This window comes from Nuphar pumila, chromosome 2 (assembly GCF_984573655.1).
Source record: "Nuphar pumila chromosome 2, dmNupPumi1.hap1.1, whole genome shotgun sequence".
In the NCBI taxonomy this organism is placed as follows: Eukaryota; Viridiplantae; Streptophyta; class Magnoliopsida; order Nymphaeales; family Nymphaeaceae; genus Nuphar; species Nuphar pumila.
Genome location: NC_143250.1, coordinates 11,155,703 through 11,299,881, shown reverse-complemented (window position 1 = coordinate 11,299,881; position 144,179 = coordinate 11,155,703). Strand labels below are relative to the sequence as shown.

Genomic DNA, 144,179 nt, shown 5'->3' with positions numbered 1-144,179 from the left:
TTGTCACCAATGACGAACAATAAGCCATGCAGAGATATCTCAAGTTAACAAGACTCTCAAGGGATGCTGGTAGACGATCCAGTTTTGTGTAAGATAGATCAAGAACGCGTAGTGCTTTCATGTGCTCGAAAAACTCCGCTGGAATTTCTTTGAGGTTATGGTTAAAATCGAGCAGCAAAGAGTTAAGACGGGGGCACTCTGGCTTTGGTGGCAGGCTTGATATTTGATTTAACCCCAGCGATATCTTTTCAGCATCCTCCCATGCTTTTTCTTGTGGCACGTCCTCTGTTTTATCGCCATTCTTGGCAATGAATCTGCCAGATATCATGTGCAGGGCCATATGTCTTATAACCGGATGGATGCATACATAATTCTCATTACCTTGATAGTTATCTTCAATCATGCAGTAATCTATGAGCTCATTCAATTGACGTAACCAAATATCCCTTGCAATTTGTTCCTTTGAGTTGGTCGATCCTTCCATTTCGAAATATACAGCAAGGTGATCCTTGTAATGCTTAAACCTATCAATGTAGAACACACATGACAAGAAGCAGTCTTTTAAGGCAGCACCCTCCAAGTTTTTGTAACTTGACCTCAAGCTATCAAACACTTTCTCCATTCCGTTTGAGGGCATTGAGCGACTCAACTCAAACTGAGCATGTAACCATTTATAATGATCTCTTTCATTTCTCAAGGATTCTGCTACCGCTATGATTGCAAGTGGTAGACCACCACACTCATCAGCGACCTGCCTAGCTATGGGCTCAACATTCTCCGAAAGCTCACCCGCTTTTTCAGAAAATAACTGTCTTGCTTCCTCAGAAGGTAAAGGCTCTATCTTGACTAAAGCTTTTTCTTCAATTTCCATAGAAGTACAAACACTACGATTGCGGGTCGTTATTATTACCTTGCAACCATTCTCTTTGTTGGGTTTAGGAACTCCCAGTGCCTGAAGATTAATAGTGCTCCACAAGCCGTCGAGAATCAGTAAGAACTTCTTCCCCTGTAGGTTGTGCCTCAACAATAGTGCGGCTTTTATCTCATCCTGTTCTTCTGCCAGGTTTCTAATTGACATCTGCATCCCAATCTCGTTCCTCGCAACCCTCAGGCTCACTTCATACGAGACATATATTACGTGATCAAATGATTTTTTGCCTGCTTCTAGCAAGTCATTGTGCACATTCAAAACTATGCACGTCTTACCTACTCCTCCCATGCCCCATACCCCAATCTTTTGTATGTTGGGATCATTTAAGTGTTCCTTGATGCGTGTCAAGTATTCAGTGGCCTTTCGACCTTTGATTGTTGGGACTGGCAATGGGCATGCGATGGCCACATTTTTCAGCACTTTAAGAACTTTTGCAATAACCATTTTAATCAGCTTGGCCTCATACCTAAGCAGACCACATAAAGAGTAGCATAAATAAAGATATGGTGACAAGCATGATCTATCAAAAATTTTGATAATCTGACAATCAAGACTAAACTAAGCTTCGGATTGACGGGGAAATTAAAAGAAAGAGTTCAATGTCAGTAGTTGTCTTTTATCTTAATTTCTTCTTATGAAACGCCCTTTTATTTTTAAGTTTGTGCCTCCAAAGCTTTTATCATTTAGCCATTCTATCCTATCCATTAAGGAAAGAAAAAGTGGTTCATTCAACAAAAATATTTGGGTCTATACGTACAACTAGCATAATTAATTGAATTGGCTTCAGATATAGATGGAAATGAAAACGGTCACGATGATAGGTGTGTGCCTGTGAGGTTCTAATGGAGATGGAGCAGCCGACAGGCTACAACAATTGAATGTTTCTTGAACAAATCCCTTTTGGGACTGGAACCCACTGCTGTACGAGAGAACTCTTGGGACTTGTTTTGGGAAACCAATTAAGATGGATTATTATAGACACTTCAATTTTCACCGAATCTGATCTTCAATTGTCCACCCGGTCTGCTCCATGATCCAAAGCCCACCACAAACCTCTGCACTTGCGGTGCGGTCCAGATCTTCGGTTTGAATCCTCCATTTGAAAAGGGGCAATTGGACACTACTTAATTAGATTCACTCGTATCTTAGAAAAACTCTAGGAAATTCGCAAAAAGCCTAAGAAAGCCCCGTAACAGATTGATAGAGCAGCATTTGCAGCATCCCAATGGCACAACATACTGGCCTGCGCGCTGTGAGACGTGGCATCACATCGCAACGTGTCTTGCAGTGCCACATGGTGCAGTATATGTTGATTCATGTGGTGCAGCGTTGGCATGGCAATATTGTGCCACATGGCACATCATTCCACACCTAAGATTCTGTGCCACAAACCTGTGATGCTAGTCACACTATCATGGCACATAATCTAGGGTGTCTCTATAGACACACCACCTCCCATTTTACCATTGAAGACCTCCAAACTTCCCTTGGAACTTTTGGTGTCTCGATTTGCATGCCTTCTCCCACCTTTCGTGCCAAGTTCTTATGAGTTCCTCTAAGTTTCAGTTCTTGTTTGACTTGGATTACGGTGTTTGAGGAGCTCCTCTTTAGTACCAAACTCCACTAGTTCGACAAGCTTTGTCCATCATCACTTAGCCTACTGATACTTATGCTTGTGGTGCCCAGTCTCTTTCTCTCTATCCATGCACTTTTCCTTCATTTTTCTGTTCTAAGTTCCTAATTTTTAGTAGTTTTGTTAGCTCTAGGTCTGATAAATTCTTAGTCAGTTATGGATTTTCAAAGCCCCCAATCTTTTAAGATGTCGCTCTAGGATTTACAAGTTTTTGTTTTTGCACTTCGCAGGAATTTCTGGGTTCCCGTTTCCCTCAAAAGTCTTCTAAGTTCTTATTTTTAATTCCATATTTCTAGCATTTTAGGTTATTTTCAACCATTTCCCGATTGCTTGTACCTAGCATGTTTTTTTTAAGCCATCATGGTGTACTTTATACCATCAGGGTCCAACTAGATTTCTCAAGGTTTGTGGTACGTGATAGGTTAAAAGGTTCTGAATTAAATCAAAATACAAGTCTTGCCAGAGATTCACTTAAAGATGCACACAAGCCGAGCTTGAGCGGCAAGGTCGGCTCGCCCAAGTGAACTGGTGTACAGGCTCAGCTTGAGCTTGAACCGAGCAGAGCTTAATCGGGCCGAGCCTGAGCCAAGCCCAGATCACTCAGTGCTTGGCACTTCGGTAGGCCAATCAAGCTGGGCTAGTTTGCTCGGCCGAGCCTCAAAGCTCAGTTCATGGGATGGGCAGAGCCTGAGCTTGTTCAGTTTGTTGTGCATCCATATTCACACCCGCTCACTTGAAGAGGAATGCCAATAGCTCGTACATGTGGCGTCCCATCAACTTTCAAGCATTAAAGGCAAGCTTTTTACAACGACATTTTCTAAAAATGGAAAAAGAGTGAATCTTCTGAATCTCTCTAGTATCTGGCGGGCGTCAACAAATTGCCCACAATAATGGGGTCCAGTATCTTCATTTGGGCGTATCATGCTGGTGTTAACAGAGGAAAGTCCACGTCAAAATTCAGGTTAGCTGAAGGATCCAAGTCAGCCAAAAGAAATCAGGAAGATTAGACTCAACCGCCTAAAATTAAGGATAAGGCAGATCAGCACGATCCTATCATCGTTATGGCAGTTCAACGGAATCCTATTATCAAGGAAGATAAAAAGAAGGCAGCTGAAATAGTGGGAATTGATGAGGATCATAATTCTGGTAACAATAGAAAAAGAGACAGACATGCTGAAATGAAGGGATATGATGATAGAGATAGAAGGAAAGATTTTCAAATAAAAGGATGTGATAAACACCCTACCGTGAATTGGTGCCTTCGATGAGCCCAAACCGCCAAGTCGAGAGGTGAGTAGGACCCTTGAACCTCAGAGATTAAGAAAAACCAAAGCCATGCAGTCCTCATCATACTACCATGGTGTTTTATATAATGGGAGGATTCAGAAGTGGGAGGTTTCCATGCATAGACAATTACGAGATCTTTAAACATTTTTATAATTGCCCTTTAACACTACAAGAAAAACTCTAATTGGCAAAGGAAATTTGCGACGGATTTTTTTCATCACAAATTTTGCGACAGATTAGTTAGAGAAAACTATCTGTCGCTAACATTTGAATTATTTGCGGAATTAGCGACGGAAACATTCCGTCTCAAACTTTGTCGCAACTTCGCGACAGATCATCAGCATAAATTTTCTGTCGCTACTCCGTCGCAAATTTACGACGAATGCGCGACGAAATTTTGCCATCGTGAATCCGTCACTAAATTTCTCGTAAATCTCTAATGCAAGCTCCTTTTCCCTTTCTGTTTCATTTGTCGCCCGCCTACTGCCCTTCGACCTCACATCGCCCACCCGCCCGTCGACCTCCGTCGCCCGCCTGTTGCTAGTCGACCTCTCGTCGCCCACCCGCAGCCTGTCGCCCGCCCGCCCGTCGCCCGCCTACCGCCTGACGACCTCTATCGATGACCTCTCGTTCCCTCTCCCGTTGTCGGAGGGCTGACGACCCCAGCTCGCGACGACCCCAACCCGTCCGCAGGTAACCCTCCACCTTTCCCCTATGCTGAAGCCCCCTCTTTCCCCTATGGTTGTCGGAGGGCCAGCAGAGGTCCGACAGCCTCTGTCGGGCCCTCCCCACCCCTTTGTAGTCGACGGAGGCTGGCAGAGGCCCCGATCGCCTTTGCCAAGCCTTCCCCGAGCCCCGATCTTCTGCAGGACAGGGGGCTTCGCCCCTGTCCTTTCGAATGCCGACAGGGCCCCCCTGTCCTCTTGACTTCTCCTGCAGTGGGGCCCCGCTGCCGAAGAATGATCGACAGGGGGAGAACCCCCTGCCCTTTTGTTTTCCCTCGCAGGTGGTGGCTTCGCGCCGCCCCCCCCAGTCCTCGATAATTTTGATAGGGGGCGAAGCACCAAAGCCCCTTGTCTGTTTTCCCGACAGGAGGCAGATCCTCCTGCTGAGAAATTTTGCCTCGGTAGGGGGCCAACGCCCCTGCCTGTCTCGCTTTCAGCAGATGGCTGTGTCTCCCTGTCCAGGCTCGTTTCCGACAAGGGGTGTTGCCCTCCTTGTCATCCGATAAATAACAATCATTTTAGCACAGTGTCTCCTGCAGATTCCGCAACAGATCCCGCTTGTGCCCCGCGACCCGTGGTAAATAAGTGACAAAAGCAATGCAAATCGGATAAATACCCGTGGTGAGTAAGTGATGCATGTGCATCACAGGTTATTTAATTTCTTGGATGTAACACTTTTCTGTTCACACACTCACTTAGTTGTGGATATCTAGGACTGCTTTGATGGAGTTCGGAGATCATGCTGAGCATGATTTTAATGTATGAAAATAGAAGTGTTCTTATTTTTGGAGTTTAGATTCCATGCTAGTCGTGGTAGTAGTTAGCGGGATATTGGAGTGTGTTTGTTGTAGGTACATGTTTGACATTGTTTTGATATGAATGATTTGAATGTATTATAATATTTGATGTGATTGTATCCATGCTTGCATAAAGTTACTTTCAATTTGATTATGACTTCCATGTAAAATTGTATCATGAAAATATACTTCAAATGAATGTATCGTGTTATGAATGAGTTTGCACATGAAAATGAATGATAAGTTATCAATGCTTCAAACATGCTTCAAATAAATAATTTTGCACATAAAAATATTAAGTTATCAATGCATGCATCATTGTTCTTGTGATTGAATGACATCATATATATCTACCACGAATGCATGATAAATTTGATATTTTCTTCATCATAGCATTCTGATGATTCGCTTTTAACTGGTTAGCATAATATTTGTAACATCATACGACAAAATAACTGCAAACAGTGAATGATTGTACCGTAGGATAGTTGACAATGAGGTATCGCTTAAGTATATGGGTGGTGTCAACAGTTTTATTGAATTTGCAACGGCAAGTGTCAGTACAGTGGATCCCACAGGTCGGATTTGGTACTCTTGCACGATGTGTAAAAACAATCGATTTGTAGAACCTCATGGCGTTAGACATCACCTATACAGGAAGGGTTTTGTGAGTGATTATCAGAATTGGATGTTTCATGATGAAGAATTTATGAACAATTTTGACGCACGGGTGAATATGGTGCACGATAATCCATATGTGGGTTTGATATTTGATGCCGCAGGACCAGAACTAGGTTCTACTATGGATCCTAGTGATGTACCAACTGGGTAGAGGAAGAAGCACCAAACGATGCAGTTAGTAGATTTTATGATTTACTTAGAGATGCTGATGAGCCACTTTGGAATGATTGCGAGAGTCACACTATCTTGTATGCAGTTCTTCAACTACTGAATTTGAAGTCCGAGTATAATTTGAGTCAATCATGTTTTGACCGTCTGTGCTCTATTGTGAAGAGTATGTTGCCTACATATGAGAAATTGTCACAAAATTTCTATCGTGTGAAGGTTATGGTCAACGCTCTAGGTATGAGGTATCAAAAGATAGATGCTTGTCCAAATCACTGCATGTTGTATTTCAAAGATCAAAAAAATAGTAGATCATATTCATCATATGGGCATCCTCGATTCAAGCCAAAGACAAGAAGCAATGGTAACACGAGGTCAAAACAAGTGTCATACAAGTCGCTCCGCTACTTCTCTCTCACCCCAAGAAGTGTTGACCAGTATTTGTCACCCCATACAATCATTCTCCAAGCTTGTGTATGAAGCGTCAAAATCTTTTCTTGTCTCTATTGATCCCTGGTCCGACCTCTCCGAGCCAAAATCTTGATGTATATTTAATGTCATTGATTGATGAACAGAAAATACTGTGGGATGATGGTGTTCTCACGTACGATGCCTAAAAAAATAAAACTTCAATATGAAGGTTGTTGTTCTATGGACAATCAGTGACTTCGCTGCATATGGTATGTTATCTGGTTGAAGCATACATGGGAGGTTGGCATGTTCGTACTGCATGGAGGATACAAAATCTTTTAGATTAAAGTATGAAAGGAAGCTGTGTTGGTTTGATTGTCACCGTCGATTTCTACCCAGCGACCATCCGTTCCGACGATAAAGAAATGTGTTTCGAGCAGGCACAACTGAAATGGAAGGTCCACCTATAAGGTTGTCTAGCATAAAGATTTTAAGAAGATTGCGATACTTTCTATATAGACTGACAGATGCCCGTAGCCCGATGCCCTTCTTTAGATTTGGGAAGGATCACAATTGGACAAAGAAATCTATATTTTAGAAACTACCATATTGGCCAACCTTATTGATATGACATAATTTGGATGTGATGCATGTAGAGAAAAATGTGTTCAATACGATAATGAATGTGAAAGAGAAAACAAAAGATAATCCGAAGGCCCGTATGGATTTAAAAGTAATATGTAAAAGACCAGAATTGAAACTCAAAGAGTACAATGATAAAGTACTGAAACCAAAGGCAAGGTACGTGCTTGGACCAGATCAAATAAAGCAGGTATGTCAATGGTTGAGATAGTTGAGATTTTCAGATGAATACGTCTCTAACATTGCTCAGGCTGTGAAGATAGATGAGGGATAATTATATGGGTTGAAGAGCCATGATTGTCATGTCATTATGCAACGGTTAATACCCTTAGCATTCTATGATATGTTAGACAAACCTATATGGAGGGCATTATCTGAGTTGAATAGATTTTTTAGAACATTGTGCGCATCGAAAGTCGTAGTATCTGAGGTAAAGAATCTCGAGGATTCTATCATCACTACTATTTGTCAGCTAGAGAAGATATTTCCGCCATCATTTTTCAATGTTATGAAAAATGTGATCATACATTTGCCATATGAGGCAATATCGGTAGATATACCCATTTGAAAGGTATATGTTTTTTTATATTTTTTTCTTTAATGCTATTGAGAAATTTATTGTAATCCGAGATGTATATTGTTGACAGATACATGTTTGACCTAAAAAAAAGGGTTTGAAATAAAGCAAGAGTAGAGGGCTCTAGTTGTGAGGCATACACTTTAGAAGAGATTTCAAATTTCTCATCTATATACTTTGAACCTCACATTCCAACAGGTTACACATGCCCACCTCATAATGATGATGAAGAACAATTTACTGTAGTTGACAAACTGTCGATATTTCAACCACTTTGGCATGCCTTTGGTAGTTATCGGTCAAGACTCTTGGAAGATCGAGAGCAAGACGCAACACAAATCTATATCCTTTTTAATTGCTCAGTGATCGACCGATACATCGAGTAAGTATATTTAATTTGTAATACTAAGTTCTATAAGTGCATACGTGGTTCGATAATATAAGTATTTGTTAAGTGCAGACGATTTGATCTGGAGTTGCGCAGAGAACTTCCACATCTCACTGATGCAGAAGTACAAAAAGAACATGAAAATAAGTTTGTGGCATGGTTGAAAGAGTTAGTAAAGACGGTGACATACATTCTTTCCGTGTAAACAACAATAAGTTACTTAATTGGTCATGATCACAGTCATTGTTTATGCTTATAGGTATGCCATGGTGATGATAAAGACCAAGAATTATGTAATTTACAAAATGATTCAACCAAAGTTGTGTAATTTTACAACGGGTACATCGTAAATGATTATCAATTCCATACAAAAGACTACGGTGTAAACAAGTCAACGATGAATAGTGGCATGTGTGTCAAGGGTAGCAGCTACGATGAAAATGAACATCACTACTACGGTGTCATAGAAGAAATAATGGAGTTGAATTACTTAGGCATAAATAATAGGGTAACTTTATTCAAGTGTCATTGGTTTGATCCCACAGCAATAAGAGTCGACAAAGCTTCAGGCATTGTGGAGGTGAATCATAAATCAAGGTTTGAAATACATGAATCATTCATATTAGCCTCACAAGAGCTCAACAAGTTTACTATACTTCATATCCGAGTACAAGGAAGTTAGATAGAAATTAATGGTGAGCAGTTTGCAAGGTAAAGTTTAAACTATACCCCGAGTATGATCAGTTACAGGAAGACAAGTTAACTGAAGAGAGTGATTACTATCAATTAGATGATATGTATGACTTCTCTTATGGTCACGATGTCGCGCATGGTATGCATGTCATATCTTCATTGGTCGATGACACATGCATGGAAGAATGTGATCCAAATGATATACCAAGTGGATGGGCACCCAATGAAGAAGAAGAAGAAGATGACGAAGAGGAGGAAGAAGAAGAATATGAATCAAACAATTGATGAAGAAGAATTCTCGAGCTAGTGAAATACATCTTGTAATACATACCTCTATTTGATGTGAATGATTTGAATGTATTGAAATGCATTATAATGACTTGAATGATTTGAATGTATTGCAATATTTGAATGTCTTGCATGAAGTTATTTTCGATTTGATTATATATCTTCGATAGGTATAGAGTTATGATTTGAATGTATTAAAATGTATTCCAATGACTTGAATGATTTGAATATATTGCAATGTTTGAATGTATTGTATGAAGTTATTTTCGATTTGATTATGTATCTTCGATATGTATAGAGTTATGATTTGAATGTATTGAAATATATTGTAATGACTTGAATGATTTGAATGTATTGCATGGAATTATTTTTTATTTGATTATGTATCTTCGATAGGTATAGAGTTATGATTTGAATGTATTACAATGATTTGAATGTATTGCAATATTTGAATGTCTTGCATGAAGTTATTTTTGATTTGATTATGTATCCATGAAGATATAGAGTTGTGTAACTGATCAAATTGTATTGCAAGTTAAGGATAAGTTATCCATGATTAGCAATTGATGTCATATCTTATGTTTTAATGTATTGCAATATTTGATATGAATGATTTGAATGTATTGAAATGTATTACAATGATTTGAATATATTGAAGGTATTGCAATGTTTGAATGTATTGCATAACGTTTTTTATTTATTAGAATATGGTTCGTGGATGTTACAGTGGTCGAGCACCCAGTGGTAGCTAGTCTCAGCCTTCATCTTCACGAGCTACTTCGATAGGTATATCATTTAACTAATTGTATACTTGATTAGTTTAAATGCGCATTGTGTGAATTTCTAACTCATTTTTCTATAGATGATGTTTTGCCTGCACATGACCCACCTACACCACCTGTTCATATAAGTCATGAGACAACGCTGGATGCAGGGTTTTCTCAGTCTGACACATGATGACTCATTCAAATAGTGTATATCGATAATCGACCGTAAGTATTTCATTTTTACTTATCCTATACTTATCTTATAAATATTGTATATTTATAGTTAATGTGTACCAATTCATATGCAGTGCGAGGTTTGAGCCACAAGAGGTAATACGAGAGATTAGGTATTCACTAGTTCAACATCTACCAGGACCGATCGCTCAATAAAAAGAGTACCCGAAGGAGGTGTTGGACAAATTGTAGTCATCATTCATGATATATAATTGTTTCTTATAGTTAATGTGTTTCATATTTAATTTTTTGTTATAGTCATGTCTATTAACTTTATGAAATTATTTATACGCTTCGCGACTACGATGGAGGAGCAAGACGCGAAGAAGGTGTGACAGAAGGTGGCTACCAATCGATTTGCAGACATGTTGCACAATATGAAGACTGCAGTAAGAAAAGCATTTGGCAGGATAGATGATCCACTGCTCGTGCCTTGTGTCGGTCGGCAAAGTCATGGTCAGGTCAGATGTTTGGGATGCAATATGCAACAAGTGGGCGGGGCATGAATTTTGAAACCGCTCAGCGAAGGCTGCACAAAACCGAGCAAAGATACCTGATGCCCATCTACACACAGGTGGATCTAAGACTTTTGGGAGCTACTTGAAGAAAATGATAATTCATCAATATATATTGTCAATTTTATAAGTATTTTTGCATACCTGTTAAATAATTTTTTTATTATTTAATTTCACAGGAAGCAAAAAAAAGAGGCATTGTGCCATACAAAGATGTGTTTGTTGAAACACATAAACGTAAGACCACGACCTGCCTAATTCTTGGGATGGTGTCCGCCAGCTTGTTAAGGATTATTTACATGAAGCAATTTCCAACGTTGTCCGTAATGAGTTGTGCAACTTTTGTTGGGACAGGAGAACTTCGTCTGTAGGTGCCTGTCAGGTATGAAAGTTTCATGTAATTTGTTTCATGTCGTTAGATTTCAAGCTAGTATATACATGATTAGAACACATATTTGCATGATTGAATCATTATGAATTTTTTATGTCAGCCTTAGAACACATCTAAATTCTGTTAATATCCTTCACTTTATTGCTAGCTAGATTATGTGTAATTCACTCATGTTATTTTGATTGCCTTAACTTAGGTGCATTGCATATAATTTATTTTATTATATTTTGTTTATCAATACTAACATTTTTTTTCTCTTGTAGGATGCTGGAGATAATCAGCGTAGAGGAGCTGAAGGGGCAGATCGAGACAATGAAGAAGATGACACACAAAATCTTGGCGATGACTAGATTCATGTGTTGAATTTATTGTACGTTCTTGTTGTTTCAAAAAAAAATCTTTGTAAATGTTCACTTGTAAATAATTAGAACTTGGCGAGGATTATAGTAGATCGATAAATTGTTTTAGTTGCTTTTTATATGTATTTTTTATGTGTACTTTATTTTTTATACACAGGAAATATAAATTGTACAGGAAATATAAATTGTATCACAAGAATTTTTTTTCGATATTTGTATTTTAAACAATTTGTTTTAAATTTTTTTTATTGTTTACGATGGATTAGCAACGGATATTATCCGTCGCTATTTAGTAACGATGTCTAATTTTGCGACGGATTAGGGACGAACATTTATCTGTCGCAAAAGTGAATCGGCCAATGTTTTGCGACAAATTTTAATCCATCGCTATTGTAGCGATGGATTAAAATCCGTTGCCAAACCAAATCTCCGCAAATTAACGATGACCTTGCGATGAATCATGGCATTCGCTAATTCGTTGCAAATTAGCGATGGAACTAACGACAGATAGTTTCCGTCGCTAATTTGCAACTAGAATTTTGTGATGAAAGTTAGCCATCGCTAATCCGTCGCTAAACTCTACAACGACGGATTAGTGACGGATTGAGGTTGTCGCTAATCCACAGATTTCTTGTAGTGTAATCAAAACCTCCAAAACTGAAAACCTTTGATGTCCCTCTATCAATACGAGTCACATCAGGCTGGATCTGAACTATAGTCCAATATTTTTTCACTTGACTCATTGATATGGGAGAATATATTATCGAAGACCCTTATTGTTATCTCGATTCAAGTTCCATATGGGTTCACATGCTATACTTAATCACAAGAATGAATCATACGAGTTATGGAGATAACAACTCTATATGGGATGTCATATTTTCATATAGTACAATATCATTCATTTTAAGTATTTAGAATGTTAAGAGTACCTTTATGAAGAGGTTGGTCTCTAACCCATTCTTCTTAGACCTTTTAATATTGTTATTTTGCTATTATCTCTTCAAAAAATAAGCGACACTTTACACAGAATTTAATAATACACAAAACATAGAGAATCAATTTAGTTTCAGAAATGCAATCACATAGAATTCTAATGTATTGTCATACATCAAAAGGAATTAAATAAACTCATCATTATTACATGTTAGGAATACAATGTCGGTGTTAATCCTTTAGTTAGAGGATTCACAATCATTTTTTTTGTGCCGATTATATCAATATACACTAAACGATTCTTAGTTCTTTCTTTAACAACAAAGTACTTTAACAACATGTGTCTATACGAAGTGGAGTTCTTGTTGTTATTAAAGAAAGATATATCGGCTTCGTTATCACAAAAGATCTTCAATATCCTCTCAATAGAGTCTACAATACCAAGACCTGAAATGAAGGTTTTAATTCATATGGCCTGAGACAAAGTCTCATATAGAGCAATAAATTCCGCTTTCATGATATGAGCTGCAGTTGTAAACCACTTTCTGCTTTTTCATGAAACACCACTACCTGCTAACAGAAAGACATCACGTAGTAGACATCCGCCTAAATCCGCATTCGAGTATCCAATGACCTCTAAGTGGTCGACTTTAAACCATCTTCTTAAGCGTACAATTTCTCTTTCCAACTATACCATTCGGATAGGCACTACTAGCATGGTGTATTGAGGCATAATGCCTTCCTCCTTTAAAAACAACGCTAATGGCCCTTTCATTTGCCCATCTTGGTGAAATGACCATAATATTCTCCACCTTCATCAGATTTGACCACTTTTATAACATCATTGGTCTATTTCTCTACTTATCTCTTAAAGTCTTTAAAAACCCAAAAGACTTCAGAATTCTCAAATAGCAAGTAGAGATACATATACTGAGAGTAGTCATTTATAAATGTGACAAAATATTTTTCACTCATGTAACACGAGGTAAACGGTCCACAAAGATCCATGTGCATAATATCTAATTTACCATTATTGTGTTTGACATTCTTCTTATATGTGTTGGTCTGTTTAGCCTTTATACAATCAATACATGGTTTTGTATTTGTGAAGTCAAGGGATCCAAATTTTTTTTTTTCCATAAGTCTTTAGATTCTCCCTCGATATATGTCTTAAACATGCCAAAAAAATAGAATTGATCATCATTTAAATCATGTTTATTGCCAATCAACGTATTCTCAACGTAGTAAGAATTTTGGATATGGAGTTTGGTTATCAAATGATACAATCCATCACACATATATGCAAAACTATAGAAATTAAATTCTTAACAATAATAAGTTTGGAGTTTTCAAAATTAAAAGAAAAATCAAATTTATCAAGTCTTAAAATTGAAATAAGGTTTCGATTGTAAGATGAAATGTTAAACGTATCGACTAAATCTAAAATGAATCTAGACTCCAAAACAACTTTGTAAGTCTCAACATTCTTCACATGCGAACACGTCTTTTTTCATGAGAAGATGCTTATTTCATGCTCCGTTGGTTCCCTTTTGTTTAGAAATACCTACAAAGAATTGGCAACGTGTACAGTGGCACCAGAATCAATCCAGGGCTATTCAATAGAACATGGATTGAATTATACTCATGAGAAACAAATGACTTGTTACCTTTCTTCTCGAGCCATTTCTTATGCTTTATGTAATCCATCTTCTTATATTCTTTCTTCTTATAAAAGAATCACTTTATAGAAGAACTGTCAGTTTAGGATTTGACATTCGCCAAGCGTTAGAACTCTTCCCAGAGGTTTTCTTCTTGCTTTTCTTGTTGAAGGAACTTTTCTTTGCCCAAGACTTATTATTTATTTAATGAGAAACCATATGTGCACTTTGCACTTTCTCACCCTTTAATCTTTCTTTCTCATCAATACACTTAGTTAAAAGGTCATTAAAGGACCACTCATCATTATGTATGTTGTAAGAGATTTTGAAGGGTCTATATTCTATAGGCAATGATGTCAAAATCAAATCCACTAGGAAGGAGTCAGAAATTGTGAGATTTATGTCATTCAGTTGAGATACAATATTTTCCATTTCTAAAATATGCAGTCGAATATAACTATCTCCAGAATATTTTATAGATACCAAGTTAAACATAAGCGTACTGGCTCTACTCTTATTAGAGCTGACGAATTGAGCCTCAATGGCTTTTAAAAATTCTTTCATTGTCATGCAGTGAAGGATAGCACCTCGAATATTCTAAGTCACTCATAATAGTAACAAGCTAAGCCTATTTTAGCACTCTCACTTCTCATAGCCAGCCTTTTGATTGGTTGTTCTATCTGATCATGCATAATATTCATATTTTATTAATCATTATTTATGCATGATCCATGTTAAAATCGTTTTAAAAACTCATTTTTATCGTTAGCTTCGAGAAACCGAATTGAATTGAATTTTATCAGAAAATCAGGTTTTTCAAAGTTTTCCCTGCATTTTTAGTGTTTTTATTAGATTTAGAATTTCTTAATTATAGTTTAGTTAGCTTAGTTTTGTATTAGCTAATTTTTAATTAGTTTAGTAAGTTTCGATTTTTAGAAAAACATGTTTTCATAAGAGATTTTGTTTTGGAAATTATAAAAAATATTCAGACTCTTTTGAAAACTTTGTTTTAACCTAATTAGGCTTATAAATAGTAGTTTAGAGGGCTGAAAAAAATATTTTTCCAGCAGCCTTCTTGCCTCCCCTCCTTGCCTCCCTCTTCTCTCTCTCCCTTGCTTCTCCTCTCTCTTTTGCCGATTTCTTTCTCTCTTACTCTCCTCTTCTTCTTCTCCCTCTTTTTCTTCAAGCTTCGAACCCTTTCATCATCAGCAACTTCTTACTCTTCGTCGGAGCAGCATGGATGCAGCTGGATTGACCATCTTTTCTTCTCAACCTATCCATTAGAGCCGATCCATGACAGGTCATTTCTTTCTCTATCCTTTTCACCGAGATTTAGGTTTTTCATCGCATATAGTTTTAGATCATCACATCATCTGCATATTCATCTAGGTTAGTTTATATTTTGCAATCTAAAATAAAAAGAAAAAAAAATATATAAAATAGTTTAGATTAGTCGATTATGATTTTTAATAGACTGTTTTCTTTTAGATTCTCGCTTCCAGTGCATACGTGATAGATTTGTTATTTTACTTAGTGTTTGATTGACAATCTTCTGTTTATTTAATGATTTGTTCATCAATCCTTTGTTAGGCGTCAATAACGTTTTTAGCAATACCGTTTAGATGCAACATCTTAGCTTCAACAATTCTTTTTTTTTTAGCGTCTTATGATATTTTCAGCAGCGTTTCTTTTTTCTTTTGTTTCAACGTCTGTGATATGTAGGTACCAATGTCTTTTAATATTTAAGTTAGCATCGTTTTCTGTTTTGAATTAGCTAAGGTTAGTTTGGTTTTGATATTAAGTCGTAGGTTATTAAGCGGAGTAGAGTATGTGTTTTTTGGGTACTGTTAGGTGTTATTGATTTGTGTGTTAATTAATGTCAGTAGGGAAGATAGTTTAATCGTTAGTCAATAGGCCAGTTAGATTAATTGATTCAATAGGTTAGCCTCAGCCCTTTTCATTTTGTTATTCAGTAACATAGACATTAGTGAGTTATTTTAAATGCTTAGTCCATGTGTTCATTTTAATTGCTCTCTTGCTTCTCGGTTAGTTTACTTCCTGATTTGTTTTTTTTTCTTTTAGTGAGTTTTTTCTTTTTGCCGTATGACATCCATGCTAACTGTCCTTTCATTTAGTTTTTGAATGGTTGAAACCGGTTCTTGATAATTAGATTTAAGTTAGTATTATATTAAGTTTGCTATTTATTAGTTAGCATGGATGTCATACGGCAAGTTAGCGTTTTGAGTTAGTTACTATTCTATTAGATTTAATATTTTCTTTTGAAATTGAATTCAGTTAGTGTTGTTTTCTTATTTATTGATTATTTAGTTACTTAATTCATGGTTAGTTAGAATAGATATAAGTTAGTTAAGTTATTAGTTAGCTACTTTATTTCTCGCATTTACGTTTTTTTTTATATATTCAATTGAATTAGTTAAGTTCAATTCCTTTATACAGTTAGCATACTTTGCCATTTTGTGTTAATTAGTTGTTGCATGTTATTTCTTGTTTCATAATTAATTAGTGATTAATTTGCTTAATTTGTTATTAGTTGTTCATAGTTAGTTCATGCTATTTAATTTTTGTTTTTGTGATTTTTCTTTATATTTCCTTGTGATTTTTTCGTAGATTTCATGTTTCTGCTTTGTGTTTTGTTTTTATGTTTTGCAGGGAAGCGTTGGAACGTACGATAGAGCCCTTTTCGTGCCCTAAAAGTACCCTCTGAGGTCCCCTCAGGCTCTCAGAAGTGCCCCCATGGAGCCCTTAAAAAAGCAAAAGTTGAAGAAAACATGCATTACCTGTTCCATTAGAAAATGGATAAAGGGGACAAAGACTCAAGCATTGAAGACTTTTTTCTTGATTCTTAGATTAGGTTTTCATTTTTTATTCAATTCAATTATTTGGGTTGTAATAAGGCCGTTAATTATTGTTTAAAGTTCTCTGCAGAAGGCTGCACTATTTCCTTATTAACTCGATTAATTGAAGTTTTCTTGTTGGCAATAAAGAGTAGTGTAGATTGTGTGTTGAATACGAAGTATTTTCCGTTCTCTGAGATCGACCCGGACTCCACCACTCGTGCGAGCCGGTTTTTATTATTTGGTGTCTAGCTTTTACACTTGTTTTCATTAAAAATATTATTTTAAAAACCGTTTTCATAAAACTCACACCACTATCCTCTGAAGGAGTGTGAGGTTTGTTAATTCTTAAAGCTAAATCTAGGTCCATGTATGCTAAAGTAAACAACATAATTTTTTTCAATTGAAAAAATTCTATCATTCTAAAATAAGGATATTTATAGAACCGTTAATGATTAAGAAACCTGGTATTGCAAGAATGAAAGAAAAACCAAATAAATACTCATACAAAATTTATATCGAAAAGGTAAACATGAGACCCTTTATTATTCACATTTTCTAAGGCAAGCACACTAGGGTCATTATGGTTTCACTTTGGTGAAAAATAATAATACTTAGAGATGTTTCGCCTTCTCAATTCTTTATAAGGAATTGATACTCAATTGGTAAAACCAGTAGATTATGTAACTAGCGGTAATTCGACACTGTACCTTTTAGTACGCACATGCTTCATGGGCTAGTGTACATACCTACTATTACATTCTGTATGAATTTGCAATACAATGATTTGCCTTTGGGTAGAATCATTGATTCATAAAGTCACACACAATCGCAATACCAAATTTTAATATCAACACGGTCCAAAGAACCCTCAATCAACACAATTCAAAACACTTTGGTGATTGCAAGAGTGAGTTGATCGAATTCTGTTACCATAAGTATATTCATATTGTAAAGCATGCCATAACACATATATTGTGAATTCAGTCATAATCTCATGCTTAAATATCATGGACAACTCAAAATAATCATAAAATGCATATAATATCATGTTAAAGTCACACATCCATGATAAAAATACCATATAAAAGTATGAGAGAGATGACAAAAATATGTTGTTATAGGTAATAACCGAAATTGGCCTGAAAACAGCCTCAAACGGGTCCTGGAAGACCCTTAACCGATCCTGAAAAATCCCAAACCAGTCTTGAAAAAACCTTGAACTGGTCCTAGAAGACCTTGAACCAGTCCTAGTAAACCCTGAACCGGTCCTGGTAATCCCTGAACTAATTCTGCACTTTTAAAGGGTTAACAGGGTCTAGTTTCAGACCTAATCCGACCCTCCCATGGATCCAAACCCAGTCTACCAAAACGGACCCCAGATCCAAACCGGATCAAAAGATCTAGACCCAGTCCACCTAGAACAGGGCATTGGATCAGCTTCTGGATCAGACCAAGACACGGTCCAAGCAGAAATTGGATCCTCGGTTTGGGTCCTTTACAGGGCCCGAGCATAGAGAGCTCAAACTCGATCCACCCAGAACCCTGGTACTGGGTCCGAGTCCAGGACTAGGTCCCATCGGGTCAGGATTAGACCCGCTCCACCCAAAACCCCTGTACTGGGTTCGGGTCAAACCCAATCCACTCAGAACCCAAGCATTGGGTCCAGGTCCTGGATCGAGTCAGTAATTCACTATAGCTACAGTGCTACAGTGAATCCTAACCACCCTCCACCTGGATTACATTTTTTTTAGGGTTATGTCTAAGTTGCCTCCCACTTTTCTTTATAACCTTTGTAACCAACAATCGATCATGACGGTTGTCGGTGCCCACTGACCTCTGATGGCCAGCCGTTGTAGGTCTCATCTGTTCGCCAACGACTGCAACGATAAAAAACAAAAACAAAAGAAAAAAGATAAAAGGAAGGGGTAGATGCCAGCTGAGTCCCGACAACCCTGCTTGTCGGCAACGACCATGTGGCCTAGACAGCATCAGTTGTCGATCTGCAGGCGGTGGGTCATCGATCGACATCTCCCCCCTCACCGCCGACTTCCAAATTTGAACAGGAGTCTGATGAGGGAGAAGAATCTGTCGACGATTCTTCCCCCCTCTTTCTCTCTCATATGTTGATGGCCTAACGTTGATGTCCAGACCCAGCTGGTCATCAACGATTGATGTTGACTCAAACTCGAGCAGCATAGACTCGATGGAAAAAGAGAGAAATGAAAGAAAGACTTCGACAAGCACGACATGGGATGTCGGCACACCCATAAAGATAACACACGAAGTGGAAGCAACAGGGTGTGGGCCCATAACCCGTTGTTAGAATAAAAGACAAGGGAAATGCCAATTACTGGAAGCGGCCATTGTCGATCTGAATGATGCTTCGATAGAGATGGGTTGTTGGCGTTCTCCTCAGCCAATCAATGCCTTTGATGAGCCCAGGGCATCAAGTCAAGAGGTGAGCAAGACCCTTAGGGAAACCAAAATCACGTAGTCCTCATCACAGTACCGTGGTGATTTATATAGTGAGAGGATTCCGCAGTGGGAGGTTTTCATGCATGAACAATTATAAGATCTCTTTACATTCTCATAATTGTCCTGTAATCAAAACTAAAAACCTTTGATGTTCTCGTGTCAATATGGGTCATATCAGGTTGGAACCGATCCATAGTTCAACAAGCTTATCCTCTGATAAGGCGTTACATCCATGGAGTCATCCCCATCTCAAGTTTCTAACGAATCTCAAGGATCGTCCTACCCGATGATATTTATTGTCGACAATATATGATTTATGGTGGGCAATAACATAAATAACGATCAATATCGTCGCCCTAGACGTCCGCTTCTTACAGTTGTTTATATTATTATTTTTGATGATATTTATATATCATTGTTTTTATAAAAATAAATTTGCATTTTGATATAGTCGATATAAAACGGTCAGCTCTAGAATATCATCGGTAATAGTAATTAAAGGCGACAATAATTATCATCGGCTATACTATATCATGACCTATATTATTTAAAGCCGGCAGTAAATATCGTTGGCTATACTAGTTAAAACCGATGATAAATATCGTCACTTATATTATTTAAAGTTGGCGATAAATATCGTCACTTATATTATTTAAAGTTGGCGATAAATATCATCGATTATATATTAAAAGGTGATGATAATTATCATCGTATTTATATTGAAAAATCATATATGTCCAAATAACCAATGACAAATATCTTCAGCTTAGTAAGTTAAAACCAAACCGACGATAAATATCGTCGCCTATATTATTTTCAGCCGACGATAAATATCATCAGTTATATATTAAAGTCGACGATAATTATCCTTGTATGTATGTAAAATATATATGCAACAGGATTCTCATAGGCTTTTTAATTTTTTCTAAAATTTCACTTTACGAATGCGATCTAGATGCATGGTTTTATGGATGCAAAATCTTGGATCATCTGATTACGATGTATAAGAATGATCCTTTAAGGCTTGAAAATAATGGCTCAAAATTGTTTGTAAATATGCAAGCATAAAAATCACATTTCTTTATCCGATTATGATAATCCAATAGTCGATTCCAAGTAAATGGACTACGCTGAATGCATCTACAGGTCAGATTTGCAAAAAGAAACTATAAAAATCTCAGTACATACCACATACCAGTTTACATGTGTTCATAGGTTTTTTATTTTATTTTAAATATGTAAAATATGATGATAAATATCATCTAAAAAATTAATTAAAACCCAATGATAAAGATCGTCAGTGATAGATTAAAATTGATGACAATTATCGTCGTATTAATTTTGGAAAATCATATATATTGACATAACTGATGATAAATATCGTCAGCTATGTTCTTAAAATCGATGATAAATTATCGTTGGCATAAGACATATAGCAAATGAATTTTATCGTCAACTATGCTAGTTTTAAAATTAAAAAAAAAATGGAGAAAGCCAATGATAATTATCGTCACCAATATAATATTGATGATGATAATTATTGTAAAAATAATCGAAAACTGATGATATTTATAGTCACCAATATAATATTGACGACAATAATTATCGTCCTCAACATGCTAGTTAGTTATGTCTTAGTTTAATCTAAATTTGACAATAATTATTATCATTAAAATTATTTCACCATTATAAAATTAATCTAAAATCGATAATAATTATCATGAGCAATACAATATTAATGACGATAATTATCGTCGAATTTAGATATTATTAAAACACAAGTAACCATCACATTGATTTCGATAAGTATCATCATCAATATTATATTCATGCTGATCAATATCATTAATTTTAGATTAATTTTACAATGATAAATATCATCAATGAAATAACATTAATGACGATAATTATCATCGGATTTAGATAAAACTAAAACACAATTAACTAGCATGTTGACGATGATAATTATCGTCATCAATATTATATTGGTGATGATAAATATTGTTGATTTTAGAATATTTTTACAATGATAAATAATCATTGGTTTTAGATTATTTTTACGACGATAATTATCGTCGTCAATATCATATTGACAATGATATTTATTGTCATCAATATGAAGTTTATTTGTGTTTTAATAATTTTTAAATCTGACTATAATTATCATCATTAATATTATATTGTCGATGATATTTATTGTCATAAAAATAATCTAAAATCGACAATATTTATCGTTACCAATATAATATTGATGACGATAACTATCATCGTCAATATGCTAGTTAATTGTGTTTTAGTTTAATCTAAATCTGATGATAATTATTGTCATTAACATTATTTCACCAATGATATTTATAGTAAAAATATCTAAAATTGATGGTATTTATCATCGTCAATATAATATTAACGATGATAATTATCGTCAGCTTTAGAAATTATTAAAACACCAATAACCATCATGTTAACGACGATAATTATCGTTGTCAATATTATGTTGACAATGATAAGTATCATTGATTTTAGATATTTTTACGACAATAAATATCGTTGGTGAAATAATCTTAATGATGATAATTATCATCAAATTTAGATTAAACTAAAACACAATTAATTAACATATTGACGATGATAGTTATTGTCATCAATATTATATTGGTGACGATAAATATCATCGGTTTTAGATTATTTTTACTATGATAAATATCATTAGCAAGATAATATTAACGATGATAATTATCGTCGAATTTAGATATTATTAAAACACATATAAACATCAAATTGACAACAATAATTATCATTGTCAATATGATATTGACAACGATAATTATCATCAGTTTTAACTACATTTATGGGCAACAATTAATTAGCGTCATATATGAAAGGCGACGACAATATCATCAGCAAAATTTTGTCCCGATCATCTTTCACGTCTTATTCATATTAATGACCGGATAAGGGCGACGATAGTTTGTCGTTGGCTATAGATTTTTTTACTAGGACATTGCATATAGCTGGGATTAAAATATTATTGACAACGATAATTTATCATCGCAATATTTATGGTCGTTAATGACGAATTTTCTTGTAGTATCTCTCTAATCTCAAATCCGGATCCATTTTAGAATCCAAATCTTTTTTTGGACTACCCATCTTTTCATTTCCAAAATTTAGGCATCTACAAAACAAGAGAATTTATGATTCACAACATGCTATTTTTTATGAAGATATTTTCTATATGCCAACACCAAGTAACTAATGACCATTTAGGAAATTTCAAGATGGATGAAGAATTAATCTAGTGTTTGATTCATTGAACCCAGCTCTGAACCATCTTCTCAAGTGTTGCCTGTTGAAAAGGACTATCAAAAGAGTCTACCAATTTGCTTCCTAGATCTACTGTTGATCTTGAACTTGTTCTTCCAGGGACAGAGTGAAGATGTTGATCATGTTCAGGATGAAACGTCCCATGAGTCTAATCAAGAAACAGTTGAATCTGAAAATGAAGGTCATGACCAGCCTGTCATAGTTGAAGTTCTCCCGCCTGTTCAGAAACATCAAATAGTGACCAGATCTCAAGATGGAATGTTGAGGCCTAAAGGCGTGTCATCCTCTCCTTATGTTTTCAATGTTTCTTTTTTTAGTAAACTTTTTCAAGAACAAGAACCTGTTTGCTACAGTCAAGTTGTTGGTCATAAAAAATGGTGTCAAGCCATGAAAGAAGAACATGAAGCCTTGATGAAAAATGATACCTAGTCATTAGTTTCCCTAACAGTACCAAAATGTAGTGGGTTGCAAATGGATACATTAGATCAAGAAGCATAAGCATGCAAGCATGCAGATAGCTAGATACAAAGCCCGGTTGGTTGCTAAGAGCTATAGCAAATAGGAAAGTATTGATTATTTTGAAACCTATAGCCATGTCATTATACCTATGGCCATAGAACTGTTTTAACCATTGTCTTAGTCCGAGTTGGCTGATACATCAATTGGATGTAAACAATGTTTTTTCACATGGGCTTCTTAAAGAGGAAATCTATTTGTCCCAACTTACAGGATTTAAAGACAAGAGATACCCACATCATGTGTGTTAGTTTAATTGAGATCCTTATAGATTGAAATAGGTTCACGAGCCTGGTTTGAGAGACTTAAAAATTACTTGATACAGTTCGGTTTTGTATACTCTAAAGCCAATACATCATTGTTTGTCAATATTTGTCAAGGTGTGACCCTATTTGTTCTGATATATGTAGACGATATCATTATCACAGGTAGCTATGTTAAATTGGTTCAATAACTAATAACCAATTTTGTGTTTGAATTCTCAATAAAGGATTTAGGGTCCTTCCATTATTTCATAAGAGTGGAAGTTATCACCAATTTAAAAAGGATTACCTTATCTCAATATATATATATATATATATATATATATATGATTTACTTGTCAGAACTAGAACCCGTATGGATACTTATAAAACTTTAATCACCTGTTGCTATCAAGGTTCAACTGTCCAAATTTGAAGGAAAAATAGTTGAGAATCCTACTCGGTTTAGAAGTGTTATGGGCACATTTCAATATTTGACCTTCACAAGGCCAGATATCTCATATTCTATAAATAATGCCTGACAATTTATGCATCAACCCAAAGATATACATTGAACACATGTTAAAAACAATATAGACATCTTGAAGGCACAACAAGTATAGGCCTTCAGGTAGTCCAATCCAAACAGTTGGAGTTATATGCCTACTATGATGCTAACTGGGCCGGATGTCCAGATGAAAGAAGATCCACGAGCAGATATCTTCCGTTCTTGGGGCCTAAGCTTCTATCATGGAGATCTGTTAAGCATCATACTATGGCTAAATCTAGTATGGAGGCTGAATATAAAGCTTTAGCTATAGGGGCATATCAGAATTGGTTTGGATCAGGAAAATGATTAAAGAGGTTGGAGTGCAAATTCTGCATATTCTTATTCTTCGGTGTGATAACCTTGGGGCAACATATCTTGCTAATCCCAAGTTTCATGCTCATACTAAACATATAAAAGTTGATTTCCATTGTATTGGGGAGAAAGTAGCTCGAAGAGAGAAGAGAGAGAGAGAAATAATGTTTGTGTCATCGCAAAGATCAGATTGCAGATATTCATATGAAACCATTAGCAGGACTTAGGTTCATCTTCTTAAAAAACAAGCTCAATCTCATTCAGATCCAGAGCTTGGTCCAAATCAAAAGAGCATAAAAGCATCGAGAAAATGTTCAGATTGGATGATATATAATGAGGATCAACATGGCAGAAAAGTTGTTAAAATTGAACAAGAAAAGTTACACATGTATCTTGAAATATTCAGGCCTTGATTGTAAGAGATCAGTTGAATTGGAGAGATCAAATTCCTTATGTAAACTATTATGATATAAGAAACCTCCACTCTCATGGAAATCGGATGAGAGGAGAGAAAAACTTTCTAATCGTGGACATAGAGAACATTAGCCAAACCACGTTATACCAAGTCCATTATCGTGTGTGTGTTTGCATGATCTCTACATATCAATGACAATGAGGGGAATAGAAGGATAGAGGAGTTTGATAGCTGAGCCAAGAGGGACACAGGCCAACGAGTAAGGCGGTCAATAGTTTGGACTAGCCAGTGACCAGCTTGATATATTTTGCGCATCAAGATAGGATCTCCAATATGCACAATGGAAGAGGAATGTTATCACAACTACAATGAAAACAAAGCAAACCACAAGATAGAGAGAAGAGAGAAAAGACACGAGATTTACGTGGTTTGGCACTCGAGTCTACATCCATGGGCAAAGGGAGGAGAAAAAGTCCACTACGAAGATGCGAGGAAATACAGAGCTCTCAAAACTCTAATCCCCAATAATACACCTAAAACTCTCGTGCTCAACTTGGAAAAGGAGACGACTATATATATATATATATATATATATATATATATATATATATATATATATATATATGATGATGAATGGCATAAAACCCTAGCTGGTACATAAAATGGAAATTTTCAAAACTAGACAGGTCTATACATTGGGGGCTTCGCCCCCGCACCAATGAAGGGATTTGTGGTGGGCTCTAGTCTCAAGTCTAACGACCTGATCCCTCCGCTACCACCATAAACACCCACTGAAAATTCCCATTGTGTGGTAATCAAAACATTTTTGGATCAGGTCATGGATCAGAGTGGGTCCAAATTTCAAGACACCCACAACAAGGAAGAAGGTGGGGAAGGAGGGAAGCTGGTGGTTGGTTGTGAGGGCTCACCAGAACCAACAGGTTGGTACACTGGTGACCAAAGGATGATTGGCTGCAGTGCTATGGCTTTGGTCACCTTCTTGATTTAAATTAAACATTAAGTATATACTCTTAAAGCAGAATGCCCATGGTTGAGGGCCCTTGCCACATTGGATGCTAGCGTGATTGTTGATTCTTTGGAGCAGTGTGTTAGACCACAGATTCGCCTTGCAGTTTTTGTCCAGTCAATCTTGGGGCTTCAGCTGCGTTGAAAGTGTTGCTCCCTAGGTTGTTGGACGACGGCCCCATGTGGTATCAAATTTGCTCTATGATCATAGGGTCGATTTATTGTGTGTATTATCAACTCTTCTAATTGATAAAACTTCATGTGTAATCTTCAATAATGCTACAAAGTTTCTCTTTTATATTATGCGTGACACTCTTCATGTTGCATATCCCACTCTTGCATCAAGGAAGAAATCTGCACTCTGATACTAAACCAATGTAAACCCATATCCAAGTTTGCAGAAAAATCTGCCGAAACTAAGATTTATCTAAGAAAATCAAGAAAGTCTAACAAATTAACTAGAAAAACTGAAAATAACTGAATTAAATGGGAAGTAACTCATATTAAATCTCTCAACTTAACTCTGATTGAACCCTAAATCTCTGTTAATTGTAGGAGAGGAATCTAAACCAAGTATATCTAACTTACCTATGTTTGATAAAGATTAATTAAGAAATATACTAATCATCATGAACTACTAAATTAGGATATAAATTAACTATTTGGATCTGATACCTATTATAAAATATTCAAATAAAAGAAAAAAAAAGCTAAACTATAAAAATGGATTCCATTGGATCCTATAGACTCAGATATGTGTCGCTCCTACTCTCTCATCATTTCAACACGTACATTGAGTATGCCTTTCTGATTGTTTAAGATGACTGAGAATGAATGTATAATTGGTCTTTTCTTTTCTTTTTTAACTAGCAATTTTTTCTAAGATCTTGGTGTTTCGTTTCTAAATAATAAATGACTCTAAATCAGTTTTTTCCTATAGAAGTAGGTATGCTGTTGAATCCAGTAATTCCATATTTCCTGTACGTGCTTATTTTTTGTACTGATTATCATTATATTTCTGGGCACTGGTTATTATTGTACTTGTGGGAGTTACCGTAATTGCGTTGACGTTGAATCTGAAACTAATCAGATATTGGGCATGGACCTTGAAACTATAGTAAATGTTCTCTTTGTAGTTTGTTTTCTCTTTTATTTTTCATTTACTTGATACTACTATTATATCTGCTATTGCATTTTCTGCACAACCATAATAGCCGACCAATAACCTTCCCACTGGCCACGAAGAACATATAGCCCCCTCAGTGGCCGGTGGTGTCTCCTCCACTGGCCCTATCTTCCCGCTTCCTTTTTCAATACCTGAGCAAGTCGAACCATGGCCATCTGCAGGCCAAAGCATCATTGGTGGTTTGGAACATGAACCGACAGGTGAAACTGAAAATCACTATTGATGGTGATCGGATGCCAAACCCTGCAAAATTCTTTTGAATAGAAACTTTGGCATCCGGCCCTCCAGAAAGAATTGTTGACCTGGAAAATCACTATGAACTGTGAATTTCAATATCACCTGTTCTTATCTTGTTGAAATGGGCTATTAGTAGGTTATATGTTACCCCCCCCCCCAACAGGGCATCTCATGATCGGGGGTCCCAAAAAGCACCACGTATATAAGCATGTGCGTCTCGTATCCTCATGTTTGTCAGCATCACTCAGTGTTGGAGTTTGATGCGATTGCAAAGACTTAAGTACCCTTTCCTCCACTGGTGCCAAAAAAAATGATGATTCTAGAAAGGAGTGGTTGTAAAGACTTAAGTACCTCGAAGATGGTTATTTAAGACCCAGTCCTTGTATTGCAGGATTATCCGAGAAAAGAATCCCCCCTGGAGAAGGCCATGAACATCAACCCTCTCACTCTCTCTCCCTTCTTTTTCTGCTTCTGTGCACATCCAGCAGACGATCCTACATTACTCCATCAAATACCGACTGACCCGTACACTGACTGTAGCATTGTTCAACTTGATGAGTTGTGGAGCCAGATTCAGAGTTTTTGCCCTTACAGGAGGGGGGTTTGGGGGCTCCTCCCAGCGTGGGTAGCATAGTTTTTGCCCTTACAGGTAGGGATGGCAGTGGGGCGGGGCGGGGGACAAGGTTTCCACCCCCGCCCCGCCTAAAAATTTTATCCTCCACCCCCGCCCCGCCTCCGCGGCGGAGATGGATTTTATCCTCCACCCCCGCCTTCATCCCTGTTTCATGTCCTCCACCCCCGCCCCGTCCCCGTCCCCGTCCCCGCCCCGTCCCCGTCCCCGTCCCCGCCCCGTCCCCGTTTCCGCCTTCATCCCCGTTTCATGTCCTCCACCACGATCGACGCAGTCTGCGCCCGGTATGCCTCCTCGAAGGCGGAGTTGAACCGCCTGAAAGCCCGCCTCGCGCTTTCGGCATCGATCACCACCGGCATCTCCGCCATGGCCGCCACGACCTCGCTCCACGCCATGCGCTCGTAGTTAGCGACGTACTGCCGAAGCTTCTTGGTGTGCATTCGCACCCAAGCGTCGCCGAGGACGAGTCGGAGATCGGAGCTCTGCACCTTAACGATGATGTACTGAAGATTGTTCGTAAGGAAGAGGTAGGAGAGGGGTACGTCTCGGTAGAGCTCCGCCCTCCCGTCGAGCTTGCAGAGGAGGCTGAGTATGAGGGTGGAATCGTGGAGGCCTCCCCCTGCGACGGCCAACGGTGGTCGGCGACGGCCCGGCTACAATGATAATGCGGATGGGGAAGGGGAAGAGGCGACGGCCCGGCTCGGCGGCTCCAGGGTTAGGAAATTAGGGAAGGGATTTAGGGTTAGTAAACAGTAAAATGTAATGAAATGGTGGTCTTCAACAAATGCACAAATAACTCACAAACAAGTGTCTATTGGAGACACTACAAGCATGACCCTTGAAAGGGTATAAAGGGAAGAACACTTGAAAAATAAATAATACTTTATTCATGAACAAAATGCTTAAGAAGCATGGTCATTTACATTGAAGGGGTTCACCCCTATATATACAAAACAATGGGAGAGAGAGGAGAGCTCATTTTGAGCTCTCCAAAAAGAGACGTTGGATTCCAACGTCTCTTAATATAGCTGTTGGACTACAGTCCAACAGCATTTATTATTATAGCTGTTGGACTATAGTCCAACAGCATTTATTATAGCTGTTGGACTACAGTCCAACAGCTACTTGCACAGTCAAGTTCCAACAGGAACTTGACTGGATCAAAATATCTAGTTTCTATTGAACTAGATGCTAAAAAAGAAAATAAAAAAATAGAAAAAGAAAATAATAAAAGAAAATATAATAATATTAAATAATATATATATATATATATATATTGCAGTTTACATTTTAACACTCCCCTTCAAACTTACGGTACAATGAGCGAAAGTTTGTCTAAGAGGAAGTGAAATCTGGGAGCAGCGAGAGGCTTGGTGAAGAAGTCTGCTAATTGATATTCTGATGTAACATATGGCAGATCAATGGTTCCATGTAAGTATTCCTCTCTGACATAGTGACAGTCCATCTCAATGTGTTTAGTGCGCTCATGGAATGTCCGGTTGCTTGCAATGTAGATCGCACTTTTGTTGTCACAGCACATCTTTGAAGCTTGCGTTGCTTTAGCTCCCATATCTGCTAGCAATCGTCTGAGCCAAACAACCTCCATAGTGGTGGTTGCCATGGCTCTGTATTCAGCTTCGGTGGAGGAAAGAGAGACTTTCTGCTGCTTCTTGCACCTCCACGAAATTAAGGTTTCACCTAGGAACACACAAAAACCAGTAGTTGAGTGTCTATTATTGGGATCACCTCCCCAGTCAGCATCAGTATATGCAATTAAATTTAATGAAGATGAAGCAGACAAGAAGAGTCCTCGTGAAAGAGAGGATTTTAAGTATCTAATAATACGCAAAATCGCTCCCATGTGCACGGAGGTGGGAGCATGCTGAAACTGACTGACTGTATGAACCGCATGAGTTATATCTGTCCTAGTAATGGAAAGATAAGAAAGAGCTCCAACAAGTTGTCTATAAGGAGTAGGATCATCAAGAAGTTCTCCATCATCAATTTTCATTTTAACATTGACAACTTCTGGAGTGTCTACTTTCTTATCATCTGTAATTCCAGACCTGGAAACGATATCAAGAGCAAATTTAGATTGAGATATCAAATACCCCCGAGGGGAATAAGCAACTTCAATGCCTAAAAAATATCTTAATAAACCTAAGTCAGTCATTTCAAAGTGAGTTTTAAGAAGAGATTTGATATTTGCAACTCCCTGTTTGTCGCCTCCGGTGATGATCATATCGTCCACATAGAGAAGAAGAATAATGATGCCTGCATCAGATTTCTTAACAAACAAAGCAGTGTCAGTTAAACAAGGTTGAAAACCAATATCAAGCATAACATGACTAAATCGGTCATACCAGGCTTTTGGAGCCTGTTTAAGACCATAAAGAGCTTTTTCTAGACGAAGAGCTTTACCCTTAGGGATACTAATACCAGGTGGGGCTTCCATGTATACTTCTTCAACGAGATTCCCATTCAGGAAAGCATTTTTGACATCTAATTGAAAGATAGGCCATGTTCTAATGGAGGCCAAGGCTATTAAAGTTCTAACAGTGGTCATACGGGCCACAGGAGCAAATGTTTCTTCATAATCGATGCCATACTCTTGGGCATATCCTTTTGCTACTAAACGGGCCTTATATCTTTCCAGGGTCCCATCACTTTTGGTTTTGACTTTGTATACCCACCTACAACCTATAGGTTTCTTACCCGGAGGAATATCTTGTATCGTCCAAGTATTGGCCTTTTCTAGTGCATCCAATTCTATTTTCATGGCTTCTATCCATTCTATATGATTTTTTGCTTGAGAATAGGATGATGGTTCAACATATGATTGTATTAATGTAATGGCGGCCCTATACGTGGGTGAAAAAGATTCATAAGACACAAATTTTTCTGGAGGTTTAGAGATTCTAGACGTTCTTCTAGGTGGGACTTCAGAGTATTTTTGTAATGCACATGGAAGATTTTGCTCTCTACGTCTTGAATATTGTAGACTAACATCCCTATGGATTTGCTCTTCATTATCATCATTTTCAACAACAATAGGACTTTGATCATTGTCAAGGTCACATCCAACATCACATTCATTGGATTTTGAAGTTGGATCAATTAAAAACGAGTATTCAGTGACATCCTTGGATTTTTCAAATTCAAAGAAGCTTTCTTTTTCCAAAAAAGATACATTTCTTGACACATATAATTTGTCATTTTGAAAATCGAAACACCTGTAGCCTTTTTGATTATCAGCATATCCTAAAAAAGCACATGGGATTGCACGAGGAGAGAGTTTATCATTTCTGTTGGTGAAAACAAAACATTTGCATCCAAAGACTCTTAATCTAGAATAATCTGGAGTTAAATTAACAAGCTTTTCTATTGGAGTTGTATTCTTTAATGAGGAAGATGGCATCCTATTAATGAGGTAGGTGGCAGTTAGGACCGCTTCAGCCCAAAAACTTTTTGGAACTTGATTTGCAATTAGCAATGTCCTAGTAGTTTCCATAATGTGCCGATGTTTGCGTTCGGCTAGGCCATTCTGTTGTGGAGTGTGTGGACATGATCTTTGATGTGTAATACCATGTAAATTGAGATAGTCTTTGAATTCGTTGGACATAAATTCTCCCCCTGAATCAGTGCGAAAAACAGAAATATCATTTTGAAACTTATTTTTAACCATTTTATGAAATATTTGGAAGTTAGCAAAGACATCAGATTTATGTTTAAGAAAATAAATCCAAGTATGTCTAGAAAAGTCATCAACAAAAATGACATAATATGTATAACCACCTTTGGAAATAACTGGTGCGGGGCCCCAAACATCCGAATGTATTAACTCAAGTGGTCGTGAGGAAACAAAAGTTCTACTAAGAAATGGTAACCTTTTCATTTTGCCAAGAATGCAGTCTTTACAAGAAAAATTTTCAGAATTATAAAATTTTTTCAAACTTGGAAAATATTGAATTTTAGACATATGAGGATGGCCAAGCCTTCTGTGCCATAAATCCAATTCTAATTTCTGAATATTATAACAAAATGCATTCTTGGGTAATTCCAAAAAGTCCATGTAATAAAGTCCTCCTTCTCTATGGCCTTCCCCAATCAGCTTCCCTGACTGGCGATCCTGTACCCAACAACCATGAGAAGAGAATGAGATATTACATCCATAATCAGATATTTGCGAGACAGATAAGAGATTCAAATTAAGTTTAGGGATATATCTAACTTCTGGGATAAAAAATCTTTTGGATTTTTGAAGATTTTCAAAACATCCTATTCCTTTTACTTCGAGAGATGTGCCATCGGCTGTAAAAACCTTTGACACACTTGAGTCATTTTTAAGACATTCGGATAGACTATTAACATTTGGGGTCATATGAAAAGAAGCACCAGAATCTAAAAGCCAAGGAAAGTTACCTGGATCGGAGAAAGATGCAACTGCCGCTCCAGTTGAGGCTTCGGTTGAGGAGGATACCCCTTTGAGAAGAGGTTGAAGGATTTCCATCAGTTGAGCCATAGACACAGGTGCATCTTGATCTTTTGACTCAGATTCAACAGATGCAACTTTTTTTTCTTCTCTTCTTTTTAACTTTGGACATTGAGGCCTATAGTGCCCCGGTTCATGACAATGATGACAAATAACTTTTCTTTTATCAAAGTCGCCGTTTTGCCTTCCAAAATGAGGCGGCTTGTAAGTACGAGTATGATTCCCCGGTCTAGATACAGCTAAAACGGAGTCATCATCAACTTTTGGAGTACTTTTTCTAAGTCTATTTTCCTCCATAGTGAGCTCTTCTATAGTATCAACAATAGAAGGAATTTTTCCACGATGTAAAAGGGCCGATTTGGTGGATTCAAACTCCGGCCTTAGACCATTCACAAATTGATAGAAATGTTCCATATCGAGTTGCTTTTGGCGAAGCTCGATGTCTTCGGCACAATGCCATTTGGGCTCAAGAAGAGCCAACTCTTCCCAAAGTTCGGACAACTCATTATAATATTCTCGAATAGTTTTATCTTTTTGAGTCATTGTCCGAACTTTATCTTGTAAATTGCATACATGTGCAATATCTTTAAGGGAATACATGTTTTTGAGGTATTCCCAAGCCTTATCGGCATGCTCAAACTTAGCTAGACTAGAGCATTTTTTAATGTCTATGCTATTGATGAGCCATGACATAATTTTTGCATGCCCTATCCTCCATTCTTTCCATTTCTTTTCATAAGTGGCTAACGCCTTACTCTTCTCTTCTTCCGTTAGAGGAACCTCTTTATCACCCTCTTTCTTGGTAAGAGATAGTTTAGGTTCCAAATCGGAACCATCCACTATACCCCATAAACCTTTTCCCCAAATGTGGTGCTTCATAATCGAAGCCCACATTACATAGTTAGTATCATTTAGCTTCATAGGAATGATGGTGATCTTATCATTGTCATCCATCTTTTACAAGGGTAAGAGAGGAATAAATAGGAGGAGAGAGAGAGAAAAATAAAAAGAAAAGAAAAAGAGTAGACAAAGGAATAAGAGAGGATACAAAACCAAATTTTTTTTGTAGCACAAGTTCGCCTTTCTTCAAACAAATCTTCTTGAGCCAAGAACAAGGTGATGAAACACCTTTTGTAAATGTGGCACGGAAATCGAGGCGGAAGCACTTCAAGATCTAAGGATTTCGTAGCTCTGATACCATGTAATGAAATGGTGGTCTTCAACAAATGCACAAATAACTCACAAACAAGTGTCTATTGGAGACACTACAAGCATGACCCTTGAAAGGGTATAAAGGGAAGAACACTTGAAAAATAAATAATACTTTATTCATGAACAAAATGCTTAAGAAGCATGGTCATTTACATTGAAGGGGTTCACCCCTATATATACAAAACAATGGGAGAGAGAGGAGAGCTCATTTTGAGCTCTCCAAAAAGAGACGTTGGATTCCAACGTCTCTTAATATAGCTGTTGGACTACAGTCCAACAGCATTTATTATTATAGCTGTTGGACTATAGTCCAACAGCATTTATTATAGCTGTTGGACTACAGTCCAACAGCTACTTGCACAGTCAAGTTCCAACAGGAACTTGACTGGATCAAAATATCTAGTTTCTATTGAACTAGATGCTAAAAAAGAAAATAAAAAAATAGAAAAAGAAAATAATAAAAGAAAATATAATAATATTAAATAATATATATATATATATATATATATATATTGCAGTTTACATTTTAACATAAAAATATAAAGGGTTGGGGGCGGGGATGGGGCGGGGCCGGGACGGGGATGGGGCGGGGCGGGGCCGGGACGGGGATGGGCCGGGGCCGGGGCGGGGATGGGCCGGGGCGGGGATGGGGCGGGGCGGGGCGGGGCGGGGGAACGTGCCAGTCCATCCCCGCCTCCACCCCCGGACGGGGATGGATTTTAACCTTCGTCCCCGCCTCCATCCCTGTTTCATACCCTTCATCCCCGGTCCAAACGGGGCGAGGCGGGGCGGGGCCCCGCTTTCCCCCGGTCCACTGCCATCCCTACTTACAGGAGGGGGGTTTGGGGGCTCTTCCCAGCATGGGTAGCATCATTCAACTTGATGAGTTGTAGAGCCTGATTCAGAGTTGTTGCCCTTACAGGAGGGGGGTTTGGGGGCTCCTCCCAGCGTGGGTAGCATCATTCAACTTGATGAGTTGTGGAGCCTGATTCAGAGTTTTTGCCCTTACAGGAGGGGGGGTTGGGGGCTCCTCCTAGCGTGGGTAGCATAGTTTTTGCCCTTACAGGAGAGGGGTTTGGGGGCTCCTCCCAGCGTGGATAGCATCATTCAACTTGATGAGTTGTGGAGCCTGATTCAAAGTTTTTGCCCTTACAGGAGGGGGTCCGGGGGCTCCCCCCGGCGCGGGTCCCGCTGCGCGGGGGTCCGGGGGGCGCCCCCCAGGCCAAATTTTTTGGGAGGCCTTTATATGATCTCTTTTATAAATCGCTACTCTCTGATCTGATTCTCACTATAAATCGCTACTCTCTTATTTGATTTTCACTGTAAATCGCTACTCTCTAATCTGATTTCTACTGTAAATCGCTACTCTCTGGTCTGATTTTCACTGTAAATCGCTACTCTCTGATCTAATTTTCACTATAAATCGCTACTCTCTGATATGATTTCTACTATAAATTGCTACTCTCTTATCTGATTTTCACTATAAATCGCTACTCGCTGATCTGATTTTTACTATAAATCGCTACTCTCTGATTTGATTTTCACTGTAAATCGCTACTCTCTAATCTGATTTCTATTATAAATCGCTACTCTCTAATCTGATTTCTACTATAAATCGCTACTCTCTTATCTGATTTTCACTATAAATCGTTAGTCTCTGATCTGATTTTAACTATAAATTGCTACTTTCTGATTTGATTTTCACTATAAATCGCTACTCTCTTATCTGATTTCTACTGTAAATCGCTACTCTCTGATCTGATTTCTACTGTAAGTCGCTACTCTCTTATTTGATTTTTACTATAAATCGCTACTCTCTGATCTGATTTTCATTGTAAATCGTTACTCTCTGATCTGATTTCTACTATAAATCGCTAATCTCTTATTTGATTTTCACTGTAAATCGCTACTCTCTGATCTGATTTTCACTCTAAATAGCTACTCTTTGATCTGATTTCTACTATAAATCGCTACTCTCTTATCTGATTTTTACTGTAAATCGCTACTCTTTGATCTGATTTTCGTCATGATGGGGAAGCCGGAGGCTGTACTCCATTGTAGGTTGTACCATCAGATCGTCGGCTCACCTATAACGGAGTACAACCTACAACGGAGTACAGCCTCTGGCTTCCCCATCATGACAAAAATCGCAAAGCAAAAAAAAAATAAAAAAATTGTGAGAAAGGTGTTACGAAAACCTCAAGCAAGAAACAACCGAAGAAAACATGAGCACCACGATTAAACAAAACACTTTATTGCTCTTTTTTGATATTTACAAGAGGGAAAGAAAAGAAAAAATTTATACAAGGCTCCAAAAAAAATTGAGAGTATCGATTTACAGTAGAAATCAAATCAATGAGTAGCGATTTACAGTAGAAATTAAATCAGAGAATAGCGATTTACAGTAAAAATCAGACCAGAGAGTAGCGATTTACAGTAGAAATCAGATAAGAGAGTAGCGATTTACAGTGAAAATCAGATCAGATAGTAGCAATTTACAGTGAAAATCAGATAAAAGAGTAGCGATTTACAGTAGAAATCAGATCAGAGAGTAACGATTTATAGTAGAAATCAGATCAGAGAGTAACGATTTACAGTGAAAATCAAATCAGAGAGTAGCGATTTATAGTGAAAATCAGATAAGAGAGTAGCGATTTATAGTGAAAATCAGATCAGAGAGTAGCGATTTATAAAAGAGGTCATATAAAGGCCCCAAAAATTTTTTGGTCCGGGGGGCGCTACCTCCCAAGCCGCCTGCCAGGGGCGGCCCCCCTAGACCCCCGCACAGCGGGACCCACGCCGGGGGAAGCCCCCGGACCCCCCTCCTATAAGGGCAAAAACTATGCTACCTACACTGGGAGGAGCCCCCAAACCCCCCTCCTGTAAGGGCAAAAATTATGCTACCCACGCTGAGAGGAGCCCCCAAACCTCCCTCCTGTAAGGGCAAAAACTGTGTTACCCACGCTGAGAGGAGCCCCCAAACCCCCCTCATGTAAGGGCAAAAACTCTGAATCAGGCTTCACAACTCATCAAGTTGAATGATGCTACCCACGCTTGGAGGAGCCCCCAAACCCCCCTCCTGTAAGGGCAAAATACATGGGAATACGAGCCCCATGTGCTTATATATGTGGTGTTCATTCAGACCCCCAAACACAGACGTGGGATTCAGTGAATCATCGGGGGAGAGCATACACCACCCTCTCTTTATTTTAGGTAGGGATGGTAAGCGAACCAAGCTTGGGCTTTATGGGCTCAGCTTGTTGAGGGTACACCCTGCTCGGGCCGGGCTCATGAGTTCGTTACGAGCCAAGCTGAGCTTTACAAACGATTACAAGCAGACTTTTTTTTCTAAAAAGTTTGTCTCTTAAGTGTTTTTAAAGCTTGAAATATATAAAATATATGTATAATGTATATAATATATGTATAATACATGTATAAAACATATATAATATGAATTTTAAGTATATATATATATATATATTGATAGGCAAGCTATGGTTAGGCAGACCCCCGCCAGTTAAACAAGGTAACATTGGGTTTTGAACTTGCAACTTCCCAACGCAACTTCACGTGCACTAACAGCTCCTACCAAACAAGGAGAGCCCGTTGGTGATATATATATATATATGTGTGTGTAAAATGTAAAACCAGCCTAAACGGGCCCAGCAAGCTCGCCTTGTTTACTTAAATGAACTGGCTGGTAGCTCGGCCTGCCGAGCCCAATTTCTGAGCCAAGCCTATCTTCTCAAGAGACAAGCCCTAATTTGATGAGAGAGAGTGTGTGAGAAAATATAGCCTAAAACGTTGACGTTTGAAACTTGCAAGCATCTTAACGGACATGGAATCTTTTTACCGTCTTTTGCGACATAAGTTGTTAACCCAAAAAGAAGAATGCAGAGGTTGCTTAAATGTTCTTAATTGTGGTTAAGTCTTGGCCCTTGGGAATGGACGGACTCCAAACCTTAATATTTAGTAGAAGGTTCACCATAGAATCGATAATTTGTTGAACGCTAAGGGGCCGTTTGCATGTCACGGAAGGGGTGCCGGTGGAAATGCCTGCGGAAAAAACTGAATCGGACCCCTCCATGGGAACGGTTTTCATGAAAAACCCTGTATATTGGCACACCATCGATGCGTTTACGTGGAAAACACCCATTTTCTGTGACACAAACGTGGGCATGTTTGGATACTCTGGAAGAGAATGATCATAGAAAAGTGAATTGTCAGTCATGGAAATATTTGACAACGAGAATTCTCGATCTCTAGAGATCCATTGTTTGGATAAGTCAAGGGAACTCAGGGAATTCTTTGAGAATTTGCAACCAAGATAAGGTACGTTTTTCATATGGTTAACATCGAACTTCACCCTCCAGCTAGAAAACCAAATGAGGTATAAGGTTTTCCGGTCAGCTTTGAGCCAGAATTTGATCAGATCTAATGAACTCCTAATCTTGCACGCTGAAACAAAATGCCACAAAAAATGCTAAGAACATCAACCCCATGGCAGAACAAATAATCTCATAAACAGAAACCCTCATTATTCAAAATTTGAACACTACTTATAAGATTAAACACTACGAATTTCTGGATCAGAGAAGAAATCCTCACTGAGATTCAAGAATCAGAATCAAAACATGTTCCAATATCTTCACCATTTGGGATTAAACACCAACCTTGAATAAAAAAAAAAACTTCCGGATCTGTTCTCAAAGAGAAATATTCCAACTTTCTGAGACTCTTTTCTTCTAGATCTTCACAATCAACAATCCCTAATCTACCAAAAAAACTCCCTAGATCATCATATTCAATTCCGTTCCTTCCGATTCACGCATACAAACACCAGAAACCGAAAACTTACAGGTAACTTCCTAGATCCAAGCCGAGAATGCTCCGAGAAAACCCAAATGGAGAAGAAAATCTACTTGACACCTCTTTTCACAGAGAAAAGCAACAAGATCCTCAAATTCCAAGAGAAAACCGTTGGAGTTACGGAAAAAGTCAGAAGAAATGGAGTCTCCGGAGATATCATGGCGAATCTGGAGTGGAACCTCTCGTTATATATGACGAATTTTGCTTCAAAACCACCGTGGAAGCTCCATCAGAGAGAGAGAGAGAGAGAGAGAGAGAGAGAGAGAGAGAGGAAGAAGGAGGCCGTACTCGAGTCACGCGATGAGAGAGCCCTCGATGTCCCGAGAGAGGATTTAAGTTCTCACTGGGGAGGTGGGAACTCTAAGGAATTTGGTGGATTTAGAATTTTAATTACCAATCTTGAAAACAGATCCAAACAAATGAATCTTGACGTGGCAGGTAAGAATCAGTAGTTAGATTTCTCTTTCTCCAGAATTCCCTTTTATCCAACCGCACCCTTGGTTAATTAAGGAGAATATTTAGTCTTTTTGAATGAAAAGAAATTTACTAACAGTAGGAAAAATAAGGAGAATCTTAGATCACATCCTTCACCTTTGTTTTTCTCCTTTTTCTGCTGATACTTTAATGAATTTGATTGAATGTTCAAAGAAAAGAGAAAGAAAAACCGACCTGTGCATGGAAAACATTAAAGAAAGAAGAAGAAGGAGGCCCTTACCCGTTAGCCATTTCCTGGAGATCGTATCCCGCTGTAGCGGCCGCTGTATTCAATGCGTTTCTCCATTCATTCACAAGGTGTTGGTTGTCACTCCGTTCGTGCTCCTCGAAAGCCTTGCAGAATGTTCCTTTCTGATGTCGGACATCCGTAGGATCGACGTCGTAGAAGATGGGGAGGATCAAGCGGCCACACTCCACGATCTTTGCCAGCTCCTTCAGGCACCAACTCGAATCAGCATAGTGCGTTGAGAAGATCGGTATGGAAATATGGCAGGCCTCGATCGCCTGCAGCAGTTTTTCATTGATGTACTCCCCTCGCTCCAGTCCTTCGGTATCTATGAACGTGGCTATTCCATTCTGTTGGAGTACTGTGTGGAGATGGCTCGTGAAGCCCTTGCGCGTGTCCTTACCCCTAAAGCTCAAGAAAACATCATACTTGATCGATGGGGGCACGGCTTTTTTATTTGAAGAGCCCTTTGATTCGGGGGCTGTGCTTGGCTTCATTTCACTTTCCAAAGCGCTCCCAGATTCGGGTGCTGCGTTTGGCTTTGTTTTACTTCCTGAAGAGCCCTCAGTTCCGAGGGCTGCCTTTGGCTTCATTTCACTTTCCAAAGCTCTCCCAGATTCGGGTGCTGCGTTTGGCTTTGTTTTACTTTCTGAAGAGCCCTCAGTTCCGAGGGCTGCCTTTAGCTTCATTTTACTTGCTGAAGAGCCCTCAGATTCAGGGGCTGCATTTGGCTTCCTTGCCTTTTTGAAAATCAAAATCAACAGAATGACAAGAGATCCGAAGGCTACGGCAATGCTAATCAGAAGCACATCTATGGAAATCGTGATGCTTCGGCGTGTATCTGACATGACAAGTTCACAAGCAAGACCGAAAGCTAAAGATGAGGTGAGGTGAGGCCTTCTTATACTCGAATGATATTAAAAGCTTAGGAGAATGGTAGGTGGGAGTAGGATGGAGTAAAAGCTTCCGATAATTATTATTATAAGTGGGAGCGGACTCGGCGCTGTTTGATGGTTACAACGGCATCTTCCTGACTTCAAGTTTTCATTTCATGAAGAAATTAAAAAAAAAAATTGTTATTTGAACATTGAATGGTGTTGACGAAGGCCTTGGAGGGTCATGATCTCAAGACACAAAAAGTTTATCTTGACATATTCTCTCTCCCTTAATGTGTAATAAAATTGAGCCTGACACAGTTACCTTCTGCCTTGATAACCTGTGGGCGATTAAATAAACGCGCCCACCGTTTGCACAATGTGGACTGGTTTTAAACCGCCCACGGATTCAGACATTTACTTAATGAAAACTTGATGTCACGAAGATGCCGTTGTAACATCTCCCACCAACCATTCTCGTAAGCTTTTAAGATCATTCGAGTATGAACCTAAAAACGCAGTCAGAACCGTGGTGGACAAATGCAGCCGAGAAGGCCTTGCCTCACCTCATCTTTTGCTTTTGGTCTTGCTTGTGAACTTGCCATGGCAGATACACACGGAAGCATCACGATTTCCATAGATGTGCTTCGGATTATCATTGCCGTAGCCTTCGCATCTCTTGTGGTTCTGTTGATTTTGATTTTCAAAAAGGCAACGAAGCGATCTAGTAAAATGGCTGCACCTAGAACCGAGGGCTCTTCAGGAAGTAAAACAAAGCCAAACAGAGCACCCGAATCCGGGAGCGCTTTGGGAAGTGAAATGAAGCCAAGCCCAGCTCCCGAATCCGAGGGCTCTTCAGGGAGTAAGGGGAAGCCAAACGCGACCCCTGAATCCGAGGACTCTTCTGGAAGTGAGACAAAGCCAACGGCAACCTACGAATCCGAGGGCTCTTCAGGAAGTAAAACGAAACCAAACGCAACCCCCGAACCCGAAAACTCTTCAAATAAAATAGCCGCGCCCCCATCGTTCCAGTATGATGTGTTCTTGAGCTATAGGGGTAAGGACACGCGCAAGGGCTTCACGAGCCATCTCCACCAGAGCCTCAGCTATTATGGAATCCGCACGTTCATCGATAGTGAAGATCTGCAGAAAGGGCAAGCGATCAGAGAAATATTGGAGTACATCGAGGACAGCCACTTTTTCATACCCATCATCTCAAAGAACTATGCCAATTCAAAATGGTGCCTGATGGAGCTGGCAAAGATCATTGAGTGTAACCGCATTTTCCTCCCCATCTTCTTCTATGTCGAACCTGACGAAGTCAGACGTCAGACCGGTGCATTCTCCATGGCTTTCAATGAGTATGAAAAGTCTTCTTTTTTGGACCAAAACACTGTAAAGGAATGGAGACACGCGTTAAGTGTGGCGGGCTCGACAAGCGGATTCCATCTGAACGATTTTGACGGGTAAGGACCTCCTCCTCCTTTCTTTGGTTGTTTCCCTGCACTTGCTGGTCCACAATTACGGGTTGAAAACCACTCTGAGTTCGTCCAAATAGGATAGTTTTTTTTTTTTTATTCTAATCTTGCATTCCTATTCATTAAAAAAAAAAAGTGAAGAAAAATAATCTAACGCTGTTCGTAATTAACCAAGGTGTATTTGATTGCCTTAAATCTCATATCAGAGGTGATACGAGTGAGATCCACATGTTAAAGATCCTACGATCTCGAAAACATGGATCTCCGGCCCAACCCTCTTCCTCGAGCCAGATATCTGTGTATCTAAGGGGATTTCAAACCCAAGGATCTGAGGTCATCATCTGTTTACAAAATGGGAGACAAATCCAGAACAGACCCCTCAGCTCTAAAGATCTAAGACACGAGAAAAACCGGCGCCCCATAATTTATCAACCCATGTTTGGTTCATCCTTCCGCCAAATATTAAAAAGTTTGGGAGACCATCCACTCGTAGGCCAACCATCATGATACATATTTAAAGTTTTAAACAACCTCTGCAGTTTGCATATATCCAAACCAGATTCCCATCTTGTCCAGCTACCACAACTGGTTGACATTGAGATCTCTGTCTCTCGTCACCTTAGCATTTGAGTCTGGCCTTTGCTAAATTTTTCAAAAACACACCAAAACTTTTGGCCATAATGAAAAACACACCTCAGTTTTTGATATTCTTAAAAAAACACGCTAACTTTGTGCTCTGTTAATTAAGAACACATTTCTGTCCATTTAACTTGGACTGTCGTTAACCCAATTTAAGTTAACAGGAGAAGGTTACTGATTTATCATTTAAACACATCTTGTTCTTAAAAATTTGTTCAAGAAAGAACCTAAGAGTATATTTGATGGCTTGTGGAGGAGAATAAGAAATGACCAAAAAAGATGGAACATAACAAAGGTTAGGTTCGTTCCGAAACAATAGTTCCCTAACAATTCTACCTAAGTCCAACATCTGATGTTGTGTTTCAAATATCCATTGTTTGATGACGATGTGCAGTAGGACAATCATAGATAATGGGCCAGAATACTTTGATTTGGATCATATGACCCGGTCCACACACCATTTTACATGTTTTAACAAGTTTATTATAGATTTTTACCTTAAATATGAATTTCGAAAGCAACTCACATTGGTTACCAAAATCGCATTTTTCATTCAAGAAGACCACAAACACAAGCAAATGTTTTGCCAAATCTAAAATGAATCCTTTAACACTATATCTTTTCTAATCCTTACAACTTTGCCCCACCTTAAAGGTCGAGAAGAATAAAGGGATTGTTTACGACTTCCTTCAAGGGGGATTTGCTCACACCAATATTTGATATTCAAGTGAGTCCTCTCTCATATTTACAAGAGAGTAATAAGAGCCAAAAATTTACTCTTCATTGGGTAGTCGATAACTCAGTTGTGGAATTAGTTATCAATTTCACATTTGAGCTCAGAATGAATCATTGGATAAGGCCCTCAACTCGGCAGTTTCACCCGTTAGGAAGAGAGTGGGCTCACCCCTCTTTTCAACGGGTAAGACTCTTCATGAAATATGGCCACGAAGATCTTACGAGATCAACATCTCTTACTTAGCCATGTGAAACCAGTCATGATGCATGATTTAGCCTCTCACTATTAGAGTATTTTTCTTGCATCAACAATCCTAGAATGAGTTATATTTTTCATTTTTTTCATTAAGGCATATCTTTTTTAACATATCTTAATTTCTTACAGGGCACATGTTTAAAGAATATTTCCTTTAATATGCCCTTTGTTAAAGGATCAGTAATCATATTAGATGCATGTGACTTTGATTTCATTCTTTTTAATCATATCATGAATATAATTACTTTTTGAATTATCTGCTCTACTCTCCATAAAATATTTCCATTGATTATTTTTTTCTTTAAATCATTAATGAAGCAACTTATCCAAACGATAAATATAGCAGCTGCATTGCATACAATATGTTCAATTTCATGCGTATGGTGAGCTATGCAACCTTGTTTCTTAAAAGACTAAGAAATGGTTCCTTTGTCTTTCGAGAAAAATATATTCACAGGTTAATTTATTATCATTTCTGCTCCAGTAAAGTCAGCATTAGAACATGTAGTTAATTCTAGAGAATCAGTTTAAAAACATAGTTTCATGTTTATATATTTTTTTAAATATCAAAATATTTTTTTTATTGCTTGTCATTATGGCCAACTAGGATTACTCTAGTAGTAAATAATGAGACCAACATCAAAGCTAATATCAGGCCTTGCATAATATAACATACATCAAGCTTCCAACAACTTGTGTATAAGGGGCATTTAGCATTTACTGTGCATTACCTGAACTATCATTCTTACTCAACTTGAAACCTTTTACCACAGGTGTTCTAACAGGCTTATTACCTTTCTTGACTCGGGTTTAAAAGTCTAGAGTTTCTATCTCGAGTGATTTTAATTCCAAGAATATATGATGCTTCTTCCATGTCTTATGTCTTTTATTTTGAACTGAGAATTTAATCATGACTTGGTTTTGACAATCATATTGTTATCATTTTCAGTCAGAAGAATGTCATCTACATATAGTGAGAACAATCATATTGTTATCGTTTTCAGTCAGAAGAATGTCATCTACATATAGTGAGAGAATCAAATTTATTTTTATTTTTTTTTACATAAACACAATGGTGAAATTTATTTGTCACAAAACTCATTGATGTGATAGCCTTATGAAATTTTAAGTATCACTGACGTGGTAATTGTTTAAGTTTATATAGAGATTTTTTCAACCTATATACTTTATCTTATTTGTCTTTTATTATATAACCTTCAGGTTATTTCATAAATATTGTTTCAATGAGCTCACGATTAAGAAAGGTGGTTTTAACATCCATTTGATGTAGATCTAGGTTGTAGTGAGCTACAATTGCAAGAATTATCTTTATCGAAGTGAATTTTGTAATAGGTGAATATGTGTCAACATTATATAATCTTTCTTTTTTAGAAAACCGTTAGCAACTAATCTTGCTTTAAACTTGTCAATGCTACCATCCAATGACTTTCATTTTCTTAAGTTAGTCAATTGTCAGACCTGGTTTTTCTCAATGGACTCAATTTTCTCGTTCATGGCTTTTACCTAGTTTGTTGACTCTCGTGAGTTTATTGCTTCATCATATGACATGTTATCTACCATGGCATCCATGTCTAAAGCATAACAAAGTTTCTCTGATAGGTAGGCATAATAGTCATCTAAGTAAGGAGTTTATATCTCACTTCTCTTTTTGCTGGTTATGTCTATTGTTCCTGCCAATGTTCTTGTTTGATCAGCTCCTACAATTTCTCTTAAAGTGTTCAGGTTTTTTATACTTGAAGCACTTCACATGTGAGGCGACTTATGGAATGTTTGACCTCTCTTCTTATCAATTTTTTCATTGCCTTTAAAATATTTTTTCTTAAATTTTGGGCGTTTAGAAGGGTTATAACTCCGAGAGAGAGCATCTTTAGTGAAGTATAATTTACTTTTTTATTTTATTATATATGTTGCTGCTCAATTTTCAGTTGAGCAAGAAGCTCCTTCAAGTTAGGTTTTTTAAATTTAACGTAAGAGTTGTTTATATCATATTCCAAGAGGATGATAGATTATGCAGAATGATAGATATCTGCACCCGGACAAGAATTATATTTTCAACAATTATTAAGTTCTTGGTCATAAGAAGCATTTTGTTGACATGGCCAACACCATTATCATTTTTTTGTGTTGACATGGTCAACACCATTATCATTTTTTTGTGTTGACATGGTCAACACCATTATCATTTTTTTGTATACAACATGAATTGTATTGTTCAAAAGTAGTGTCATATTTATTAGAAATGACATTAAACATGAACTTATAAGGTAATCTTCAAATACCTTAATAAGATCATTGTCCATATAAGTTAACATGATGGTTCTGACGAGCATATTGTCTATTTTATATTTTGTACAAGAGGCTTGCAGTACCAAGGTCTCTCGTTTCTGTAGTGAGGGCATTCTCAATGCCCTCCAAAGTTAAAACTAAAAGGATCCTCCTCTTTCAAATATGAAAGTTTGTGTTGTTAAATTTATCAGTTTTGGCTAACTCAACGAAACACTCTACTTGTTATTTTTCTATATTTGGATATTTCAAGATGACAAGATATGATAAGAATAGATTTAACATTCAAGTAGATAAACTAAAAAATATTAGTTATAAGTCCATGAAATATAACTTTAAAATTTCAATAAAAACTACCAAAATAAGTGTCAAAACTAATATGTCAATCAATTGCTTGATTTTCAAAATGAATGAGGTAATCTATACTTATTTCAAGTAGATAAACTAAAAAATATTAGTTATAAGTACATGAAATATAACTTTCATAATTTAAAATTTCATTAAGAACTATCAAAATAAGTGTCAAAACTAATATGTCAATCAATTGCTTGATTTTCAAAATGAACGAGGGTAACTGCAATAAAAATATTACATGTAGGTATACTGAACTTTTAAAAGAAAACAAAGTTTTCTAAAAAAAAAAAAATCGGAAAACTAACCCTGTTTTGGAAAATAAATTTTTAGTGCAGCTCCTATTTTAGAATTACCAGAAAATAGAGGATGAATGCCCTAAATTAGGGATACAGAAGTAAAATACAATAATGATGAAGGGTAATATAGTAATGTTTTAACTTAGGGACAGGACAGGTAATTAATTTAAAAGCAAGAACAAATAAGTAATTCAGTAAAGTGGTACTTGACCAAAAATACTTGAAAAGACCAGGGGGCAATAGGTAATTTCCCTTGTATGCGGATATGATTGGTATTTTTAGAATAAACCAGGGTTAATCTTATAATTTTACCTATAAATAGGTATGAATACTGCGTTTCTCTAAAAAAATCGAAAGCTCCAGGTCGAAGCTTCTGTCTTTTTTTTTGTGTTCTCCTTTATCTCAGTAATCCAAACACCGATTTGTTCTGTCAGCCAAAAAAGTAGAAAGGTGCTCTGCCTGTGTTCTTCTACCTATTCTCGCTGGAAAAAAGGATGGAAGTAGAGCCGGTTTGTGCTCTGCCTGTGTTCACCGAAAAAAAGGCGAAGCTCTACTAATCAGAGGCTTCAGTTTGAGTTTTTGCTTTTAGTTGCCCAAAACAAAACTGTCGATCTGTGCTGGTAGTTTTTCCGGAAAAGCAAAGCGTGCTAGATCCGGTTTGGTAGCCAAAAAAAATGCGATGAAAAGAAAAACAACGATGATTAGCCCCTTTTTGTTTGTTTTCTCCCGACGATCTTTTCCCCTTTTTTTTGTGGTTTTCTTTTTTATTTCTCAGGTCTGTGGTTGTATCTTGCTGGGGATATCGCCGAAAAAAGGAAAAACTATAGTGGCCTGCGTCTAAATAAGAAAATAGAGGTTGGCGTTTGTAAACAGAGGTCTGGCTTTTTCTGATGAAGAGAAAAAAAAAAGAAGAAAATCTTGTCTTCTTTTTTTTGTTTTGTGTGTGTGCGTGTTTTTTTTTTATAATCCCCTTGCCAAGGCGAGGAAAAAAAAAACTATAGTCACTCTTTTCTTGGTCGCCAGTCGAGGAAAAAATTTATTTTTATTTTATTTTTGTTTAAAATCTTGTGTTCCTCTTTCTGCGATAAACCACTCAGCCGGATGAGTCGCTGGAGGGGGAAAAAAAACTTAATGATCCTAAAAAAAAGTTGCTTATTATCCCTTCTTTTTTTTCAACGTCGCCTGATCCAAGCGGCCTTCTGTTTTTGTGCTGTTTATGCAAGTGATCAAGGGTGGCCTGTTACTAGCGACCCTCGTAGGTTTGACAAAAAAAAAGTAGACCCTTGGGGTCATCGATTTCTAACAGCCCTTAAAAAATACTCCTTCCCTGGTTTGCAACCGACGACTTTGTACATAGTAAAAAAAAAACTTTCCTTTTATGTTGTTTTTTTTTTTACTATCACCGGCAGACCCAAAACTGGGTCTAGGGTCGTTGGAATTGAGTCTAATCAAATAAATAATTGACCTCTCTGTTTGTTGTGCTCCCTTGAACAGAAGTCGAGTGTCCATTGTATGCATTAACATTGGCTCTTGGATTTGACATCAATAAAGGGTCGAAAAGAATTGAGGGATTGTTTACGGCCTTTTTTAAGGAGGGTTTACTCACACCAATATTCGTGTCACGGGCCTATTTCCTTCAATGGGCCAGCGCGGTGCGACGGTCCTTCCTTACCGCTGCAAGCCTACTCGTCAGCTCGCTTGCCGGTCGCGGAAGCTTGTAATCAGAGTGCAAGAGAGCAAGAGAGAATGGAGGGAGAGAAATTGCAATCACAAGAAGCAATCACAACGAGGGTGAACAAAAGAAAGCTCAACGCATTTAATTCATTCACAATTTTGCCCGCAGGCTATTACAGTTCAAGTATACGGGCTGCCCCTTCGGGGTATTGATTCACCTGAACCGGGCAGCTTACATCAGACTCAACAAAAGCAAAACAGACTCTAGCGCAACTGTACACTGTAAGTCGCAAGGGAACATGCTCCCCCCTTCAAATCATGCGCCGTCCTCGGCGCCATCTGTTTCGTGGTAAGCCCTGACTTCAGCCGGGTAGCGGCTGTTCATTCGAAATGCAGGCTCCCACGTTGGTTCCGCTGTTTCCTCCCACTGCACCAAATATTTCTTCGCTTGTCCCAAGTAATTGACCTTGTGACGAAGGATCTGACTGAGGTGCTTCTCGGCCCGTTGTGCTGCCGGGGCCCTCTGCATGATGAGAGCGCGTTGTGGCACACTGCGTTCCGGGTCTCCATCATCTGGATGGAACTGCTTGAGGTTGCACACGTGGAACACCGGGTGCACCTTGAAATCTGGGGGCAACTCCAGCTTGTATGCCAGCTTGCCCACCTTCTTCGTGATGGTGAAGGGTCCCTCATACTTTCTGAGTAATCCGCGGTGCCGCCCGCGGAAGATGCATGTGCGACCGGGATATAACTTCACCAATACTTGGTCCCCAACATGGAACCCTGCGGGCCGACGATGCTTGTCCGCCCACTTCTTCATTCTCTTTGCCGCTTTGTGTAAGAATGCCTTCGCTAACTCATTTTGCTCGTGCCAGTCGCAGACAAACTGATAGGCGAATGATGGCCTTCCCTTTTCCTGTGTGGCAAGAGTGTGCGGAGTCAGTGGCTGCTGCCCCGTGGCTATCTCGAACGGACTGTGGCCTGAAGACTCGCTCTTCTGCAGATTATAACAAAACTGTGCCACATCAAGGAGCTTCACCCAATTTTTCTGATTGGCACTAACAAAGTGCCTAAGGTACTGCTCCAGTATCCCGTTGATACGCTCTGTCTGCCCATCTGTCTGCGGATGGAAGCTTGTTGAAAACAGCAACTCAGAGCCAAGTAGCCGAAATACTTCACGCCAGAACTTGCCCGTGAAGCGAGCATCGCGATCACTCACAATGCTCTTTGATATGCCCCAGTGCTTCACCACATGCTTTACGAACAACTCTGCAGTCTTCTCTGCAGGGCACTCCTTGGAAGCTGGGATGAAGGTGGCATACTTTGAGAAACGATCCACCACAACCAAAATAGAACTGAGGCCCTCTACCTTTGGCAGACTAACAATAAAGTCCATGGAGATGCTATCCCAAGGACGTTCTGGAATTGGTAGAGGCTCAAGGAGACCGGCAGCCTTCTGGTTTGTCCCCTTATCTTGCTGGCAGATGAGGCATGTCCGCACATACCCCTCAACATCGTCTCTCATCTACGGCCAATAGTAGCCGCGCTCAAGGAGTGCTAAGGTCCGCTCCTGACCAGGATGGCCGGCCCATAGTGTATCATGACACTCCTTGAGTAGCTCTCGGCGAAGGCTTCCCCACCGTGGTACAAAGATGCGTCCCCCTTTTGTTACGAGGAGGCCATCCTGTAGCCAAAATCACCGAGTCTTCCTTGCCTGTGCCAGAGAAACAAGGTGTTGTGCGGTCGGATTCTGCTGCGTACCCTCGCGGATGCGGCTCAACAATGCACCCTCCAAATGCACTTCAGAAGACTCCGCACGCGCAGCTGCTAGTTCAGCCCTACGGCTCAGAGCATCCGCCACAACATTGGTCTTTCCAACCTTGTACTCCAAGGCAAAGTCGAACTCAGCCAAAAACATCTGCCATCGAGCTTGTTTAGGCGTCAACTTCTTTTGTGTCTGAAAATAACTCGTGGCCACGTTGTCCGTCTTGACGACGAACTCGACACCCAAAAGTTAGTGTCGCCAGGTCCTGAGGCAATACACAATGGCGGTCATCTCACGTTCGTGCACTGTGTAACGCCTCTCTGCATCCTTCAGCTTGCGACTCTCATATGCGATCGGATGACCATCTTGCATAATAACTCCGCCTATGGCAAAGTCTGAGGCATCAGTGTGGACTTCGAAGGGTCTCGAATGATCAGGCAGTCGCAGTACTGGCTCCCTCACTAAGGTTTTCTTCAAGCCGTCGAAGGCATCTTGGCACGCTCCTGTCCAGAGCCATACCCGATTCTTCTTTAACAAATCTGTGAGGGGCGCAACAATGAGGGAATAACCTTCGATGAAACGCCGATAATAGTTTGCCAAACCAAGGAACGACCGCAATTCTGGCACTTTGCTTGGCGGAACCCATTCCTGGATGGCCCTTATCTTCTGCCCATCCATACGCAGCACACCACGCCCCACAACGTGGCCAAGGAAGCTGATCTCATCCTGCCCGAAGAGACACTTCTCTCGTTTGACACAGATGTCATTATCCTTCAGCACCTGAAACACTGTTCGCAAGTGCCCGACATGTTCCTCCATGTTGCTGCTGTAGATCACGATATCATCCAGGTAAACTACCACAAATTGTCTAAGTAAGGGTAGAAGATCTGGTTCATTAAAGTCGTGAAAGTGGCTGGAGCATTTGTCAACCCGAATGACATTACTAAAAATTCGTAAGCACCATAGCGGGTGACGCAAGTTGTTTTCGGCTCATCACCTTCGGCAATCCTCACCTGCCAGTAACCCGATCGCAGATCTAGCTTGGAAAAGATACGGGCACTGCCTAGCTGATCGAACAAGTCTGCTATCAATGGCAATGGGTACTTGTTCTTCACCGTGACCTTGTTCAAGGCACGGTAATTTACACATAACCGTTTAGAGCCATCATGTTTCATCTGGAAAAGGACCGGGGCACCAAATGGGGCTTTTGATGGACGAACAATGCCTGCGTCCAACATCTCATCTAACTGCCTGCGCAGTTCCTTCAGCTCAGCTGGCCTCATACGGTATGGAACCATTGCAGGAGGCTTCGCTCCCGGGGTCAACTCAATCTTGTGGTCGACCTCGCGTCTTGGCGGAAGACGCTTTGGCAATTCCGGGGGCATCACCCCCTGAAACTCCTCCAATAGTGGGGCTAGGGTCGGTGGCACTGCTGCTTCCACCTTACCTTCATCTGCGTGCACTGCCACTAAGAATGTCTGCTCCCCATGCTTGACACCCTTCTTTAGTTGCATTGCCGACAACATTGAAGACTTGCCTTTCTGCGTAAGGCACTGCACTGTGTGGGACAGGTCTAACTCCATGATCGTCAGCGTGTTGAATTTTGGCAACATCATAACATTCTGGCTTCGCAGAAACTCCATACCCAAAATCATCTTGAAATCGTCCAGAGGCACCACAGAGAAGTTGGCTTTCCCGACCCAACTTCCCACTTGAATAACCACATCCCTTGCTTCACCAAGGATAGGTTTGGCCTCAGAGTTTACCGTTTTAATGGTCCTCTGCTTTGGCCCATGCTTCAAGCCCAACCGCGCTGCCTCTTCCCGCGAGACAAAGTTGTGTGTGGCCCCGGAGTCTATCATTGCTGAAGTAGACTTTCCATTCATAATAACTTCAGTGTACATGAGTTCCTTACTGACCTGCATGTTTTTAGCTGCACAACTTCTGGCTGCATTGATCGATCGCATGGCACCCATCCTCGGTTGCATGGTCTCAGTGTCGCTGCATTCAGTATCGTTGCATTCTTCCTGTGCAGCATTGGCTTGCCCGTCGTCCTTTACAAGGCGCTTTGGGCATTGTCGGGCGATATGTCTATCACCACAGAACCAACATGTCACAACCGCACCCTTGTTGCTGTTGTTATGCTTTGTGTAGTTCTGTTTCTTTTCGGATTGATGGCGTGTCGACGCCTCACCTTTATCGTTGCGCTGCTCATCCTTCTTGCCTCCGTGGTCAGGCTTCTTTCCAACTTTGGTTGATGGGGTGAAAGGCTTGCGCTGAGTGTCAACTAAGCGCTCAGCCACCACATATGCATCTTCCAAAATACGGGGGTTGCTCCTTTCCACTTCAGACTGTGCCCATGGTTGAAGTCCCACAATGAACCAGTTGAGCATGTCGTCTTCTGGCATGTTAGGTATCTCCAGCATAAGCTTCTGGAACGTTCTGACATAGTCTTGCAACGAACCAGTATGTTTGAGCTCACGAACCATCCGATAAGCCTGTCTCTGCGCATTTCTTGGCATGAAGTAGTTGCGCAACTCTACTTTGAAGTTGTCAAAGGTGTCTATCACACATTGACCCATCTCCATGTCATTGCGCTTCCGCCTCCACCAAGCGATAGCATCACCATCAAGTAAGGCCGCTGCAGCCTTGATCCTCAGATCTTCTAGGGTCACATTTTGGATATCCAAGTAGTCTTCTACTCGGAACAAGAAGTTCTCAATGGCCTTGCTGTCGCGAGAACCATTGAATTTCGCGGGTCTAGGTACATCAATCCTTGATGGTCTTTCACCATTTCCGCCATTCAGGGTCACCGTCCGCTGCAACGTACGGTTCCTCAACTCAAGATCGGTCACTGTAGTCGTCAACAAAGTGACCTGCCCCATTAGTAAGTTCACCTGCTATTGCAGGCTCGCCACCACACCATTCAATCCATTGAATGATTCACATGCGCGTGAAATCGCTTCATCATGCGAAGTCACATCTTCCACCAGCTTGTTAACAGTTGCAGCCAACTCTTCTTGGCCCCGAGGTGAACCCATCTCCTCAGCTTCGGCAACTGCCTTGCCTTTGGTGTTGCGCAAGTGTTGATAAGGCGCCACGATGTCTTGCTCACAAATCGCAGCCTGTCGGCGTGTCTGTCGACACCGACTCCAGAGTCCCTTCCCCAGCACGAGAACGGGCTCTGGTACCACGTGTCACGGGCCTATTTCCTTCAATGGGCCAGCGCGGTGCGACGGTCCTTCCTTACCGCTGCAAGCCTACTCGTCAGCTCGCTTGCCGGTCGCGGAAGCTTGTAATCAGAGTGCAAGAGAGCAAGAGAGAATGGAGGGAGAGAAATTGCAATCACAAGAAGCAATCACAACGAGGGTGAACAAAAGAAAGCTCAACGCATTTAATTCATTCACAATTTTGCCCGCAGGCTATTACAGTTCAAGTATACGGGCTGCCCCTTCGGGGTATTGATTCACCTGAACCGGGCAGCTTACATCAGACTCAACAAAAGCAAAACAGACTCTAGCGCAACTGTACATTGTAAGTCGCAAGGGAACAATTCGATTCTCTCATATTTATAAGTAACAAGAGCTGGGAGTTTACTCTCCTTTGGGTAGCCAATAACCCAGCTGGAGAATTAATTATCAATTTCATGTTGGATTAACCACCACGATTGACGTGATGGTTATCCACGATGTGGATACATCCTCACATCAGGGATGATCCATCCGATAAACTAGGTATAGGATAAGGGGGAACGGTTCCCACCCTATGCTTTATAAATACAGGGTATCATGAGCGACCCATATACGAAGAATACAGGTCTACTCACTGGCTGCCTAAAGAAGCTTGCGCTTGTGGTGGCTGCAGCCCGGCTGAGCAGAGAACCTCCGACGACCTCCATTTCCGGTAACCACAACATCCAAATGGTCGGATCAGGTATGTGTCCCTTGTATTTTTGTTCTGTGTTTTCTGTTTTTACGCAGGGCCACCGCTTTTCAGGAGTCGGCGACACCGGACAGTCGATATCCCAACAATGGGTTATGGGTCCACACCATGTCTCCGCTGCGAGGGTTTGAAGGTGTTTTGGGGTTTTTCGGCAACTGTTGCCATTGGGCGAGAGTGTTTTCCGGCGACTGTCGCCATGGGGTGACATACCTTTTTCCAGCAGAGAGGGGTCGCCGTGGGGTGACATTGATGACTGTCGACAGCAGGTCGCTGTGGGGCGACATTGTGTCGACGGCAGCCGGTGACTGTCGCCGTTGGGCGACAAACAACAAAAAATAAAAATCAAGGGGGTTTCGGGTTTTTAGCTGAGGCCAATAGGTTGCTGGATCTTTCGTCGTCGCCGGATACTGCCATGCAGTGTTGTCAATTTTCTAGCTTGCATCTGTCCGACGATGCAAGCATCCAGCCGATGACGCAACACAAGGGTTTCCGGTAGAGATGTTGCGCTGGGTCTGGGCTTCGTGAGGGTCGTCGAAAGGTGTGGCGGCTTGTCAGCAGGCGACGTTCGTCATCGGCGGGCGACATTGGTCACTGGCAGGAAGATGGGGAAAACCCCTCTTTCTCAAAAAAATTGGGTTTTTTTTTTAAGTTTTACAAAACTTGTTTTTAACCGGGTGAAACCGGATCGGGTCCGGTGCTTGTTTGAACCCAGATCCGGTTTATACCGGGTCTACCCGGATCTAGTACATACCGGGTCTGACCCAGATTCGGTTCATACCGGGTCAGACCCAGATCCAGTTCATTCCCGGGTCAAACCCGAATCCGGTTACACCCGGGTCTGACTTGGATCCAGTACAAACCGGGTCTGACCAGGATCCAGTCCAAACCGGGTCAGACCCGAATCTGGTTACAGCCGGGTCTGACCCGGATCTGGTTACAGTCAGATCCGACCCGGATCCAGTAGGGTCAGTAGGGTCCAGGCACTATTTGGCCTGAACCGGATGAGGGACTGATTCAGCCTCTTTCTAGGACCGGTTCGGAGTAATTTTTGACCGATTTCTTCCAGTTTCTCACCGGTTTCGAGATGCTAAGACCCTGTTTTCTTAAATACAAGAAAATACAGGAATTTTGGCATATAGTTATAGGGTTTTTATGAACTTTTGTTCATACTTGACACCAGTTCATAAGGTTTAGAACTGGTTCAGACCCTTTAATGACCGGTTCGAGACTGTTTCAGACTAGTTCAGAGTGCTTTTAAACCGGTTCCTACTTGAGGACCTAGGGTTTTACCCATTTAAGCTTGACTTGAGTTATTTCTCATGCATTTATTTGTAATTATGCATGTATAAATGTGTGTATAGTATTGACATTAAGGATAGCTAGATGATTTAGTGAATTCATGTCACCAAAGTGACTGAATACATGTATGTTGTCAAAATTTTATGCTATCATATGGTTTTCGTCAATATTATTGGTGTACTTAGATTCATGAAACGATAAACGACCCAAATGTAGTTTTATCGTGTTTGAAATTTAAGTAGGGTAAAATAAGGTAAATGTGTCGAGATACATCACACATGTGTATCCAAAGATACCTTGTGTTGATGGTCTAACTTCACAAGAACCTTAGTTTTACCGAATATGGTCGGTAGGGGAAGTGGTTTCGCGTGTCGGAGCTCTTACCAAAGTAGGACTCTGGTAACTCCCTGCACTCGCCTGAAAATAAGCATATCAAGGGCCTTTATTCTTTTGTTTTTTCATTAAAGTTTTAGTCTCGTACGAATGCTTTTTGATACGTGTCTTTTGTCATGCAGTTTCTAGTTCTGTGATTTTAGATGGCTCTAGCTCTATACCTTTTCTAGATGGATCTAACTTTAGTGATTGGAAAGAAACTTTTCTTTTTACATTAGGGTATATGGATTTAGATCTGGCCGTAAGGATAGATGAACTCGCTGCCCTCACTGATCAGAGCATTGCTGATCAAAAGATTGCTTTTGAGAAGTAGGAGCGCTCGAATAGGCTTAGCTTGTTGCTTTTGCAATTTAAAATAGCTAAGAATATTCGAAGTGTTATCCCATAATGCAGAACAATGAGGGAATTCCTGAATGCCATTAAGGCACAATTTGTGAGTTCAAATAAAGCATGAGTCAGTACCTTGATGTCTAAGCTCATATCTATGAAATATACTAGAGAGAGAAACATTCGCCAGCACATTTTGGAGATGAGAAACATAGCGTCTCAGCTAAATGATATGAAGCTCACCATCTCTGATTATTTCCTAGTGCATTTAGTTCTAACGTCTTTACCTTTGGAATACAGACCTTTCAAAATCTCTTACAACACACATAATGATGAATGAACGTTCAATGAACTTATGTCCAAGTGTGCTGAAGAAGAAAAGAGGTTGAAAGGAGAGAAGATGCAGAGTGCACATATGACTTCTCATACATCCAAGGTAGGACCAAGGAAGAATGCATTTAAGAGAAATGCTAGGAAGGAGCCAACTTGGGATAAGTCATCCCAAGACAAGCAATCTGACTCTACTCCCATAAGGTGCTTCTTTTGTAAGAAGAAGGGACATAGGAAGGCAGATTGCATAAAGTACAAAAAGTGGTAATTTGTCATTTGTTTCTCATGAATGTAATTTATTACAAATTCTTGAAAATAGTTGGTGGATTGATTCTGGTGCTACTGTTCATATTTTCAACTGTCTACAGTTGTTCCTGAGCAAAAGGGAATCAACAATGCATGAGAAGAGCATCTATTCGGGAAACAAGATGCGTTCACATGTGAAGGGTGTTGGAATCTGCAGGATTACTCTAGATACAGGCGTAGTTTTAGATCTTCATGATGTCTTTTATATTCCATCATATAGTAGAAACTTAATTTCAATTTCGAAGTTGGATAAACTTGGATGTTGTTTTAAGTTTGAAAATTCCAAATTGTTCATTTATAGAAATTCAATTGAAATTGGTTTTGCATCAGTTTATGATGATTTATATAGATTAAATGTGAAGATCCAAACTCAAGAGTCTCTGACTTCTGAATACGCATTGGTTGAAAATAAACGTAGCTTGATAAATGATAAATCTTACATGCTTTGGCATCGAAGGTTGGGTCATATCTCTGAAAAGAGAATAAAGATACTTGTAAATGAAGGGATCTTGAAATCTCTAGATTTTACCGACAATGACCCATGTGTTGATTGCATAAAGGCTAAGCATACAAACACATATAAAGAGAGTGTCAAACACAACAGTGAGATAATGGAGATAGTTCATACGGATGTATGTGGACCGTTTTTTTCCTGTTACACAGGCGAAAAATATTTTGTCACATTTATTGATGACTATTCTCGGTATATGTATCTCTACTTGATCTTTGAAAAATATGATATTTTTCAGATGTTTAAGGAATTTAAGAAAGAAGTAGAAAAACAAACTGATCAGGTTATTAAGATAGTCAGGTCTGATAGAGGTGGCACATATTATGGTAGATTTACTGAGATGGGGCAAAGGGAAGAACCATTAGTGCGATTTCTCAAAGAGGAAGGCATTGTGTCTCAATATACCATGCCTGATAGTGCCTATCAGAATAGTGTAGCTGAAAGAAAAAATCGTACGTTTAAGGAAATTGTCAGATCTATGTTGAATTATTCAACACTTCTCATAAAGTTATGGGGTGAAGCCTTAAGAACTGTTGTGCATATTTTGAATAAGGTTCCTACGAAATCTGTGCCTAAAACTCCTTATGACTTGTGGAAAGGTAAGAAACCATCACTTTCTTATATGCACATATGGGGATGTCTTGCAGAGGCTAAGTTGTATAACCCCCACGTTAAAGCCTTTGATTCAAGAACAACCAGTGGATATTTTATTGGTTACCCAGAAAGATCAAAAGGGTACATGTTTTATTGCCCATCTCACTCACCACAAATTGTTAAAACAGATAAGGCAAAATTCCTAAAAGATGGTTCAGTAGGATTGAGTGCACTTCAAAGCCTTGGTTTTGAGGAAGTACAGGATCCAGTTTCATCACCTGTTAAGGAAAACATCGAAAGATGCCACATTATTATTCTTAATGATGATGTGGTTGATCATTCGGTTGTTAATGCACAAATCCAAAGTGAACCTATTGTGGACAATGCATAAGAGCACGAACAGAATTATCAAGTTCAATCTGAACTTGAAGAATGACCTGTTTGGAGATCCACAAGGATTAGGAGATCTGCTATACATCATGATTATGTAGTGTACCTTCAGGAGCATGGTGATTTCATAGATATGGATGATGACCCGTTGACTTTTATGGAAGTTGTTGAAAGCAAACAATCTTCGCACTGGATAGAAGCCATGAAAGAAGAGTTAGACTCTATGGTTAAAAATCAAGTGTGGGATCGTGTCACGTTACCTAAAGGAGTAAAGATCGTAGGGTGTAAACGGGTCTTTAAGACCAAGAAGGATTCCAAAGGTAACATAGAGAGACATAAAGCAAGATTGGTTGCTAAAGGATTCACCCAGATGAAGGGCATTGACTATAATGCGATATTTTCTCCTGTCTCAACTAAGGAGTCAATGAGGATAATTTTGGCCCTCGTAGCTCATTATAACTTAGAGCTACATCAGATGGATATGAAAACAACGTTCCTCAACGGGGATCTGAATGAAGAGGTATATATGGAACAACCTATTGGTTTCTCTGAAAATGATCGTCTAGTTTGCAAGCTTAACAAATCAATATATGGACTTAAACAGGCCTTCCGACAGTGGTATATTAAATTTTCTCAAGTCATTGTGACTTTCGGGTTTACAGAAAATATTATTGATCAATATATATACCTTAAGGAAAGTGGGAGTAAGTTTATTATATTGATGTTGTATGTGAATGACATCTTACTTGCAACCAACGATATAAAGTTGCTTTCAGAGACAAAATAGTTTCTTGCATCACATTTTGATATGAAAGATATGGGTGAGGCTGCTTATGTTCTTGGCATTGAGATTCGTTGAGACATAGCAAAAGGTTTTTTAGGCATCTCGTAAAGATCCTATATAGATAAAGTGTTAAAGCGATATAGGATGAAGAATTGTTCTCTTAATTCTACACCCATATCAAAAGGTGACAAGTTGAGCCTAAAGGATTGTCCACAGAACGATATTGACAAAGCACAGATGAATGCTTATCCATATGCATCAGTTGTTGGCAGCTTGCAGTAAGCGCAAACATGTTTTCGACCAGGTATTTCTTTTGCAGTAGCGATACTTGGCAGATTTCATTCTAACCCAGGTTTACCCCATTGGAAGGTTGCCAAGAAAGTCTTGTGGTACTTGCAAGAGACAAAAGACTATATGATGATGTATCATAAAGTTGATCACCTCGATGTAATTGACTACTCAGATGCAGACTTAGGAGGATGCCTCGATAGTAGAAAATCTACTACTGGGTATATCTTTCTACTTGCTGGGGGCACTATATCTTAGAGGAGTGGGAAGCAGACGACCACTGCTGCTTACACCATCAAAGCATAATTCATAGCATTGTACGAGACTACTTCGCAGGTTATATAGTTAAAGAATTTCATATCACAGTTAATGGTGTTCGATTCTATTGGGAAGCCACTTAAGGTCTACTGTGATAATGAAGTTGCGATGTCCTTTTCGAACAACAACAAAAGTACTACGTCATGTAAGCATATGGAATTGAAGTATTTTGTTGTTAAAGAAAGGACGGAGAATCATTTAGTGCATATTGTTAATATTAGTACCAAAGAGATGATCGTTGATCCTCTTACTAAAAGGCTAGCACCGGGATTATATTCCGAACATATAATGAGGATGTAATTGCTAAACTCTTTTTTAACATATGCATATAAATAAAGTGATCACTTTCAGTTCTTGATTCTCATTATAGTTGTTGTCAATCTCATAAGGATTAGAGATTCAACTCATGATCTATAAAATAGATTATAAAGGCTAATCTATTCATCAAGTTATTCCCTTAAGGTTTTCTAGTTAAAAAAATTTATCGTCGAATCAAGTGGAAGAATGTTGGATTAACCACCACGATTGACGTGGTGGTTATCCACGATGTGGATACATCCCCACATCAGGGATGATTCATCCGATAAACTAGGTATAGGATAAGGGAGAACGGTTACGTAAACCGTTCCAACCCTATGCTTTATAAATAGGGGGTATCATGAGCGACCCATATACAAGAAATACATATCTACTCACCGACTGCCTAAGAAAGTCTGCGCTTGTGGTGGCTGCAGCCCGGCTGAGCAGAGAACCTTCGGCGACCTCCATTTTCGGTAACCACAGCATCCAAATGGCCGAATCAGGTATGCGTGCCCTGTATTTTTGTTCTATGTTTTTTGTCTTTACGCAAGGCCACCGCTTTTCGGGAGTCGGCGACACCGGACAATCGATATCCCAACATTTAACGCTTGAGTTTATCTAGAACGAGTGTATATCTCTTCGATCGGTGAGACTCCGTAAAAGATGGCCATGGAGATCTTACGAAATCAACACCGGAAGCAAATCTTCTAAACACAAAGCCAAAAATCCACAACACTTAATTTACCCGATTTTTGAACAAAAACTTCACCAAAACTCGATACATTAGGAAACAAGCTAAAAAACACAAATCCAGACAAGCTGAATATTCCCACACTAAAGATCCCTAAATCCTAAAGTGACTAACCAAGATGAGCATAAATCCATCAAATTCCAACAAAAACAAATGGATTTTCCCACAAAAACCCTGCCGAAGCTGAAAGATCTGACTAGACAGACGAAAAAAACAACAAAAATCCAGAAATCACCTTGTTTCCATTAAAAAACTGCAATCTGGCCGGAAAATCACGAGAAAAAGCAAGATTTTGCTAAATAGCAAAAATATTCGACGAGGAAAGCCAGAAATCATCAGATACAGGGAGCAAAAAGTAAATATATTCATCTTACCTTTGACGGAGCAGAGATCCGACCTGTAGATCTGGAGAGGTGAGTTCGGAGAGAGAGGAGGAGGAGTAGAGGGACCCTCTCTTGGTCTTTAAAAACTAAAATATAACAAAGAAGAATAGGGAACTACGAAGCATAAGGAAAACCCTGCCGCCAGCGATCCCTAGCACCCCCTCACCCTTGGCGACCGGTGCCAGGGACCTGATTGCCTGATATATATATATATATATATATATATATATATTAGAGAGAGAAAGCACCCAAGTTTTTAGCAAAATTTTAGAAAACACCTAAGGTTTTGTGGTTGATAAAAAAACATTTCTAAGTTTTTAATATTATTAAAAACACAACTATATTTTGGAAATGCCTTAGATATTAATAATAGTAATCATGCATAGCTTTTAACATATTTATTTACTGCTTCTGACCTTAACATAATCTACCAAATCATCAACTCACATTTGGATTTTGTAAATGACGATTTTAGGTATCAGTCTATAGTTTCGAAAATGTATTTATATTATCTTATAAATGACGAAGGGTTAGATGTTATGGGTACAAGTATGGATGGTACTACACGGCAATTTAAAAAAATGTAGATACGGTGGCTATATATATATATATATATATATATATATATTGAAATTTTATATTATATATTAAAAATCTAATATAATATGATATAATATAATATAATATAATATAATATAGGACACTGCAAATGCTACACGGGTACGACACCCTAAGTGCCGCTTTGCTGTAACAATTGGTTAGATGTTTTTTGAAATCATTTGTGAGCGCAAAGTGGCAATTTCATCATGCTCTGTCTTTTCTAATTAACATTTAAAAAATTTGGGTGCCTTTTGAACCATCCCTAAAATTTATTCTTTTTTTATTATCTCCAATAATTTGCAAGTTTTTAAAAGTTTCTTAGAACTTAGGTGTTTTTTTATTTACAGGAAGAAGCTAGCTGCTTTTTTAGAACACACTTTTGTAGGGAAAACCTTGACTGCGGAGATACATTCTGAGCTTTTTTAATTAACCATCAAAAGTTTCGTTCTGATAGTGTATTTTTTATTATTGCCAATATTTTGTTGAATGAACCAAAATATCTTGTCCAACGAAACCAAAATATTTTGTTGAATAGTGGACCAAAATATTTTCCTAATGGATTAGACGTTATGAATAATAAAAGCTTTGGATTTTTCGAAGATAAAAGGGCTTCTCATAGGGGGTAAAAAAACTGACGGCCACTTACATATAAATACATTTGATTGCACTTTTTCTTCTGAAGCAAAAGTTAAATTAATCTTGAGTGCGTGCTTCTCTCTTTTTATGCCATTATGATTTTTCATGATCATGTTTCTCACCTTATCTCCATTCGTGCTGCTCTCTTTTTGCGGACTGCTTTCAGGAATGAGGCCAAGCTGATTCAAATCGTCACTGAAAGAGTTTTAAGAGAGATCAAATATGTGGCTATCCCAGGTTCATTATCAACCCCAATCATCAAAGGTCCGACGACCACCGAGTACTGGAGGAGCATCATGAACGGCTTACATAATACGGATACAAAAATGGTTGGGGTATGGGGCATGGGTGGAGTTGGGAAGACATACATTGTTTTGAATGTATACAATACATTGCTAAAAGCAAACGATAAATTATTTGATCACATCATATACGTAAGAGTCTCCTATGGAGATACCCTTGAGGGTGTGAGGAAAGAGATTGGGACGCAGTTGTCAATTAAAAGCCTGGATGAGCTAAAAGCTGCAGTATTGTTGAACAAGCTACTGGGAAAGAAGTTCTTGCTGATTCTCGATGACTTGTGGAGATGCATTGATCTTCAGGCACTGGGAGTTCCTGAACTGACCATAGAGAATGGCTGCAAGGTACTCATAACAACCCGCAATCGTAGCATTTGTACTTCTATGGGAATTGATCAGAAAGTAGTCGAGATAAAGCCTTTGCCTTCTGAGGAATCATGGCAGTTATTCTGTGACAGAGTGGGTGAGATCCCGGCTAGTCTTGAGCCCATAGCTAGGCAGGTCGCTGACAAGTGTGGTGGTCTACCCCTTGCAATCATAGCAGTAGCAGAATCCTTGAGAAATGACAGAAATTACGTATCATTGATAACTGCTTTCCTTGATTTGAAGCAATCAAAGCCCTTAAACCAAAGAATGGTGCAGCAGGCGTTTGATTGCTTGATGTTAAGTTATGACCGCTTGGAAAGTCAAGCGCTAAAAGAATGCTTCCTGTCATGTGTGTTCTACATTGATAAGTTTGAGCGTGAGAAGGATCTTCTTGCTGTAGATATTGAAATTGAAGGATTGAATGACTGCAGGAAAGGTGTTGGAATAGGTCTCCATTCAGCTGAGGGGTTCGATCAACTGAAAAAGCTCAAAGACGCTTGTTTGTTAAAAGATTGTCTAGATGATAAGCATGTATGCATCCATGAGGTTATAAGGAGCATGGCTCTGCACATGACATCTGGTAGATTCATTGCCAGGAATGACTGCAAATTAGAGGACGGGCCAGAAGAAGAAGAATGGGAGTTGGCTGAAAAGATATCACTAAGGTCAAATCTAATATCAAGTCTGCCACCAAACCCGGATTCCCCCTATCTTAACTCTTTGTTGCTTGATGGTAACAAGTATCTCGAGGAAATTCCAGAGAAGTTCTTCGAGCACATGAAAGGGCTACGTGTTCTTGATCTATCTCGCACAAGAGTGGGCCATCTACCAACATCCATTCGGCATCTTGTTAACTTGGTGGCTCTCAGGCTGACAGGATGTACCATTGAAGAATTGCCAGAGGATATTTCTGGATTGACTAACCTAAGGGTTTTCCACCTTGAAGAAACAACTCGTCTCAAGAGGATCGCAAGTGGGGTGGTGTCCAAGCTTTCCTCCTTGGAGAAGTTGCATATGCATGGAAGTGCTTATGATTGGAGAGTAGTGGAAGACACACCAAGCACGGAGGCGGATTTACAAGAACTTGGGTGCTTGTCACACCTTCGTGTTTTAACACTCACAGTGGCATGTGAGAAGGACTTTGAGTACGTCAAGGATGCCGTCTCCCAGGAGAAGTGGAGCAAGATCCAAAGGCTGGACTGCTATATTCGAGAAAGTAGCAAGACTATGCAGTTCACTCCTGAAGTGTTGTGGACAACTATAACAGGGGAAGACGACGCTTTCAAAGAAAAATAAGGAAGACAAGGTTGGCTTACTCCTTGATCGTGCAGACTCTTTTTTTTTTTATACCATCTTGAACTTGTACCAGATCGAGCCCAACGTGGGTCTTCGAGATGGGATCAGAAGATCATCCGAGTAGGTCGGTTAGCGATCGAGGCATCGAGCCAATAACCAGGCACCACATGACCAGTAAGTGCGCGACCCACTCAAATATGAGATCTTACAAATGTGGTTTGGTTCTGTCACCCTCTCCATCACAAGGGTAGTCTTTTTGGTCCCATACCCACTAACCGGTGGCTACCCAAGAAAAGCAGGCGGCTTGCCGGTGCTTTGGAGTTGTGAGTAATTAGCGTGTGATAGAGAGGGTTTGAGAATTTGCAATTGTTCTTCTTCTTTGTGTGTTACGTTTGTTTTGGACCTTGTGGGAATATGAATGATGATCTCAAGGAGTTCAGCACAAATTCAGTTCCCCTCATCCCCTATATTGCCATCCCAATCGTTACCTCATCTTGGGATGCCACTGATTGAAGTTGTTTTGATCAAATCTAACCTCAAAGGTGTGATCTACATGGTTCACTCATCTTGGGATGCCACTGATTGAAGTTGTTTTGATCAAATCTAACCTCAAAGGTGTGATCTACATGGTTCACTCATCTTGGGATGCCACTGATTGAAGTTGTTTTGATCAAATCTAACCTCATAGGTGTGATCTACACGGTTCATTTAGTGAATACAAAGACATTTGAATCACCATAATCCAACTTTTGTATGTAGGATTTTTTGGCAATTAAAAAATGGACAGTTTTGAAAATGCCAAATAAAAAAATCATATTCTTTGTCTAGAAACAAATCCCAAGGTTGATTATCGTCAAATTGACCATGCAGAATCGATCTATGGAGTCTAATTTGATGAAAACAACTTGCAGCAATGAGATCTCAAATGAGATATGACAACGGAAATGAGTGGAACCAAAGCCTTTTTTTTTCTATTTTGGAGAATGGAGCCAAACCCGTTAAATACATGCTACGTATTTTGAAGACCTATGAATTCATTCTTTATTTCAAATTGATTGAATTCCCACATCCCCCACCTCACCCCAATAAAAGAAAAAGAATCCCATGTCCTTTCCCTTTTTTAACTGGGTTAAAGTCTGCTACAATTCTTTGCATGTACAAACAATTTAGCAAACTTCATTTTTTTTTTTAAATTTTTTAGAACTGACTCCACATATGTAAGATAGGAGCGGTGGTACTGTGGCCACTTCAGGACCAGGTAGAGAAGCTTTGGCAGAATATGCCACTGCAATAGGATATCTGATCTGAGTGCTTTCCCAATTTTGGGTGTGCATAATGAATAGCGAGTATTCCTTGTTTTGAATTGTATAGCATTGTTTTGTCTTTTTTCCCTATATGCTGTAATTGTGTACATAGTTGTCATGAAAAAAAAAATCTACATCCTCTTTCTAGTAGGAATCTGCTTTTGAATTGCTGGAACCGACCTGTGTACAGTTTTTTTCAACGATGCAAAAATCAACAGCGACAAAAGCACCTTTTTATTGACTCAAAGAATCATATTTTTGCATCAGAAAAACATGACCCAAGGATCGATTTTCACTAAATAAACCATGGTGAACACATCTACAAGATTAGATTAAATCAAAACAGCTTAGATCAGGAGATTCCAACTAGATTGTAGGTACAATCTACTGTATTAAAAGTATAACCTTTTCTAAATTACTCACATTAAAGCTTAATTTGGTCGTTTTATTTTAACTTGAGATTTTAATATTATTCATGAAGTATATCGCTCTTGCCATGAAAGAAAGTAATTCTCAATTGCTGGTTGGAAGTAGCAATGTGTTCTCTGGTGGATTTGTGGGATCAGATTTAGTATGTCCAACCATGACCTATGAGTTAACATTGAAAGAGGTTGTTATCACCTTCACTCTGCATCATAAGCTATTAACATGCCAATAGTGTGGGTGCGAAAGCAATGCAATAGATAAATTGTGGAACAAACCCTGACAAGTATTAACCTAGATGAACAGACTGAACTTGGTAGACAATCAGTTTTCTTGAGCATTGACCAAGGCGTATGACCTTGGACCATTTCTAAATTGTTGAAGTTTCGTAAATGAGATTGATGGGCTTAGCTAGCAGCCAGCTGTAAGTTGGAATTTGCATTTTCCTGTCTTAATCAACAAGTCCAAACTGTCCAAGGTCATTTTCATCCAAAATTTGAGGCATTGGTAAATGTTTATTAAAGTGCATAATGAAGCTTTATAAAGTCAAGGCTTATCTCTAGCTTTTTTTCCCCTTCTCTTTGGGTATTTAATTAAGGGAAACCTGGCTTGCAGGGATTTGCAGGACACTCTACCCAAGGTTTACTTCATAGGAAGTCAGGCACATTTAGTGACCTGCATCCATAGGAAGGTTTTTTTTCGTAAAAAGAAAAAGGGGAAGACTAGTTCAAGTGGTGATACCTAGTAAAGAATGGTGCCCTGCTATATTGCCCACTCCCAAACACTTAAAATCTTAGCAAACAAACGCTTTGACATCCTTCAGCTTTAAAGCCTTAAGCCAACCTACCTGTTAGGTGTGGACTTCAACTCTTTGGTGACATTTATCTGGTTCGAATCCCACAGGAGTACAACTTGCCTATGAAAAAAACTAAAAATTGCTCTTACACGTCTTTAGACTGATATTTTGAATTCTCAAATTTTTTTTTTGGTGACTGAACGTTGGCATGGAGTGAGATCTTTTAAGATTGCAAGTTGGGGAGCCTTTCCAAAAAGAAACTCATTTTCAAAAGAGACTCTTCATAGGGGTGAACGGGCTGTCCCAACCGCATCCATCACAATAACGTTAGGGCTTGATAGACCTCTCTTTGGCCTTGAACCACCACCAAGCCCTCACCAAGTTCAGCCTCAGATCCTGCCTTATTTGTCATGGGAGGTGTCTAGTGCGATTCTGACCCTTTAAAATTAGATTGTTCTTGGACCGGCACAACACCAAAAGTGGTCTCTAGTGGCGCTTGTAAAGTGCCACTAAAGATCTTTGCCAGCACTTTTTAAGTGCAGGGAGACATAGCCTCGCCAAAAGTGCTGCCAACACTTTGCAAAAGTGCCAGCACTACTTTTAGCGACGCTATTGGCCTATTTTTCGCTGCTATAGACTTATAACGGCGATAATTCTTCCCAAAAAATCATCAAAATATATTTTTGGGAATATATTTGACATTGTACGGCAACCATATTTATAAATGACATTTGTTGAGTAATAACAACCATATTTATAGCTCGTCGTTAAAGGGTGAACCACCAACCGAAAATAATAGCATTGTACGGCAAAGTTGTTTTAAAGGCGGGATAGGATATAACAGTGAGATGCCTGATGCACCGTTATAGGCTACTTATAGGTTATAACAGCAAGGTACTATTTTCCGCATTATAGACTATAGCGGCGAGATCCTGGGCATCGTTATAGCCTGTAATATTGCACCTGTCCCCACGATGGTGAGTGATTAGATGCTTAATGCACAAATATTTGTGCAATCATATTGCACCTCTGAGCTTTTTACCTTATTGATTATGGGCGCACTAAAAAAGGTTGGCCAATTAATGAAGAGCTTCATCAGGGGGGCCTCATCCCACATCATAAAAGCCTTGGATGGACCCGCTATTTTGGTCCCTACCCATAATGAAAGGCCCCCATTGAGATCCAGTGTTTTCCCTTCCCTCTTTAACTTAAAAATACACATTTTCACGTTATTATCCTTTCCTTTTTTGTTTAGACCTCTTCCATCTCTAATCAACTTCACTCTTGTGATTAATGCATGAGCCCTGTTCACGAAGAGCCTCCTTCGTGAAAAGAGTTAGGCCCACCAGCTGGCCTAGTTTTTAGGCAAGTCAGCCCGTCACCATTTTACTGCTCCTTCTGATGCCATACAGTTTTATGTGCCCTGTAAGGTATCTTCATTTCAGCATCCCCATGCCAACCTTGCCTAACACTGATTGCTGCGGTCCTGCCCACCTCCCCTCGGCAGCGAAAACCCGGCCCGCCGTGAAATGCTGGAATTAAATAGTATGAGGTTCGGGTCGCTCACACTAAGCACTTTTCCGCAACACCTACAACAGTCCCTCTACTTGAAATCGTTGTAGAAACATTTCCCTCAGGCCCAATCTGTATCCCTCGCACCATTCTCGGATAAGCTCCAAGATCCTTCGTGCTCTTAAGAACCATGGAAGGATCCATTGGGCCCAGGAGGGGCTCGAGACCCTTTTAAAGTTTTGAAATTTTTCCTCCTAAACTTTTGTATCACAAACGAGGTTGGTTAAACCACCGTTTGTTGACTTGTTGGTAACTTGCATTACAAGCAATTGGCATGATCCCATTTAAAAGATAGCAGGCTGACCTTTTGGTTTTGGACTATACCTTTTTTTTTAATCTCTTCTGCTTCTTTCCTTTCTGAGAAATGAGAAGTGCTGCTCTGTTATTACTGTTATCATGTTGAATGTATTAAAGAGCTTAATACCTGTTTTGACTTATGGAGTGGGCGTCATTATGGGGAACCCAATTGTTAGTAGCTCAAGGGCAGTCTAGTCACACTAGTCACAAGAAAAAGGGGGATTAGAGGTGTATCCCATTTCTCAATTCAACACAGCAAGAGCAATTTGTCTCTGTTCCTGGGCAACAGCCCACCGTTCTCTCTCTTCCACCCATCATTCATTTACTACTTACTCTCGCTCCTCACTCCACCATACTCGGCCTTTCTCTTTCTTTCCCCCTTTCTCTCTCACTGCTGAGAACAAATCCTACTGTGTACTTTCTCTAATTTCCTCAACTCTTTCTTCCCTTCCCCCGTGTGAAAAACTTCAAAATAATAAAAATGAGAAGGCAAATGTTGAAATCGAAAATGCCTTCTTCAGCATTACCATATCCAACGTGGAAGGTCATTACAATGGTTTTTAACTTGATTCAACTTGCTGGGTTTTATCCAAATGAATTTTCTGCAGTACAAGTGTGTCGGTTTTCAGAAATACGAGGGATTGATGAAGTTGCTGAAAAGATGGCAGCAACGAGATGAGATTATTTGGACTATTTTATTTTGTTTTATTATAAATTGGTTTTGCCCCCTTTAAATAAAATCCTGGATCTGCTACTGTTAAGAAGCTTCAGGATCTTACATCCGTCCATCCCGAGTCTTCTTGTGTCCTTTATTTTTCTCCATTTGCTGCATGGTGACAGCAATCAGTTGATCTCTCATCTCGGGGAGGAACGACCAGGTCAGGGTCCATGTAAAAGAAAGGGAATTGCATTGTCTTCTTCAGGCATAAATCATGCATTGCAATGGTCTGAATATCCCACATGAACCTGCGAACGTCCTGTGTGCAACAACCTAGCCTCTAAACAATCTTTTAAGGCCCTTGATAGCTTTAGGATGCTTGAGGCCTGGTGGCCTTCTCCAATCGGAGGAGATACCCCACACAGATAGCAAGTGACTCAGACGTTCAAGGACAGCCTGGTTGCTTGACATCCCCTGCTTTCAATGCAGTCCGGCCACCGATTCCATCAGCAGACCCAACTTTCCAATCTCTGGCTGTAGTTACCCCCCGACGACCCTTTCGTTAAAAATGGCAGTCGTCACCTGAATGGGCTTCCGGCAAGCTCGAAGCCAATGGCCGAGCTCCGGGAGACTTGCCACTCTCCGACGGTGTCCCGGCTGCACTTCCCTCATTTCTTGGGTTCCTTCTCTTAAGATAGTAAATCGAATCCATTGTAGCACACATATTTACAAGAACTTTGGGTCTCATACTGGGGCAGTAATTGCTTTCGCTTTTCATGTTATGAGACACACAAAACAAATGCAACCATATTTACTTGTATATGCATATCATTTTAAAGGGATAGATTATAAGAGGTGAACAATCACCTCATAAGCACAAGGAAAACATAATACAATAGAAACCACACGTTGTTCTAAAGGATGACAAAACCTTGAGATTACAGGAGGTTTAGCCATCGAGTGCATCATAGGGAATTCATTGGCCAGTTGGGCATTCGGGAACCAAAGAATTTGGAAATTAGTTTGAATTATTCAGTTCACTGAATGTTGAATTTTTACGAACCTCCTTTCATTTTCAAGAATTCATGGAATAATGAATGTGGGATCAGATAACTCTATCAGACACAAGACCCACTCGTGTTCAATATGGGTCCTCACCACGGATTAATGTGTGATGTTTTTCGACTCATTGCTGCTTTAAATGACAAAGATGTTATCAATTGTAAACCTATATTTGGTTATTTATCAAGAAGAATGGAAGAAAATGCAGAAAACCGAGCAAGTATTTATTCTCTCTCACAGCTAAAGTTCTAGGTTGGAGGAACCCTATGGGAAATGGCTATCTAGGTTCTAGCTAGCTCTACAGTCAAAATAATTCATACACGTGCTTTTTTAGCCAAGCGAACAAGTCTAACCTTATCATCCATCATTTTTTGTTAAATCTCAAAAATGATAAATGAGTACATGGCTCGCAGCATGGCTTAAAATACCAGCTAATTTCTCTCTCCCTTTCTTACTGTTACATTAACGAAATTATCTTTCTCTAAAAAAAACATAGAAGCTAGGTTGGTCCCTGAGATGTCTTGAGCAATCCAATCAACCTCTACGCTCACAAGGCTACAAAACTTTCACTTCGAGTTCCCATTTATCATCACTGTGGTCCACTACATTGCATCTAACTTCCAACTTACAACTATTCAAGGCTTCTTTTTTACTCTTCTCTCATTCTATTTGATAATGCAAACGACTTGTTGATGTCGTTATTTCCTCTTGAGATGCACATAAGCCAAAAAAAAAAAGCAAAATTTACAATTTTAAAGTAGGAGTACCCACAAACATACACATTAGGTACCATCATTTTAATCTGGTGATGGGAGGGATGTAAATGGTTCCGAATCAGATCAGATGTGGACAATATTTGAGTAATCCGATGTTGGCTAAACGGATTCTAATAGTGACAAGCGCATACCATATATGTTATTTTACATGTAAATGGATTCGGATATGCGTCAAATTCGGCAGCGAAAAAATCAAAGCCATATCCAAATCTGATTATAATGGGATATTGTTTTGACTTACCAAATGCAGCTAAACGGAATTGAATTAAAATCTGGTTCATTTACATCCCTAAGTGATGGGGTGATTAGGAAAGGTAAACTTGGAGATTAGCACGTCCCAAGGTGCTACAGGCCTCATGTCCATATACTAACAAGCTCTCTCTCTCTCTCTCTCTCTCTCTCTCTCTCTCTCTCTCTCTCTCTCTCTCTCTCTCTCTATATATATATATATATATATATATATATATATATATATATATATATATACTTATTGGAAAACTGAAGTATCACATAATAGATTGGAAACCAAAATAAAGTGTTACGAACAAATACTTTATTTCAATCATGCACATTAACTGAACATGAGCAATGGCTACATTATTTATTCATAGAATAGACATAAAGACTGTGGATGCCAATTTAGAGTGGCACAAAGTAACCCAAGTTGAGAACCGGAGGCTTGCCAGGTGCGGACAGGTCCTGTAGGACCTCAGTCTTGAAGTACTTCACAGCGAAGCCATTACGAACCATAATGATCAATTGGTAGGTGTAGTGTTGAGTTCCACGATCCAGTACATCTGCGTCCACCACTTGTAAGAACTGGAGGTTAGCATGATTCTGTTGGTCATACCTTTTCACTGCGAACGCACCCAACTCTTGCACGTGCTGGTCACCTGGGATGTGAACCCATGTGGGGGTTGGAGGAGTATAAGAAGTGGGTACGAAGTAGCCAAAATTGAGGACTGGTGGCTTGCCAGGTGCTGACAGGTCTTGTAACACTTCGCTCCAATAAAACTTTGTTTGGTAGTTGTCCAGAACCTTAATCACCAACTTGTAGGTGTAATGTTCAGTCCCTCGATCCAGTACTTCTGCATACACCACTTGAGAAAACTTAAGGTAAGCATGATTCTGTTCATCATACCTTTTCACTGCAAATGCACCCAAGCCTTGGACATGATTGTCATTCTCCACGTTTGGGACATGAACCCAATTGGAGGGTGGATGAGCAGTGGCCACAATGGCCATTACTGTCAAAATAAAAAGGGAAAAGAAAAGAGAAGACTTTCCCATGGCAGTGGGACGTCAACTGTTGAGCAGGGAAAACGTTGTGAAGCACAGGAAGTTGATAATAAGGAAGAAAAGGCTCTTAAAAAGCACTAGGGGCGAATGGATGAGTGATGACCATCAATCTTTCATCTGGTATTTATAGGCAAGAGTGTGAAGTCTCAAATCAATATTCAATAGTAATATTGGGTGCTAGCTAATACTGTGCTTCATTTTAATTTGGTAATTGTTAGCTAAGGTGGATTCTACGTTTTTAGAAATTGTAAGGGAAAGCTTTTGGAGTTGACGTCGAGTCTTTAAAAAAACGCTTAAAAACGTGTTTTGACGGTAAAAGATGCTCGTATCCATTCCATAGTCAAAGTGTATGAATAGGTGGAGGGACTCTCTCTCTCTCTCTCTCTCTCTCTCTCTCTCTCTCTCTCTCTCTCTCTCTCTCTCAATGAACAAATAACCTTTTGTTTTCCCTAAAGTGAAGGCAATTTGGTTTGCGCAATGCTGTGTTCTGATGATGGCGTTTGGTGCGAGCTGTTTGTTTAAGGGCGGATCAGGTGCAATCACGTTGCACACTTTGGGTGTGCCACTGCACCTGACTGCCCTCCATCTCTGGGGTACATCCTTTCAGCTGAGGGTTCCAACAGAAGATGGAGGGCAGATCAGGTGCCATGTGATTGCACCTGATCTGTTGTCTGTTTGGAATACCCACAAAGTCCCGGTAGCCACAATTAGCTAGCGCTGCAAAAGAATTTGGATACGAGGTGAATCTGTCGAATGGAAATCTGAATCTAAAATGGACAATTTAGAACCAAATGTGAATCCAGATCCGAAACTGTTTTTGATATGGTAGGGTTGTGTCTGGATCCGAAACATATGTGGTATTACTGGACCCAGCAGAAAACAATAAAAACTACGGTCCTCATATGCAAAAAAATTTAAAAAACAAAATTTGATTTGGACTTTAACCAGATCCAAATTAGATTCAACCTAAAATACTGATCTATTTGAATACAATACAAATGTGGAATAAATTGAATTTAGTAAGTTGAATCCTATCTCAATCCCGATTTCCATTTCACCTTAATGATCTGAATCTGGAAATACTGTATCAGATTTGGATTGTCTATCCGATTATATGCAATCCATTTGCAGTCCCAAGTATACCCCATACATGTTTCAAGTTTAGACATGCAGTCATAATGCATGATGTTATCAAAATGTTCACGTGTAATTGGGGCAAGGCTGTTTAAGAAAGACTACGAGTGCTTGACGATCTAATCAATTGGGCTTAAAACAATTAATTAAGAATCAACTTGTCATCGCTGCCAGCAGGATCATACTAATTTGACAAATTGTGAGGCCTTTCATGTAGAGATGCATGTGCATGCAGCCAGCCTTTTGCAGTTTGCTAGTATTGTAAGCCAAGCTACGAGCCGTGTACTCATTTGTTATTTGTGAGATTTAACAAAAATAGATGGAGGATAGGGCTAGACTTGTTCATTTGGCTATTCTGACTGTGGAGCTAGCTAGACCCTATATAGCCATGTCCCATAGGGTTCCTCCAACCTAGAAATTTGGCTATGAGAGAGAGTATATAATTGCTCGGTTTTCTGCATTTTTTTTTATTCTTCTTGGTAAATAACCAACAATGAGTCGAAGAGCACCACACATTAATCCGTGGTGAGGACCCATACTGATCACGAGTGGGTCTTTTCTTGTGTCTGGTAGAGTTATCCGATCCCACATTCATTATTCCATGAATTCTTGAAAATTAAAGGAGGTTCGTAAAAATTCAACATTCAGTGAACTGAATAATTCAAACTAATTTCCAAATTCTTGGGTTCCTGAATGCCCAGCTGGCCAATGAATTCCCTGTAATGCACTCGATGCTAAACCTCCTGTACTCTCAAGCATTTATCATCCTTTAGAACAACGATTTCTATTGTCTTATTTTTTCCTTGTGCTTATGAGGAGATTGCTCACCTCTTATAATCTATTCCTGTAAAATGATATGCATATACAAGTAAATATGGGTGCATTTGTTTGCTATCTTAATCTGTCCCTTTAAAATGCAAGTCTCATAACATGAAAAGCGAAAGCAATTACTGCCTGAGTATGAGACCCGAAGTTCTTGTAAATATGGGTGCTACAATTTATTCGATTTGCTATCTTAAGAGAAGGAACGCAAGAAATGAGAGAAGTGCAGCTGGGATACGGCAAGAGAACGTTTAGTCTCCCAGAGCTCAGCCATTGGCATCGAACATGCCGGAAGCCCAATTAGAAATAAGCAGAGAACGTTATTTGGTGTTCTCTTCTTATTCTTGTTGCTCTTTTCATTTTTTTCATTTGATGAAACATTGGTATCTGAAGTAGTAAAAATTTTATCTAATAATGAAGATCTCGGTGTACCCAATTGCATTTCGTCTAGTTTTCTGAACGAAATTGGTGCCCTAATCATAATTTGTTTTTCTCTATTTGGTATTTCTTCTCTGTACCAGCTCTCTCTCTCTCTCTCTCTCTCTCTCTCTCTCTCTCTCTCTCTCTCTCTCTCTCTCTCTCTCTCTCTCTCTCTCTCTCGGAGTATCAATGGTGGTGACCACCAGCACCATCATAAACCCTAATATGTCACCCCTCCAACCCCAAAACCATAACCCTCCATCACCAAAAGGCCCTCCTAAGAAGCCTTATTCCCCACTCTCACTGCCCTCCTAAGAACCCTTTTTCTTAATTTTTTTTTCTTCCTTTTGTTTCACACCTGTTATTAATCAAAACTTCGCCTTCGATTTCATATTTGTCATTTTGTTCTCTTTTTTTCTGAATTGTTTATTTGATGAACAAGCGTATAAACTGATTCATCTGATATTTTGACATTCACTTATTGTATTTATTTATTTATTTTGTTGGTTTGTTTGTTCCTATTTGTTGATCAATTTTGTAATCATCTCAATTTACGGCCTTTGACGCATTTTCTCTTCAGGCTTTCGGACGGTTAGTTCAAAATAGAGAGGCAACAAGAAAAAACCGACTAAGAAAGATGGTGTGACTTATTCTTTTATGTTTCTAGGATATGGATGGATCCTGTGGTGACAGGAACATTGTTGATACTTATGGGTATTCAAGTGTTTTGACAATATAAAAAGGGTTTATTGATATTCATGAAATTAAATATAGTGGGTAAAAGAATGGGTGAGTGATATTCTATATTGTTATATGTTTCCTAGATATTGGTTGTGGGACTTATTTCGGTGAGTTCTTTAAGTTGCATTAACCAGCTTTACTATCTTCTTCTTCTCCATTCTTTTTCCTTGTTTGTGTAATAAAATTGGGAACTAGTGAATACACAGTAGATATCATGGCATCTCTCTTTCATTCTCATGGAATGCCTTTACTTTCAGGACTGTAGATAATTTTGTCCGATTGTTTGACGGATGAAACCTCACATCCGGTGGTATTTGTGCTCCAGTTTGCAAATTTAAAGGTCACAAAGTTGTTCTTTGTGTGATTGTGTTTTGGTTTTGCTAAAGTTATTAAGTGATGAGACAAACATTTAGTTTTTGTTTGAGATCTTCCCTTCTAGAAGAAGTTGGTTCAGGCTATATATTCTCAATCATTTTTTTCATGCATACATTTCAGTGGTGCCCAAAAACATCATCTATATTTTAAAGCTCTGTTGAGGATAGTTCGCAAATTTAAGTCACAAAGTTGTTGTTCTTTGTGTGCTGGTATGATTGTGTTTTGGTTTTGCCTAAGTTATTGAGTGATGGTTTGTCGACTCCCATTCATCGTAGGCAGCGTTCAGTGGGTCGAACCTTTTTGTTTTGCCAGTTACATATCTCAGTTTTGATTTTTCGCTTAAAAAGTGACTGGCGGCATTTGACCAACTGAGATAGTTTGATCCGTTCAAAGGGGTGGTTGTTATTTTCAAAGTAGGATTTTGCTCCTGAGCCACCATTCTGGCTGTCGATGGATGCACCGCGGGCTGGGTTGACGTATCTGATGTAGTGTTATTGCCCATAGCGATATGAGGGATGTAGAGTGCACTAACACTTCAGCGGGTGCCAGGGCACTGGTTATTTTGATAGGGCTTTGATACCATGTTACAAGATATGGAGGAGCATGAGAAGTAGACCCAGGCACGCTAAAACCATCAGAGATTTATGTGGTTCGGCTGTATACCTACATAGAAAAAACTCTGCTCACATTTTATTCATCATCACTAAGTGGTTTTAAACATACAGGGAGAATGATTGAGATAGCGTGGGAAGCTGATGGAGATATTTTTGGTATTCCCGAATAACTAGGGAAGGATCCAAAGAAGATAGATAAGTTGGCTAATTCAAAAATTACTGAGCCACCAAATGTAAGTTGGTTCTTATCCTTATCTCCTTATCGTTCAACAGGTCGTAGCTTGGCTTAAAATACTAGCAAATTGCAAAAGGCTGGCTGCGTGCACATGGGAAGCAGATCAGGTCAAGCTGAACATGTGCTTTTTTGCTCATGCCAACATCGTGGCCGTTCGTTTTGTATTTTGAAAAGTTAAAAAGTCAAGGGAACATTTATATGCTAGGTGGCATTCATCCAAAATGCAAACAGACGGCCACGATGTTGGCATGAGCAAAAAGCTCATGTTCAGCATGACAGTATGATCCTGCTGGCAGCGATGACAAGTTGATTCTTAATTAATTGTTTTAAGCCCAATTGATTAGATGGTCAAGCACTAGCAGTCTTTATTAAACAGCCTTGTCCCAAGTACACGTGAATATTTTGATTACATCATGCATTATGGCTGCATGCCTAAACTTGAGACATGTATGGGGGTGTACTTAGGGCTGCAACAAATGTATCCGATATAATCGGATACGTACACAATCTAAATCTGACACAGTATTTCCAGATTCAGATCCTTACAGTGAAATCGAAATTGAGATTGGATTCAACTTACTAAATTGGATTTATTCCAGATTTGTACTGTTTTCAAATAGATCAGTATTTTAGGTTGAATCAAATTTGGATCTGGTTAAAGTCCAAATCAATTTTTTTTATTTTTTTGCATATAAGGACCATAGTTTTTATTGTTTTCTGCCGGGTCCAGTAATACCACATATATTTTGGATCCAGACTCAACTCTATCATATCAAATCAGATTCGGATCTAGATTGATATTTGGTTCTACATTGTCCATTTTAGATTCAGATTCGGATCCGACACGATTCATCTAGTATCCAAATTCTTTTGCAGCGCTAACTGTGGGTCCCAGGACTTTGTGAGTACTCCAAACGAGAGGGTGTTGGGTGTTTTTTTCCGAACATGCATTGTAGCTACAATGTATATTTGGAGTCCCGACTGAGTGTCGCGTGGCTCTCAGTCGGGTGTATGAGAGCATTGTACACCACCGTACACCGCTCAATCGGGTGTAGGGGGCACCGTAAACCACCGTACATCTCGCAGTCTGGTGTACGGCGGTGTATGGCACCCCCCTACACCCGACTGCTTAGTCGGGCACGCACTGTACGATGTGTGTTGGGGGTGCACATATAACCTGTCCCCGTTTCCAAACAGACAGCAAATCAGCAGCAATCACATCGCACCTGATCTGCCCTCCGTCTTCTGTTGAGGCCCACAGCTGAAGGCTGTGTACCCCAGAGATGGAGGGCAGTCAGGTGCAGTGGCACACCCAAAGTGTGCAACGTGATTGCACCTGATCGGCCCTCAAACAAACAGCTTGCACCAAATGCCAGCATCAGAACACAGCATTGCGCAAACCAACCTGCCTTCGCTTTAGGGAAAACGAAAGGTTATTTGTTCATTGAGGAAGAGAGAGAGAGTCCCTCGAACCTATTCATACACTTTGACTATGGCATGGATAGTTAGCTCAAAAACGTAAAAAGCTGTGGAAGGGATAAGAGCATCTTTTTCAGTCAAAACAAGTGTGCATGGAGCAGGTTTTTAAGCGTTTTTTTAAAGACTCGACGTCACCCATGATTTCCAAATAAAAAAGAAAGAATGATGATACACAGAGTCAACTCCAAAAGCTTTCCCCTACAATTTCTAAAAACGTAGACTCCACCTTAGCCAACAATTACCAAATTAAAATGAAACACAGTATTAACTATCACCCAGTGTTACTATTGAATATTGATTTGAGCCTTCACACTCTTGCCTATAAATACCAGCTGAAATATCGATGGTCATCACTCATCCATTCGCCCCCAGTGCTTTTTAAGAGCCTTTTCTTCCTTGTTATCAATCAACTTCCTGTGCTTCACAACGTTTTCCCTGCTGAGCAGTTGACGTCCCACTGCCATGGGAAAGTCTTCTCCATTTTTTTCCCTTTTTATTTTGACAGTAATGGCCATTGTGGCCACTGCTCATCCACCCTCCAATTGGGTTCATGTCCCAAACGTGGAGAATGACAATCATGTCCAAGGCTTGGGTGCATTTGCAGTGAAAAGGTATGATGAACAGAATCATGCTTACCTTAAGTTTTCTCAAGTGGTGTATGCAGAAGTACTGGATCGAGGGACTGAACATTACACCTACAAGTTGGTGATTAAGGTTCTGGAGGGCTACCAAATAAAATTTTATTTGAGCGAAGTGTTACAAGACCTGTCAGCACCTGGCAAGCCACCAGTCCTCAATTTTGGCTACTTCGTATCCACTTCTTATACTCCTCCAACCCCCACATGGGTTCACATCCCAGGTGACCAGCACGTTCAAGAGTTGGGTGCGTTCGCAGTGAAAAGGTATGACCAACAGAATCATGCTAAGCTCCAGTTCTTACAAGTGGTGGACGCACAAGTACTGGATCGTGGAACTCAACACTACACCTACCACTTGATCATTAACGTTCGTAATGGCTTCGCTGTGAAGTACTTCAAGATTGAAGTCCTACAGGACCTGTCCGCACCTGGCAAGCCTCCGGTTCTCAACTTGGGTTACTTTGTGCCACTCTAAATCGGCATCCACAGTCTTTATGTCTGTTCTATGAATAAATAATGTAGCCATTGCTCATGTTCCGTTAATGTGCATGATTGAAATAAAGTATTTGTTCGTTACACTTTATTTTGGTTTCCAATCTAATATGTGATACTTCAGTTTTCCTGTAAGTATAATACCATATATATATATATATATATATATATATATATATATATAGAGAGAGAGAGAGAGAGAGAGAGAGAGAGAGAGTATATGGACATAAGGCCTGTGGCACCTTGGGATGTGCTAATCTCCAAGTTTACCTTTCCTAATCACCCCATCACTTAGGGATGTAAATGAACCAGATTTTAATTCGATTCCATTTAGCTGCATATGGAAAGTCAAAACAATATCCGATTATAAGCTTTCATTTTTTTGCTGCTGAATTTGACGCATATCAGAATCCATTTACATGTAAAATAGCAGCTATGGTATGCACTTATCACTATTCGAATCCGTTTAGCCAACATCTGATTAGTCGAATATTGTCCACATCCCATCTGAATCGGAACCATTTACATCCCTCCCATCACCAAATTAAAATGATGGTACCTCTAAGTGTGTATGTTTGTGGGTACTCCTACTTTAAAATTGTAGTTTTTTGCTTTTTATTTATCTTATTTGCATCTCAAGAGGAAATAACGACATTAACATGTCGTTTGCATGATCAAATAGAATGAGAGAAGAATAAAAAGAAGCCTTGAAGAGTTGTGAGTTGGAAGATGCAACATAGACCCTAGTGGAACGCAGTGATGATAAACGAGAACTCAAAGTGAAACTTTTGTAGCCATGTGAGCGTAGAGGTTGATTGTATTGCTTAAGGCATGTCTCAGGAGTCAACTTAGCTTCTATTTTTTTAGAGAAAGATAATTTCATTAATGTGGCAGTAAGAAACAGAGACAGAAATTAGCTGGGTGTGATGAGATATCACGCCAGCCATGGATGTGCTACATAGAAAAAGCAGAACATAACATAACATAACATGAGAAATCATAACAGGAAATTTGGAATACAGTGGACCAGAGAGATCCATGAGGGCACTAAAGGATAGCCATATTTTTTCCAATCCATCAAAACTGTGTTGGTCATAGAGACCCGTGAGGGCGCTAAATGATAGACTTGCCAAATGAATCTTTAGACATTATGATTGACACATTTACAACCACTCTCTTATGATTTTTTATTTCGGTTTCTTTTGATAGTCAGGCTAAGGTGTCTCAAGGCTCCTACTTCTATCGGAAGGAGATCAGGTCATGCTGAAAATGAGCGTTGTTGCTCATGCTGACATCGTGGCCATCCGATTTGCATTTTTAAAAAGCTCAAAAGTCAACAAAACCACGTGGCATTCATCCAAAATGCAAACAGACGGCCACGATGGCCGAATGAGCAAAAACGCTCATTTTCAGCATGACCTGATCTGCTTCCAATTCTAATAGCCTTTAGCTTAGTTTCATATTTAGGTGGTGCTTACTTTTTTTGATGTATTGGGATTTTGATTACGTTTTATAAAGGAAGAAAAGTTCTTTTTTTTTTTTACCAAAGCAGAACCCGGATCCAGCAAGTAGTTATTTGAGTGGGTTTGGGTACACACTCTTGATGGGTTGGATACCCTACCAGTTGACAGCCCTACCCACTTCCAACACCTGGAGAAATGACTAGGGGTGTCAACGGGTCGGGTTTGGTTTGGACCCAGGTGGGACGAAACACAGATTTGATTTAAGATGCTGGTACTAGGTCTGAACTCAGGTCCAATCGGATCTACCATAAGAGAAACCTTACCCAGACCCTATGAACCAAACCCTGACCATACTTGATGAAATAGTACTTATTATCTTTTTTACATATAAAAAGTTGCGGATCTTAGTTGAAATTTCATAAACCATATCTGGCTCCATACATTAATCAAATTTTTTGAATCTGATCCAGATTCTAATCGGACCTCCTTGTTTATCACAAAACCCTGACCCTATAGTGTTTGGTACAGATGGGGTTCGGGTCAAACCCCGACCCAATGACACCCCTAGAAACGAAATTGGTTGGAAATGGGACTTTAAACGGATCGGATATAGTTAGATATACGATCCAAATCTGACATGTTATTTATGGATTTGGATCCTTTAAGTAAAACTCGAATGTACATTCATATTTACTTTCAGATTTGGGTCAGATTCGGATCAGCATTTTAAGTTGGATCAAGAACTGATCCCAATCAGAATCCAAACCCATTGCATTTTTTAAATGTATTTTTCTCCATCCAGTATTACAGCATGTATTTTGAATTCGGATTCAACTTTGCCTCGTCGGATCTGATTCAGATCTAGATCTGCATTCGGATCTACTATTTATACTTTGTATTCGGATTCAGATCTAGCAGAATTTGGCTCGAATTTGACCTGTTTGCACCTCTGGTTGGAAAGGTGATGGGTTGAGATCAAGTGATCATATTTCCCAGTAGCATGTCAGTATACTTCGTGGATCCTATCATATAGGCATGCGATGGTGGTCCCTGTTCCGGGTAAATGGACTGGAGCGTGGATAAGGATCTAGATCTGAATAGACGTAGGGTGCCGCACAGAACCTTCCAGGGGCAGGTCGGTAGTAGTACCTTCATAATCAACGGTTACCTTGGATCACGAAAACAGAAAGAGGCGAGAGGGATCCTTATATATACATATCTTTCTCCTCTTCTTCCTTCACCACCAGCTACACTGCATCAACGTCTTCCTCACAGAGAGAGAGAGAGACTGCAATGGAGGAAGGGAGCAAGAATAACCAACCATCCTCTTCGTCAGTTAAGGTGCTTCTCCATTTCTACGTGAAGTACACACTGTTAGGTGTAAGAAAGGATGGAGAGAAATTCAAAGAAGGAATGAGGTGTTTAAGATAGAGGTCTTGATAAGGTGGAATAGTCCCATATTGCTTTTGCATGAGTTTTCTGAGAGCTTTATAAGCAATTAGTGAACTCATACACTTGTTCCTGAGAACAAGGGAGTGGGATGACCACCACACACACGCGCGCGCGCGCGCCCGCCCGCCGTGCCGTGCCGAGCCGGGTCGGGTCGGGTCGGGTCGGGTCGGGTAATTGGCCCTTTAGGGCCATATCCAATCAAGACAAGTATCCCCAAAGTTTCTTTGGATTCGGTAACGGGTAATGAGAATGGATAACGGGTCACGACTCCTCGGATTCCGTGCCCGTTATGGAACTTCGGATTCCGTAACGGGCTCCTTCCACGTTTCATAACCGTTCGTGGGTTATAAAAGCGTGGTCAGGGGTGGGGTTACAGAGTGACTGAGACAGACGATTTCTGAAGAAGCATTCTGCGATTTCCCATCTCTCTCTCTTTTTCCTGTGAGTTATCCCGAAAGGGGTTGTTCTGCAACTGTGATTCGAAGAGGCTGTTTTCGAAGGACGATCCATCGGAGTGCACCGTTCGGTTCGTCGTGGCTATTGTATCCTGGGGGAAGGACGCCGGACCCTGATCTGCACAGTATGTGGGGGCGAATCTTCTCTAAGGGGAGTACTTTCGTACGCCTTAGCCTGCTGCATATTCTAAACATGTGCATGTTGTTTTCTTTATGTTCTATGCATGTGTTTGTTTATATGCTTACGTCTGGATTTTGGTCTGATGCGGAAAATGCCATGCTTGCTCCCTGTTACTGTTTCGGTCGTCTGTTAATCATGTTCTTTACACTGTTGTATTTATTGATGTATTTCGTGTTTTATATCATGATGACGATTGTGAAACTGTGTGATCTGAAATATGATCCATCACACACGCCCAAGAAGAGAGCACCACCAAGAAGAAGAAGCAGCAGCAGCATCGTCGGAAAGAATCACAGAGACCGATTATTGGAGCGACGCCTTCTTCTACAACTACGACCGCAGCACCGACTCCGAGTCGGATCCTCCAGGAAAGATGGTTTCTGATGCCCTCTACTACGGGACAGACATATCTCTAGAGTTGATAGACGAGATGTGCCCATACATCTGTTGCCAAATCAGGGAGTTGATCCGACAATGTCCGGTGGAGTCGCGCCCGTCGACGGCCACCACCACCGTCAGAATCATGACCATCGTTGATGTTGTGGAAGAGGAAGCGGAGGGAGGCATCCGTTTCGATTACGGAGCGGAGATTACCCGCTTTGATGTATACGCAGCAAAACGGGCTTGTGGAAAACAGATGGTCGAGGAAGGACTCTTCTCTTATCAGGAGGCGGCAGCGATGGAGAAGGTGAAGATGGATGATGCAGCTGCCCAGCAGGTGGCGTGACAAAATCCCACCTGGGCGGTCGGAGCCCTGTTTTGGGAACCATGGTTCTTGCAAGCTTTCCTTGTTTGGGTTCTTTTTCTTTCTTTCTGTTGTTCATTATCTCTTTATCTATTGTAGCGAGATTTTATTCATCTGTAGGTGCTTTATATAATATGAACAATTATGTGTGTGTGTGATGTGTGTGTGTGTGTGAGAGAGAGAGAGAGTCACTCAAGTGATTCCTGGTTGGTAGACACAGAGCGGGTTCTCCATTCAATTCTAGTGAGTCTGGTCTCAACTCCTGTCATCTTCTGATATCAAGGTTGCCTATTAATCACTGGTTGCTAGTTCACCTGCCAAAATAATGGGGTCAATGCAACTTTTTTTATTGTCGCATGCATCTGCTTGTCTTATTTTTCAAAGTAACTTGGCTCCATTATTTAGTTAAAAAGAAAAAAGAAAAATCCGTTAATATTTTATTTATTCAATAAAAATAAGATATTTTATCAACAAAGGACAAAAAGTAATTTTATTTCTTAAGTGGGTATTGAAATTCATCAAGAAAAAGCAAGCAGATGATTATAATAACAGAACTTATTTCTTTTCATAGATGGTTGACAAGTTAGGTGGCTTTCTGTAATTTGCTCTCTGAAACCCAACCACAAGGCCTTATGTAAATGAACATTGTGCCAGATTTGGCTCATATACGATAAAGAAACATTCTTGAAAGGTCAACCTGTCTACACTGACCACCAACCAAATCCTCCTCTTCATAAGTGGCTACCACAATGAAGCAAAGACTGCCATCTAGAGTGTGTTAGCAGGTGCAGTGAACTTGTTTAGGTAGATGCAGTTCACTTCATAGCCCTGTTACTGTCCCCGCTTACAAATAGATGTCAGTTTGGGATTAGGCATATGAATCCATGGATGTTGCAGCATTCAGGTGAAACAAATGAGAAATATGGGATGAACGATTCAAGTCTAACCACAGTATCACCGTATCACGGCTAGAAACAACAGAGATATTGATGCTTCATCTGCAACATGGAATTCTTCACAAAGTAGAAAGGATTGTACATGCCCGATAAAGATGAAAGGTATGGTTCATGGCTCTGTTGTGGGAGCAGGTTTTGTATTGGAACGAAGTCCATGAGATGGGTGACATGGGTACCTAGCAATAGCCTAGTGTCTCGCATGATATCAGAACTGCCACAGTTTTACAAAACCTGTATCAAAAGATTTTGATTTCAGAAATAACAGTATGAGATTGAATCAGGTTCCACCATTTCAATCAAGGTTCATATGCAAAGACAATTGGTGGTAGTACATTAAAACCTGATCCAAGGGACTCAGCTTACCACAAACCTTGTCCAATCAGCCACTTCCACTTATGAATAAAAGCCTCTAGTCAAAATATGAACAAAGAAACATCACATTTTATACATTTATCAGAATACTGGAGAAGGGGGTTCCAGCTCTAACCTTTCCATAAAACGTTCTTATGATAGACATGGATTGGTATAAAAGTGGAGAGATTGTACAGACAAGATTTAGGAGCAAAACTAAATCAAATCTATATCCTCCCAGAACGTACTGGGGACATAACAACATCACAACTACTTAGTCAGATAGTAAATAAGTAGGAAGAGTGCAACAAATGATGCAACTAACGTGGCCATTCTCCTGCTTGACTTCGTCTCAAAAACCTGTGCAAGCAAGCATGAGCATTTTTAATTATGTATCGTCACAAAACTGCAAAACAAAAAGGGGGAAAATCAGCATACCATCTTGAATCGGTCCATGGTGCCAAACAAGATGCCTCTTGATGAATCCATATCATTACCCTGCAGCCCGCATAAAAAGATAAGTAAACCATATAAACAACAGAAAATGCAGTCTCACAGAACTTTCACAATGCTTACCATTGTGTCCAATGCACGATTGTGACTTTCAACTTCTTCATGAATATCTCCTGTCAACTGTTTAGAAAGTAATTGTCAGAAATCATTACAGATGCTCCAAAGGTTAATAGAGACTGATGGTGCACTTCTTGTGAAAGATATATAATGTGTGAAGGAAGAAAAACATCAATAGATAAACTACTGAACTCGAGTGTTTGCCCAAGTTGTGCACTTCGAGTTCTAGGACCCCACACCTACATGCTGTAGCTGGCTGGGTTGCAATAATTCCAACATTCCAGACCAGCAGTTTCCACCTTTGAGATGTTAACAACCTATCTTTAATGCACTCAGCCAAGAAATTTTTAAAATTTTGGTGACGGTGCCTTTTGTTGACTGGCACATGGTTACAAGTATCACTAGATACTTGGGAGACTCCAATTCATCAAGGGGGGATATTTCATCTTGTACAAAGTTTCACAAGGGATCATCAACGTGTTGTGAAAAGCACGGCTCGCCTCGAGGCGAGGGCCGTTGTGCCTTGAGGCGCACATGCAAGGCACAAAAAGGCCTGAGGCATGTGCCTCATAGACCTTGAGGCGTACGCCTCACGGCAAGACTCGCCTTAGGCTGATACAACAAGGAAGAGGATCTCCATACCCAAGAAAAAAAGTGCCAGAAAGCATGAAATTGAAATATGAAAAAGCAATAAGAAAAAAAATAAATCCCAAAAACCAAACAAAGAGAGAAAGCCAATAGAATAACAACTATGAGAATGGAAAAAGTAAGAAGCAAACAAGTGAGAAAAGAGAAAGAATGGACATTGTCCATTCGAGGGAAGAAAGAAGCCTATAACCATAGCTGTAACAACTATGGACAATGTTATGCTCAAGTAAATATTGGAAAATGAAAAGTGGAACTCTTGAGAATTTTTGGACTTTTTTTAGTGTTTTTAACAAAAGTTGTTATCAGCACTGCAACCAACCAAGCTGGCATTCAAGATGAAAGAGGAGAGATGAAAAACAAACTATTTAAAAATCACAATCTGACATCATGTAAGTATGAGCAGGATAAGCAATAACTGTTCACACCATTAAATACAGAAAAAACTGTAAGTGATAAATCCCTAAGTGCATGAAGAAAGATTCTTTGACTATACCTATAAACCAAATAAAGATATAGGCTTGTAAAAAAGGTACCTAAGCATTTATTCCAACACCATAAGTGCATTAAGGTGCCAAGAGTCATTTCAATGGTTTCTAGAGTACTAACCATCTTGATGTGCATGCCATAATGGAAGTAGAAAAATGCTACACCCTATGCATCATTGACTGCCTTTCAATTTTAATACACAGGTTGCTGAGTAAGCAAGTCGAGCCAAGCTCAGTTTTAGGTTGCTCAGGCTTAGCTTGTCACAACACTCAAGGCCAGGCTTGTTCTTGTCTAAAATTGCCCAGTGACACTGAAGTCTGATCCCACTTGGTTTGTCAACTTTATATCGAGCTCAAGCTTAGGTATTGAACTCACTTTACAAGTTTAGCAATAAATAGAAGTAATTTTTTTATGAATTTCATGGAATCCATTCTAAGATATTTTATTGTAAAGTACACTTGAATAAATCAAAATTTAAGAGCGCAAGTGTCATAAATAAAAGAAACTATGAAAAACAATCGAGTCAACAATTTAAAAGAGCTAACTGACTGGTGTTACAGTCTGGGGTTGGACAAGTCCAAAAGCAAAAGATGCAACATAATGCAATAATTAGACCACAACCAAGCTGCTGGCACGCAGCACCAAAATGTTTGTCTTGAAAGAGGACACACTCCCATATTTTGTTGACAAAAGAACTTGTAAATTTCATCTATCTTTGAAGTCAGTAGTTTATGTTTCTGCCTTTGAATTTGCTGAAAAGAAAATGACACCACCCTTTAACTTTCATTCATTTACCAAAATCAAAAGCCATGCTTTAGCTTGGGTTGTTAGCTTAGCAAATTGAATTATCAAATTGAGTTATAGGCTTATAGCAAAGCTCAAGTAGCCTCATGAGATTACCACCCCCACATACATATAACTTTGGACCTTTGGACTCACTAACATTATGTTGTCCAGATATCCACATCTAGAGTACGCATGACAGATCATTTGTCAAGTTGTGTGTGTTAAAGTTGTATATATATATAATCACTAGAATATGAGAACTAGAAATATGGGCATTTCCAACACATTTTTTGCAAATCCAACCATGTGGATGAGCTTAGCATGGTGAATTTGATAGAAATCAACCATTGGATAGTGTATTTTCGATGAAAAAATGTGATTTTTGAATGCTTGAATATTTATGAAGATTATGAGCCATTGATTTTAAAGCCTTAAAAAAAATCTGGTTTATGCATCGAAATTGGATGATTCAAGAGTGTGTTCTTATAAAACCAAGCATGTAGATCACATCCGTACGGTTAGATTCAAGACAAAAGAACAAAAAAACCATGAAAATCGTGGTTCACACATTAGTTCTCATATTTCCAGTTCTCTCTCTCTCTCTCTCTCTCTCTCTCTCTCTCTCTCTCTCTCTCTCTATATATATATATATATATATATATATATATATATATATATATATATATATATATATATGTGTGTGTGTGTGTGTGTGTGTGTGTGTGTGCGTATATATATATATATATATATTTATTTATTTAGTTATTTATTTATTTTTGCTATCTTGTATTTTTAATAGGTACCCATTAGGGGTATTTTGGTCATTTCCCTCTTATGTAGTAGGTTGTGCCCATTAGGGGCACTTTTGTCTTTTCATTTTCTTTTTATTTTTTGCATCTTTCATTTTTGTTCTAGCCGTAAGGCAACGGCTAGTTGGCTAGCTCCTTAAGTGCCTTGTAACCTCTATAAATATCGGAGTCTTTCCCATATTTCTTCAATACTTTTCTTAAGCATTTTCAATAATATTTTTATTTATTTTAGTTGTTCTCTTGCCCATAAGTGGCTTGTGTTCTTGTTTGTATTGGCCCATAAGAGACTTGTTATCTTTGTGCACATTCTTGTAATCTTGTAAGCCCATAGTGGCATATATTTGTGCACTTTTTATTTCATTACAGTGTGTACTATTCTCATATTCATTATTTTATTATGATACTCCTCCAAATGGTTGCTTTGTTACTTTTGAAGACAATTTCAGCACATATTACTAGTCAGTATGTTGTTTGAATTTATAGCCTCACACTTGTTAATTGAATATTTTTACCAGTTACCATAAATGATCAAATTTGGCTACAATGACAACAGTCTAAAATGATGCCCATCTTACACAGTGACAGAAGTCATCTTTCGCACAGATCCATCAAACTTCCTACATCCAAGCAACAAGAAATAAAATGACAAGACACCATCTGTAGAAAGCTTTAATTTATGGTGTTCCACAAAAGGTGTATCACAAACAAAATTCAATAAATCACAGGAATCTAATCAGAGTTTCACATGCCAAACAAGTAGAGGTAACATCGTCACAGCTTGCCATCCAAGAACATACAGCACGTGTAAGAATTCTCTTTTTGCAATAATAGTTATTTCATAACACATCAACCATGAGTCCCTAGCTCTCTTCCATTCTCCTCCCCTCTTATGCTTCGTAACAATATCACATCTGATCAAATCTTTACTTCACTTACCTTTCTTTTTTTCTTTTTATTTTTGGATAGTGAATTGGAAGTAACATCAGGATGCATTTAAACCCATGACCACTTGGTCAAAGATAAAGGGCATCTTTGCTTTGGTTACAGGTGGGATGAACATTAACTGAGAAAGTACAAGCTGTGATTGTTGGTTACAAGGTCAATCTTGTGACCAACTTTCACAAGATTCAAGGCAAAAGCAATCAAAGCTGACAATCACAATCACAACTTTACTTTTCTCATATTTTACTAACCTTGAGAAAGTGTTGTGATTGTGATTTACAATCACAGGATCTTGAAAAAATCCAAGAACCACAAGGCACTGCAAACATACCCAAAGTGACACTCAAGTTATTAGCTTTGACCTTTTACACATCTTGGTTTAAACAAACTTATCCTTTTTATCTTTATTTGATTTTAATGAAGTTTCTCATGACTTTTTAAAAGAAGAAGCACATATTCATATGCACACACATGCAATCCTGAGAACATTTGTTTAAAGATAGTGTGACTACGCCATTCAAGCTATCAGCTTGGATCCATATTGACTTCAATAAAACTCCAATCATACCCTTCTTGGTTTTCAATAATTTCATTTGCACTTACCAAAAAAAAGGAAGAAAATAGAACTGATCTTATCTGTTACAGTTTTTCCTTTCTTTTTATCATAACAATAAAGAATCACAGGACATATCAGACTATCAGGAAAACTGAACAGTTCATTTCCAATGAAGTGGACGATATCCAAATCTGATCAACGCAAACTATCCATATTGACCTTGATTTCAGGAATAATAGCATAAGAATGTCTGTCATATGAAAAGTTTTTAACATACTCTCTTGAGAATGTTAATCCTATCTTGAAGACCATCCACGGCTCTTTCATTGTCTTGTTCAGCTGTTTCATGAGTGGTGTAAGAAGAGGAGGCCCTAATACCTCCCTCTTCAATTCCATCAAACAAAGCATTGTGACTGCTTCGATAGTCCCTGTACATAGTGAGAAAAGGTAATCAATAAACCCACAAAAATACTCTGATGATAAAAATATAAAAAATTGGAATCCATTTAGACATCATGGGAAACCTAAAAACGGTGATAAATCCAATAACCTAAGCAACAGCATCGTTTGAACTCATAGATAAGAAGGAAAGATCATAAAAATACAAAACAGCCTCAATTGACCAATAGTCTCCATATTTACATGTGGAAGCATGCATGCGTTATCTTCTTCACTAGGTGTTATTCAATCGCAGCATTTTTGTCACAATAAAAAAAATATGGGGTTTTTGGCGCCAATAAATGCACCCACATAAAAATAGGTATCTTAAACTAAGTAATCAGAAGAAACCTTGCAAGCATGAAGGGAATGTACAACTTGAAAGAGCTCCAAATATTTTTTTATCATAAGATAGTTAACGTAAAAGTAATATTGTTATCCAAGTGCAGAAAATTAAGAGGCCTTGAGTTCTATCAAAAGTATCATACTATACTACTCCACAGGAGGCTACATATGAACTCTTGCAGAACCATTGAATTGAAGAAGATTTTTAAGCACATCCCATCCAACCATTACCCAATTCCGGGTCATTAAATTTCAAGAAGGGATTCAATCCCTAATATCTTGCAACTTTAGCCGCAGTATCGGCAAGCCAGTGTTAACATGGCAACAAAGCAATTCGATTGCGACGTGTTCAAAATCTTCAAATGAAATGGATATACCCACTAATTCTCAAAAAGTGGGATAATTTAGGCCTAGCATTAAGGAGTGGAATGCAATTTCCCAAATTATACCACTTTCTGCACCAGTGAATGAATCCCCACACCCCTAAAGAGCCCAAATCTTTTCGCATCCAAATAACAAACAGTGAGAACTAACTAATTAAGGAAGATGGCATACTCTAGGTTGAACGACTCACAAACCAACACAACAGAGAAGCAGAATTCAAACCCCCGCCCCTCCCTGCCCCCTCGAGAAAGAGATTTTATTGATGAAAACGATCAAATCGGCCACGAATGAATGCAATAATCTCATCACACCCAACATAATTCCAACCTTATAACAAATGGAACAACCGAAATACAAGACCGCGTGAAAAATAAGCACGAGTTGCACCAATTAAGCAAAGGAAATTATACAAAAGAAAAAAAAAAGGAGGACGTCTTCCAACATCAAAATTTGTTGATGCCATGAACCAATTCAAGACTCTAACAACAAAATCCTAGCTCTTCCCCCACCAAAAAGAAAGGGAAAACAAGAAAGAAAAAAGAAGAAACCACAACACCCAAAAGCCACTTGGAACTCAAAATCTCACAAGATCAAATGAAAGAGAGAGAGAGAGAGAGACTCGCCTTCTGGAATTCATTGGTGGACGAAGAGACTCTCTTGCCTTCTGGAATTCATTGGTGGACTCTCTCTCTCTCTCTCTCTCTCTCTCTCTCTCTCTCTCTCTCTCTCTTATGCACGTTAATATGATTACCATTTGCGTTTGTGGGTTAATTATCTCGTTATTCTCGTTTGCACCCTAATCCCAACGAAATTGTGAATACGGGCCTCTCTTTAAGGGAATTTTCAATTACACACCCATGCCAAGGAAAGGATACGAAATCACCTTGTTCCATTTTGAAAATCATACCACGTGCCATACTAACGCAACGGGCATTTGTTTGGTTTTTTGGTAATTTCTTATTTTGTGACTAATGTCGCCAAGTCTCGTCCTGGAGAAGCTGAAAATCTCTTGACAAGTTAAAGTTTTGTTATTTTATAAGAATATTAGGAAAATATCGGCATATATGCACTTTTAAAACATATAAAAATTCTCATCAAGACATTATTTAATAATATATTCTAAGATAAATATTGTGTTCTTTAGTGCATTGGTTTCAAAAAATATCACAATAGAATTATTATATTTTAAAAATATTGCTAATATTTGTTACATAATGGCATTGCTATTCAGGTATAGACATGCCTATCAAAGCTAGGACCATTTGGTGAGGGCGATTCATGAATGTCTCCAAGTTGACAAGATGGCACCAGGCTGAAGCGAGTCCGGGTGCAATATGATTGCACAAATATTTGTGCATTAAGCACCTGATCACCCTCCAGGTTGGAGACCGGACCTGTCAGGTGTGGTGTCCAAGACCTGATGGACAGCGATCGGGTGCTTGCTTAATGCAGAATTTTTGTGCAATCATATTGGGAAGCTGGGTGTACTTCTTGGTTGGCAAAAAGGACTTGGGGTTTTATGCTAATGAACTCAATGAGTGAGGTGGTTTTTCTGTGATTGTCTGAAATAAAAGAAGGCAAGGACATGTTAAAGAAGAATCTATCCTCAATCCCATGATCATCCAAGTCCCCTACTATTCCAAGCTAGTGTCTTTGAGCGTGGATCTTGTAAAACCTTGCGTGAGATTTACTACTACAAAACCCTCCCCCTCTGTGGGTCCCACTTGTACTGAACTACAGTACAGTGAGGGTGGGTTTTGTGGTTGTAAACGGTGGGTGAGATTGTGTTTTACATGATCTGCTCTCAGTGTCTTTATGGTGCTGCAAAAGTGGGATGTTGGGACTCTTAGCATGCAACAGAATGTCATATGCTCAGTCATGATATTTTCTTGCATGGAAGTTTTCTTATCTTGGGACATCAATGAGTACTCCTTAATTAAAGTAACCTTCTTTCCTTTCCTTCAAGGAGCCCAACCATTTTGGAAACCAAATCTCGTCTCTTTTGATAATTTACTATAGCTATCGACATTTGTGGTAAATTACCACAATTAAGTATATTGCCAAAAACCAAGACTGTTGGCTGGAATCCGGCAAGGCTCCCGTCACCAGTGCCGGCATACCATCCTCACGATGCGTCTTTATATTATGGGTCTGTGAATCTTCTCTATGTTTAATACAAGTAGAATCACGATGAAACGTTGAACCGCATATGGAGCAAAACGAAACCAAACCTTCATAATCCAATGGTTGTGCAAAAACTCTCATTTTCAATCTCCACTCCAAACTCTGACAAATTCTTGGTGCTCGAAGGCAACTCAACATAGATTCTAGTATAGAAAACCCGATGAGTGTTGGGCTTTTAGGGCCGAGGTATGCGCAGTGAGGAAGGAGCACCAAAGACACGGAGAAGTAAATGAGACGGAGGTTAACGGCATGTTTCAGGGAGATCACATCGATACACTAATCAAACTCACCTGCAGAATGCAGGGGCTGGGTTTATCTAGCCTCCCTTGGGTAGCGAGCTCCAGTTCAATTGTCTCCCTCGATTCCCAAACAGGTTGGGAATCCAATGAGTTGTAGGTCACTACTATTTATGTAGCTCACATCTAAGGGCCTATTACTTTAGGTTCATTAGATTATTTTGTGAGATCTAATGACTAACTATAAATCCAATACATGGATTCATACTTTAGATCTAATACTAGAATATATGAGTTATGAGTTTCATGTGTCAGACCTTATGGTCACACTGGACTGGATCTGTTATCGGGATCCAACATTGCTCACTTGGCTATATAGAGCAAACAAGCATATTAGATATTTCATGATAAAACATGCACCAACTAAATATGCATAATTCCTTAGGTTACAACAATATCTAAATATAATATTCTTTTCACATTCTATGAGTTACTTATATACAGTCATGTAGGTTTTTTATCAATTATTTCCAAGTCTAAGGTTTTCACATATACTATGGGTTATTTATCACATATCTATGTGCATTTTTCATTATTTATTTTTAAATATAAAGTTTTCACACATGCTATAGGTTATTTCCTACATAACTATCAACATTTTTTATCATTATATGAATTGTGATTCTTTTCACATAGAGTATAGATTTAGCCATGAAATCATCTTTCATACACTTATCTCACATAACTATATGGGTTTTTTATCATGTCAAAATTTTCATCATAACCCTTAATATGCAATATAATGTGCAACAATTTATTTTCAATATTCACTATACAATGCATACTCAATTATGAAGTTCATAGTTCTAAAGCAAAATATGTTGAATATATCATAATGTGGGTCTCACATTCTTAGTTAGTTATGAGATTCTTATGGCTCTTCTATGACCATATCATAGGACATCATCATGTGCAAATAACTTTGCACAAAATCTACATGCATAATAATATATTATTATGGATTTATGTAAAATCATGATTTGTCAACCATAACAAATACTTCTACTTTTCAAAATTTTATCATAGTCAATACTCTCACTATCCATGTGCATCATCATCACATGCAACATGCATTAACTCTCACAAGGTTGATCACCACCTGATTATTTTGGATCAATATGTTCCAATCTAAATAGCCATAAGTAAAAAATTTAAAAATATAAATATTGTCATGTTGCATACTATGTATAAAGCTTTTAAAGCATGAAAAACATCCATTCATATATTCATACAAGCTAACCATAGAAACATGATTTATCTTAACTATTTATCATCATATGCAAATAAATATCACATGCAACATGAATTAAATCTTATCAAGTTAACCACCACCTAATCATTTTGGATATATATATATATATATATATATATATATATATATATATATATATATATATATATATATCCAAACAATCATACATATAATTTTTAAAAATATAAATATCATGTTGCATAATATGTATAAAGTTTTTAAAGCATGAAAAAATATATTTGCACTGAAGCATGATTTATGATGACTATTTATCACCACATGCAAATCAATATCACATGCAATATAAATTAACTCTTATCAGGTTAACTATCACATGATCATTTTGGATCGATATATCTATATCCAAATTATTATAAATATAAATATCATGTTGCATACCATGCATAAAGTTTCTAAAGCATGAAAAACATTCCTTCATTCATTCATGCAAGCAAATCATAGCATAAAACTTTTAATGCATTAAAAATATCATTTCATGCATTCATACAAACAAACTATAGCATAAAGCTTCTAATGCATGAAAATATCTCTTCAAACAAGCATACAAACAAAGCATAACATAAAGCTTTAAATGCATGAAAATATCCATAAACGTGTGTAAATAATTCAACTCTCACTTTACTAACATATTACAAATAAGCAATATATGCACTAGGACATCACAAACTAGAAGCAATATACACAATAAATAAAATTCAAGTCCTCATATTCAAAATTAACTTGGATATGCATCAGATCCATAATCAATGGGAGTTATCTCATTACCATTATCAACATGTAAATTCAGATTCATTAACAGATTTACACAAAGATCTATATCTAAAACCATTGGATTTACACGAGTCCATATCAAAAAACTCACTTAAGATGTTATCATCAAGTCCAACACGAAGAATAACTCAAGCAAAAACATGGCTCACACAGAATCCTACTATTCATACTGATCACATAATTTTAGATCAAATGTAAATCAACAGGTTCCAACACATGGACCATCCATAATATCCAGCAAAATATTCATGGATCTTATAACCAAATCAAGACATTCAGAATAGGCCCAATTTCAAGCACAATGTTATGCTATTTTATGAACTCAAATTGATTATTCATTAAGTTCATACATATGTTTAATCATCATGGATCATCCAGATTTGAATATAGTCCAAATCCATATACTTAGGTTCCAAAATTATCCATCTTGATACTATCCAGATCCACCATAAACCTTAGTCAAATCTAGATCCATACAACATATCCAGCGTTATATTTTTTTGAATTCATCTATAAAATCATACAATAAGAAGACCCAACAAAAAACTACTCAAAGTATATATACATCAAAACATATATAATTTCACATAACAAAGTTAATTAAACTTAAATGTCATTATACTAATTTTGAAACCACAATAGATTTATATATCAGGATCAAACAAGAACTATCCATAAGCACATGCAATAAAGTAATATGCAATCAAATATACTACGTTCTTAGATCTCATAGAGTCAATATGGATCCAACTCACATGTATCATGTGCAGATTCTATTCAGACCACAATTAGATATATACCACAACACAAGTTTTGAGCCAAAAATCAATTTCAAAATTGGATCTCAATATTTTGATCCTTGTTTAGTTATTTTACTCAACACTCAAATAACCTCAAAACTCATAAGATAACCCAATCAAGCATGGTAATAGTGTGAGCATATTTAATGATATTTTTTGGATCCAAGAAACATTGAATTGGACTTATTCAAATCTATTTTCAAAATTAGATACTAGCTCATACCAAATCCATATTTAATAGGATTCAAATATGAACAAAATATATAGCATATCAAAAAATACTATGCAATCACTTAAAGCATTTCAAGATCCAATAAATATATGCTAAAAAATTCAAACTCTCTTATATTAGGGTAGATATCCAATTCAGATACAAACCTATTTGGATAAAGCACTGGGAGGTATTCAACACACCAGAAATAGTCTTTTATAAAATTAGAAAAAATCAGTGGCACAATAGTCTGCCAATTTCGATACAACAGTCTGTCATTTCCACTGTTGCCTCCAACAGCTCTGCCACCTCTAACAGTTCCTACCACCCTCCTGCCTTTGTATCTCGACCTCCTCTACTAGGATGTTGCCCTCCTCTATGAACGCTACCCTCCACCTCCATCGTAGTCAGGGCAGAAGCAACTCCTCCTCCTTCTGTGTGCACCAGTAAAACCCCTTTGCCTCGGCATCATTGGCAGCGTGCATCGAAAGTAGCAACCACCTAACAGGGGGTCTCCTCCACCCTTGACGTCGGCAACGATGACAACTAGGTAATGTCCTACCGATGAAGGCCCCCTCTATGACAGTCGCTCCTATGTATGCAGTTGTGTCGCTTCTAATAACTCCACAACCTCATGAGCTTTGCCACCATGTCAACAGACTAAGATATGACCCTTGGATTCAATTCAGGATGGTGGGTTTCTCCTCTTCAGCGTATCCCAAGAGGGTCAGGAGGTCTTTTTCCTCTTATTTTATGTTTTCTTGTGTTGCACCTCTGGCAGAGGATACAACCAAGAGTGGCATTGCTGCCCTCGTTGTTGGCCTTTAATGCATCAGCCGAAAGCCTACACTACAAGAGAAACGCCAAGTAGCGACGGATGATATCTGTCGCTAATCTGTCGCTAAACTGTTTAGCGATAGATTAGCGATGAATATCGTACGTTGCATAATTCTAGTCGCTAAATTTCGATGGAATTTATCTGTCGCCAATTCGTCGCTAATTAGCGACGGATTTGCGATGACTTATTTTCGTCGCAAATCCATCGCTAATTAGCGACGGATTTGCGATGGAGTATATCCGGATAAATTCCGCCGCTAACTTTTCATCGACCAAGTTAGCGACGGATGTGTGACGAAATACAATCCATCGCAAAACGTACAATCCTTAAATATTAGCGACGGATAAAGCCGTCGCTAATCCGTCACAAAATTTTTAAAAAAAAAAGCCCTGAGGCGTGCGCCTCATATGCCTTGAGGCGCGCCTCAAGCCGAGGCGTGCGCACTCATACGCCTTGAGGCGCACCTCATGTGCCTTTCCCAGGGGCAATGAAATTTCTCTTCATTATCGGTCTTGAGGTCAACCACTTTCCCAGAGGCAGAGTTCTACTTTTCCACTTGCAAATGTGCCCGATAAATTAGCATTGAGAAGATGATACCATATGTTAGCATTACATGTGGGCTTCCATTCCTTTACAACAACTACTAAATGAAGAAAATTTCTTTTTTTAATTTCATTTCAATATTGTGCACTGCAAATGTCATTGCACAAAGTTTTTTTAAAGACAACCTGAATGTGTCGACAAGGTCACATATACAATCTTCAAAATGAATAACATCAGACCCACCTATTCTCGTTTCTTCAATTCTGAAGTGTTTAAGCATATAGCAAATCCATCCTTCATCATTTGAACTGGGCAATCAAGGACATCAACTCCATCTTCCACAGCTTGTTGATAAGCCAGATTAGTGCAACCAGCATATATTCCACTCGACCCCAAAAATGAGATGACCAAAGGCTTTGTTGAAGCACCCAAGGATAACATAAAACTAAATCATGAGAAAGCAAAATAGTGCCAAAATCTCCACAAAAGATCTAACAGAAACTAAGCCTGCGATAGAATAAAAAAGTAGTTGCGCACTAAGAATATGCAATGGGAAAGCCTACCTTGGCCACAGGTATGATTTGTTACCTAACTGAAGCAATCTGAAACATCAAATTTAAAATATAAGATTGCAATGAGGCTACATGTCATAAAAGAAGAGAGATCTATGATTAATATCTCAAAAATGAAATATTTTTGTCTTCCACTCTTAAATAACATGTAACAGATTATATACATTCTTATGGAAAAATATGACCGAAAGAGTCAACAGAGTAAGTCCAATGCACAATCACCTACATAGATTAGGTTCTACTAGAAATATCTTTTTATGCCTGATTCTGTTTGATGCTGGCAAGCACAACCAAGCATTTAACAACACTTTCAAAACTAATAGGAACTGCTCATGAAGGCCTCCTAATAGGATATAAATTTGCTAGTCTTTTGTACCTGCAATCTAGTAGAAAACAACACATTTGTCAATTTGTTTCACTCCTGCAGATCTAACCTTATAAATGTGATATATACAGTTTCTTTAGTAGAAAACATGCTTTGAGTTATGTGTCTGCAACATGAGTTGGCTTTCCAAGGGCTTCAGAAATCAACCGCAATGTACCAAAATTTCATGACAATCATATATTTTGAGAAAAGATCCAAAGTGTGATCATCTCATACCACAGTTAACTTTCCAACAGAGACAGTATACAAACTATACAGTTGTTTCCAAAGTGTGCTTTAAAAAATTACAACAAATTTTTGGGGGGGGTGATAAAATTTAGATTAAAAAGTAAGAAAAGGACCAACCATAGTCATCCTGGATCATTTGCTTGTTTTGCTTCTTTCTCCACCAAGCTACAAAAGCTAAAACAAGGAGAGCATCTGAAGTGCAGCCAAGAGCAACTCCAAATGCAACAACGACTTTATGGCCCTTTTGTTTTCCTGAATAAAAAAAGAATGACAAAAAGCCAACAAACAGATCTTTAGATACCAAAATGCTAAATTGTAGAAAGTCATATTGAAACATACAGTGAAAAAAGGAAGAAGAAGAATTAGTGGATGGAGAGAAAGAAATGTACCAGGTGATGCATTTGGAGGGGAAGAAAGAACAATTGACTGAGTTGTTGTGGAACAATCTTGTGTAGAACCGCTCCCGCATTTTAGAAGATTGCCTTCAATACTAACATCAGATAAAATACAACCCACATAAGAAAAAACAACAATATGAAAAGAACATAACAAAGAATGCCACAGAACATTTTTACTTGAATGTTCTAGCAGGAACTTTGGGCACGGGTCCACTCAAATTGTTGAAAGACAAGTCCCTGTAACATCATGGCATCTAAAAGTCATTAAACATCACCATATCTAGAAACATCTTAGGAATTTAGCACTTCAACTTCTCAGTGAAAAATAAATGGGAGACTAAACTTACAGAAAAATAAGTTGTGGGATTTTAGCAAGAGAAATGGGAAAACCTCCACAGCGACTGTTATTGTTTAACCTCCTGCATGCACTCAACCATGACCATGTTATTTACCTCAAGAAAAATAAGACCATACATTACAAGTGAAGAAAGAGAAGGAAAAACAGAAAACACACACAGTGAAAACTTAAAAAAGGATAAAAACTCACAAATATTGAAGACTGGTGAGCTTACCAAGGCTATCAGGGAGAGGTCCAGAAAATTTGTTATTAGAAAGATCAAGTGTCTTCAATTTTGAAAGTTTCCCCAGCTCAGCAGGTATCTCTCCAGAGATAATATTGGTCAGATTTCCTATTTCTGCAGATAATGTACCAGACAGACTCTGGTTTGTTGCCTCTCAAGAACATCAAAACAAGAAACGGAATAGAGGAGGTGGGGCACCCTGTTGTTATAATAAAAAAATTCTCCTCCTATACGGCAACAGATGTAAGGTGGGGCACTATGTTGTTATAATAGAAATCAAACCTCACCGCCTTCCCCCTTCCGCTTATCACGTGATAGGGGGGACGAGATAAACCTCACCCCCCAAGATCGTCGGGTGGAGGTGAGGTTTATCCTTACCCAAATCCCTCACGGTGTGTCTCCTCCACCCATCGATCAAACAAAAGAGTGACAGAGAAAGAGGTGTGAAGAAAAAAAATCAACAAAGTTGCAGAAAGAGGGGTAAGCTTGCCGGAACCACTGCCGACGACACCGTAAGTACGAATCTGGTCGGTAGCCATGGTTGTCAATGAGTTGCATGAAAAAAATCTTCAAGAGAGAGTCAAGAGAGAGAGAGGGCCAATCGACCGGGCGCCCTGCAACAGAGAGGAAGAGAGAGAGGGTCGGCTCCATCAGCCGACCCCTCTTTATCTGAGAAGAAAAGAAAAAGACAGAAGGAGTTGTGCCCCTTCCGCCCTAACAGTTGATCCCTTGCGACCGACCAGCAGGTTACCAGGTTCAGGCTGAATCACCCTAAAGGTAAACGAGGGAGAGACAGAGGGAGGTTAGCGCCCTAATTTGATAGCTTTAAACGAAAATTAGCAACAGAATTAGCGAGGGAAATATTCTGTTGCAAATCCGTAGCTAATGAGTGACGGAGAGTGACAGATTTGCGATAGAATATTTCCCTCGCTAATTATGTCGCTAAGTTGCTACAGTTTTGCGATGAAAGTTTTTTTGTCGCCAATCTGTCGATAATTTGCGATGGATTTTTGACGGAATTTGTTCTGTCGCTAATTTCAAAATATTTCAAAGATTGGCGGCGGATAATGTTCTCTCTGTAATTTCGTCGCTAATTTGTGAAAGATTTTTTTCGTCGCAAATATTTGTTGCTAATCAGGGTTTTTCTTGTAGTGCTCCCTGGGTGGGATGGCTTCCCTTGGCTGCACCACTCCCCCTCTCTGTTTTCCCAAAAAAAATTTCATCTTCTTCTTCTTCATCGCCTCACACTTGCAATGAGGATCACCATTCATGGTCGTCAGATGAGAGGTTTTTCCTTGCAAAAGGAAAAAAATGGTTTTTCGGAATAGATGTTTCCTATTGAAGAGATTTGGTCTACCATTCTCGGGTATGCCAGATTCTGGTGATGCACCTCCTCCTTTCTCCTTTGCAACTTATTCCCTTAAGCAACATAAGTGACGGTTCTTGAGTTTTGTGCTTAGATGACCTTCAGGTACCACCACGCACACCTGGTAACCAAGCTTTGATACCATAATTGGGTTTCTGGGACAGAGGTGTGCACAATGAGGGAGGAGCACCAGAGAAATTATGGAGAAGAGAATGGGCGATGGAAGCTAATGGCCTACTTCAAGGGGATCACCTCGATACAGTTGTTGATCTCACCTATAGAATGTAGGGGCTAGGTTTATCTAGCCTCCTTTGGGTAGCTGGTTCTCAGTTTAATTGTTCTCTTAGATTCCCAAACATATTGAGAATCCAATGAGTTGTGAGCCCACTATATTTATATGGCTCACATCTCAAGGGTTAGATTCTCTTGTGATATCCAATGACTAACTTTGGATCCAACATATGAGTTGTGGGTTCCATATGTGAGACCATATGACCACACTGGATTCATTACGAGGATCCAACAATAAAATGCTTTAGTGCATTGAAAAAACACAATCCAATAATCTATTCCTAGCAAATGGATTGTGGTAAACACATATGTGGGGGTAAGATTTACCAAACATGACTCGAAAATCAGCATTGTCCACATCGTATGGACAGTTAGGAGGAACCCATTTATCTCTCTCTCTCTCTCTCTCTCTCTCTCTCTATATATATATATATATATATATATATATATATATATATATATATATATATATATATATATATATATATGTGTGTGTGTTGACATTTAGAATAAGGTATTGTAATTTTATTCAAAACATGCATCTAGAAAAAATTAACATTTTAAATTTTTTTGGCAAAAAATAAGGTGAATAAAGATATAGAAAGGCATGCTCATTTAAAACACATCATAATATGTTTTTAATTTAAAGCATGCAGCTAAAAAAGTCTGAAGTAATTGAGAAAGAAAAACGTACAAAAGATAGTCTCATTTTGTTTAGTCATGCATCTACTGGAGAAAAATAAAATAGAGAAAGACGAAAAGTTTAATCTAAATATAGCTGCACTGTTACAAGGTGAAATGAAAGGATCGTACCAATCAACGCTAAAAGGTGAACAAAAGAACGAAGAGCATACCATTTAGTCATTTTTGAAAATGAATTGACCAAACTTTGGCTGACATAGAGGTGAGGAAAGGGCATGAAAGAAAGAAAACCAAGAAAAGGAGATGAATTTATGCAATTTTAGGTAAAATATCCTAAATTTTTCTCATTAAAAAATTAAGAAATATTACAGTTAGGCAGTTGATCTAGGTTCAAATCTCATGATCGTCACCCTTGCCCAAGTTGAAGCATGGTGACTCCTCGGGGGCAAGAGGCTCAAAGTTTTATGCTGCCCGGACAAGGACGGTAAGTATGGCAGGTAGAGCCAACACGACTAGGTCTATGATCCTGGCAGGGGCGTAGCTAGGGGGGGCAGGTGTAGCCCAGTCCTGCCTCTCCAAACAGTTAAATTTTTTTTTTTTTTTAAATCCAGTCCTAGCCCTGCCCTGATTCCATATGAAATAGATTTTTATCCATTTTTTAGCCCAGCCCTGACTGCAGCAAATACTTTGATTTATCCATATGAAATAGATTTTTATTAATAACTGTAGCCATTTTTATTTTATCTCAAAAAAAAAATTTTTTCGGGGGCGCTGCCCCCGAACCCCCAACTATCACACAAAATTTTTTTTTTTGCTGCACCCCTGTTTGCCCCCCCCCTCACATGAATCCTAGCTACGCCCCTGGATCCTGGGGTGGTTTCTTCCAGTAAAAAACAAAAAAGAAAAAGAACTAAGCCATGAGCGATTTATCAGCCTTGAATTTCTAGCAAAGGGTTTTCCATGAAGTAAATATCCTAATCATAAATTCCTCATCTTGTAAAAGAAGTATGGGTGGGGAGACAAAAAAACTCCTTTTTATGTCCTTTTCACAAATGACATGTTTATCATATGTCTTCTTGAAAAGGAATTAGGTTTTTACACGAACCAAGCTTGTGCTGGACGAGCTCAGCTCTGTTAGAAAACAAAATTTTTCAAGCTTGGCTTGAGCTTGAACTAAGCGTTAAGATTCTACAAACTCAGCTCAGGCAGACGCCGAATAACCTACACATTGGGATAGGACTATTCTTTTTGTTTTTCATACAACCAAATCTCTTTATATACTTGTAAGATGAACTTAATCAAGATTAATAAGCTTAATTGAACCCAGTTACCTGATCAAGCTTGCTTCTCATGGCCTGGTGCTTGGGCTCACCTCATGTACCCTCTCAGACAAGCCTGGTTCAGGCTTAAGCCCCAGCTAGGGATGTCAATGAACTGGATTTTATCTTGATACCCGACTGAATTGGATTCCATTTAGTTGCATTTGATTATCCAAAACAAATATCCAATTATAACTGGATGCATATATGGTCTCGATTTTTTGTTTATTGAATTTAAGAAATATCCAATTTTGGTGGATATCCAAATCTGTTTACATGTAAAAGAGCAAAATTGGAATGAGCTTGCAATCCGAATTCGAATCCTTGTAACCAACATCTGATTAATTGAATATGGTATTGGACACATCCGATCTGAATCCGAACAATTTTATGAAGTAAATGAAATGGGTTTTATTGTATATTGTAAATGGTTTGATTCTAGCTTTGTGATTTGAAGGTAGTTTCAAAATGTTTCTAAAAGTCTTTCGTTAAATTAAAAAAAAAAAAAAAAAAACCCGAATTTTCTGGATTGTTAGAGGCTAGGTGTCGCACTAGTGGCCAAGGCGCCATCCCACTACACCAAACCCGCTTCATGGCTCAGCTTTTAAATAGCTATTTTGAACTCATAAAACAGGTCCACTGAGAACACGAATAAGTGTTCGGCTTGACTAAGTTTGTATAGGATCACTAAGTAGTAATAAATTTATTTTAAATATATTTTACGTTACATGTAGTGTAGAATAAGTGGCTGAAGCGAGTTTAAAGTTCAAGTCCTATTGCCTCCAACTTTAGAATAACGTACCTTCTTTTTCGAAGCAGGTTTGAGCTTGGCTCAACAGGTTTAAAGTTCAAATTTTATTGCTTTCAACTTTGAAACAGTGTATTTGTTTTTTTATAAGTGAACTCGCCTGATCAACTTGGCTCATTCAGCTCAAACTTGGCATGAGCTCAAGCTTGGCACTGCTCGGCTCATCACAAGAACTAGCCAAGCATGAACCCTTCAAGTTTGATTTGTTCGGTTTGTTTACCTGCCCCACTTGGTTTTTTTTTTTGAATAAGTGTTTATTAGGTTTAGTTACTACTATCAATAGTATTTCCAAAGCCTGGAGTCTTTTTGGTTACTATAGCCTAATTAGTTATCCCACAAGAGCCTGCAGACCTGACTAGGTGGTCGACTTAAGGCATTCAAGTTGAACAATGTCGCGAGTTCGACAGGCGGTGTGTCCTTCCTCTTCAAGTTGGAGCAGCAGGCTTCCTAATGGGTGAGGGGTTTTACCTGCTTGGTGGTGCAAAGCATCAATCTTTCTCGGGCTACACCAACTGAACCAGAGTTTCCCAGCAATAAATATCAAAAAAATTAGCTCACAAGGGTTCCACTCATCTGGTAAGGGCAACTTGTGGATATCATCAAGTTAACAGGACGTCACAAGTTCGAAACCCACTGGTGGTGGTGTCCCTTGCTGCAAGGTTGAAGCTGAGTGTGCTCCCTGGTTGGCAGGGTGGACCTTAAGGGTATGTTTGATGGCTTGTCCAAGGTTGGACGAAATGAACAAAAAGAATGGAACAGGGCATTGGTTTTGTTCGTTCTGTAACAACTATTCTAAGTCCAACGTTTGTTTGAACCGTACTCAAATGCTATGTTCCAATTGTCCGTTGTTTGATGACGATGTGCCCCCAGGTCGGATTGAACTGTAGCAATCTACAGTGGAACTCGTTCAGTTTCTCAAGGTCGATCACCGACAGCTGCAGTAGTGGAAGCTGTGAAAAAATGGGGTTTCACCCCTGTCCCTGCTAACCCCCTTGTTGCAGCCGACCACACTGGTATCGGCGATGGCAGCCATCAACGGCCAGCCATCGTCGACATTGGCCATTGTCGGTGACAGAAAACTGCTAGCAGAAATTTCGTCAATGCTCGCAGGAGATGGGAGATTTCGACGATTTTTACGCCGCTCAGTTTGGTTCTCTGCGTGCAGGTGCCTTTTTTCTTACGAGCGCATCACTGATGGTGGGCATCAACTACGGGCAGGTGGCGAACAACCTCCCGTCGCCAGATCGGTTACATAACCATCGGGAACGAGGTGCTCACCGAAAATGACTCGTCATTGGCCGGGTGCCTCATTCCAGCGATGCAGAACATTTACGCCACTCTGCAAACCCTAGGGTTGGGGGATAAGGTGGAGGTGACGACGGCGCACTCGCTCGCCGTCCTGGAATCGTCCTACCCACCGTCGAGCGGTCGATTTCGGCGAGATCTCGCCAGACCGGTTCGGTCTCTGCTAGGGTTCCACGGGCGAACCGGATCGCCGTTCCTGATCAACGCCTACCCGCTCTTCGCCTACATGTCAGACCCGAAGCACATCTCCCTCGACTACGTCCTTTTCTGGGAGAACGCCGAAATCTTGGACCCCGGCACCGGGCTTCACTATGATAACATGTTGTTCGCCCAAATCGATGTTGTGTACGCCGCACTAGAGGCGGAGGGGAAGGGGAATCTGAGGGTAAAGGTGTCGGAGATGGGGTGGTCGTCGAAGGGGGACCCGCAGGAGACCGGCGCTTCGCTGGAGCAAAGGGGGATGCCGAAGCGGCCGAACGTGGGGCTGGAGGTGTACGTGTCTGCCCTGTTCAACGAGAACCTGAAGCCCGGTCGACGCTAGAGAAGAACTACGGGCTCTTCAAGTCCGACGGGACGCCGGCGTATGCCGTCAGGTTTGACTCCGCCAGGCTCGGCCCGTCGTCGGGCGATAGAAGAGGAGGCGTAGATGGCGAAGGAGAACTCGGGATCCGATAGGAACCAAGAGCTCGCGGGCACGCCCGTCGAGAAATTTTCGTTCCTTTCGTTCCTGTTATTTTTGGAACGAAAATAACATACTTATAAGAACGCGGTGGACGCGCGGAACGTCGTCCTTCGCATCCAACGTTTGTCAAAAATTGCCGTTCTTAGCATAATTTTCGTCCGAATTACGCTGAGAACAGTGCATCAAACTTAACCTAAGGGTTTTACCAAGCGGAGGCCAGCCAATATGCCATCAGTGATGCAGCTCCCTTGAATTATCTAAAAAAAAGATGTCAAGAAAACAATTTCAACTTAGTAAAGACCAGCGCTATACAAATATTTTGGATATTTGTGTCGATTGAGATAAAGATCTTAATAAATTTACAAGCATAAATATCACTATAAAAAATGGATATAAATTAAATTATGCCTTTCTAAATGTAAATCAATTTTAGCATGTGTTATTTTATATCTTCCTTTAAATGTGTGTTAGCTTTTATATTACCAGATTTACGGTTGATAATTCCAACAAGTATCCTCAGTCATCGCCAAATTTTCCTAGAATCTGAAGAAAGCGATTAGGGGTGAGAAACGAGATGACCAGCCCGCCCTTAGGCTCGGCTCAGTTCAAAAATTGAGCTCAATGAGCCGACCTACAAGCCAACTCATTTAGATAAATGAGCTAAGTGCGAACATGGCAAGCTAACTTTGGCTCGTATAGGCTCGTTTTACATATTATGTATTTATATATTTTATATTTTATACACATATTATATATACTATACATAATATATACATATATACATATGTTATATTTATTATAACAACAACAACAACAACTACGCCTTCATCCCAAAACAATTGGGGTCAGCGATATGAACCAAAAAAGAAATTCATTTTGGGTCTTCCACATGAATCCTTTTCCTCCAATCATTTCTATCCAACGCCATGTCCTCGGTGAGGTTCAAAGCATTCATATCCTTTCCTATCATCTCCATCCAAGTCTTCCTAGGCCTACCCCGACCTCTTTTAACTAATATATTTTCCCATTTCTCCAACCTTCTAACTGGAGCATCATTAGGCCTTCGCCGAATATGTCCAAACCACCGTAAACGATTCTCTCGCATCTTATTTTCAATGGGTGCAACACCTACCTTCTTACGTATCTCTTCGTTCCGAATCTTATCTTTTATTGTATTTCCACACATCCATCTAAGCATCCGCATCTCAGCTACACTCATTTTTTGAATATGATGTCTCTTGGCAGCCCAACATTCCGTACCATATAGTAAAGCGGGTCTAATAGTCGTCCTATAAAACTTTCCCTTCAACCGCAATGGCATTCTACGATCGCACAGCACTCTAGTAGCACTTTTCCATTTCATCCACCCAACCTTTATCCTATGATTTACATCTCCATCAATTTCTCCATACTTTTGAATGATGGATCCCAAATATTTGAAATAATCATTCACCGGTATATCTTGCTCACCAAGCTTCACTACACTCCCATCACTACTTCGTTGCTTACTAAACCGACATTCCATATATTCAGTCTTACTCTTACTCAACTTAAAACCTCTAGCTTCCAATGTCTGTCTCCATAATTCTAACTTAGCATTAACCCCAGCTCTAGACTCATCAATCAAAACAATATCATCAGCAAACAACATACACCACGGTACATTTTCTTGAATTGATCTCGTAAGCTCATCCATCACTATCGCAAATAGGAAAGGGCTTAAAGCAGATCCTTGATGTAACCCAACCGTTATCGGAAAATTGGTTGACACCCCTCCACAAGTGCGGACATTGGTTACTACTCCTTCATACATATCTTTAATTATACTAATGTACTTGAGAGAAACACCTTTCTTCATCATTGTCCACCAGAGAACGTCCCTAGGTACTCTATCGTATGCCTTCTCTAAATCAATAAAAACCATATGCAAATCTTTGTTCCTCTCTCTATATCTTTCAATAAGTTGTCTAAGAAGATGTATAGCTTCCATAGTTGATCTTCCAGGCATAAAACCAAATTGATTCTCCGATATCATGACAACCTTCCTCAACCTAGACTCAATCACCCTCTCCCAAAGTTTCATAGTATGACTCATGAGTTTTATACCACGATAGTTTGTGCAATCTTGTATATCACCCTTATTCTTATATAAAGGCACCAAAGTACTCTTCCTCCACTCATTAGGCATCTTATTTGTTCGCCAAATCAAGTTAAAAAGATTTGTCAACCATTCTAAACCTTTCTCTCCCAAGCATTTCCAAGCCTCGATAGGTATACCATCTGGGCCAACTGCCCTTCTTGATTTCATTTTCTTCAAAGCCTCTGCAATTTCTTTCTTTTGAATCTTGTGCATGAAGTCACGATTTATCTCATGAAAAGGAATGGAGAAGTCTCCAAGATCTTGAGCATGACTATCATTAAATAGCTTATCAAAATAATCTTTCCATCTCTCCTTAATCTCCTCATCTTTGACTAAAACCCTTTGCGTTTCATCTTTGATACATCTAACCATACCCAAATCCTTCGATTTCCTATCTCTCATCTTTGCAAGCCTATAAATATCCTTCTCGCCTTCTTTGGTATCCAACTTGTCATAAACCTCCTTATATACCTTAGCCCTCGCGTTTCGAACAACTTTTTTAGCTTCCTTCTTTGCTATCATATACTTCTCCAAATTCTCATTATCACGACTCTTACTTAGATTTCTATAACACTCTCTTTTAACCTTAATAGCTAATTTGACATCCTCATTCCACCATGATGTATCCTTACCTAGTGGTGCACCGCCTTTAGACTCACCCAATACCTCCTTAGCTACCTTTCTCATACCACCCGCTATCTTATTCCACATTGATTCTGAATCCTCCTCGAGACACCAATCAACTTCCTTAACTACCTGCTCTACAAACATTCCTTGTTTAGCTCCTTTCAGTGCCCACCACTTAATTCTAGGATCTATCCTATGTCTATCCCTTTTGCGGCATTGTCTAATTCTAAGATCTAAAATTAAGACTCTATGTTGTGTAGCTACACTTTCTCCTGGTATAACCTTACAATCGATGCAACAACCCCTATCTCTCTTTCTAAGTAGGAAAAAATCTATCTGACTCGTATTAACCCCACTTTTAAATGTTACTAGGTGAGACTCCCTCTTCCTAAACCAGGTGTTTGCTAAGATCATATCATAGGACAAACAAAAATCTAAAATCATTTCTCCACTTTCATTTCTTTCTCCTATACCATAGCCTCCATGGATATTCTCAAATCCATCCCTACTAATGCCTACATGTCCATTAAGGTCACCGCCGATGAAAAGCTTTTCTCCATAAGATGTCTCTTGTACTACTCCATCTAAATCTTTCCAAAATTGATGCTTAATGGAATCATCTAAACCTACTTGAGGTGCATAAACACTAATAATATTAATAATATCCGTACCTAATACTAATTTAATAAGTAAAATTTTATCACCCTTCCTACGGACCTCAACTACATTATCTATAAACTGACGACTCATAACAATCCCTACTCCATTCCTATTCCTATTTATTCCTGTATACCAAATCTTATATCCCCAAGGTTCTATCACTTTAGCTTTCTCACCTACCCATTTGGTCTCTTGAAGACATAAAATATCAATCTTTCTCCTACACATAACATCTACTAACTCTACCAACTTACCAGTTAAAGACCCTATGTTCCAAGTGGCTAACCTAATTTTATGGTCTTGGACTAACTTCTTTACCCCCACCCGTCCAACAAAGTGAGGGAACCCTTGCCTATTTGACACCACACCCGGGCGCCGGTGTGACGCGTCGCTTCTGGGCGACGACCTAGCAACCCTTGCACATTTATCACTGCCTCCGGGCCTAGAGAGTACAGCGCGTCGCTCAGTAGGGAACGCCCCAACGAAATTCTCATATTGGTTCATTTTCATAGGATATGACAAAGTTTTTATGCTGGCTGTCACAGGCCTACCGCAACCCTCCTCCTTTATCCGGGCTTGGGACCGGCAGTGTATAACTACACAGGCGGAGTTATATGTTATATTTATTATACATATATTTTATATATTATCAAGCTTTAAAAAAACAATATACATTTTTTTTAAAATAAGCCAGCTCATAATGAGCTCAAGCTCGGCTTGGCTTATGATGAGCTCATGAGCCAAGCTCGAGCAGGGGTGTGCATTAATGAGCCGAGCCTGAACTTCCCAAGCTCAGCTTGTTCAGGTCATTTACCAGCCCTAAATGAGATCTGTGAGTCTGTGACACCCACCCAAGCTGATGTTATAAATGTCACCAGTATTTAAAAAATAGTGGTTTTATTGTAATATTTTTAAAAGCCAATATAAAATAAAAAAAGTAATACTTTCAAGTTTAATTAGAATAAATCATCTTCTTATAGCCATGTTAACTAGGGATGGCACTGGACCGGAGCGGGGGACAAGGTTTCCACCTCTACCCCCTCTCAAAATTTGGCCCTTTATCCCCGTCTCCATCCCCGTGCGGGTTTTGATTTTAACCTTCATCCCCGCCTCCATCCTTGTTTCATGTCCTCCATCTTCAGTCCAAACGGGGCAAGGCGGGGTGGGGCTCTTTTTCTCCTCGGTCCACTGCCATCCCTAAAGAAGGATTGAGGATGGGGCAGGGCAGAGATCAGGATGGGGATGGGGCGGGAGAAAGCGTAAGTCCATCCTTACATTGGTTTTGATTTTAACCTCCATCCCCGTTTCATGTCCTTCATCCCCAGTCCAAACGGGGTGAGGCAAGGCGGGCCCGGTTTCCCCAAGTCCACTGCCATCCCTATTATTAACATGGTAAAATTTATTTTTATATATTTCTTTTTAGATTAGGGTAGACCCCAACCAGTACAATAATTGTATTTTTATATTATTTATGTTCTTATTTACATCTTTATACATCATTTATATATTTTTATATAAGATATGCATTTTCTACAATCAACTTACCTATAATCTAATTGGGATCTCACAATGCAAGTTGTTTTAACTCAATCTAGCCTCGTGCTTATGTTCAGCATGGTCGATGTGAGAATCAATTTTCTAATCTTGTTTTTTCGATTGTAAAACAGGTTTTCTCGAGTCTAAAATTTTTTATGTATTTATTGTCATCAATTTTTGTATCACTAAAAAAAACTATACACACATCAGATATGGTGATATAAAAGTTTTCCTAACCCTCAGAGCATATGGATCACATTTATAAAGTTAGATTGAACCAAAAAGTAAATAAATAGGCTTTGCTAAGTCAATTGCAGATACAAATCTGTGAAAGACATTAAGCCTTTTATATACGCTGGTATTTTCTTGAGATTCCTCAAAAAACCAAAAAAAAATAGCATGGTGAGATTTTCCTGAGAACGAGATTTGTGACATTGGTCCAAACCAGAGATAAAACAAAGACCCTGGCGAGGCCGGGTTTATGCGAGACTAAGTGGGTCCGGAACCGTTGGCCTACTTTCTGCTCTTTAGAATCATGGGAAACCACATTTTTTTATATTTACACCAAAAAACCACCCTTAGGATCAGAGACCTAGCTCTGTTGGCTCTACCTGCCATACTTACGCGATCACTGTCCTAGCAGAGCATAAAACAACACTCATAAGATTTGAACCTAGACCGCCTGTCTAGCGGCTTAGACCCCATCCCACTACGCCAAACCCCTTTGGGTCTGGGAAATCACATTCTTTAATATACATCTTAAAATAATTGCTTAGGGTTAAAAGGCTATTTAATTAAAAAAGGGAGTTTAAAAAGTAAATAGCAAAAAAAAAAAGGGAGGCTGAGAATGAAGAATGAGATGACCAGGGGCTGTCCCAACGGTCAGCCCTTGGTCCGGACCTGTGCCCCTCAGTCCCTTACCAAAACTAACGGCTATCCTCAACCCACCACATCCACCCCGAGAACCTCTCTCTCTCTCTCTCTCTCTCTCTCTCTCTCTCAAGATTTCTAACTTCACCCTCCCCTTCTTATCATTGGCACTAACTAGCAGCTAAGCCTTTCTCTCTCTCTCTCTCTCTCATGGCGACTTCTACCACCATTTGTTCTCCTTCTTCCCTTCTCAATGTCCCACCTTCTTCTTCTTCTTCTTTGTCTACCCATCACCCATTCGTTACCTTCTTCAAGCCATCACCCCTAAAACCCAACAAAATCTCAGTCTCATTTCCAACTAAAACGGTGAATCTTAGGCCCCTTGCTTCAGTTTCCGGGCCTGCAATTGAGAAGGAGACGATGCAGAGCGAGCGGCCGGAGAGTTTCCTGAGAGATGGGGAGGCACCATCTTTGTATGCGTCGTCGGTTAGGGGCCGGTTCGAGAAGATGATCAGGGAAGCGCAGGATAGAGTATGTGCTGCAATTGAGGCCGTGGATGGTGGTCGGTTCAAGGAGGATGTGTGGGCGAGGCCCGGCGGAGGCGGCGGCATAAGCCGGGTTTTGCAGGATGGAACCGTGTGGGAGAAGGCCGGGGTGAATGTCTCTGTCGTCTATGGAATGATGCCGCCGGATGCGTATCGGGCCGCCAAGGGGGAGAGCGTGGAGAATGCTGGCCCGGTCCCCTTCTTCGCGGCCGGAATTAGCTCTGTTAGTACATCTCAATTTTCGATTCCGTTCTGTTTCTGTGAATTTGGTTGAGTGATGGAGGTAGACTTACATTTTGTGTCTTTGTTTGTAGGTTTTGCATCCAAAGAATCCATTTGCACCCACGTTGCATTTCAATTATAGATACTTTGAGACAGATGCTCCAGAAGGTACTTCTATACTGTCTGCTTTTTGTCTTTTTAATTGAGCTTTAATGCATTTCCTTTTCTTCTGTTCTATTTGAATTATTATTCCCTTATCCGAGAAGAATTAGGTTGTTGGTTTTAAGAGTATTGATAAGTTTGATTCAGTTTTCTGAGACTAGTAGAGGTCTAATTGATCTGCAAGTTGGTCTTTGTTTATAAGCACTGATTACTTCTGACGGTATCCTGAATGATGATTTGGTTATTATCACTAAACTGGAAAAAGAAGGCACCAACTCCTCTGAGAAATAAACTGACTCATAAAAGTTTGTCACTGAAATCTCTTGAAAGCACTGTTTGTTATACACTGACAAACGGTTGATATGGGCTTGTAATTCAGATACTCCTGGAGCACCACGAAAATGGTGGTTCGGTGGTGGCACAGATTTTACTCCTGCATATATATTTGAGGAGGATGTTAGGCATTTCCATACGGTAAATTCAGGACTTTAGATCATTAGAACACTTGATTCAAACCATATTTTGAGGTTCATAATACTGTTTTTTAACTTGCAGTATCTCTTGTAAAGTCAATTTTATGCTTAGGTTTCAGTAGAATGTAGCAAGGATCAGTGAACTTTAAGGCTTTATTAGTTGTTTTTGTTCTTGTAGTTTCAAAAGCAGGCTTGTGACAAGTTTGACCCTAGTTTCTATCCACGGTTCAAGAAGTGGTGTGATGACTATTTCTATATCAAGGTACTTAACTAATAATTACCAACTTTTCACTATTGATCTCGTATTACTTGATTGTTTGGATATAACTACTTTGAGACAGTTCAAATTTGAACTGTCCTGGATGCACAATTGAGATTTCATTATATTTTCTGATTGTCACATCCCTGCAGAAGAGATCCCTTGTTTTCTTTGTTATTTAGGTGACTGGTAAATCTAATATTTGGTCATAAGCATTATTTTTCTAGTAATCTCAATCCCTTTGCTGAGCTGAAAGGCTCCTTTCTGATATGGAGTTTGTGGATGATAATTGCTAGAAAATTTTCAAATTAGCATATAAACAAGCAATAATGCTATCATTTTAGAAAGGAGTCATCTTCTTTTAAACATTAGGAAGAAACATAACCATGTCGCACTTGGCTGTTTATTTTGACTATAGCACCGGGATGAAAGGCGTGGGCTTGGTGGAATCTTTTTTGATGATCTGAACGATTACGACCCGGAATTCCTTCTTGCTTTTGTAACAGGTAATTTTGTGTCCATTTGTTATAAATTTGCAAGAAATAAAAGAATGTTATATTCCTGTCCTTATGCTGTATTAATCAGTCTTAGCATTTACGTGTTGTATAGTGTCCATTTCAGATTCTCCAAGTGACTTAAGTTGGCCTTCTCACCCTTAGCGTAATGGTTTTCTTAAGATAAGGCTAGTTCGCTCATGTTCTTCAACCTTTAAGTTGGTGTGGTAGTCATAAATCCATGTACTTGACTTGGGAGGTGTATGCTATTCAGTTATAGTCCACCTTTTTGGCTGAATAACATGAATGGCTTGTGTTGTGCACTAGCAGTCAGCAGTATTCATAAGGGTAGGGTTTGATTCCTACTTATTTTATGTGCATAAGATTCTCCCAAAATTAACGTAAGATCATGTGTGCCTGCATGTGTGTGCACATGAGTAAATGGCATCCATGTGCTTGAAGCATAGATTGGACCCAAAAGCATAATGAACATGTTCTGCTTAGACTTTCCAGCATACTTACATAGCAAAAAGAAACAAAGGTAGAACACCAATATAATGTTCTAAAACATGCTAGATGCTAAGCAGGTCTAACGTATAGGTTTAATCAGTAAAATAGTATTACTAGAAAGTACTACCTGTGTTGATCTGCTTGCAAAAACCGATTTATCTTCCACTCTCCATGTCCCCATGTGCAAAATTACTTATAACTCTGTGTGTCTGATCACTCTTTCCTCTCTTCCTTGTTCAGTCTTGCATTTGTCTCAAGGACCATTGCTGAATTTCTTTTCCTTTTGTGTGCATCTAGAAATGGGCATTCATGTCTCCACCAACCTGCCCCAGCCACAAATCTGTATATTATACTGACCACTAATTTGCTGAGTGTCCTCATGTCCTGAGTTGGTCTATCTGCTTTTCTTGTTATTCAGTCACTGCATTTGCTATGAGTGTGAAAGTTGAATTTCTTTCCGCTCTTGAAGTCCACCTACCACATTGCAACTGCATTTTCCTGGCCCTTCATTGTCAAGAGTATCTTTCTTTCCATGTTGCACAATGCCTTGAAATAAACCAGAGTGCTAGGGTCCCCACGTCCTTCATTAAGTAATGAATAAAGATCAGAAAATATCAAAGAAATAAAAAAAATAGGAGAAAACTAATAGCCCTGATGTGTTAATTGGGCTTTTCTATTTAGAACAATATCTGCAAATGAAAACTATATTAAAATTTGTTAGCCCAAAAAACATTTTAAAACTAAAAGAGAGAATTTCTGGAGGGACTCAAAGGCACAAGCCTCATGTTTAGATTAGAAGGCATATGCTATCATAGAGCAGTGTGATAGATATGGCTATTAGAGTGGAGTTTCCATTGGTGATATATAATGAACATGATTAAGAATTAAGTTTCTTGTTGATGGCTAAGTTTTCTTGAGACAAACAGTCTGTTCATTTGAATCATGCAAGTAGGTTTCAAGTGATTGGACAAATATGTGCAGGTTCTGTTTATGCGGCTTATTTCTAGAACCAGTGGTATAATTCTCCTCCCTTGATCATTCTCGGGTTATCTTTGTTGTAGAATGTGCAAGCTCTGTGGTTCCAGCATATATACCTCTGATAGAAAAGCGCAAAGATACACCATTCACAGAACAACACAAGGCATGGCAACAGCTACGGAGGGGTCGCTACATTGAATTCAACTTGGTATAATTATCAACTTTGAACATCAAACAATATTCCCTTCAAGAAACTGAAAAGACATTGATTTCAATGCTGTAGTTATCATCTCTGAACATCAAACAATCGTTCCGTTCAAGAAACTAAAAATATGCTTTCTTTTGGATATAAGGTATATGATCGTGGTACCACATTTGGGCTGAAGACGGGAGGCCGGATCGAGAGCATTCTAGTTTCTCTACCGCTGACGGCTCGATGGGAGTACGATCATGTAAGATTATGGTTTGTCAATGGAACCTGTTTTCTTATAGAAATTTGAGGGTGAACTGATGTTGGTGTGCTCTCTTTTGCAGAAACCAGAAGAAGGAACCGAAGAATGGAAGCTGCTGGATGCATGTATCAACCCTAAAGAATGGATTTAGTTATGTTCTCGCTCAGTTACCTCATTCATTCCTCTACGTGTCCTGATGTGTTCTCACATTTTTGCTTAGAACGTTTTGTAGCATGCGTTGAGATGTATAATAGGAGATTTTTTGTCTGCATCTGCACCTGAATTTCTGCTTGGTTGTGTTGCACATATATGATCTGTATGTGTAAGAAATGCAGCGACTTGTTGAACTTCCTTGACATGGTATGCATATATGATGATCTTGTTGGTTCAACAGTGTTTAGGCTCTGCCCAGGCACCGGTGTTGGAGGAGAGAGAAGAGGGGCGACGGGAGTGGACAGAAAATGGGTGATCAGAGTGGAGTTGTCAACTACATCATTGTTAAGATATAGTTGAAACTGGGGACATGGGAAACCATGTCCACTCCCGTCTCCACTCATCTTCAGTTCCATGTCTCAAATCTGGGTTACCAAACAGCAGTGGCATAAAGGATTCAATTGCATCCTCCTGATTTCTGAATTCTAGTATTCTCATTCGAATGCCCAAGTCAAGATGCACACTTTAAGTGTGCCGCTGCACCTGATCACCCACCATCTGCTGGCCCTACAGCTGACAAGCTGTATCCCAAAGATGGTGGGTGATTAGTGGTGAAGCACACAAAGTGTGCAATCACATTGCACCTGATCCTCCCCCCATTTTTGTCCCAAGTGCAAACTGTCCATATTATTTGTTCTCTTTTGATGAACTTCGACGAGTCATCTAATTTTCTTGTAACAAATTCATCAAAAAAGGAGGGTCATAAATAAAACAAAATAACAATAAATTTTTCATCATTTGGTTCAATCAACCCTAATTGGTCAACTTTTAACCACGGTCAAGTAGTCAGCTGGTTAGGCTGTCAACGGGTCGGGTCAAGGTTGACCCCGGGCCTGCCCATATTAGTATAACTAATAACCGGGTTCAGGTTTTGTTGGATCACAAAAAAAAAATCTCAAACCCAGACCTGCATACTTTTAGAAATATATTTTTATTAAATATATATATATAATACTCCAGTCGGGTACCCAGCAAAAATCATGACCCTAACCCGACCCGCATATTGCTCAGGTTCAGGGCAACCCAAGTTGACGCTTTTCATGCCCATACTTAGGAATTCGGGTACGGGTCGGGTACTCGATACAAACCAGACCCACTAAAAAGGGGCAAACCACCATAGTCAGAAAAAAGGTGGCTAAATTTATCTGTTCGAGAGAGGCGATTGCATGCACATCAATGTCAAAAATCTCGTTCTGGGTGGAAAAATTGGTGCCTGTCATTGCACGTTTTCCTGTGATGGGACATTGCAGGTTCAAAACCCAAGTGGTACGTTAAATAATAACTGGTGGGGTCTGCCTAACCTCAGCTTGCCTCTTAGAAAAAAAAATCTCGTTCTTGGGAGAAAAATTGGTGCCAAAATAAAAAATATAAAAAAATATTGCAAAAAGTGTTATCGAGTTAATATCTTGGTAAAAAAATACGATATCTTAAAATAAGAGATATATTTTAAAAAACACAATGTTTTCAAGTAACCTATCATCTTTCATATATAATGGCGGGGCTAACTCAAGGATGCCAATATGCAACAATCTTAACTCCAGGCAATAACATATTGACAATTTAAAAGATCCTCAAATATGACAATTTTTAGGAGATTATTATAAAGAAAATCCAGACAGATAAACAAATTTTAAATATTAAAAATATAACTAATAGTTAATAAACAATAAAATATCAAGTAAAAGTCTTCCCCAAAGATATTGTGGATAAATATCACTCTAAAATATTGATACCTTCATTTTTAAATGAAAACACCACTAAATTATCATAGACAAACTCTCACCAAAAATACTTCTCATACAAAAGGATTGTTACAAACGTGATCACATTAAAGGTGCAAATTGAGAGTAGCAGCAGACAACATGCTTCCACATACGCTCTCAAAGGACCACAGATGATAGAGATGGCAGATGATTCAGGATTCAGAAGTCAATAGCAGAGACTGAACACAATGACAGCTGCTCCTGCAGACAATGCAGTCCAGGAAACACTTCTGTCACGCAAGGTGAGCCCTACAAGGTGAGCCATATACAAACAGAAACCATGGGCCTACATAGATCAGTCAGATCAGATAACTCAACTGCACTGCCATTGGTGGTAGAAATTGCAAACTGCCATGACTCAAAGATAGAAAAGGTGATCCATAATAGACAACACATCTGCACAAAAGCGATGAAGTTTAACAGAAACTCACATGGATTAGAATTTCCTTTTAAGCAAACGGTATAAGAATTCAACTCACATATATATATTTTTTAATATGTATAATATATATATATATATGGGAGAAGTCAAACTAGCTTTGACTTACTCCCAACGGCTAGAATTATAGCTGTTGGGAGCTCTCTCTCCCATTTGAGGCCTTTCCCCCTCTTTTCTCCTTCTCTTTTCTTCTCTATAAATATAGGAGGGTGTGTGCCTTTGTAACGTGAGAGTGATGGGTAGTATTAGGGTTTTATATTATTTTTTGTTGAGTGCATTGTAGTGAGGCTTGAATGTAATTTTATTTTTGTGTTTCTTTTAATGTCCATTATAAATAAAATTATTTTTTTACATTTTGATGTGTCTTTTAATTCTTAAGTTTTGTATAATGTTTTAAGTCTTGGAGATCATCTTGGAGTGCATTGGAATCGCACAATTTCATGACATGGTATCAAAGCGAGGCATCAGTCTTGGAAAGGATTCAAAGGATTTGCAATCCAGTATGTATTTTTAGTTTCTTGTATTTTATATGTATGCTAAGTTTTAAAAATAAGTTATGTTTAAAACAAATATTTCCTGTGAAGTATGTGAAAAATTGTGATGCTTTGATATGTCTTAGACTATGGATATGTGTAGTGTAAAACTATATTTTGCATATGCTTCTACATACTCATTTCATTTGATCAAAAATATTCATTTTTGTATTTGTGTATCATCTTGTGGGATTTGTGATCGTGTTCGTTTAAAATACCTTTTTTTTGTTCCCTTTGTGGGTATTGTGAGTGTATTCCTTAGAGAACACCTTTGTAATTATCCACTCAAGTTAAATATGTGTCTTCTTAAAATATTATGTGTTTTGGAGAATTACTAAAAATTATATTTCTTGACATATGTATGGACTAGCTTTGAAATTTTTATGATGTGATCAAGCATAATCCTTTATTGTGATCTATTTTTAATGAGTTTTTTTAATGTGTTATTTCATATATATTTGAGCAATATTGCTTTATTAAGTAAAGATTTTTTTCAAATGACACGTGTTGAATTAAGATTTTTTTTATGTGCCTTAATTATTGAAAGGCATAAACTTGACTTGTTATCATATAGAATGTGTTTATCCTTTGAGATTTCTCTCTTGCATATTGATATTCTTGGAAATCTTCAATTTGATTGTCTTCAATTTCTTTTGAGCTCTCTTAAATAAAGCTCTTCTATTTTTTACTTGTTGTATTGCCTTTTTTTTAAGGCTTGCTATTGTCTCATTGTAGACTTTGTGTTTGTATTTTCCTTGGGCCAGCGTGCATGTCCAATATTGGACTTGGTTAATGCTTGTTGCATTTTTTATATTTCTGCATACTTCGTTACATTGTTTCACAATAAACTTATGATTTAGCTCTAACTTCTTAAGTCATATGTGTTTTTTGTCTCTTTAATGAGATTTATTGATCATTTGTATAAGATTTGCTTAGTGCACTTGATTCTCATTGGCAGACTTATGATCTTTTGTGAGATTCTCAAACTTCATAATTTCATCACCTCTACGAAGAGTGCCTATATTGAGCACAACTCATTATTTGCTTATTCAAGATTATGAAAATTGTCATAAGACATCTTATATTGCATATAATTGTATCAATTGACACTTGTGCATATGATTGCACTATATTCATTCAAAATTTATATCTACTATTATTAGGATTTGATTTGATACCTTTTTTTTTAAATCGGTTCTTATATATGAACTCACTTATTTGAAAATTTAATTTTTGTGAGTATGTATTGCCTCCTTATGGCATTTGTGTTGTCCATCACGGACTTTTATATAATGCATCATTCTTCTTGGCCTTGTTATTGTTGAATCAGAGATGTTTGTTAGGGTGAGTTGTGTGCACCTCGTTTTATGTCATTTTAGATTGTCAACTTGTAATCTGACTCTAACTGACAGTTATGTGATCTCTGATTGTGGGTGTATTGAATCACTCACTTATTTTTTGCCATTGTCTTTATTATAGATGCTTATAATTATGTGTATCTGAGATGACTTTATTTTTTGAAACCATGATGTTTCGAAATATGTTTAAAATTAATATTTTTATAGCATTAGTGTGTTTCTATTACAAGCCTTCTTACTTCGGGTGTCTTCTCCTTTTTATGCCTCTTATCTAAGTGTCATTATATGTAGACAAGATATGTTTATTCACACCTTCGTGTGTGATTTTAGCCCATTGTTGGCATTATACTCTTAATCTAATCACTGATACACTTATTTTTTTTATTGTCATTATACATAAACAAGAGATGTTTATTCACACCTTCGTGTGTAATTTTTGCCCTTCGTTGGCATTATGCTCTTGTTCTAGTCACTGATATACTCATTTCAAGTGTAAGTGTCAGTATACGTAGACAAGAGATGTTTATACACACCTTCGTGTATGTCTTTGGCCCTTTAGTGATATGATGTTTATGCTCTTGTTCTAATCGCTAATACACTTGATATTTGAGGTTTGGAGGCCTAGGAGGTGATTGCTTGTGGTGGTTAAATCAATGTTCTAATTTGCAAGATTCATTCATATGTTTGAGAATTTTTAAAATCTATTCGTAATTTATCTAAACTCATTTTCTCTTTTATGAGAAATGGTTGTTAAAGTATTTTCATGCATTGTATATACTTTAGTTGCATGAGTTATCCAATGATTAATTGTCCTGCATAATTTGTATAAAGTTATGTTTTTTCCAAGCATATATTCAATGAACAAATATATATTTTTCTTATATTGCCCTTTGTTGGCTTTTTGTATTGTCTCGTAATGGACATATACTTATGCAATTTTGTGTTTGTATTGTGCTTTCGTATCTTTATGATGTCAATACTTGAACTTGTATATGCTTTTGCACTTTGTTTTTTGTAAATTTTGCATATTTTATTACATGCTTTTCTAAGCATTTCATTAGTAAATTTATGTGTATGCCCATGGTGGCTATTGTGTGCATTTGATTGCTCTTGAGTGCATACTTACTTTTATTTTACTTGTGGCTCATTAGGATTTTCTTTTTTTTGCTTATTTTCAAATATAGGTTCTTGAAAGTTTGTTTTGCTCCCAACGGCTAGAATTCTAGCCGTTGGGAGCTCTCTCTCCCATTAGAGACCTTTCCCCCTCTTTTCTCCTTCTCTTTTCTTCTCTATAAATATGGAAGGGTATGTGCCTTTGTAATTTGAGAGAGTGATGGATGGTATTAGGGTTTCATATTGATTGTCGTTGAGTGCATTGTAGTGAGGCTTAATGTAATTTTATTTTTGTATTTCTTTTAATGTTCATTATGAATAAAATTATCTTTTTACATTTTGATGTCTTTTAATTCTTAAGTTTTGTATAATGTTTTGAGTCTAGGAAATCATCTTGGAGTGCATTGGAATCCGCACCATTTTGTGACAATGCCTTCTGCTGAGAACTAAAAAAAGACAACCACCAAGAAGATAAAACACCTCAAGCCTGTAAACTCTGTGCTGCTTCATTTACAGCAAACAATTGAAAACGAGGAAATAATAACCATTATAAAAGACGAAGATATAATCAAGAGATCATAATACATACATTGGGTCAGCCAACTTTTGTGTTCACTGAAACATGGATTAACAGATGAAGTTTGCATTTATGGCCATCCCTGGATGTTGAGACATGAGCCAATATATTAAGGAAATGTAGCTAGGATAATCCCTCAGATGATAGAACATTGGATCCATATTTCGAGAATACATCGGTTAGAACAGCTCTTTCCTTGATCTTCAGTCTGCACTTTCACAGAAAACAATGTGCAAAAAGCATGCTTAGAATTGGACTTGGAAAAAGTAAATTCAGCATGGATTCACACAAAGCTAACTGTCTTCACATAAAAGTACCTGTTTGCAGAACCAAAGACCTGTGATTTCAACCCTTTCTCTGGTTTTGGTTCTTTCTCCTGCTTCTTCCCAACCTGCATTTTCTTATGCTTCCTTGGTGTTGCAATGATGGACGCAACCATCTTTTCTTTGACTTTAACCATGGAGGATTCAGAATGTTGGAAATTCACGACCAAGTCTCTATCATGGCCATCATTACTGGCCGCCTCATCATCAGAGTTATCAACAGTAGTAGTAATCATGATTCCTGCAGAATCTTCAATGTGAATTCGGTCCTCTGGTTCCATGGGAAGACTCCCAATATCCATACTTCCATCAAATTCTGTATCAATATCTATGACCTTTAGTTGTGGACCATATCTAGCTCTGCTGTCTGCTGATTCAGAACCAGCTTTTGGAAGGTGATTTGATTTCAGGGTATCACATGAAATTTGTTTTTGAATTTTACCAAAAGGTATGCTTTGCCCGGAATAGATCTCTACAAACCTATCAGAACAGAATTAAGAGAATTTGATCAAACAAATATGGTCAGAAAATATCAACTATATCCGACTTCCCAAGTACTCCACATTCAATATGGACATTACGGGAAAAATTGCACAAGCATAGGAATCAAATCCACACACAAATGGACAACACCAACAAACAAGTCTCAAGAATTCGTTGTACAGGAAAATATACTACTGAGATCAAACCATATAGAAGCAGCCTAGGAAAATTCAGCTCAAAGATCAGATACCAAGCATGAAAAGCATGGGTAATAAGAATATGTCATATGTCTTCAACACGTTAGAATTTTGGGAAAACCAAAATTTGTTACATTAGATGAGGTAGATTTCAAACATCAGCAACAGATTGCATCATTCCTAGATCGTTTAGTTTTAGTTTGTACACTTAACCTTATCAGAAAACGGTGAATTCTTGTTTACCATTTGAAAAATAAAAGAATCTGTAGCTGACAAGGTTGTTGATTAGAAGAGCCAGCTAATCGACCATTATCAACATTGGTCAAGAAAAATACTAAATGAATGTACAATAGAAAATAAACCTGGAAAACAAGTTTGTGGTGTGCATCTGTGCATGTGCATGTGCATGTGCATGTGTGTTCATGTTTGTGTGTGCATTTTGATGATTCTTAGTGCATGGGACTACTTATACATCAACAGTTTCTGGTGATAGTGATGCTACAAACTATCCTAATGCACTCCAAAATGAACTCCAAGAATCAAAACATAATACATTTGGACAAAAACATAACTAAAATAAAACACAAGGAATGTGAATGAATAACTTCATTAATAAAGAACATTAAATAATACAAAAGAAAAATAAATATAGAAAGAAGAGAGGAGAGAAGAGAGAGAAAAAGGGGAGCCCTTCTAGCCGTTGGACCTGTTGCAATGGCTAGAATTTTTAGCCGTTGGACGGCTAGTCTTAGTCAACCTAGGTTGACTAAGAAACAATATATAATAAATATAAATATATTATATATATATTAATATATATATATACACATACATATAGAACATACATCTTAATACCCTCACTCAAACTTACTGTGACTCACAAGTTTGCAATTACAAAAGAAGGAACCCATTACATAAAAAGAAGCATTCCAACTTACACACACACACACACACAGATATATATATATATATATATATATATATATATATATATATATATATATATATAAACCAAAAACATATTTTGAAATTAGTTATATATATATATATATATATTATAGAGAGAGGATGGCCAAGCACGCCAAAAATACAATATATATTTAATAAGACAATTTAACATTTTTCAAAATCTTTTAATAGTAAAAAAAAATCGACATCAAATTTAAAAAAGTCATTAAATTTTCAAACACAATATTTATTGAGAGTCTCACCTCAATAGATAATTTTACGAAATCATAGTTCTTAATTTATAAGAGAACACAATTGCATATTTTCAAAAGAAGAGATGCATGCATAAAATATCTCAAAGATAAACTCATAAATCATTCATCACTTTAAACATTCATGAAAACATGCATTATTCAAAGTCAATACACACATCTATCACGAAAAGCACATTAATACATAAAAGGCATGAAATATGGATTTTCAAACAAAATCAATACCATGAATAAATAACTCGCAAAGGAGTTTAGCCCACACAAAATATTCATAAAGAAGGGTTTTTCAAAACAAGTAGCCATATTAAATGCACAGCAGAAATAATGGGAAAGTTCAAAATCCCACGTACAAATCATAACAAGAGATATTTTGTAATAATGACAAATATTGTCTCAAACTGATCATAACAATTTAAATCTCAACAATATAAACAATATCTTTAAATACACTTAAAACATAGCATCATATGCAACCAAGACATATCACGATGTAAATCATGCAAGATAACCAATCATCGAAAAAATTTAAAATATCTTTAATCATGCAATTAAATCATATCCAATGCCAAATGCATGAAAATATTTCAAAATTTGTTTCCCATACAAGGGCAAATGAGTAAAAAAAAATGAAAATTTTATGGAGAGATTTAAAAATCCTACAAATATCAAAAAATGCCTTAACAATAATTCGACCACCACAAACAATTTACCTCACTAGACCTCCAAACCTTAAAATTCAAGTGTATCGAAATCAATCACAATGCCACTTATGGGCTTAACAAACACACAAAAAGTGTGAACAACATATCTTGTCCACATAAAATGGCACTTAAATAAGAGACATAATAGTAGGAAACACACGAGGTAAGAGAGCTTGTAATGAAAACCAACTAATGTCATCAAGAAGAATAAGAATATCAATTTTAACAATATTTTGAAACACCATAGTTTCAAAATAGATAGACATCACAGATAAACATAATTATAAGCATCCATAATAACAATGGTCAAATAAACAAATGAGTGACACAACACACTTACATAACCAGATATCAAACAACTATCAGTTACAATCAAACTATAAGCTGACAATCTATACTAACAAAAACCGAGGTGCACACAACTCACCCCAACAAACATATCTGGTTAAACAAAAGCAACATGGATCCATAGGCCAATCAACCATCAATCAATCCCAAAACAAGTGACAACACGTCACTCATAATCCTTGAGAAACTAGATTGATAAGATGACACGAGTTGCATACATAAGTCACCTCAACAGCTAACTCAGACCTAATAACAAGGCCAAAAATAAATGATGCATCATATAACAATCTGTGATAGACAAAAACAATGTCATAAGAAGGCAAAAAATACTCACGAAAATCAATTTTCAAATAAGTGAGTTAATATAAAAGTACTAATTTGAAAAAAACAAAGTTTTAAATCAAATCCAATAAAGGTATATGAAAACTTAGAATGAATATAGTGCAATCATATGCACAACGATATGTCAAATGATGCAATCATATGCATGGTCAATACAAACAAACTATATAGAGAGGTAACTCAATCTAGATTACAAGTCTATTACGAGACAACAATGGCATACAACATTAAAGAAGGTCAAAACATATATATAGATTCTCAAATAACCATATATAAGCAAATAACATGCATAACTATCACCAACCATGAACCCACATATATCATGCAAGAAATCTTATCACAATGCAACAAATATAAATTCTCTAAGAAGCATGCAATGAAAGGTAAGACACCTTCAAGCACGAACAAAGTGTCTGCCAACAAGTTTAAAGTGCACAAGCACAAATGTCACTAAGGGCACAATCACAAATGATACAAAGAGCAGAATCACAAATGCCACCAAGGGCATAAAAATGATAAATTTATTGAAACACAATATGCAAGAAGCATTCAATGAAATGTCAATTCACAAGAAGGAAACCACTAAAGGGCTATGCAACAAGCATACAAGAGTCTTATAAAATGCTCAAGAAGTATAAACACAAGAACCCACTAGAAAATATAATGTATAATAGAGAAACACGTTTAATATTATTAAAATATGCATTCAAGTTCATGATGACAAACCATGCTTATGCCATTCAATAATAATCATAAAGGCTGCATAATTAAAATCATGCATGGTTACATAATTACAATCACCAAAGAAACATCACAATTTATTAAAAATCCCAAAGATAATCTATGCATACACATATGTTAAGAGACACAAAAAAGATACAACATAAAATTTAATGTTTTGCAAAACATGAAACGCATAAGATTTTAAGAAACCACATATTTTTGCAAAATATAATTTTTCAATATATATATTCATAATCCAAAACATATATTTTATATATCAAAAGACAACAATTTCTACATATTCTAATTTCAAAAGAAAACATTTATTTTTAATATAACCCTTTTAAAACACCTACCATACATATGAAAATAAAAAAACAAAGATACATACCGGAATGCAAAATCCTTGAATCTATATCATTCATTAATACGAATATTTTCCAAGACGATGATACCTTGCTCATGATAACATGTCATGAAATGGCACAGATCCCAATGCACTCCAAAATGAACTCCAAGAATCGAAACATAACACATTTGGACAAAAATATAAGAACTAAAATGAAACACAAGGAATGTGAATGAATAACTTCATTAAAAGAACATTAAACAATACAAAAGAAAAATACATATAATCTTTACTACAATACACTCAAACACACAAAAGCCTAAACCTACCCATCACACTCACAACCCACACTCACACACACACACAATCATAAACTTAAAAATTTTTAAGCACGAATCGATTTTTTTCCCACCTTTCTCTATGTAACCAGATACTGGTTAAATTCTGACAAGACCTAGACCAACCAATATAGTCAGATATGGCGAAAAAACAGACTGATCCAATAGATTCAGGCTGGATGAGGTTGAAACCATAGCCACAAATCTAGTTCTCAAGAATTTCTCAAGAGAAAATCTCGAGACTGATCCAATAGATTCAGGCTAGATGAGATTGAAACTTGAAACTATAGTCACAAATCTCTTCTCATGAATTTCTCGAAAGGAAAAAATCTCAAGAGATTTTGAAAAAACTTGTTTTTTTGAAAAAACTTGTTTTTTTGAAAAAACTTGTTTTTTTGAAAAAATCTCGGTACATTAAAAAGATTAAAAAATATTGTATGTTTAAGCTTAAAATAAAAAAATGTTTAATAAGTAACTAATAGTAATATGTAAGTTTAATGAATAAAACATGAATAAAAATAAAGATAATGAATTGGGTTTATCAAATAGAATGAGAATGGGTTTCAAAACTATAAAAGAATAATCCTATATCGACCAGCATGAAAACACATGGCTCCTCTCAAGTCTATTTATTAAAGAACCCATCCTTCTATCTGTTTGTAATGAGAATGGATAAAGGAGTGATGCCCTAGGATTGCCACATAAGCTCTTTTCATTATGAGCCTTGAAAGTGGCAGCTTACCTTTCTTGCAAAAGAGAAAATAGATTGACATGTAGCTGAATAAAGAGATTTCTTTGTTTTGAAAGAATAAAGATATTTCAAAATGGGCAAAGGTACGATTCTGCCCCTCATTCAAAATTTTATTTGACGATTTTGTCTATTTAAGACACAATATATACCTGATAATATTGCAAGATATTGAAAATAAGAAAGATTTTCTTTTTTGGTTCATATCGTCGACCCCAATTGTTTTGGGATGAAGGCGTAGTTGTTGTTGTATTGAAAATAAGAAAGATTTTGAAAATCTCGCGATATTATTGATATAATCTCGTTTTGTGAATAAAACATGACAATATCGTGAGATTTTCAAAAAATCGGCAATATTTGTGACTATGGTTGAAACTTACATACCTTGACACCTGAGGACACCTGATCAAAACACAACCACCCTATTAAGTATGAATACATTTTGTCACCACATGGTGTCAGCTTGTGACAAAATATCAACTAAAAAAATATTGTTGTTGTTTGCCAACTGAGAACATGTTATTTAGTTTAAACTTGGGTTGTACCCATTAGCCAAATTTGGGTTTGGTGAGGACACAATGAACCAACTTTAACCCCGTCTCAAACCCACATCTGACAGTGTATCAGTCAGGTAAGATTTGGACATATCCTAGGCTGACAAAACCCAACCTCATATGGTTACCCATTCCAAGTCTTTCCCTTTCAAAAGATAAATTAAAATGATAAATAATCAACTAACAAAGTGTCACCATTTCAAAAAATGTGCCTTTAGATTTTTAAAATTATTGAAATTTTTAGAAAATACTTTCAAGAATTTACAAATTGGATTTTCAACTATCACCTAGATACCGGTACAGGTAGTACAAAGGGTAAAGCACGGCAATTTCAAAAAATGAGAGTATGGGGACACGGCTATATATATATATATATATATATATATATATAGAGAGAGAGAGAGAGAGAGGGTTATTTTTTAGGTTCGTTGAAAAAAAACTTGTTTTTTAGAGGTCATTTTTTAGCTTCATTGGCTAGGTTTGCTTTTATCCAAACCTGGTCAACGAAAACAATTTGGCTTAACCAAGTTATAAAAGGAGAAGGGCATAGCCCTTCTCCCTTCTCTCTCTCTGTTTGTTGCAGTGAGATGAAGAAGAAAAATAGAGGAGGTACTCTCTCTCTCTCTCTCTCTCTCTCTCTCTCTCTCTCTCTCTCTCTCTCTCTCTGTGAGATGAAGGAGAGAGAGAGAGACAAAGAGGGGAATCGAGTGAGAGAGAGGGAATCGAGAGAGAGAAGGAGACAGAGAGGGGGAAGACAAGAGCCAGAGAGGGGGGGTGGGAGAGCAAGACCAGGGAGAGAGAGAGTCAAGGGTTTTGAGGGAGGGGGCACATTTTGTCTTTTTCCTGAGCTTCGACCCCGTGTAGTGCGGGACCTGACCCACGACGTACAAGCATTGCGCTCGGTACGGCAGCTGAACCGGCATGTCACGGTTACATAGATTTCCAAAACTCACCCCAAGACTCCAAAATTTAGAGAATAAAGGTTTTTCATTCCAAGTCCTAAGGAACACATAAGTTAGACACCCTTCTAGTTGTTTTATTTTATGTACATGACATGGAAGTGCAGTTTTATACCTCATTTACTTTTTCAGCTCCCATAAGGGATCATTTTTCACTAAAACGTGCCGACTTCACTATTCAGTGAACTAAGGATGTTGACTAGATTTTGATTAATCAACTTTGAAACAAGCTATTGATCCTTTATCAAAGGCAGCCAAAGTAACTATTGTTAATCTGTCAACAAAAATGTTGGCAGATTGCACGTCAACTAGTCAACTTCTCTGAACGAAGTTGACAACATAAAGTGCTATCAAACTTATTCTGTTTCTTACATGTTTCTTCAATGCATAAGCATTTGTTTTTTGCAATAAAATGCATTTATACACATGCATATGCACACATGCTTAGTTTTCCTTTTATTTCATAATGTTCAGCTTTCAAGAACCATACACATTCACAATATCCTTCTCCTTGACCTCAAAATTTGTTTCCTTTTCTTTTCCTTATTCTGATCTCTCTGCCTGTTCTTGTGACACTGCAGCATCTTTACTCAAATGACAACCAATGATTGGCATTTGCCAACAGTTATCAATGCAGAACTTCAACATTAAATATTGTAAAGTTGATCTCAGGAAGAGGAAAAGATGTGCAATAAAATATTTTATGGAAGAAAAATTCACTAAGCTACACTCCGTGGACATTTAAGCAAACATATTAGTGGTAGATCAACAATGCAGGAAACATGGGTTCAATACATCCAACATCTGAATATGTATAGCACATTAATAAAGACAAAAGCATGACTCTTTTACTGGGTGTGTTCAACTCAGTAATTATCACATTTTCAACACACAGAATATAGTAATTCTTACTTAACTTTAAGTTGGAATACCTAATCGCTTATAACACTTTGGAAAACAAGACAGAAAGACTAAATTCCTGAATGAAAAATGTATTTGTAAAGGTTGATGTTTCAGCAAGCCAGAAAAGGTTAGAGGGAAATCTTAAGCATCCTCGCGACCAATCAGTAGATAATAGAGAAAGAAGTAAAACACAAAAGCACAGCAAGAACCAACATAAATGAAAAAAGCTTACAAAATATCAGTAAATATAGAACCACATTGAATAACAACCTATGTAGTCAAAAGTCCCGACTAGTCCGCCTAGTCGGTCAGACATAAGTAAAATGCCTAGGATTTGCAATTTCTAGGTCGGTAACTTAAAAGATACCAATTTTGCCGACTAGGCACGGACTAAGGTGCCTAGTCGGCGACTAAGCTGCCTCCGGCTAGGGATGAGGGCAGTTTAGCCATTTATTATTCTTATATATATTGTTATTATATATATATAATTATATATACGAGTGTGTGTGTATGTGTGTGTGTGTTTGTGTGATTTGTTCTGTGAAATCATGAAAACATGCTTAGTTATTATATATATGTATGTGTGTGTGCTGCTTTGCTTTTGGGATTTTTTAGTGAAAGATTGAAAGCATGCACAGTTAATTTTAATTGATTATGTTTTTTATATACGTGTGTTTCTGATGAATTTTTCTATAAAATCCTGAAAGCATGTTTAGTATTATGAATTATGTAATATGTTATTTATATATGTATGTGTTATTGTGCTTCTGTGAAAGGTTGAAAGCATATTTTGTTGATTATATTGAATATGTTTTGAATAATTGATATATATATATATATTCGTGTGTGTGTACAATTATATATATGTATATATATATATATATATATATATATATATATATATATATATTCGTGTGTGTGTGTGTGTACAATTATATATATGTATATTCTGGTTATGTATATTAATATATTTTGTGAAAGCATGTGTAATTTTGTAATTGTGTAATGAAAACATCTTATTAGTAAAAGAATTAAACATATTTTTATGTATATTTTGTGTACATTTTTATATTTTAATTGGGGTACCGACTAGTCCCGACTAGTCCTCAACTAGTTTTTTTAGGGGTCTACCAACTAGTCACTGCCTAGCGCTTTTGACTACATAGATAACAAACAACAAATCAAAACTGTCATGACAGGGCATGCACTGGCAAAGTTTGCAATTCAAGTTCCTTGCATGTAGGTCTCATTACCCATCATGTGTTGAAAATGAATACCCTATGTCTTTCCCATATACTTGAATAGGTCTCTGCATTAGAACATAAGGTCTAACAACACCCTACTGAGTACTGACAAGTTGGACATCATGCCCAGCAACAACCACTGGATTTGGCAGGTCATATGTCTATGGTCTCATGAAATCTCTTTGTGTTCACCCCAGTCGTAGCAGAAAAAAAACCAGCACCAAGTTCAGATAGAAACATATAAAGCAAGGTTAAAAAAAAATCCAGCCAACGGTTGCTATATGTGCTGCAAATACAAATTTTTGTACATCAAACTAGTAACAGCATTCATAGGTCTCACCTGTTAGCTGTTGCATCTGATTCAAAATCAAGAAAAGCAAAGCCTTTGCAAATGGGATCTCTCATCTCTGGTCTTCTTGTTTCCAGTAACTGCTGCACTAATATGCAAGAGGCCCGGAAAACCTTTAAATGCTGATAGCAAATCTCTATGGATGTTTTTCTTCTTTGGAAGATTACTAATACAAACTCGTACGCTGCCTGGAACAATTTCAACATCTGTTTGGCACAAAAGTAAGTGTCTTTAGAAAGCAAAAAAAATCCAAACGAGAAATACAGTAAACATCATATGGTCTGCATGTTAAAGAAGTTAAAAAGAGTGATATAATAATAAGCAAAAATGAATCAATCTGATGGTACAGACAATAGATATTCTGTCATCTGCATAAAAAAGGTGTAACTGGCCAACTGAAAAGCAGGTGATCATTGCAGTAGACATTTTTGGCACCATTTGATATGACATTAAGGCAGAATCTCACAGTATAATAAGGCTCAAAGAACCAGCCATTGCTACATCCAGTTAAGAGAAAAAATAGTGGCATCTGAAAGTGAAAAGTACATCACTATGCAAATTGAACAAGCAGTATCATCCACAATGATGTTGCACAAACCAAAATGTACAACCATTCCAATCATAGATTGCAGCAACCTTTTATCTTCATACAGAAAATGTGCAGAATCATTGATCTAGGCAAAGGTTTGAGCATGCAGAGATGTAGAGGGCTGAGTGCAGCAACTTCATCCTTATGTGGAAAATGCAGTCACTAATCTAGGCAAAGGTATGAGTATAGGTGATACGTCTAAGACTCACATGTCAAATACCCAATTGACTTTACTCACTGACCAACTACCCAGATTTAATAAGCCCCTTCAGGAACTGATTAGTCAAACAGACAGATCTGTTTTAAGGTTTTAGTAATCAAACCAGAGAAATGTATCCAATTAAGATCCAAATCTGGCTAAATGTAACATCCAAACCAACTAAAGGCAAAAGGCAAACTGATCCAAGTTGCATAAGGAACTCCTGAACCAGTTTCAAATCCCATCAAGCTATATTCATTACATAGGGTTCAATAATACTGCTTGCCTATGTCACATGGGTGCGGGTGCAGGTGTGCGGCACTTTCAAAAAACTTGGGTGCGGGGGTGCGGCAAAATATATATATATATATATATATATATATATATATATATATATATATATATATATATATATATATATATATATATATATAAAGTCCAAAAGTTGGACATAAATGACCCTGGGTGCGTTGACTGCACCTGGTGCGGCACCCAGTTGGCAGAGTCCCTGTGACATGGCTGCCTGCGCATTCAAAAGAAAACTGGTTTTAAAAGATACATTTGGTAAAGCTGGCTTTCTCGGAAAAAGGCAAGCTGATTGATTTATTGACATTGACTGTGGCTCGCTCATAGCCTTAGTAGTTTTCTGACTAGTGGATTACATATTCAAAATTTGAAGATCTTGTGACAAAAAGAAATCCAATTTGATCATGTACGAATCTAGCATACAAGAGAGGCGATCCTAAAAGGAAGTCAGGCAAGAATCTTTGAGGAAATGAAAAAACTGGAAAATAAAAATGCTCCCAGTAGAAAATAAGAAATGGTAGCAACTTTTAGCGGTTGTATAATTAGCATTATATCATACAGCTAACATCAAACCATGACAGCAGATGTAAATTTAGCCACAAATAACTTAGTTATTGTATTGTGGAATAACTAAAGATTGATAAAATTGATTAAATGTTTAGTATCGAGAGCATTTGCATTATTATGTCATAAAATAAGTTCGTTAACAATTAGCCAGAATCCTATATATTCCCAAACCCATATCATGTGCTTGCAGTGAGACTAGTGGGTTTGATTCCTGAATTAGTTATACTTGTCAAATTATGTGTCGAAAACTACCTTTCTATAATTTCAGTAACCACTGAAACTATGGTTCTCTTTACTGATCCATATGTTTATTCTTTTGAAACATTTCGGATGAGAGTTTGGTTAGTCCATCTTTTGCTATTAGGTTCTCTTTACTGATCCATATGTTTATTCTTTTGAAACATTTAGGATGCGAGCTTGGTTAGTCCATCTTTTGCTATTAGTTAGGTTAGGGTTGTTTCACTGCAGTCTATACAACTGGTCTTGCTTTCTCAATAGCATCCACAATGGGAGTGTTGTATTTTGCACGTTATGTCTCATAAAAAGATGCAAATCGCTAATTTTTGGTGAAAGCCTGAAAGGTAAATGTCATCCGAGGTTGATCTCAACCTTAAGAAAAATGAAAGCTTGCTCAGGCATTATCAGACTACTTCTCACCAGATTTAAAGGATTATGGTTTCAAGATTTGAGCTATAATACAATTATAAGCAAGTGTAGGTATAGCTCCTTGTGAACCAAGACTTAAAAAGGTACCTCTCAAACTATTACTTTCTTCAAAAGGCTAGCAAACGAGGCTGATAGATTATCTGTTTCGCCCTTAATTCCTACATAACTCACTAGAGGGAAGCAATAAGGATATTTTCCACATAATTCACTATTAATTCGACTTCAAACAATAAGTAGTCATGAGAATTATTTACAAGAACATTACTTCTCGTCCGACACAACAGAATCGTGAGGTAAAGCTAACTAAAAACAACTAAATGCCCATTGAACCATCAACTAGATCTTTACATGGCTAGACTTGCATCTTTAACTAATCACCAACAACAAAAAATAGGCACCTTCATTTCAAATAGTTCAACGCAAAAAAGTCTCGTTTACGGATGTAATACGGTTTTAAGATGTATGCTAGAGATGGTATGGACACGAACTCCAGGCACTGATTTTTATGCAAAAACTCAACCAAAGAGATAATGGGTACAGATAATTATGGAGAAACATACGACAAATTAGAAGAAATCAGTAAAGAAACGCAAAGGCACAAGCCCAACGCGTAGATTCCAAGCCAAATTTTAACCAAATCCGTTGTGGGTACCGACCATTATCACAAAATATACAACAAACTATAAGAAATCAGTAAGGAAAAGCCACCTTTTTGCTGCTGCTGCTTCAGGGGTTGCTTGGCCGAAGCGGAATTCGACCGGTTGAGCTTCAGGTTGTTGAGGTTAGCCTGTTGGGCTCTCCAACTCTGTTCAATCTCCTGAAGGAGGCGGTCTTCCAGGCTTGTATCGTACGTCTTCACTTCGCCGAATCCGTGGGGCTTCTTCTTCAGCCACCTCATCTTGTCAAAAGGCAAGAGCTCACTATCGTCATCAACTTCTCCTTCTCCTTCTCCTTCTCCTTCTCCTTCTCCTTCTCCTTCTCCTTCATCGTCAAAATAGCCAAAGCCATCATCATCGTCACCCAATTCATCATCAATGAACTGAGTTGGCATTTTAGCTCCTTTCTTATTCTTGGTTGCATTGCTTGAGAGGCGTAGTCCTCTGCTAATGAGTGGAGGGATTGAAGGGAAGAAAGCATAGGAGTAACGCGTGTTGGTGGCGGTGGGGAGGAGAGGGTGAGGGCTGGGGCGTGCAGGATGGCACGAGAGCCGGGAACAGAGCGACGAGAGGCCCCACATTCTCAGTAACTCATCACATTGGCGCAAAGGACTGAGCCTTTAAGCGAAAAAAAAAACAATTATTCATATTTTACTTTGTATAGAATTTTAAAATCCATATCTGAAAGTAACAAATTTGGATTAAAGATCCGACCTAATCTGATCCGTTTTCACCCCATATAAAATGGACCTGAAAACACACCTCTCTCATAAGACAAAGATGGCAGCAACTTTGTAGTAGAGCTTGTTCATGAAACACACTTCTAGATCAGAATGTCAATTTTTTTATTTTATCTCATATCCAACAGAATTTTATTCCATTTAATTGGGCTATGTTTGGGAAGTGACCGTTGAGGTCTCCTGAGTGGTAAGTGTAGAATCCTCACATCCTAAACTGTTTGAAAACCAAGAAAAAAGAAAAAAATTAGGGATAAGCATATCTTTTGCCCGTTGACGGTAAAAATTGCATCCCAAACAACATGACTATGGTTGGAAGCGCGGAATCCCCGGTGGATTCTAGTGACTACTCCCAAACGACTCTAAAGATTTGCTAAACTAAAAATAATTGTATTATCCTAAAAAAATAGCATGTTCTTTGGAAAACCCACAAATATATCAAAATTCTTCACGTCCAAACTCATTGATTCCTTATTTAAAATCATTTTACCCTTCACAATATACTTGTACAAACCTCTTGATGTTAGCACAAATATATGGAGAACCTCCTGTCATTTGCACAAATATGTTGTGAACCTCCAAATATGGTTAAAATAAAACTAAGAAAATTCACATGATATTTAAAGGACCTTTTGACATTCACATAAAATATCTTATGAACATCTGAGAGTTTATAGTCGCATGATTTCAGACTTGTATAAATATTTGTTTTTTTCTTTTTGCAACCCTTTGCCCCTCGAGAGAACCCTAGTTGTGTGTTATTCTCTAGCTCTCTATGATTCTTGGGTGAATTGTGTGAGTGTCGGCAAGTCCACGTAACTATCATATGAATCTTTTCAATGAATTTTATCATATTTGAAGGTTTGCATGATAATTGCATGAATGTTGAGAGATGTAGACAAATGAGAACGAATGTTGAGAACAAAGTGTGAGCTTTCTCAATGAGATTCATATCTTTCAAAGGTTCACAATATATTTGTGCAAACGTGAGGAGGCTCGCACAAATATGATTGCAACATATTTAAGCGAACATGAGGAGGTCTGTACAAATATGTTGTGAATCTCCTTAGTGATTTTACTATATTCAAAGGTTTGCAACATATTTTTTTCAACATCAGGAGGTTTGTGTAGATATTATGCAAATCTTCTAAGTGATTTTAACCACATTTGAAGGCTCGTAACATATTTGTGCAAATGTGAAGAGGTTCGCATAAATATGTTGTAAATCTCCTAGGTGGAGGTTCACAACATATTTGTGTGAACGTTAGGAGGTTTGCATGCGAATGTGAGACGGTTCACAACATATTTGTGAGAATGTCAAGAGGTCTGCATAAATATGTTATGAAGGGTAAAATGATCTTAAATAAGTCAATAATCAATGATTTTGGACAAATAGAGATTTTTAGCATACTTATAGGTTTTTGTGAGAAGACGTCATTTTTAGAGGATAATACAATCGTTTTCTATTTGCTAAATTCATACCATTATTGAATTCACTTTTTCAACCCCAAGAGGCAGTTTCCAAACATAGCCTTAAGCTCTATTTGGGAGCTGATGTTGGAGAGGAGATGAGAGGGGTGATGGGAGTGAAAAACGATTGTATTGCCCTTGTAAAAATGGCATGTTCTTCGAAATGCTTTGTTGAAATTCTCTCCATATCCAAAATGTTTGATTCCTAACTTTTTAGGGGATTTTTACTCTTCTGCAAATATAGCACGATGTTCGTAAATTATTTTTGTGAATACTGTATTATATTTGTGGGCATACATTGGGAGTATTTAATTAAAGGAGGTTCACACATTTTCAAGACATTTGCAAAAAAGATTTGTGAATGTTGTACTATATTTGAGGACTTACAATTGTTGTATTTAGTTAAAAGAGCTTTGCACATTTTGGGGGCATTCATAAAAATGATTTTCGAAACACGTACTATATTTGTAAACTTATGTCGAGAGTATTTGTCAAAGAAGGTTCACACATTTTGGAGGACATTCGCAAAAATGATTTGTGAATGTCATAATATATTTATGGACTTATGATCGGAGTATTTAATTAAGATGTGAATGTCTTAATCTTCGCATGCGAATGTCTTCACATATTTGCAATTTTTTGATAATTGTGAATCTCCATATGTGAATTAAATGTGAGTCTTTGCATCGCATTTGAGGGCTATTTGTGCATAAAAATAGGATTTTTGTGGTCTACAGCCTGTTTTCCCCGATAATATTTTCTGGCGAAACTCCAACATTATTGCTTTATCTCCATTTCATGGTGGCACATCATCGACAATTTTTTTAGCATCTAGCACATCATCAATAATGAGATATTCTGGTAAGCACATGTTTTCTCCCTGTAATAGTTAAATTTGTTACTTTTTTAAACAGTGGCATGACTCGGTTATTTTTTAAAACATTGGCATAAATTATTTAATTTGTGAGACAATTGCATGGTTCTCAAGTTATCTTTGCATGTTCAATAGAATATTCTGTTTGGTTTTTGTAATTCAATTTCACATGAAATGTCTTATTTCAATAGCCTATTTTGTTTCTCCTTTGCCCGCTTGTTATAAATCTTATGCACGTAACTTTTAAATGTCATTATTGTTCCATATATTTTCACTATAGTGGACAACTAGGTTTTGATAAAATATATAATGAAAATTTATGAGTTCTACTATGAGAATAAAAAATATTTTTTAATACATAAATTATGAAAATATTAATCATTAGTAAACATTAGTTAATAAGCCTTCATGATAATTCAAAATTTATTAGGAAGAAAAATTGGTGAACTAGTCAGCAACTACAAAAACCTTTGACATTATTTACAAAGAAGTGCATTCCACAAACAATTATGTTTTTTAAATTGACCTAATGAGACCTAATAAATTTGAGTCATATGGAATGCACTATTCAAGCACACACAATGATATACACTCTTGTTTGCATAGATCTAGCCACCAAATGGCAAATCCAATTGTATAGGTGAGTTTAACATGTTTTATTTAGTACGTTAGAAGTTTTTTCCTTAATTTGGTATGCTTTTATCCTCAAATTTGATTGTTTATCTTGTATTATAAAGATGACTAGAGAACACTTGCATGATTTTGAAGTTTTTTTTTTGCATTTTCCATAGCTTATTCTACAACAACAACTACGCCTTCATCCCAAAACAACTGGGGTCGGTGATATGAACCAAAAAAGAAAATCATTCTGGGTCTTCCACATGAATCCTTGCATTTTCCATAGCTTATTCTATTTTTTTTAATTCGATTTTATGTAAAATAGCTTATTTCAATAGCCTATTATGTTTCTCCTTTGCATGCATGTTTACTTCTATCCTCAATTTTATTTATATAGAAAATTGTTCATTTATTATAAATATAACGAGTAAAGAGACTGTCATAGAGACAACAATACTTATTGATGGAACAGAGCAAGAGATAGATTACACAGTGGTTGATCTATCCTACTATAAAGTATGAAAGAGGCTTGACATGTGGATAGATTGAGAACTAGATCTATAGCCAAGTGTATGGGTGCCCGATATATTTCATGACAAATACAACATTAATAAGAAGAGACTGAGAGTGTTGTGTTCAAATAAGAAACAACAAACATATTTTGTAGCAACAAGAAAAGTTGTTGCACGAAGGCTTGAAGAGGTAGTGTCCAAAATCATGTTTCTCATCCAGAAAGCATCTAACAAGGAGGATGCTAGTGAGTAGTCAGTGGTAAAAAAAGTGCAAGCAGACATTGGCATTAGAGTCTTCAATAATTGTTAACCTACATACCTAGTTGGAGGAACAAAAAAAAGTAGCCACCTATAGTGGCAGTGGTGAGATGGATAGGGAGAATGTGGATATTGTGAGGGTGGAATGGGTAGAGGAGGATATTACAATCTTAGATCCAGAAAAAATGTTAGAACCATTGATCCAGGATCCAAATGACACCTTATCCAATTAAAGGGACTTCTCAACTCTAAGCGGGGCCTTCTCTTCAAGAAGAAAAATTAAAAAAAAAACATGCTCACACCAGAATAAAAGAGAGGAAGGCTAGTGGAGCCCATATGGGGCTAACAAGCAGGGGCATCCCCTACTTCTTTAAAATCATGAGAAAGTGATGAAAGTATAGCTAGGTCATGCATTCTTTACTTGAATTATTACTTTTAGGTAATAAGGTCTAGTTAGAGTCCAATTAAGAAGGGACTCTAGAAATTTCTTTCCTAGTGTAGTTATAATTGTTAGTTATGATCTCTTTGCTAGTTACAAAGTATTTGAGTTACTTAGTTAAGCTTTATTTTTGGATTTGAATGGGAGTCTTACCCAGACCAAAAGCTATAAATAGAGGCATGGGTTTCCTTGTAAAGCATGAAAACTTTGGAATATAATTCCCTTCTCTCACTCTCTAGTTGTGCCCCCCTCTTCTGCATTTTCTCCCTGAAGTTAGGGATGTCTCCCTCTCTCTTTCTCTTTCTTATCTCCTTGTTCTCTCTTGATTCATGTGAGTACCAAGCCCTCGGGTCAGTCAGTCGCCCCTTCCGAAGGGCCCAAGCTCTTAGGGCCCGAACACATGCGCTATTGTTTTCCCAATGACTCAATCAGTGTTCCTTCATCATGGATCATGTGTCAATGCTACAGAACATGGGAGACACCTTCTCTGACTTGCTACATTCTTGTGACCTCAATCTCAAACCCCAATTTTAGCCTAGCCTTTATCTAGTTTTCTAGGCTAAAAACCCAAAATTGCTTCCTACCAATTAAAAAAATGCATAATTTTAATTGTCCGACCTCACCATCCCACTCTGAAGCTTAGTATAATATCCTAGACCTCTGTATCATATACCAAATTCATTCACATATCTCAAGACAATCCTAGATCCCCTACACTAGGACCTATAATTTTTGGAACTAAATCCTAAATGAACCAGTCACTTAACCCAAACTGTACCTACTAGGCTAACTGTTTGACCTAGTCCTACCTTCCATCTTTTTTCGCTGGAATGAGAAACCTGCGTCCTCTTTCTCACTATGTCAACGAAAGTGTTGATCCCACGACATGTAACCCATAGGCCCCATGGCCTAAGTCCCTCGAGTTCGAATCACTTGAGTTCATAGGACTCTAATTAAATTACTCATCCATTGTGAACCTGAATCTCCCACTCAATCCCAACCCTGGTTCATCCAACTCGAGCTTGAAAAATTTGGAGGGTACAACAACTTGGTATCAAAGTGAACTTAATACAATGGAGGGATCTCAATCCTCCCATGTTGACAAGAACAAAGAAGTTTGTCGGCATATCAAACAAGCTCGGTCAATCATCAAGCAAATACAAATTGAACTTTTTCAACAACGACAAGAGAGCGCAGAGCAAGGCAACCATTTGGAGTGCATCGATAGGGTTGTAGAAGCCTTAGTTGATCGCATTAATGCCTTCTCTCTCAACACGTTGAGGTACGCTGCCAACCAATCTTTTACCTTCACCGGTGGCCGCATAGAGGACCCAAACGACTCAATCCTTGAGGAGTCGTCGCATGAATATGCAACAAGTATGGTAAAAAAAGTCTCATTTTAGTATTCCTCCTGTTTTTGGTGAAAATGAGTGCGAGTGGATATTCAAACTCAAACACTTCTTTATATGCTATAATGTGTCACATGAGGCACGAGTTATCGAATTGGTCACTTGCTTTGAAAGTGGTGCCCTTCGATGGTATAAGTGGTTGGACACTGTACATGGAAAGCTATCTTCGAACGACTTTAGAGAGTGCATCATGAAAAGATATGGGCTCACGATGATTGTTAACCACCATGTGAAGATTAAGAATCTTAAGCATCTAGGCAGTTTAGATGAATACCAAGCGAAGTTCGAGAACCTTTGTACACTCCTATCGCAAGTCGATGATGAGCTTGCTCAGGTCGTATATCGATAGACAGCGTGAAGACCTACACATTGAGGTTCTTGCAACAACAATAATGAGTCTCAAAGAGGCCTATAAGGTGTCCAAGTTTCATGATGAGAAGCAACACAGACTCCAAACGATGAAGATGCCAAATAGCCCTACCAATTCTCACAGTCGTTCTTCAAGTGGCCAATTTAAGCCCAGTCTGATCAAGGGAGTGACGTCAACCCCTAGGATGGAGTCAATCACACATGCACAACATGATGAGCAGATCAAGAAGGGTTTGTACTTCAATTACAATGAGAAGTTATTCAAGGGCCACACATGCAAGCACTAGCACAGCTTCTAAGTGGTAGAATCTGAATCTGAGGAAGAAGAACCCCCGAACGACCACCTCTCGAATAATGAAGAAAGTGAGAAAGAGTCATGCCATGACGTCTCTTAACATGCACTCTCGAGTATCGTCAAGCCCAACTCCATGTGAATACACGACCACCTAAGTACACATGAGGTAAATGTTCTTATTGATACCATAAGCACTTACAATTTTATTTGTGAGAGTATTGTTTGAGAATTCGGGTGAAAATTTAAAGAGCACCCCAACTTTGATGTAATGGTTGAAAATATGATGAACTTAAAGTATTCAGTGGTTTGTCCTGACATTGGTTTGCAGCTCCAAGAAACTAAATTTGTGGTAGATCTATACGTCTTACCTATCCATAGTGCAGATGTGGTACTTGTAATGCATTGGCTATGATCTTTAGGAAAAGTAGTATAAGATTTCTACTTTATGGAGATATCTTTTCGGAAGCATGAAGAAAAGATTATACTCGTTGCTATCAGACCCTCAACAATGGAGGATGCAGAGCGAAAAAAGGGCTATGAAGATGTTACGTGACACTCAATGTGCCTATCTGCTCATCGCCAAAGTGGTAGAGCAAAAAAATGCCCTAATCCATATGGACGTCCCCCTTAGTATGACTGAATTGTTGAAAGAATTTTTTAATGTGTTTGATGAGCCACATGGTCTACCACCTAAGAGGTCCCAATGCCATATAATACCCTTGAAGGTGTGCACATGACCCGTGAATGTAAAGCCTTATCGCTATGCTCACTCCCAAAAAGATAGAATAAAAAAACTCTTAAGAGATATTGATCCAAGGGATTATCCAACTGAGTGTGAATCCTTTCTCTTCACCGATACTCTTAGTGAAGAAGAATGGTAGTGTATGGAGGTTTTATATAGATTATTGGGCCTTGAATGATATAAAAGTGGAAGACAAGTTCCTAATCCCAATCAATAAGGAAGTTCGTGATGAATTGCACTGTACTATAGTTTTTACAAAGCTTGATCTTCGTTCAAGATATCACCAAGTGTGAATGATCAATGATAATTTGCATAAGACAATATTTAGGACCCATGAGGGTCTATATGAGTTCCTGGTCATGCCCTTTGAATTGACTAATACATCAACAACCTTTCAATCCATCATGAAATATGTTTTCAAAACTATGCTATAAAAGTTTGTGCTTATATTCTTCGATGACATATTTGTGTATAGTCGTTATTGAGATGCACATTTGTAGCATGTGTGAGTTGTGTTAAGGACCTTGCAAAAGCACTACTTGAGTGCTAAAATGTTTAAGTGTCTCTTTGGATAACCTAAGTGAGCTTTGGCTATATTGTCTTCAGCCAAAGCATCTGAGCTGATCCAGACAAAATTGATACTATGCTTGAGTGGCCCAAGCCACACACCGTGAGGGCGCTACATCGATTCTTGGGGATAAAAAGAAATTATCAAAGGTTTGTGAAAAAATATGGTCACATTGCCCAACCCCTTACCTCCTTCTTGAAGAAAGATAGATTCAGACTGGCAGGCCACTGATGCATTTGAGAGGTTGAAAGAAGCTATGTGCCAAGCTCTCGTTCTTACCTTACCGAATTTCTCTATGTTTTTTATGGTGGAGACAAATATGTGTGATAGTAGGGTAGGTGTTATCCTCTTACAAGATGGACACCCTCATTGCATTTATGATAAAGGCCTTACCCAACCAGAGTTGTGTCTTATTTACCTATGACAAGAAAATACCTGCAACAGTTCTTGTTGTTAAAAAGTGATGCCCTTACTTCATTGGGCATAAGTTTATCATGCAGATAGATAATCAAAGCCTCAAATACCTGTTAAGACAGTGGATTACTACCATCAACCAGCAGAGATGGGTTGCGAAGCTCATAGAGTATGAATTCAAAATCCAATACAAGAAATGTTTGGAGAACAAGGTCACGAATGCCTCATCCTAACAATTTGAAAACACACCAAATTTGCACACACTTACCACTATTGAATGTAATGTATGAAATATGACATATAATGCCCAAATGGGTCATAATGAAATCCACAAAGTGGTGTGTAAGTTGGGTAAGAACCCAGATAGTCGCCCTAATCACACGGTTTGAGGTGGGGTCATGTTCTACAAAGGACATATCTACTTATTGTCGGAGAGGAATGTGATTCAGGATCTTTTATATGAGGTACATGACACACTTAGTGGTGGGCATGGAGGTGTGTCCAAGACATATTAGAAACTGAAAGCCCTCTTTTATTAGTCGAGTATAAAGGGTCATGTCTAAGAATATGTACGACAATGTGTGGTCTATTAGGCCAATAAGTACGAGGCAATAAAACTGCTCGGGTTGCTGCGACCTTTGTTAATTTTAGAGCATGCATGACATGATATATCCATGGACTTTGTGGAAGCTCTGCCCTCATAAGAGCGTAAGGAAGTCATTTTTAGGTCTTTCAAATACACTCACTTTATCAGATTGTCCCGAGAGTATATCACCAAGATGGTAGCAAACCAATTCGTAAGTCACATGGTGAAACTCTACAAGATGAACCATAATGAGTGATCGATATTTGATCTTTTTAGCTTGTTTTGGTCCACCTACTTTGAGCAAAGTGGGATGAAACTAAACTACAATACCTCCCACCACCCTCAAATGGATGAACAAACAGAAATCATA

The 144,179-nt window shown here is 38.3% G+C and overlaps 7 protein-coding genes and 1 pseudogene across 10 annotated transcripts in view; 4 read left to right on the top strand and 4 right to left on the bottom strand.

Moving 5' to 3' along the window:
• Window positions 1-40,054, bottom strand: part of LOC149844754 (putative disease resistance protein At4g27220) — a 40,874-nt gene extending 820 nt beyond the window's left edge. The window contains exons 1-2 of the mRNA XM_089995252.1: window positions 39,139-40,054; window positions 1-1,397 (exon numbers count right to left, since the gene is read on the bottom strand). The exon at window positions 1-1,397 is cut by the window's left edge and continues 820 nt beyond it. Of these exons, the coding sequence (XP_089851378.1) occupies window positions 1-1,397; window positions 39,139-39,992 (2,251 nt within the window). The 5' untranslated portion in view covers window positions 39,993-40,054. The remainder of the gene's footprint in view (window positions 1,398-39,138) is intronic.
• A 21,713-nt stretch (window positions 40,055-61,767) lies between these two features.
• On the top strand, window positions 61,768-63,633 carry LOC149844753 (disease resistance protein RPS2-like). Its single transcript, XM_089986163.1, has one exon. The coding sequence runs from the start codon at window positions 61,768-61,770 to the stop codon at window positions 63,631-63,633; it is 1,866 nt and encodes a 621-aa protein (XP_089842289.1).
• Window positions 63,634-71,160: 7,527 nt separating this feature from the next.
• On the bottom strand, window positions 71,161-71,766 carry LOC149844752 (uncharacterized). Its single transcript, XM_089986155.1, has one exon. The coding sequence runs from the start codon at window positions 71,764-71,766 to the stop codon at window positions 71,161-71,163; it is 606 nt and encodes a 201-aa protein (XP_089842281.1).
• Window positions 71,767-78,147: 6,381 nt separating this feature from the next.
• On the top strand, window positions 78,148-78,753 carry LOC149844751 (uncharacterized). Its single transcript, XM_089986148.1, has one exon. The coding sequence runs from the start codon at window positions 78,148-78,150 to the stop codon at window positions 78,751-78,753; it is 606 nt and encodes a 201-aa protein (XP_089842274.1).
• Window positions 78,754-82,591: 3,838 nt separating this feature from the next.
• LOC149844750 (bet1-like SNARE 1-1) lies at window positions 82,592-91,046 on the bottom strand. The gene is made up of 5 exons (XM_089995251.1): window positions 90,961-91,046; window positions 89,448-89,598; window positions 84,950-85,006; window positions 84,812-84,871; window positions 82,592-84,733 (listed from the first exon to the last, which is right to left on the bottom strand). Exons 1-5 carry the CDS (start codon window positions 90,972-90,974, stop codon window positions 84,644-84,646), a joined length of 372 nt encoding a protein of 123 aa, XP_089851377.1. The 5' UTR covers window positions 90,975-91,046; the 3' UTR covers window positions 82,592-84,643.
• Window positions 91,047-104,865: 13,819 nt separating this feature from the next.
• On the top strand, window positions 104,866-105,823 carry LOC149844749 (glucan endo-1,3-beta-glucosidase 11 pseudogene; annotated as a pseudogene).
• A 5,920-nt stretch (window positions 105,824-111,743) lies between these two features.
• On the top strand, window positions 111,744-116,149 carry LOC149844748 (coproporphyrinogen-III oxidase 1, chloroplastic-like). The gene is made up of 8 exons (XM_089995250.1): window positions 111,744-112,431; window positions 112,523-112,598; window positions 112,972-113,066; window positions 113,244-113,327; window positions 113,743-113,830; window positions 115,390-115,514; window positions 115,660-115,758; window positions 115,841-116,149. The coding sequence occupies exons 1-8, from the start codon at window positions 111,874-111,876 to the stop codon at window positions 115,907-115,909; spliced, it is 1,194 nt and encodes a 397-aa protein (XP_089851376.1). The 5' UTR covers window positions 111,744-111,873; the 3' UTR covers window positions 115,910-116,149.
• Window positions 116,150-117,739: 1,590 nt separating this feature from the next.
• On the bottom strand, window positions 117,740-135,111 carry LOC149844747 (uncharacterized). 4 transcript variants are annotated; one of them, XM_089995246.1, is made up of 6 exons: window positions 134,571-135,111; window positions 131,527-131,741; window positions 122,072-122,557; window positions 121,767-121,962; window positions 118,025-118,130; window positions 117,740-117,935 (listed from the first exon to the last, which is right to left on the bottom strand). In XM_089995246.1, the coding sequence occupies exons 2-4, from the start codon at window positions 131,739-131,741 to the stop codon at window positions 121,878-121,880; spliced, it is 786 nt and encodes a 261-aa protein (XP_089851372.1). In that variant the 5' UTR covers window positions 134,571-135,111; the 3' UTR covers window positions 117,740-117,935; window positions 118,025-118,130; window positions 121,767-121,877. The 4 variants fall into 4 exon arrangements, with proteins under 4 accessions (XP_089851372.1, XP_089851370.1, XP_089851368.1 ...); XM_089995244.1 differs by having other exon boundaries at window positions 118,053-118,130; XM_089995242.1 differs by having other exon boundaries at window positions 117,740-118,130.
• Between the last annotated feature and the right edge of the window lie 9,068 nt (window positions 135,112-144,179).

What these genes read in the sequence shown, in the direction of transcription:
- LOC149844753 (XM_089986163.1), top strand. Translation starts at nt 61,768, where the DNA reads ATGATTTTTCATGATCATGTTTCTCACCTTATCTCCATTCGTGCTGCT.
- LOC149844752 (XM_089986155.1), bottom strand. Translation starts at nt 71,766, where the DNA reads ATGGCCATTGTGGCCACTGCTCATCCACCCTCCAATTGGGTTCATGTC.
- LOC149844751 (XM_089986148.1), top strand. Translation starts at nt 78,148, where the DNA reads ATGGCCATTGTGGCCACTGCTCATCCACCCTCCAATTGGGTTCATGTC.
- LOC149844750 (XM_089995251.1), bottom strand. An exon ending in GGATTAACATTCTCAAGAGA is followed by an intron (nt 85,007 to 89,447) that starts GTATGTTAAAAA and finishes CTTTCTAAACAG; the next exon opens with TTGACAGGAGATATTCATGA. An exon ending in ATCGTGCATTGGACACAATG is followed by an intron (nt 84,872 to 84,949) that starts GTAAGCATTGTG and finishes TGCGGGCTGCAG; the next exon opens with GGTAATGATATGGATTCATC.
- LOC149844748 (XM_089995250.1), top strand. Translation starts at nt 111,874, where the DNA reads ATGGCGACTTCTACCACCATTTGTTCTCCTTCTTCCCTTCTCAATGTC. An exon ending in TCGCGGCCGGAATTAGCTCT is followed by an intron (nt 112,432 to 112,522) that starts GTTAGTACATCT and finishes CTTTGTTTGTAG; the next exon opens with GTTTTGCATCCAAAGAATCC. An exon ending in TGAGACAGATGCTCCAGAAG is followed by an intron (nt 112,599 to 112,971) that starts GTACTTCTATAC and finishes CTTGTAATTCAG; the next exon opens with ATACTCCTGGAGCACCACGA.
- LOC149844747 (XM_089995242.1), bottom strand. Translation starts at nt 131,741, where the DNA reads ATGTTGAAATTGTTCCAGGCAGCGTACGAGTTTGTATTAGTAATCTTC. An exon ending in TCAGATGCAACAGCTAACAG is followed by an intron (nt 122,558 to 131,526) that starts GTGAGACCTATG and finishes CTGTTCTGATAG; the next exon opens with GTTTGTAGAGATCTATTCCG. An exon ending in GTCTTTGGTTCTGCAAACAG is followed by an intron (nt 121,963 to 122,071) that starts GTACTTTTATGT and finishes GTGAAAGTGCAG; the next exon opens with ACTGAAGATCAAGGAAAGAG.